At 39.1% G+C, this 126,864-nt stretch overlaps 16 protein-coding genes and 2 pseudogenes across 23 annotated transcripts; 2 read left to right on the forward strand and 16 right to left on the reverse strand.

The window, feature by feature from the left end:
• Positions 1-1,245: 1,245 nt before the first annotated feature.
• LOC116316446 (immunoglobulin kappa light chain-like) lies at positions 1,246-4,570 on the reverse strand. Its single transcript, XM_039609430.1, has 5 exons — positions 4,517-4,570; positions 3,697-4,398; positions 3,465-3,587; positions 1,720-1,754; positions 1,246-1,606 (listed from the first exon to the last, which is right to left on the reverse strand). The coding sequence occupies exons 1-5, from the start codon at positions 4,530-4,532 to the stop codon at positions 1,493-1,495; spliced, it is 990 nt and encodes a 329-aa protein (XP_039465364.1). The 5' UTR covers positions 4,533-4,570; the 3' UTR covers positions 1,246-1,492.
• A 3,212-nt stretch (positions 4,571-7,782) lies between these two features.
• On the reverse strand, positions 7,783-9,858 carry LOC116316462. The gene is made up of 5 exons (XM_031735015.2): positions 9,733-9,858; positions 8,931-9,635; positions 8,174-8,299; positions 8,040-8,083; positions 7,783-7,924 (listed from the first exon to the last, which is right to left on the reverse strand). Exons 1-5 carry the CDS (start codon positions 9,785-9,787, stop codon positions 7,805-7,807), a joined length of 1,050 nt encoding a protein of 349 aa, XP_031590875.2. The 5' UTR covers positions 9,788-9,858; the 3' UTR covers positions 7,783-7,804.
• A 4,524-nt stretch (positions 9,859-14,382) lies between these two features.
• Positions 14,383-16,212, reverse strand: LOC116316461 (immunoglobulin kappa light chain-like). Its single transcript, XM_031735014.2, has 5 exons — positions 16,085-16,212; positions 15,262-15,966; positions 15,037-15,153; positions 14,926-14,960; positions 14,383-14,844 (listed from the first exon to the last, which is right to left on the reverse strand). Exons 1-5 carry the CDS (start codon positions 16,137-16,139, stop codon positions 14,722-14,724), a joined length of 1,035 nt encoding a protein of 344 aa, XP_031590874.2. The 5' UTR covers positions 16,140-16,212; the 3' UTR covers positions 14,383-14,721.
• Positions 16,213-18,557: 2,345 nt separating this feature from the next.
• LOC116316447 lies at positions 18,558-20,185 on the reverse strand. The gene is made up of 5 exons (XM_031735003.2): positions 20,182-20,185; positions 19,381-20,079; positions 19,159-19,281; positions 19,044-19,078; positions 18,558-18,953 (listed from the first exon to the last, which is right to left on the reverse strand). Exons 1-5 carry the CDS (start codon positions 20,183-20,185, stop codon positions 18,816-18,818), a joined length of 999 nt encoding a protein of 332 aa, XP_031590863.2. The 3' UTR covers positions 18,558-18,815.
• A 4,740-nt stretch (positions 20,186-24,925) lies between these two features.
• LOC116316471 lies at positions 24,926-26,402 on the reverse strand. The gene is made up of 5 exons (XM_031735025.2): positions 26,321-26,402; positions 25,522-26,226; positions 25,315-25,440; positions 25,180-25,223; positions 24,926-25,053 (listed from the first exon to the last, which is right to left on the reverse strand). The coding sequence occupies exons 1-5, from the start codon at positions 26,373-26,375 to the stop codon at positions 24,934-24,936; spliced, it is 1,050 nt and encodes a 349-aa protein (XP_031590885.1). The 5' UTR covers positions 26,376-26,402; the 3' UTR covers positions 24,926-24,933.
• Positions 26,403-29,126: 2,724 nt separating this feature from the next.
• Positions 29,127-30,698, reverse strand: LOC116316463. Its single transcript, XM_039606479.1, has 6 exons — positions 30,635-30,698; positions 30,424-30,525; positions 29,812-30,153; positions 29,611-29,715; positions 29,496-29,530; positions 29,127-29,403 (listed from the first exon to the last, which is right to left on the reverse strand). Exons 1-6 carry the CDS (start codon positions 30,687-30,689, stop codon positions 29,284-29,286), a joined length of 759 nt encoding a protein of 252 aa, XP_039462413.1. The 5' UTR covers positions 30,690-30,698; the 3' UTR covers positions 29,127-29,283.
• Positions 30,699-33,366: 2,668 nt separating this feature from the next.
• On the reverse strand, positions 33,367-36,883 carry LOC116316466. Its single transcript, XM_031735021.2, has 5 exons — positions 36,782-36,883; positions 35,963-36,670; positions 35,736-35,861; positions 35,600-35,643; positions 33,367-35,508 (listed from the first exon to the last, which is right to left on the reverse strand). Exons 1-5 carry the CDS (start codon positions 36,834-36,836, stop codon positions 35,389-35,391), a joined length of 1,053 nt encoding a protein of 350 aa, XP_031590881.1. The 5' UTR covers positions 36,837-36,883; the 3' UTR covers positions 33,367-35,388.
• Positions 36,884-40,273: 3,390 nt separating this feature from the next.
• Positions 40,274-42,092, reverse strand: LOC116316469. 2 transcript variants are annotated; one of them, XM_039609466.1, is made up of 5 exons: positions 42,015-42,092; positions 41,205-41,912; positions 40,896-41,021; positions 40,759-40,802; positions 40,274-40,659 (listed from the first exon to the last, which is right to left on the reverse strand). In XM_039609466.1, the coding sequence occupies exons 1-5, from the start codon at positions 42,067-42,069 to the stop codon at positions 40,540-40,542; spliced, it is 1,053 nt and encodes a 350-aa protein (XP_039465400.1). In that variant the 5' UTR covers positions 42,070-42,092; the 3' UTR covers positions 40,274-40,539. The 2 variants fall into 2 exon arrangements, with proteins under 2 accessions (XP_039465400.1, XP_039465399.1); XM_039609465.1 differs by having other exon boundaries at positions 40,274-40,662.
• A 7,383-nt stretch (positions 42,093-49,475) lies between these two features.
• Positions 49,476-52,354, reverse strand: LOC116316449. 3 transcript variants are annotated; one of them, XM_039608061.1, is made up of 6 exons: positions 52,198-52,354; positions 51,178-51,350; positions 50,375-51,082; positions 50,066-50,191; positions 49,929-49,972; positions 49,476-49,829 (listed from the first exon to the last, which is right to left on the reverse strand). In XM_039608061.1, the coding sequence occupies exons 2-6, from the start codon at positions 51,230-51,232 to the stop codon at positions 49,710-49,712; spliced, it is 1,053 nt and encodes a 350-aa protein (XP_039463995.1). In that variant the 5' UTR covers positions 51,233-51,350; positions 52,198-52,354; the 3' UTR covers positions 49,476-49,709. The 3 variants fall into 3 exon arrangements, with proteins under 3 accessions (XP_039463995.1, XP_039463993.1, XP_039463994.1); XM_039608059.1 differs by having other exon boundaries at positions 49,476-49,832; XM_039608060.1 differs by having other exon boundaries at positions 49,476-49,832; positions 51,178-51,355.
• A 3,250-nt stretch (positions 52,355-55,604) lies between these two features.
• LOC116316450 lies at positions 55,605-58,328 on the reverse strand. Its single transcript, XM_031735005.2, has 5 exons — positions 58,230-58,328; positions 57,391-58,098; positions 57,190-57,297; positions 56,920-56,963; positions 55,605-56,798 (listed from the first exon to the last, which is right to left on the reverse strand). Exons 1-5 carry the CDS (start codon positions 58,315-58,317, stop codon positions 56,673-56,675), a joined length of 1,074 nt encoding a protein of 357 aa, XP_031590865.2. The 5' UTR covers positions 58,318-58,328; the 3' UTR covers positions 55,605-56,672.
• Positions 58,329-60,064: 1,736 nt separating this feature from the next.
• LOC116316481 lies at positions 60,065-62,936 on the reverse strand. The gene is made up of 5 exons (XM_031735035.2): positions 62,879-62,936; positions 62,077-62,787; positions 61,852-61,974; positions 61,713-61,756; positions 60,065-60,993 (listed from the first exon to the last, which is right to left on the reverse strand). The coding sequence occupies exons 1-5, from the start codon at positions 62,934-62,936 to the stop codon at positions 60,874-60,876; spliced, it is 1,056 nt and encodes a 351-aa protein (XP_031590895.1). The 3' UTR covers positions 60,065-60,873.
• Positions 62,937-64,515: 1,579 nt separating this feature from the next.
• LOC116316480 lies at positions 64,516-66,763 on the reverse strand. The gene is made up of 5 exons (XM_031735034.2): positions 66,704-66,763; positions 65,894-66,592; positions 65,673-65,798; positions 65,082-65,125; positions 64,516-64,793 (listed from the first exon to the last, which is right to left on the reverse strand). Exons 1-5 carry the CDS (start codon positions 66,756-66,758, stop codon positions 64,674-64,676), a joined length of 1,044 nt encoding a protein of 347 aa, XP_031590894.1. The 5' UTR covers positions 66,759-66,763; the 3' UTR covers positions 64,516-64,673.
• Positions 66,764-70,114: 3,351 nt separating this feature from the next.
• Positions 70,115-71,682, reverse strand: LOC116316477. The gene is made up of 5 exons (XM_031735030.2): positions 71,568-71,682; positions 70,756-71,454; positions 70,546-70,662; positions 70,425-70,465; positions 70,115-70,300 (listed from the first exon to the last, which is right to left on the reverse strand). The coding sequence occupies exons 1-5, from the start codon at positions 71,608-71,610 to the stop codon at positions 70,175-70,177; spliced, it is 1,026 nt and encodes a 341-aa protein (XP_031590890.1). The 5' UTR covers positions 71,611-71,682; the 3' UTR covers positions 70,115-70,174.
• Positions 71,683-83,193: 11,511 nt separating this feature from the next.
• LOC120438861 lies at positions 83,194-91,692 on the reverse strand. Its single transcript, XM_039609342.1, has 6 exons — positions 87,766-91,692; positions 87,300-87,623; positions 86,848-87,192; positions 86,616-86,747; positions 86,481-86,527; positions 83,194-83,857 (listed from the first exon to the last, which is right to left on the reverse strand). The coding sequence occupies exons 1-6, from the start codon at positions 87,806-87,808 to the stop codon at positions 83,726-83,728; spliced, it is 1,023 nt and encodes a 340-aa protein (XP_039465276.1). The 5' UTR covers positions 87,809-91,692; the 3' UTR covers positions 83,194-83,725.
• On the forward strand, positions 85,205-109,409 carry LOC116316470 (prostaglandin D2 receptor 2-like). Of its 5 annotated transcripts, none has more exons than XM_039609340.1 (4): positions 85,205-85,360; positions 91,907-92,009; positions 93,663-93,823; positions 98,389-101,130. In XM_039609340.1, the coding sequence occupies exon 4, from the start codon at positions 98,452-98,454 to the stop codon at positions 99,535-99,537; it is 1,086 nt and encodes a 361-aa protein (XP_039465274.1). In that variant the 5' UTR covers positions 85,205-85,360; positions 91,907-92,009; positions 93,663-93,823; positions 98,389-98,451; the 3' UTR covers positions 99,538-101,130. The 5 variants fall into 5 exon arrangements, 4 of the variants coding, with proteins under 4 accessions (XP_039465274.1, XP_039465275.1, XP_039465273.1 ...); XM_039609341.1 differs by having other exon boundaries at positions 93,663-93,754; XR_005612213.1 differs by lacking the exons at positions 91,907-92,009; positions 93,663-93,823 and adding an exon at positions 108,522-109,409 and having other exon boundaries at positions 98,389-99,709.
• On the forward strand, positions 106,195-107,846 carry LOC116316451 (annotated as a pseudogene).
• Positions 109,410-109,668: 259 nt separating the features above from the next.
• Positions 109,669-111,650, reverse strand: si:dkey-165a24.9 (probable G-protein coupled receptor 132). The gene is made up of 3 exons (XM_031735032.2): positions 111,533-111,650; positions 110,591-111,456; positions 109,669-110,442 (listed from the first exon to the last, which is right to left on the reverse strand). Exons 2-3 carry the CDS (start codon positions 111,169-111,171, stop codon positions 110,019-110,021), a joined length of 1,005 nt encoding a protein of 334 aa, XP_031590892.1. The 5' UTR covers positions 111,172-111,456; positions 111,533-111,650; the 3' UTR covers positions 109,669-110,018.
• A 3,675-nt stretch (positions 111,651-115,325) lies between these two features.
• LOC116316452 lies at positions 115,326-116,804 on the reverse strand (annotated as a pseudogene).
• Between the last annotated feature and the right edge of the window lie 10,060 nt (positions 116,805-126,864).

A 126,864-nucleotide genomic window follows, 5' to 3' on the forward strand; every position in this document is an offset into this window, starting at 1 on the left:
AATTCTACATCTATAACATAATAACTTATGGTGGATTTGCAACTCACAAAGCACATTCCATATACAAACATGGGCTTTTGGTATCTCCATAGTTCTAGTTGTGGCACTAAAGGAACCATAATTGATCTGCGACACCTCAGAAGCACTGCTTTAGGAAAGGAAATAATACCTCACTTTATAGTTGACACACATTAGACATCATAACTATTATTGCGCCTGTGGACTCAGCCTGACCACCTGTTGAAGCTAACGTGCTAACATGGCTAATGCTAGCATCACCACATGTAGCCCCACTCTATTAAGGGCCATTTTTCAATACTCACGTACGCAACTCTGTACTCATGTTCTCGCAAACTTCATAAGTTCACACGGGAGTCCGGACTTCCTGAGAACGTAGCACGATTTTTGTACAATTTGAACACGAGTGTACTTGATGATGTCACAGGTCAGCCTAACATGACCGGGCTGGCTCAGCCCACTCAAATATCAGATCAGAATTTTACAGTAAACATATATATAAAAGTTACTGTGTCAGTTTTCATTGAAAAATAATAAAGGAAAAATATTTTATAAATTACCTGTACTATAGCAAGACGTGCTATAGTACAGAATAGGATGGTGCACATATTTCAGAAATCCAACTATAATTTTACATGCAAGCTCACTTTTTCCACAGGTTAATTTCCAAGTGATATTTGTATCGATTTCATACAAATACCACCAAGTGAGGCCCAATATGTTTTGAACAGACAACAGCAAAGTAATGCCATAATGAGCAGTGCATTTCACACTCTAAGTTTTAGGATGTTGCAACAAAGAACAAAGGGAGAGTCAGACTAACTTGCACCACAAAAATGAGCTTTGATGGTGACTGTGCTCTGCACTAAAGCACACGAGCCACTCTACATCACAACTTTCTTTTGTTGAAAACTCTATTATCTTGAAATTAAAGGTTTTTAGTTGTAAGATTGAATAACTGTTATTCAGTCTTCTGTTAGTGTACTAACAGGATTATCTGTTATACACATCATCTAAAGTCATAATATAAACTGCCTACAATTTTAATACAGTGAAAACAAATATTGTTAAGTAATATATATATATATATATATATATATATATATATGTATGTATGTATTCTCCAGTGAACAGTGAACACACTCTGAAAAACGAAAAAACAAAAAGTCTGACAAACCTAAATTTTCAAAGCTGCAGAAGGGTTGTGTAAATCAAACAACAGGTGTTTCAATTTTTATTTTCTGACAAAATATAGACATGAAAATTCATTATATACACAGCAATGTTGAAATTCGTCCTATAATGCCACTTTCTGTCACTATCTATCTATCGATCTATCTTCAGACAGAGAAATTATGCACTGTTGTGGATAGAAAACAGTGTTATCACAAGGATAACATAATGTCCACTTGACACTCCACTTGAGATTCTATGTACTTTACATCTTATGGACCATGAAGATTTCGGACAAGTCCTACTGCTTCACACTGGAGTAAACACATTCGGTCTTGCTGTTCCTCTCTTTCTTTGATTTTCTGGAAATGTTAACATTTATAGAAGCATAGTGGAGGTTGTCTGTATGAGCATTCTGTCAAAAAAAGGAAATGTATATCAAAAAATGCCTTCTAATAAAAAGTGCTGTGAAAAATGTGTGTTTTATGTTATTTAAATTGCAAAATTGTTTTAACAGATGAAACATACCTCTACAGAGGGAGCTGAAAATCTTGCTTGAGCCTCTAAATGTGAAATATATACAATTGAAATCTGATTGAAAAGCCAAATAAATGAATACAAGCTGTTAGATGTACAGTTAAGCCCATAATTATTCATACCCCTGCCGAATTTTGACTTAAAGTTACTTTTGTTCAACAAGCAAGTTCTTTTTTGACCAGAAATGACACAGGTGTCTCCCCAAAGATAATAAGACGATGTACAAGAGGCATCATTGTGGAAAAAAATATTTCTCAGGTTTTATTTATATTTTAGCAAAAGTATCATGTCCAGAATTATTCATACCCTTCTCAATAATCAATAGAAAAAAAGCCTTTATTGGCTATTACAGCAATCAAACGCTTCCTATAATTGCAGACCAGCTTTTGTATGTCTCCACAGGCATTTTTGCCCATTCATCTTTAGCAATGAGCTCCAAATCTTTCAGGTTGGAGGGTCTTCTTGCCATCACCCTGATCTTTAGCTCCCTCCACAGATTCTCAATTGGATTCAAGTCAGGACTCTGGCTAGGCCACTGCAAAACGTTAATGTTGTTGTCTGCTAACCATTTCTTCACCACGTTTGCTGTATGTTTTGGGTCATTGTCGTGCTAAAATGTCCACTGGTTCCCAAGGCCAAGTTTTTCTGCAGACTGCCTGATGTTGTTGTTGAGAATCTTCATGTATTGCTCTTTTTCATGGTGCTGTTTACTGTGATTAGGTTCCCTGGTCCATTGGCTAAAAAAACACCCCAAAGCATTAGGTTCCCACCACCATGTTTGACAGTGGGGATGGTGTTCTTTGGGTTGAAGGCTTCTCCATTTTTTATGCCAAATGAAGGCAACATCATTGTGACCAAATAATTCAATTTTTGTTTCATCTGACCATAACACTGAAGACCAGAAACCTTCTTCTTTGTCCAGATGAGCATTTGCAAAGGCCAAATGAGCTTTGGCATGCCTTAGAAGTGCCTGGAGAAGTGGCGTTTTCCTTGGTCTGCATCCGTGGAACTCAACAGTGTCCGTTGGACTGTCTGCCTTGAGACATTGCCACCAGCAGAGCCCAGATTCACCAGAATGGCCTTGGTGGTGATCCTTGGATTCTTTTTCACCTCTCTCACTATTCTCCTGGCCAACACAGGTTTCACTTTTGGCTTCCGACAACGTCCTCTGAGATTTTCCACAGTGCGGAACATCTTGTATTTTTTAATAATACTTTACACTGTAGCCACTGGAACTTGAAAACATTTGGATATGGCCTTGTAGCCCATTCCTCACTTGTGAGCAGCCACAATGCACAGCTGCAGGTCCTCACTAAGTTCCTTTGTCTTAGCCATGAATGTCCAGAGACCACCTGCAGAGAGCTGCTGTTTTTCACCTGTTGAGTTGATCAAAACAGCTATTTCCAATTAATCAGGGTAATTAGGATGCTTTAGAACAGCTTTGACTATTTGGAATGGTATGATACTTTGGATTTTCCCAGAGACTGTGACAGTTTGTAAAGGGTATGAATAATTCTGGACATGATACTTTTTGCTCAAATGTAAATAAAAGCTGAGAAATATTTTTTTCCACAATGATGCGTCTTGTACATCATCTTATTATCTTTTGTGAGACGCCTGTGTCATTTCCAGTCAAAAAATAACTTGCTAGTTGAATAAAAGTAACTTTAAGTCAAAATTTGCCAGGGGTATGAATAATTATGGGCTTAACTGTAAGTAGTACCAATGGTCCATACCTGATTGGAAGCCTTTTCTTTTATTCATCTTGTAGAGTACGAAAGTCAGAGAAACCACCACGGTGAAGGTGAAAGCCAATGCTCCACTCAAGAAATACACCAAGAAGTGAGATTTATTCTTGTCTGTAAAGACCCAGAATTCCAGAAAAAGGATTTCAGAATGTTTTTTGAATTTTTTTTTTTTAGAGTTTTATTAGCGCAGTATTGTATTTGTTGTGACAATGTTCCTTACCCTTATATTTCAGAGTAGTTCCTTCTCCGAACAGTATGTGTCCACATGAGGCAACAGCACAGTAGTAGGTCCCACCATGAGACACATTTATGCTCTCCATTGGCAGGTTATAAGTGCAGTTGTATGTTTGTTCCTTCTTCTCACACTGATCATTCCTGCCTCCATGGGTGTAAAGGAGTCCTGGGTAAAAATCTCCAGAGTCTTTGAACCAGTAAACACTATGATCTTCATCACAGGTTCCAGTGTGTACTGTACAGTTCAGAGTCACAGAGCCTCCTGGCTGGATGGTCTCGGATGCTGACTGCTGCACTAAAGCTTTGATGGTTAAACCTGAACCTTTTACACTGACAGTAGTGCCTTCTGCAAATTCTAGGACTAAAGAAACCCGCCTTGCACAGTAGTAAGTACCTGAGTCTGACTTCTCCAAGTCTGTTATATACAAGTGGTTTTTCCCTATTTCTGTATCAAGGGTGAATCGTGGATTGTTCTCGAATTCATCATGAAAAGTCCCATTTGCTTTAAATACATACTGAGTAGAGATGAGCTTTGGTTTCTGTCCAAGACTCTGCTTGTACCAGTAGAACCTCGTTGCATCGTTGGTTTCATAGAAACATTGTAAAGTCAAGCGTTGACCAACAATAGCTGATATAAACCGTCTCTCTTGCTTATGAGTTATGGAGAAATTCTGTTGAGTCAGCCGAACTGATAGGGAATGAAACAACGCAGACACAGCATTAATTTTACAGGAAACATTTCATTAACATATGTGTATAGAGGAGCAGTCATAACCACTGATAGATTAAAAAAAATCATAACTCACCTAAATTTCCCAACATCAGACATGTCACATAGAAAACAAAGTTGGGAGGTGTCATCGTGTGCAAACCTCTGTGTTAAATGAAATGAACCTTGACTTTTTTCCACTCTTTAGAAACAAGACAGCTTTTGATTGGCCATTGCAAAGCCATGTGATCTGCCCCCAGGATGAAATGTGTCTTCTGTGCATTTAACACAGAGATTTGTTGCCTTTGGTAGAATGATATAGCGACAGGTCCATAATGGTTGTGTCATGGTTTTTTTGTTTTTTTAAAAATATATTTTTAGTCTAAAACTGATCATTACATAGAGTGTAAACACAAGTGACGACATACAGTGGAACTTATTCCTGTTCATCATTTACAGACTCAGTACGTGTACAAAAGAGACACAGTAAGGCATCAGGCACTTGCTAGATGTTCGCATGATATCGATCTCTTTGTGACAGTATGATTGACACACTTCTCATGCTGTCCAGAGGAGGCAGACTGTATTGAGGTCTGTATGCATTTTTTTGATGCTGTGAAAACTAAAAACAAATTTCCACACACTTTCATCACAGAAGTGAGAATAAAAGCAAATGTAACATGGTAACTCTTTATGTTAAAAGCCACTTTAATGTTAACATGTAGCTTGTGTTTTGTGTTCTTATTATTTTGGAAGGTCTGTTGCCATTACTGTTATTTGAAATGGACTGTAGGTAATATGTCTGTGTTACCTAAAGGGTACTGACAGTGCCATTCAGGTAACACTATTGAAATTGACTTTGCTGCTGTTTCTCTCAGGTAGCATCTATTTTTGGTCAGAGTAACACCCTAACATCCTCCCAAAAACCACAACCTGACACAGAGAGGAAAGAGTAAATCATTGCACTTTGAATGTCTGAGTCAGGACTAAGACTGACAGGGAGTAACAGGAGAGCTAGTAGTACTTCATGCATTGCAAATGAGCTAAGAAAAAAAAAACATTTATATATATCCCAACGTATGGTATGGAAGACAATTTTTTTTTATTCTTTAACATTTTTAGGTTACAATTCATTCTTTATAGACTGCCAAATGAATCTCTTTGCAGCTGAAAACCAAATACTTTGCAATCAGAATACATTTAAGAAAAGACATTGTGGTGGGCATGGTTTGTGGCGCAGCTGCAGGGGAGTGGAACTCCATCAGCAATCATGGCTCACCTACATAAAAGGAATGAACTGGGTCCTGAGTTCATTTTTGTTTGTGTGTAAGTGCAGCTGCAGCCGAGTGCTGTAAGTAATAGCAACACAATAAAGGTGTACGAACTTTGTGGTGGGGTCCGTCATGCTTGCTACAGACATGTCAAGCATGCAAAGGAAAAATTAAATGTTATTTAATTTAGCTAACATCCCCTTTAAGTTTAGTCCCTTAGACATCTCTATATACAGTCTAATTTATGTTAATAACCGCAGATGCGTTTAACAAAGATTATAAAAAAATAAAATTAAATAAGTGCCAGTGTTTGTATGATTATCTTTTGGTAAATGCATTCCCGAGTTTTCTATGATCAGATAATTGAGGTCAGCTGTGTGAGTCAGCCTCCCCTGACACTACACCCTGAACCCGCTGCTCCACCTCTCTGGACACAAAGCCAGGCACAAACCAACTCCAAAAACTACCTCGCCTCATTTTTGCTCTTGGGATGCTTCTTCAGGTTGGCTGTGAGCCCCGACTGCCTCAAGGAATCCAGGACTGCAGTCACCCACCGCACATGCTTTGCCCAGGTTTTACTGTGAATGATGACATCATCCAAATAGGGGGCAGCATATGCAGCATGTGGACAAAGCACCTGGTCCATGAGGCACTGAAGGTGGCTTGGGCTCCGATCAAGTTGAATGGAAGTGTGACAAATTGTGTGGAGAAGAGTGGAGAAAGCAGTTTTTTCCTCGGACTCTTAATACTATGTTGTGAAAAAGTGAGCAGTGCCTAACCAGTCCAGGAGTTTGTCGACTTGAGGCACTGGGTAGACGTCAAACTCCTTGTGGTAGTCGATGCAAAACCTATGGGACTACACCACACATTGTGTGACTCTTCTATTGCTACCATTTTTAGCATTTCGGCCAATTTTTGCTCAATGATTTGTCTCTTATGCTGGGATAACCTATAGGGCTGTGAATGCAACCTCACACAAAGGCATGTTACAAAACGGTGCTCTATGACACTGTTATGACAGGTCAGGGGGGATACACAGCTGCAAAAGGCTGTCGCAATGCAGCAACAGCTGCTCTCTGGGCCTGTGTGAGATGGTCATCATAATGGAGGGAGTTGGGAATGGTGGAATTAGGCAACTCCAACTTATTTCTCACCAGGCTTACTAGAAAAGCTGTTTTAACCTCTCTCCATGCTTTTAGGAGGTTGAGGTGATATGTTTGTGTGGCTCCTCCCCTGTTTGAAGGCACCACATCATAGTCAACGTCATCCACTCACAGTGGGACCACAAATGGTCCTTACTACTTGGTGAGTGACTTGGAGCTGGAAGAAGGGAGTAATACAAACACTTAGGCAATTTTCACCGGGAGACCGAAGCTGTGTCCAAATTCAGCGGCCGCATCCTTCAGAACTTTCTAGACCGATTACGTCACAGCCTGTCTCAATTCGGAGACTCCTCCAAATGCAGCAAACAAATGCGTCCTTCATTTCCCCTGATTTGAAGGATGGGTCGGGTGTATCCTTTGTTGCCCAACCTATCCCAGAATTCATAGCACCGCCCAGCCAATTCCCATTTCCAAACAAAGGCAGCAGCTACTTAGTTCTAATATTACTGTTTCTGAATCTCAAAATAAACTTTTAAGATATTTTCAGGTGAGAATGTAGCTGTGTAAACTTCAAATATACGCTCAATTTATAAAGACTTCGCATATTTGCAAAAGTGCTCTGATGTTTTTGGAGATGTCTGTTACCCACCAACTCGAAAGCTGACTGGGGGTTGAAGACTCAATAAAGCAAACGCCACAGTCAAACCTCCCGCAGTCTTTTGCTTCCCAGGTTAAACATGATGATATATAAGTCACTTAGATAACTTATCTCCTCTTAAATATCTCCTTCAAATGTATTGGTACATAGAAAAAAACAATGAAAGAACAAGAAAGAAAGGGGGAATTCTTTACATCACAAAAACAACAAACACAGGGCAGAAGTTCCTAAATTTATATCATTACAATTTTAACACAGTGAAAGTACAAAAATGTCTATGCTAAGAGACACCAATACAGCATTTCTCTAATAGATAAAGAAAACTGGCCACCTCATTTGCAAATATCCATCTTTTATTTGTTTATAGCCGAGTAAACACATTCATTGTCGGTGTTGTTTCTCTGTGTTCTTGATCTCTTGGGGATTTTAATGCTTAAAGCAGCATAATGAAGGCTGTCAGCATGCTGGTGACCCTGTTGAAAATGTGCAAAAGTAGATGAGAACATGATTTCAGATTTAAATAATGGCCATAAGACAGAAGACTGTATAAAGTTTGTTGAAGAGTGCTTTAACAAAAAAACTATTCACCTCTGCACTTGTTATTGCGGGGCCTGAAAATCTTGCTTGAGATTCTGTTTGTGAAACACAAAGTAATTGATTTAATTGAAAATCCAACTTTAGCTAAAACCGGTCTATGCTGTTACCTAAAAGACTCCACTTACCTGTCAATTGGTGTCTGTTTCTTTTGTTTATTTTGTACAGCGAGTATCCCAGTAAAACACTGAGGATGGAGCTGAACGTCAAAGCTCCGCTCAAGAAATACACCAAGCCCTGAGAATTACCCACACCTGCAACACACCAGAAATACAGTGGCTTGCAAAAGTATTCGGCCCCCTTGAACTTTTCCACATTTTGTCACATTACAGCCACAAACATGAATCAATTTTATGGGAATTCCACGTGAAAGACCAACACAAAGTGGTGTACACGTGACAAGTGGAACGAAAATCATCCATGATTCCAAACATTTTTTACAAATAAATAACTGAAAAGTGGGGTGTGTGTATTATTCAGCCCCCTGAGTCAATACTTTGTAGAACCACCTTTTGCTGCAATTACAGCTGCCAGTCTTTTAGGGTATGTCTCTACCAGCTTTGCACATCTAGAGACTGAAATCCTTGCCCATTCTTCTTTGCAAAACAGCTCCAGCTCAGTCAGATTAGATGGACAGCGTTTGTGAACAGCAGTTTTCAGATCTTGCCATCTTGATTTTCGTTCCACTTGTCACGTGTACACCACTTTGTGTTGGTCTTTCACGTGGAATTCCAGTAAAATTGATTCATGTTTGTGGCTGTAATGTGACAAAATGTGGAAAAGTTCAAGGGGGCTGAATACTTTTGCAAGCCACTGTAGAGCTGTTTTTTTATCTATATTTTTAAGTACTGATAAAGTGAGCAACAGGTAGAAAAGGTTACTCACCTTTAGGCTCCAGCTTGGTCCCATTTCCAAATAGGATGCGTCCACATGAGGTAACAGCACAGTAGTAGGTCCCAGCATGAGAAACACTCAGGTTACTCATTGGCAAGCTGTAGACACAGGTGTGTGTTTGTGTGCTGGGTTTGTTCTCACACTGATCGTTTCTGCCCAAATGTGTGTAAATGAGTCCAGGATGGGATTCGTCTGAGTCTTTGAACCAGTAAACACTGTGCTCTCCATCACAGGTTCCAGTGTGTACTGTACAGTTCAGAGTCACGGAGCCTCCTGGCTGGATGGTCTCAGATGCTGACTGCTGGACCACAGCTTTGATGTTCACACCTGAACCTTTTACACTGATGATGATGTTCTCTAAAAAGGTTAAAGTGTATAAATAGTAAACACAGTAGTAAGAAGCTGAGTCTGAAATTTGCAAATCTTTGATTGTCAAGTGATATTTGCCGTCTTGTGTATCCAGTGTGAAGCGTGGGTTGTTCTTGAGCTCTTCATTAGAAGAGTTGTTCACATTATATTTGAAAAAGTGAGAGATGATCTTTGGTTTTTGTCCCAGATTGTGCTTTAACCAGTAAAGTCTTGCAGACCCGTCACCATCATGGAAACATTTTAATGTCAGGTTTCCACCAACTTGAGCTGATATGAAACGAGACTCTGGATGAACAGATGAGAACATTTGTGACTCTGTCATCTGAACTGTAGTGGAATTGAAAAAAAAACAAACAAATGTACATTCAGTTCAACGTAATAACTTCACAATACAAAAATCTGAATTCATGATAATGGAACTTACCCATTTTTCCCAAGAACAGGCACAGAAGACCGAAGGCAAACACTGAAGACACCATTGTGGTGAGATTCTCGTGTCAAATGAAGGTTACTGTGCTGCTTTTGAGAGGCAAGAATGTGTTTGATTGGCCAGCCAGAGTTGACATAGTATCTATTGTATGGAAGTCACGATCACGTGTTTACTGCAGCCTGTAGTGGAAAATACAGTATGATATCTAAGAAGAATTACACGGTTAGACATAGCCTATATTTAAAAATTTTGAATCGTAATCAGATCTAAAACATTTGAAAATGCAGCTTGGCCTGCATTAAATATGTTATATAAACTTCATCAAATTTTTTTATTGGACCAGTTTACCTGCATTTCCAGTATACCCCATGCTGTAATGAAAACACATTTAATTAAAAACAAGTGTTGAGTAATAACTTGAGTATACAGAGTATTGATTCTGGCAGTGAGCTCATTGTAGATAATAAAAGGTTAAACAAGAAAATGGCAACTTCTGGGTCCAGAAATAGATAATCAGGAATATTTGTATTAATGCATTCACACAGGATTTTGATGTTTAACATTCAGGATTAGGAAATCGTTGCTCTTAAGTTGCATAAATGCAATGTTACATTTTTAATTTATATCACTTTTACTGAGTTTCAGCATCTGTGTCAGATTGTTTTACTCTATACTCTACTGCTGTTTGAATAATCACTGTTATACAATAATGGTTTTGCATTCCTGATAAAAGAAGTATTCTGAGCTTATATGAGTTGCAGCATGAAATAAACAAGACCTGTTGAAAACTACAGTTTTGTTGGGTGTTTACAGCAAGTGGTCCTTGGGTCATGAGGTATGTGTGAGCGTAAGAGCACATCCTGGTGAAAACCACAGAGCTCGTTGCACTGACACATCTAAATAGAAAGATGATAAAAGGCACTGTGTTTGACAGGATGCAACCACTGTTACCTTTCTGTGCCTGTTTGTCCTTGTAACACAAGTGTAGGACTACTTCAGCGTTTAGACTTTTCATTGTGATATATGTAATTGTTTACAGTTGTAAACTCACAACGTATGAACCCTGCTTCTGGGTCCATTAAGGCTGTTGTGTTTTTAACATGTTTTAATGCTTTGTATCTTGTTCTATTTAATCTGAACAATCCCCTAACAAAGAGCAGTGATCACTGTCAGTCCTCCTGTTTTTTATTACCACTAATTATTTTAAAGCTCAGTATTTAAAACCTTACGATGTAGCTACAGCCCAGCCCATGCAGCAGAATATTAATGACTAACTTCATATTGTGGATGGATTATCTCAGTTGTTCTCCTGACTAAAGTTTTGTCCATTTACACCATCCTGCCATGTGATTGCATTTGTCCCTGACCATTGGGAACACTCATGTTAACGTTTACTGAGTGGAAAAAAGTTACAGAGTTCATCCTCCAGCTTAACTGTGTTTATATTATGCTAACCGTAGCTGTGTAGCTAGCCAACAAGTAGCACATCGTTATATACCAGCTAACCCAACTTCAGTAATCTTACAAACGTCACTGCTGTTTAGGTTGCTGTCTTCATTTATGTCGGAGGTGATAGTGAGCTGTACGTTTTAATTTCTCAAAAATCCCTCAGTCACAAGATGGTATACCATCTTTAGATGGAAACTAGTGAGCTAACTCAATGCTAACTTCATAAATTTTGTTTTGGTAGATAATTGGATGTTAAAATTAATTGTTACACCTGGTAGAGCAGCCACACTGTTCATTCAGACTTAAAGACCGTATTTCTTTGACTCAGTTTTCTTCCACCTCTTTGCTCTCTGACTACCTACCTGAACTTGGTCAGGACTGAAGTCCATTTGTTGCATTCGTTTGTTCAGGATTGAGGTTGACCTGTCAGAAATTTTAGCTGACATTAGGTCAACATTTGAGACCTACCGAAGGGATCATTGTAGATGATATCTGACTGGTTCATCTTCTACGATCAGACATAACATTGACACCAACTGCCTAATATTGTGTTAGTTCATCTTTTTCTGCCAACGCGTGAAATGGACGCGCATGCAGAAGTCGCAGTAACCTACAGTACCAGTAGGAGTTATTTTATTTCAACCACACAAGAAAAATAATCACGAGAAAGCAACATTGTTACAGCGGGAAATGTCGGTGTGTTTTATGGAAAGGACTCAAAATGCAGACACGGGAGAAATGAACTGGTGTCTAAACAAAAAACATTATTGCAGCTGATACAAAAAACTGAAAAACAAGGCGAGGCAAAACAAGGGTGAAACTAAACTGAAACCTAAACCGGGATAATGACGATGGGCAAGAACATGAAACTGGACAGGAACATGTGAGAACGTAACTATGAAACAAACCAAACATGAAACAGAACATTAGGAAAAAACTCTCAGACTTGAAATAACTTGACATGAAAACAAACAGATGACCCAACAAAGAACAGAAGGAGACAGACGACTTAAATACACAGAAGGGTAATGAGGGAAGTGGAAACACCTGGAGAGACACAGCTGACACAAATGAACATGACGCCACAGGGGGAAGTAAAACAAAACACACTGAACATGGAAACACTGGTCTCTTCAAAATAAAACAGGAAACATGGAGAGACGTAGACATGACACTCAAGCTTGACAACATGGACACAACACACACATGAAACTCATGATAGACTGGAAAGGAAACATGATACATAAACCAAGGAGACATAGATGATAATATTGGCTAAACTAAAACTCAACTAGACCCTAAGTAAGAATAACACAAGAACTTATAATCACATACTAAACATAAGAAAATCAAAAATACAAAACAAACTCAAAATGCTGGGTCACAGACACATCCCCTGACAACAACCCGTTCTCACTCCCGACGCGTAAAATACTGACGATTTGTCACGTCCCTTAACTTCTCATGCTGACACTGAAGGTACCCTTCCATGTTTTTATGTGACGCTGTGGTTGCTGACAAACACATTTACACGTAAATACATATTAGCCATCTAGCTTAAACATTTCTGGAAAAGAAGGACCCTGGAATGTACTTTATACTTTTGCTGCTCATTAGCAACTTCTTGGCTATAAATATATCATCCCCCCCTGCTGGTACTGCTACTTCTGCATGCACATATGGGGGACTGGTGTTTCTATCACACATTTTTCTGTGACCAAAAACTTAGCAAGAGGTCCTTTAAGCTCTGTGAGTTATGAAGTGGAGCCTCAATTAATCAGATTTATTTATCCAGCACATCCTACACATGCTTGATCGGTTTGAGATCTGGGGATTTTAAAGGTCAACTCAACACCTCAAACTGGTTATTGTGCTACTCAAACTTTTTCTGAACTATTTTGGCAGGGTACATATCCTGCTGAAATAGGCCACAGCCATCAGAGAATACAGTTTCCATTAAAAAAGGATGTGTATGGTCTGCAACAATGCTTAGGTAGGTGGTACCTAAGCATTGTTGCAACATCCACATTAATGACAGGACACAAGATTTCCCAGCAGAACATTGCCAAAGCATCACACTGCCTTCATTTGCTTGCCTCCTTCCCATAGTTCACCTGGTGACAGGTGTTCTCCAGGTAAGCAAGGCGCACACACCTGACTGTCCATGTGATGTAAAAGAAAATGTGATTCATCAGACCAGACTGTGATTGTTTGCTTTGCCAAGGAGACTCAACATGCAAGTTTTCTTCAGGGTTTAAAGTCAAAATACACAAAGGATGTTTTACATTTAAGACACAAGCCCTTCTTCCATTGCTTCGTGGTCCAGTTCTGATAACCATTGTTGGCACTTTGGCAGTGGACAGGATCAACATGGGCACCCTGACTTATCTGCAGCTATGCAGCCCCTTGCTCAAATAAATGTGATGTACTGTGAAATCAGACACATTTCTATCAGAACCAGGATTAGCAGTTTGAGGTACAGTAGGACATCTGTTGGATGGGACCAAAAGGACCAGCCTACACGCCCCACATATATCAGTGAGCTTTGACCACCTGCGAATCGTGACAAGAGCTACAGTTTTGCAGATGCTCTGACCCAGTTGTCTTGCCATCACAATCTGGCCCACAACTCAGACTCACTCAAATACTCACACTTGCCTATTTTTCCTGCTTCTAACACATCAACTTTGAGAACAAAGTGTTTACTTGCTCCCAAATATCGTGACACTCACACGTATCACTTCACCTGTTAATACTTATAATATTATGCATGATCAGATTATATTATTCATACAAATAGCAGACACTTCCATTTTCAATATGATGAATAATAAACAAATAATTATGTATGTTTTTTTAGATGCAGATGTTTTATGCAGTCTCAAAGTTGATTTGAACCAGAACTTTAAGTGAAAAATTTCATTTGAAAAGTGATGTTTTTATATTATACTGGGACAATCAGTGTGGAGCTTGAATGTTCTTCTTGTATTCATGTACTGTGTAGGGTAATAGATTAACTCTAGTTTATTTCTTTAATTTGGTACCAGAACAACTACATTTCTTTATTATCTAGAGTTAAGCTGAATTCTCTGACACACACAATACTAACTGTCACTAACAGTCACTCGGGTCTGTGTTATCACTGGATTGAACATGCACACACATATAAAGTCAAGCTTTGAAGGTCTTCCAGTTTTTATTGTGGTTTATCTTCAGTAACATATGATTTACAAAAAAATCTTATAGAACATTTTGTTGAGAGAAGAATTTAGAATACAGTAACATTACAAAAATCATTTACCAGCAGGAAAATCAAAACAATGATATTGTGATTATGACCCCCCCCCCCGCCAACAAATAAAACAGAAACCACAAATGCATGTATTATATTTTATCTGCACACCACAAACAGCACAAATAATCTATGAAAGAAAGAAATGTTCAAATCTGAATTTTATTCTACAGTTAACCTCAAAAGAAGAACATTGTGTCTTAATAACAAATGAAACACATCCAGTTTTACTGTTGTTTGTACTACTGTAGCTTCACACTGTAGTACGCACATTCACTCCAGGTCTGATCTCTCTGACTTTTTGATCGGTTGCACAGGTTGACAGTTGAAGCAGCAAAAATGAGCTTTTCTGATGTTTGGAAACCCTGAAAACAAGAAACGTATTAACAAAAATGTGTCTGCAGATGGATTTTTCTGTAAATGTTAACTGAACAGTATTAACTCACCTTTGCATCTGCTCTGGGGGGACTTGCTTGAGACTCTGCAGCATAGAAAAAAATATATTACTATTCACAAATTTGAAAGAAGGTGTGAGCTAAAAATAAAACAGTTGTTACCTGAAGATTCACAGCCACAGTTATCGCTCATACACAGTAAGAAAGCCAGCAGTACACTCAGGATTGAGGTAAATGCAAAGGCGCCACTCCAGAAAGTCCAGAAAGAAGCACGATTATCTGCATAAAGTGGCACATCAGAAACAGATTTGCATCCATTTGATTTTTTTGGGTTTCTAAGTTTGAATTGGGACGACTTTCACGAAGCTTAGTCATAATGTTATTTACCTTCAGAGTCCAGTTTTGTCCCGCTTCCAAACAGTATGTGTCCACATGAGGCAACAGCACAGGAATGGGTTCCAGCATGAGACACATTTATACTATTCGCTGGCAGGTTATAAGTGCAGCTGTATGTTTGTTCGTTCTTCTCACACTGATCATTCCTGCCTCCATGGGTGTAAAGGAGTCCTGGGTAAAAATCTCCAGAGTCTTTGAACCAGTAAACACTATGATCTTCATCACAGGTCCCAGTGTGTACTGTACAGTTCAGAGTCACGGCGCCTCCTGGCTGGATGGTCTCAGATGCTGACTGCTGCACTAAAGCTTTGATGGTTAAACCTGAACCTTTTACACTGACAGTAGTGCCTTCTGCAAATTCTAGGATAAACATATACTGAATTGCACAGTAGTAAGTACCTGAGTCTGACTTCTGCAAGTTTGTTATATACAAGTGGTTTTTCCCTATTTCTGTATCCAGGGTGAATCGTGGATTGTTCTCGAATTCATCATGAAAAGTCCCATTTTCTTTAAATACATACTGAGTAGAGACGAGCTTTGGTTTCTGTCCAAGACTCTGCTTGTACCAGTAGAACCTCGTTGCTTGCAGGTTGGGTTCATAGAAACATTGTAAAGTCAAGCGTTGACCAACAATAGCTGATACAAACCGTCTCTCTTGCTTATGAGTTACGGAGAAATTCTGGTGAGTCAAACGAACTGTTAGGGAATGAGACAACGCAGACACAGCATTAATTTTACAGGAAACATTTCATTAACATATGTGTATAGAGGAGCAGTCATAACCAATGGAAGAGTGAAGAAAATCATAACTCACCTAAATTTCCCAACATCAGACATGTCACATAGAAAACAAAGTTAGCAGGTGTCATCGTGTGCAAACCTCAGTGTTAAATGAAATGAACCTTGACTTTTTTCCACTCTTTAGAAACAAGACAGCTTTTGATTGGCCATTGCAAAGTCATGTGATCTGCCCCCAGGATGAAATGTGTCTTCTGTGCAGTTTACGCAGAGGTTTGTTTCCTTTAATAGAATCATATAGCGACAGGTCCATAATGGTTGTGTCATGTTTTTTTTTTTCAATATATTTTCAGTCTAAAACCGATCATTATAAAGAGTTATATAGAGATAAACACAAGTGATGACATACAGTGGAACTTATTCCTGTTCATCATTTACAGACTCAGTACGTGTACAAAAGAGACACAGTAAGGCATCAGGCACTTGCTAGATGTTCGCATGATATCGATCTCTTTGTGACAGTATGACTGACACACTTCTCATGCTGTCCAGAGGAGGCAGCCTGTAATGAGGTCTGTATACACTTTTTTGATGTTGTGAAAACTAAAAACAAATTTCCACTCACTTTCATGCTAGAAGTGAAAATAAAAGCAAATGTAACATGGTAGGTTTGGACCGGCATTTGACCTTGCAATGCCCTCACTCTTTATGTTAACATGTAGCTTCTGGAATATGTTTTAGCTAATTATTTAGCTACCTGAAATGGACTGTTAGTTACCTGAATGGTACAGCGCATATTCAGGTAACACTATTGAAAATGACTGTGCTGATATTTCTTTCAGGTAGCATCTATTTTTGGTCAAACACCCAAACATTATCCTAAAAACAACAACTGGCTACTTAAAGAGGCAGAAAATAAATAGCAAAGGTGTTGAGATGTTGTGCTGTTTCAGTAATGACTGAAAGGCTGACAGGCAGTAACAGCAGAGCTAGAGTTATGCATCAAAATTGAGTGAACACAGATTCAAAAGCAAGTTCTTTCTGGAAGCTTATGTCATGTTGCCACAACTCCTTCAGCCCTCAGCCTGTTCTTGTATTAATGTTTTGTGAGCTGAAAACCAGGGTGCCATTGCCTTTTAGGAGACGGAGAGATTATAGGAGTGAACACGGAAAATCAGGATCCCTGTAACTTGTAACTGGCTTACTGTCAGCAGTACTTGCAGTGAAGCTAATGCCCAACATATTGCTTTGCTTTCCTTTGAAACACATCAGTGGATGACTGAGACCCTTATATTTAAAAGCCAGTCTGGGAAAGTCACTCCAGAATGCTGTAGAATAGCATCAGACAGAATGGTCCATTGTATTAGTAGTAGTGACAAAGACACCCCCAAAATAAAGAAAAAGAAAAAAAACATGCAGCAGGCCAGTCCTCAGTGCCTTAGTTTCATTGCAGCAATTCAATGAATGCTCAGCAGTTTGTATGGCCCCCACGTGCTTGTATGCATGCCTGACAATTCTGGGCCATACTCTTGATGAGATGATGGATGATGTCCTCCTTCGAGATCTGGACCAGGATATCAGTGGGCTACCGGACAGTCTGTGGTGCAACCTGGTGGTGTCAAAAGGACTGAAACATAATGTCCAAGAGGGTTGAGGTCAGGCAAGTGTTGGGGCCAGTCAGTGGTATCAATTCCTTCATTCTCCAGGAAGTACCTGCATACTCTTGCATTGTTGTGCACCAGGAGGAACCCAGGATCCATTGCACCAGTGTAAGGTCTAATAATGAGTCAGAGCATTTCATCCCAATACCTAATGACAGTCAGGTATCCTCGAGTAACTGCCTGTCTCCTCTAATCTCTTCCTTGCTCTTGAAACTGTGCTGGGAGTTAGCAAATGTTCTGGCAATGGCATGTACTGATGTGCCATCCTGGAGGAATTGAACTACTTGTGCAACCTTTACGTTCCAGGTATCACCTCACACTACCATTAGTATAGCATATAACATTATGTATTACTGCTGACCCTGGCCAAATGTAAAACTAGTGAAAAAACAATCAGGAAAGATGAGGACATTGTGTTAACTCGCTTGTGTGCGCATTGCAGAATAATTCCACCATGTGAATAGAAGCCGTCGGTTCAGCATACGGATGACAAATGGTGAGTAAATGATGTTTATTTTAGGGCAAGCAAATTGTGTTTATATTGACAATTGCAGGGCTGCACAGTTTGCAGTGGATTTACATGTTTTGCAGTTTTTAATGTATTCTTTGAAAAGAGAAATGCAGTTTTGCATGTATCGTCTAACATACATAGCTGTCAGTTTGTGCCATGCGTATGCCGATCTGACAATCGTATGTTGGCTGGACAGAACACCACCTTGCCTACTTCTCACAGTGCATGTGTCAGTTGTTCCCCAAGTAAGCGATGCATACACAATCTGCGTTATCACTGGACTGAACTTGCACACACATATAGAGTCAAGGTTTGAAGGTTTTTAAATATTTTATTGTGGTTGAGCTTCAGCAACATAAGATTTACAAAAAAAAATTGTCAAAAGACAAATTCAAAATACAGTGAAGTTACAAAAAACATTAAAGGCAAAATTAAAAATTACACTGTGAAGATGACCCCACAGAAAACAACGAAACCCAAAAAGTGAAAGTATTATGCTTTATAAAGAAAGCGTGTTATTCAAGCATGTTTTAGCTGCACACCACAAATAAACAATGAAAGAAAAAAACTGCATTTAATTCTCCAGTTAACGTCAAGAACATTGTGTCTAATTAGTAAATGAAACACGTCCAGTTTTACTGCTCTGTGTATCGCTGTAGCTTCACACTGTAGTACACACATTCAGTCCAGGTCTGATCCCTCTGACTTCTTGACCTGTTATCCAGCTTGACACTTGAAGGAGCAAACAAGAACTTTTTTGCCTCTTGGAAATCCTGACAACAAAAGATTTATTATCTTATTATATTATTAATATCTCCAGAAGTTGATTTTACTTAAATGGCAACTAAATGGTATTAACTTACTTTTCCATCTTCATTGGAGGCTCTTGTGTGAGACTCTGCAACATAAAAAAAATTTATATAAATAACATTCAAAATTCTGGATTAAGTTTTGAGGTAAAAAGAAAACATTAGTTACCTGAAGATTTACATCCACAGCTTTTGCTCATCATACACTGTAAGAAAGCCACCAGTACACTCAGGATGGAGGTGAACGCAAAGGCGCCAGTCCAGAAAAGCGAGAGAGAAACACCAACATTATCTGCATAAATTCCACATCAGAAACAGATTTTCATTACATTACATTTCAGAGGTTAGAATTAGAACTACTTTCAATAAACTCACTCATGATGTTACTCACGTCCAAAGTCCAGCTTGGTCCCATTGCCAAATAGGATGCGTCCACAAGAGGTAACAGCACAGTAGTAGGTCCCAGCATGAGAAACACTCAGGTTGCTCATTGGCAAGCTGTAGACACAGGTGTGTGTTTGTGTGCTGGGTTTGTTATCACACTGATCGTTTCTGCCCAAATGTGTGTAAATGAGTCCAGGATGGGATTCGTCTGAGTCTTTGAACCAGTAAACACTGTGCTCTCCATCACAGGTCCCAGTGTGTACTGTACAGTTCAGAGTCACGGAGCCTCCTGGCTGGATGGTCTCAGATGCTGACTGCTGCACCACAGCTTTGATGTTCACACCTGAACCTTTTACACTGATGATGATGTTCTCTAAAAAGGTTAACGTGTATAAATAGTAAACACAGTAGTAAGAAGCTGAGTCTGAAATTTGCAAATCTGTGATTGTCAAGTGATATTTGCCGTCTTGTGTATCCAGTGTGAAGCGTGGGTTGTTCTTGAGCTCTTCATTAGAAGAGTTGTTCACATTATATTTGAAAAAGTGAGAGATGATCTTTGGTTTTTGTCCCAGATTTTGCTTTAACCAGTAAAGTCTTGCAGACCCGTCACCATCATGGAAACATTTTAATGTCAGGTTTCCACCAACTTGAGCTGATATGAAGCGAGACTCTGGATGAACAGATGAGAACATTTGCGCCTCTGTCACTGTAGTGGAATCGAAGAAAAAGCAAATGTAGAATCAATTCAATATAATGATCTCACAACACCTTAAAAGAAAGACATAATGAGAGTGATAATGGAACTTACCCATTCTGCCAAAGAACAGGCACAGAAGACAAAAGGCAAACACACAAGACACCATTGTGGTGAGATTCTCATGTAAAATGAAGGTTACTGATAGCTGCTCCACTTTTGAGAGGCAAGAATGTGTTTGATTGGCCAGCCAGAGGTGACACAGTATCTACTGTATGGAACTCACGATCACGTGTTCACTGCAGCCTGTAGTATGATATAAGAAGAATTACATGGTCAGATAAAGCCTGTGTGTGAAGATTATAAATCGTAATCATTTGGTCTACATTAAATATGTTATATTAACCAGATCAAGCAGAAGCTGAGGTCCTCTTGTCTTCTTTTTATTGTAATAGTTCACCCTCTTTTTTCAGCATATCCCATGCTGTGATTAAAGCACATTCAATTCAAAATGTGTATTTAGTATGTAGGATACTGACTATGGCAGTGAGCCCAGCGTAGGTAAGAAAAACAGCATCATCTGGGTTCAGAAACAGTGAGTATTAGGAATATTGGCATAAATCCTTGCACCCCGGATTTTGGTGTTTAGCATTCAGGTTCTATATAATAATATGGTAGCTCTGAAGTTGCATAAATGCAATTTAAAAGGTCATTTTTACTCAGTTTACCTGCATCTGTGTGAAATTATTTTACTCTGCACTGTACTGCTTGTTAAATAATAACTGATATATATAATAATGGCTTTGCATTCCAGGTGAAAGCAGTATTCTGACCTCATATAAGCCGTAGCATCGAGTACATATGACTTGTTGAAAACTACAGTTTTTTGCTCTTTACATTAGGTGGTCCTTTGGTCGTGAGATATTTGTGAGGGTAAGAGCACATCCTGCTAAAAACCACAGAGGCCGTTGCATTGATGCATCTAAACAGAAAAATGGTGGCACTGTGTTGTCAGCATCTGAGCCCTGCCGAAAGGATCATTGTACAGTCCCAATCAAAAGTTTAAGACCACTTGAAAAATGGAAAAAAAATCATATTTTGCATGGTTGGATCTTAACAAGGTTCCAAGTAGAGTTTCAACATGAAACAAGAAAATATGGGAGTGAGACAAAACATTTTTTGAACATGCAGTTTACTGAAAACAATGCATAAACTGCAACAGTTTAAGACCACATCCCCCAAAACGCAGTAAAACCCCTGAACCATAAGTGGTCTTCAGTCATGTGATCATATGATGAAAAGATGAGAAGGATAAAAAATGTTGGTGGCCTCCACCTTTACAACCATTCCTGTTTTGGAGGTTGTCTTATCATTGCCTCTCCAGGGCACCTGTTGTTAATTTCATTAATACCAAAGTGCCCAACAACACGCTCTGCTACCTCACTGTGTGGATAAGTATCCCAAAAGTTAACCTGATCCTATACTCTGATTAAAAAGTCTTTGTACCACCTTGTCTCAAATTTTATGTTCCAGCTGATTCATACGACTGGCTATTGTGTTTTAGATTCTACTATACTGTGTTGTAAATCACCACGGCAGACCCAATGGCATGAACATGCTTTGCAGCATACTTTATTAGCACACACACGGTTGCTGTAACAGTACTCTCAATGGCTGCAGCTCTCCCGCTGCCAGCCGTACATATCACCAACAACAACAACAAACACGGGACCCAGTACAATATTTAAGTCAGCGGGGCATGATTGCGGATGCAGTGCAGGTGCATCCGCCTTCCCTGCACGGCACCGCATGGAACGTCCCGCCACATATGTGTTTAAAAGACTATCTGGAGATAGTGTTACTAGTTGGATCATGGTCTTTGAGTCTCTGTGGTTATGGATGTGACTGGGTGTACTGTATCTTTAATTATTATTTTTTGACCAATAAGTGCTCAGTACAGTACATTTCAATGCAGTAACCTTAGTAAGTGGCTTCAGCCACAATCACAATGACACTTCTGACAAAGAAAATTGTAGCTATTCACTGTCTACAGGCCTCACTTCCACTAATTAGAGTTGCTGAATTAAACTTCTCCAAACTGTGGTGCTGGGGGATTTTGGTGACTGTTTAATTTTTTTTCTGTTCTCCCTTTCTATTTTTTAATTATCTGATAAAAAAAAAAAGTGATCTGCTGTGTGGGCATTCTATTTTAATTTCCCTGTTATTTGGCTATCTGTGCATTTTACCCCTACAGTTTTGTGAAGGATCTGGACCCCACACAGCATTCAGGTGACTGTTTTGGTGTCTTTTATTTAGTGCACAGAAATGTTTCTTTGTGGTTTGGCACCAATATCTTTTCCTGGCAGTAAACACTCGACATACCTTCATCTCAGGTCGCCGGCTTCACTAAAAGGAAGGAGACCTTGCTAACACAATCATCTCCACCTGCCCCATCAGCGTTCCTGGCACAGCCCCCTGAGCCCACTGCAACAGCTCTGCACTGCAGCAGAGCCAGAGACCACACCTCTGCCACAAGTTTATAGATTACTAACCAAGCTTGTAACATAGCACCACTCTCTTTTGCAAATATGGTCACTGGCTTACAAAAACATCTCAACCCCCGCCCGGCACTTCTAGAACTGCTATATGTTTGAGTGTCTGTGAAGGTTCTCAATGATCCAGGTCGTTGTAGTCTATGGAGCTTCAAAAGAAAAGCGTCTGGACTTGGTTTGAAAGAGGAGTGAAAGAAGCCATCTATGTCCACTGTGAACGACTATCTTTGAACAGAGGTAGTGGTTTACGACACCAACCATCTGCCATCTATGAACCAGTTTTGAGATCCTTTCCCAGACTCCCTAACACCCACTCACATCCTGGGCCTTTTGACCTCAGGAAATCACATGATAGGGTGGGGCTAGGCTTCACAGTGGGTTCACCGGAAACCTTGGCTGATTGTGACCTATATCCGTTCTCACACCTTGGCTCATGTGATTAGGTAGAGAATCAAGAGGGGGGTCCATGTCCCTCTTGGGGGACACTCTCATAGGGCTTTAATCTGGGACTCTCCACCATTTGACCCTAGAACTGAAGAAGCTTCTCGGATGAGAGGTGAAACACCTTCAAGCAACTTAAAGAAGTCCAGACGCTTTTCTTTCTAAGCTCCTTAGACTAAATGTTTGAGTGTTTCTCTGCATTACTATTCAATACATGAATAAACACTTTTCACTCTTCAATTAGCACACCTGTAATATGATCAGTATGACAGAACTGACCTGGGTAAGTACTTGGATCTCTTGTAGCAAATATGATTTAGTCATAATTGAATTAAATTGAAATAATTGAAAGACTGTATTTCATCCTAGTTATAATAAAAGTGAATATTCTGTTTCCCCTGTAGGCTGTACACCAATGGTTAAAAGGCCTGATTTCTTTGTCAATTTATTTTACTGTTATTTGTGGATAGAGTAGGTGAATGGCATTTGTCCTCCAGTACGTATGTGTGACAAAGCCAGATAAACCAGTAGTGTGAACTGAAGACTAAAATGACTACTGCTGCATAAGGTGAAGCCTTTCACTGGTTCACACACTAACAGGGCACATTCCTCACACACATCCTCTCAAACTGGCAGTCAGTGCTGCTGCTGCCCTGCATCGCTATCTATTGTTTGAATCTCTATATCAAACATTTTAGTAAGGAGTAGTTAGTTTGGGGCATCTGCTGCTGTAATAAATCAATAATTTAAACCTGAGTTGTCTGACTGAAATAGATTTATGTGATTATCAATGGATGTGCAGGGTAATTACCTGAAAATCACAAAGGAAAAACAATTACCACTTATTTCTCTTGTGAAACTTGTGGAATATTATCAATGAATCCACCCCACTAAAAAGTAGATGGGCTGGTAATTTCCACTCAAAGTGCATCTTTCTAGAAGTGTCACAGCTGGGTGGGCTGGTGTGTTTGTGGAGTGGACCCAAAAGCAGACACCAGAGAAATAATCTGATGTTTCAACAAAAAGCGAGCCTTTACTACAGCTAATACAAAAAAAGAGAACTACAAGACGAGGCGAAATGAGGGCGAAACTAAACCTAAACTGGGACTGAACACTGGCACAAATGATCGTGACGCCACAGGGGAAGCAAAACTAAACACACTGAACATGGAAACAAGATTTTCAAAATAAAACAGGAAACAAGGAGAGACATGAACTAGGACACGCAAGATTGACACAAGAGACACAGAGAGGGAGAGGGACACAAGGGAAACCTACATAGACAAGGAGATAACACATGACAAACGGAAAAAGACTCAAAAACAAGGAGACGTTGACGATAACCCAAACTTGGCTAAACTTAAACTAAGATGAACTAATAACAACCCCAGAACTTTATCTCGTAAGTAATCAATAAATACAAAATAACTCAAAAATAGTGGGTCAGAGATCCAGCCCCCTGACAAGAAGTCTTATACATTTAATGAAGCATATTCAGAGAAAACTCTTATCTTCACTAAGCATTCTTCTGGTATTCACACTCTGTAACTCTGTCACACTCTGATGGATACATTGGAGGCAACTCATGGTCCAGTGTCATGGAGAAGGATGCTTCAGCATGTGGACAGGAATACCTGGGCAACTAATCTTCCAATTGGCAGATTCTACCACCTGAGCCACAGCAGCAGAAAGAAAGAAAGAGCATACATTTACAGTATGCCATACAGGTAAAATCACAAATACAGTTCCTAAGTGGCAATCATTCCTATTTAACCAGTATAAAACTACAAAAACATCTATGTAACAAGATAAGACTGCAGCCATTTCAAGGAGATTCAAAGAAATAACTACATGATTTACAAATATCCATCTTTTATTTGTTTATAGCCGAGTAAACACATTCATTCTCGGTGTTGTTTCTCTGTGTTCTTGATCTCTTGGGGATTTTAATGCTTAAAGCAGCATAATGAAGGCTGTCAGCATGCTGGTAACCCTGTTGAAAATGTGTACAAAGTAGATAAGAACATGATTTCAGATGTAAACAATGGTCATAACACAGAAGACTGTAAAAAGTTTGTTGAAGAGCACTTTAACAAGTCATTAAAAAAAATATATTCACCTCCGAACTTGTTGTTGCGGGGCCTGAAAATCTTGCTTGAGATTCTGTTTGTGAAACATTGATTTAATTGATTTAATTGAAAATCCAACTTTAGCTAAAACCAGTCTACGCTGTTACCTAAAAGACTCCACTTACCTGTTGATTGCTGTCTGTTTCTTTTGTTTGTCTTGTACAGCAAGTATCCCAGTAAAACACTGAGGATGGAGCTGAATGTCAAAGCTCCGCTCAAGAAATACACCAAGCCATGAGAATTAAACGTGCCTGCAAGACACCAGAAACAGAGCTTTTTCTTGTACTGAAAAATACTGATAAAGTGAGCAACAGGTAGAAAAGGTTACTCACCTTTAGGCTCCAGCTTGGTCCCATTTCCAAATAGGATGCGTCCACATGAGGTAACAGCACAGTAGTAGGTTCCAGCATGAGAAACACTCAAGTTGCTCATTGGCAAGCTGTAGACACAGGTGTGCGTTTGTGTGCTGGGTTTGTTATCACACTGATCGTTTCTGCCCAAATGTGTGTAAATGAGTCCAGGATGGGATTCGTCTGAGTCTTTGAACCAGTAAACACTGTGCTCTCCATCACAGGTCCCAGTGTGTACTGTACAGTTCAGAGTCACGGAGCCTCCTGGCTGGATGGTCTCAGATGCTGACTGCTGCACCACAGCTTTGATGTTCACACCTGAACCTTTTACACTGATGATGATGTTTTCTAAAAAGGTTAAAGTGTATGAATACTGAACACAGTAGTAAGAAGCTGAGTCTGAAATTTGCAAATCTTTGATTGTCAAGTGATATTTGCCGTCTTGTGTTTCCAGTGTGAAGCGTGGGTTGTTCCTGAGCTCTTCATTAAAAGAGTTGTTCACATTATATTTGAAAAAGTGAGAGATGATCTTTGGTTTTTGTCCCAGATTTTGCTTAAACCAGAACACTCTTGCAGAAACGTGAGCATCATATAAACATTTTAGTGTCACTTTTCCACCAACTTGAGCTGATATGAAACGAGACTCTTGATGTTCAGATGAGAACATTTGCGCCTCTGTCATCTGAACTGTAGTGGAATTAAAGAAAAAAACAAATGCTTTTTCAGTTAAACGTAAAAACCTAACAACACAAAAATCTGAATCCATAGTAATGGAACTTACCCATTTTTCCGAATAACAGGCACAAAAGACAGAAGAAAAACACTGAAGACACCATTGTGGTGAGATTCTTGTGTAAAATGAAGGTTACTGATAGCTGCTCCACTTTTGAGAGGCAAGAATGTGTTTGATTGGCCAGCCAGAGGTGACACAGTATCTACTGTATGGAACTCACGATCACATGTTTACTGCTGCCTGTAGTGGAAAATACAGTATGATATCTAAGAAGAATTATACAGTCACATAAAGCCTGTTTTTTGGAATTACAACCAGATCTAAAAGTATTGAAAGTGGAGTTTGGTCTACATTAGGTTTGTTATACTGTATAAACTGAATCAACGCAGAAGCTGCTCTGATCCAGTTTCATTTGATTTTCCAGTTTAATAATGATGTGTTTTTCATTGTAATAATTGATTCTCATTTCTAGCATATCCCATGCTGTAAAACACATTTAATTTAAAAGATGTGATGAGTAATAATTTGAGTATACAGAACTACGATTCCAGCAGTGAGCTCATTGTGGATAACAATAGAGTAAACCAGAAACCAGCAACACACGGCCCAGAAAGAGATCATTAGGAATATCAACATGAATACATTCACACAGGATTTTGGTATTTTACGTTCAGGATTATAATATCTTTGCTCTTAAGTTGCATGAATGAAATGTAACATTTGTAATTTATATTATTTACTCTGTACTCTACTGTTGTTTGAATAATGATTATCATACATCATTTTCAATAATGGTTTTGCATTCCAGATAAAAGAAGTATTCTGAGCTCATGAGTTGCAGCATGAAATAAACAAGACCTGTGGAAAACTACAGTTTTTGGGTGTTTACAGCAAGTGGACCTTAGGGCGTGATGTATGTGTGAGCGTAACAACACATCCTGCTGAAAACCACAGAGGCCGTTGCACTGACACATCTAAACAGAAAAATGGTAAAAGTCACTGTGTTTGACAGGATGCACCCACTTTTAGCTTTCTGTGCCTGTTTGTCATAGACTAAAATGTTTACAGTAAAGACATTTTGAATTTGTGTCAAAGCTGTCTGTCAACGATGTTTTGCTAAAACAACATGACCAATGGGATGGGATTTACTTGTTGTCATCCTTCAATTGACAATAATTTGTCAGCTCTCCTTGTCCTATTTTAACTGACTCTGCTGTCAGACCACGTGCCTGAACTTGGGTCACCTTTTAAGGCCACAGGTTTGTTGCTTTTCTTCACACATCAGTATCCAGGATTTCCCCATCCTCTAACTATTAGCCATAAACAGTTTAATCTTTTTTAACAGTCAAAACACTTTAGACTATAAGTTACATTATTGGAAGTGCTTCACTCTTTCTTATGCAATTCCACCTCAACATGGACTTTTTTTCCCCAAATCCATGCTAATGGTCCTCACTCTCAACTAGCCCTACTTGAAAAATTTTGTCCCCTAATGCATCTTCCTATTCCCTGGAGGCGGCTGGATCAAGACTCCAGCCGCCTCCAGGGAATAGGAAGTAATCAAATCCTTCTCTGCCCAAACAAAGCAGTCATACCACTTAATAAGAACCTGGCTTTGTACCTGCCAATAATAATAAGCATGTCGTTTCCTTAATGTAAAATTCCAATTTGATATCTGCAAAAACTTGCAATCGACATAACTGGTAAATAGTTCATATTATTTGACTGGGCATATTCTTTTGCTGAAACAACCTCTCCTCATTTCAGCATATTACCCCTGATCATTTGTTCTGCAAGAGATTCAGTAGTGACCTCTCACATGGCATACCTTCCTAAATCTTGATGAGGTTATCCTTGCCATGTGCAAGCAAAAAGTAGTCGTATTGACAACAAATATTTACCATAATCCTCCTTTACACACCTAACCCAGTACAGGCTTAACCACGATTAAAATCCGTGAAGTTGAGAACAAGAGACTTGGTGTTAGTGAGAGTATTCACCATGAGATCTAGAGTAAAGGTTAGGTGCTATCTATCTATTAAATTATTTTTGCAAGCTACGTTGCAATCTAAAGCAAAATGGAGGAAAAACTGAAAATACAATGTAGTCGTACTTTAGGACTTATTAATATTAAACATAGCTCAGAGCTTGTTATTATTTTATGAAGGGCATTTAAATTAACGATCCTGTATGAAACATGTGCAGTGATAGGTATTGGCTGCATTTTGGGGGCAATAGTTGTAAATAACTTTGCTGTTTGCAACATTTGAGCATAAGTTTATAAAATTGTAGATTTATATCAATTGCGCTAATACAGTATGTCAAAATGAAAAAAATAACAGCGGATTCAGACATGTGAGTTTGTGCTGAAAAGAATGATACCAAACAAGGGAATATAAATAGTTTTTAATGGTGAAAAATGAAGGTAAAATTAAAAGTAGTCAAAAATGGCCAATTATACTCTGGAACCCAATAAATCATGAAAACTTACCCTCGGTCAAAAATTTCTTCATGACAGTGCAGATTTGTGCCATTTTTTGTAAATTATTTCTAAATTAAAAAAAAAAATTACACATCCGTATGTGGAAAGAAATGATTTGGATTTTGCCATCCCATTTGATTTCCCTGCCACTCTAAGAAAATTTCTCTAGATCCACTCCTGCTTGGGACCTTATGTATTCAGGATAACAGATTAACTCTAGTTTATATATTTAACTTGGCATCAGAATTACTGCATTTCATGATCCATTCTCTTGAAGAGACAAGCTTGGCTTAATTCTCTCGTACACAATAATCACAGTCACTCAGACATGGTATCACTGAATTGAAATGGCACACAGACATTGTCTCAAGCTTGAAGGTCTTTTAGTCTTTATTGTGTTTATTGAGCTTCAAAAACATTAAATTTACAAAAGACTGTTGGCAGAGACTAGCAAAAAAATGTATATTGTGAACATGATGCAACAGAAAAAAGAAATAATACATTTCAAACACCGTGTCTTCTCTGCGTACTACTGCTTTACACTATAGTACACACATTCACTCCAGGTGTGATCCTTCTGACTTCTTGATCTGTGGCGCAGGTTGACAGTTGAAGATGGAAAATAGAGTCTTTCTGCCTCTTGGAAACCCTGGCAACAAAATACTTATTAATAAAAATATGTCCACAGATTGACTTTTGCGTAGAAAAATGGTAACTGAATAGTTACTGGTAATACGTCACCATTACATCTGCTTTGGGGAGACTTGCTTGAGATTCTACAAGAAAAACAAAAGTTTCTTATGTTTAAACTTCTGGAATAATTTGCAGGTTAAAAAAAACCCTAAACATTAGTTACCAGGAGATTTGCAGATGCATTTCTTGCTGATCACACACACTGAGAAAGCCAGCAATACACTCAGGATGGAGGTGACTGCAAAGGTGCCGCTCCAGAAAACATTATCTGCATGAAGTCAGACATCGAGAGTCCTCGTTTACAGTTTTGTTATTTGGTTTTAGACAACTGGGTGGGATCTACTGTGGTCTTAATGTTACTCACGTTCAAAGTCCAGTTTTGTCCCATTTCCAAATAGTATATGTCCACATGAGGCAACAGCACAGTAGTAGGTCCCAGCATGAGACAGATTCAGGTTATTCATTGGCAAGTTGTAGACACAGGTGTGTGTCTGTGTCTTAGCTTCTTTCTCACACTGATCATTCCCACCCCAATGTGTGTAAATGACTCCAGGATGGGATTGAGAATTTTCTGAGTTTTTGAACCAGTACACACTGGTTTCTTCATCACAGGTCCCAGTGTGTACTGTACAGTTCAGAGTCACAGAGTCTCCTGGCTGGATGATCTCAGATGCTGACTGTTGGACCACAGCTTTGATGTTTGACTCTGCATCGTTAACAATAACAGTAATGCTTTCTGAAAATGTTAATCTGTATAAATAAGAGGTCATACAGTAGTAAGTTGCTGAGTCTGAAATTTGTAAATCTCTAATCATCAAGTGGTTTTTGCCATTTTCAGTATCCAGTGAAAAGCGGAGATTGTTCTTGAATTCGCCAAAAAATGTGTTATTTTTTTCATATATGTAGGAGTAAGAGATGAGCTTTGGTTTCTGTCCAAGAGGTTGTTTATACCAGTAAAGCCTTGCAGCAACCTCACCTTCGTAGAAACATTTCAAAATCAAGTTGTCACTCGTTTTACGTGACACAAAAGCGCTCTTCTGATGACCAGATGAGGACAGCTCTAGATCAGTCAAATGAGCTGAATTGAAATATGAAATAAAGCAAATGTAAGGCAAAAGTGAAAGAATTCAATATTCTTAGAGAGGAGAAATGAACCTACAAGAGTTAGGAACAAACACACAACTCACCCACAGTCCCAGATAACAGTATTGCAAAATAAAAAGCCAGCAGTGAAAAAGCCATTGTGCAGAAAATTGCTGTGTGAAAAAAAGAAAGGAAAAAACCCTCTTTTCTACTCTTTATAGGCAGGACTGTGTTTGATTGGCCAACTAAATGTGACGCTGCGCTGTATGTCCTACTTAGGAAATGCAACGTGCTCACTGGAAACCATAGTATCACGTTTTGTTTTTATAATAATAAATGCTAACATTGTGAGATGCCTATTAAGCACAAAATTTTTAAAAAGGGTGAAAGAGCATAGTAACTCTCATTTACGTTCTACAGCCTAGAATAGAATAATAAAAAAGTAAAGTGAAGGTGGTGGATTTTGCAAAAGTTGCCAAATTGAATTTAATGATAATTGGTTGATTTTTTTGGACAATATCTGTATCACTATTAAACAGACCATTGGCCTTGGGGAAGCATATCCTTAGGAAATTTATATACAAAAACAAATTACTTATATAGTGTAGTTTGCAGCATAAAACAAGTAGTTTGTTTTAAAACTGCAGAATTTGATGTTATACTGCTGACATAATAATCTAAATATGAACTTATATTCACTTTATACACTGATGTTTATATTGGCATTTTTGAGTGTTTCCTTGGTCTTGATCTAAAACATTTTTGTGTCTGCATAATATTAACATCCTGTCAAAAACAGTAAATGGCTGTGCACTGACAGAGGAAAGAACGTATGATTTCAGTCAGTTTCTAAGAATTTTTTTTTTAAAAGTCAGAATCAGGTCATATCCTGCTTGTAACCACAAAGATCACAGAATAGATAATACGGCCAAGTAGTTACACATTACTAAAGCCTGTCTAAGCTTAAAGAGATCTTATCTTTAGACCGAAAACCACGATTTAAAGACCAATATCAAAAGAATATTTCCAACTTCACAATGCATCTTCAATGAGATTCTTAAAAACAACAAAAAAAACACAAAGTTTGAATCTTTACGCTAGAGTAAAATTCCTCCTCCTCTGATCTCGATGATCTCGATTAGCAAAGCTACATTACAGAGGTTGTTTGAACTTTGACAAAAAGTAACAGCTATGTCTGAAAAAGAAGAGCATATGTGCAATTTGTCTTGTTATTGGGGAAAACCTGGGGTATCCACACAACTCTTTTTAATCCCTTTTGAGTATCTCAAATCCTCAATCCTCCTCTTCACAGTACTCCTCACAGCAGCTGAGCAAAAGACACTGAGGTGAGTTTAACCATGAATCACAAATGGAACAGCTTTGAAACCACATGTAGTGCACTGATTTGGCGCTTTGTGAAAACTCCAGTTTAAGTAGCCAGGGTGAAGTTGGCTGCAAGAAAGCAAAACTAAGAGGGAATTCATAAGGAACTTCTCTTGCGGCTGGTTCAGTAAATTTAGTTCAGAAAGTGATGGAACCGGCAGTTTATGAATCTGTGAGGTTTCTGCTCTCAGCGCCCTATGGCATGATCGTGTACGTGGTGATGATCGTCGCACTTTGTGTTTACTTCTTTTTACGGAATCTATTTACCTGCTCTTTAACCATTTCCTGTGTTACAGTAGCTTTGTTTTGTGGTTTTGTGAGCTTTTAGTTGAGATTCTGACATTTCTGTGGATATCACCTATATTTAAATAACAGATCTGGCGGTACATTCCAGATGTTCTCCCTCTCTCCCCCAGTAATGGTGGCATTGAGTTTCAATGGATTGAATGCAGAACTAAAGATGGAGTGAAATATGAAATAAGCTTTTATCGCTGTCTGTTCAGGATAAACGTTCAAAATAATCCAAGGGAAAACAGAAAAAATACAAGGAAAAAACAATAAACGCAAAGTAATGAGGTTAGGGGAAATAGGATGGAAACACAGCAGTAGCAAATCAGGGATAATGAGACATGGGAAGTTATTTAGTACAAGGTACGTAGGACTATCAAAATAAAACAGGAAGTACCCAACAAGGGAATCTCTAACACAGAGGCTGAGATTTAATGGGAGACGCAGGGAATCCGATAAACAAAAACTCCAGGAATTATTACAATCACTTAAACCCCATAATATTAAGTTAAAAGAACTAAAGTAGCCACCCTTTGCTTTGTTGACAGCACTGAAAACCCTTGGCCTTCTCTCAAGGAGCTTTATGATGTAGTCACCTGAAATGGTTTCACTTCACATTTGTGCCTTGTCAGGGTTCATTTGTGGAATTTGTTGCCTTTTTTGAGGCCAGGAAACACAAGGAATGGACATTAGACCAGTGGAAATCTGTGCTTTGGTCTGATGAGTCCAGATCTGAGAGCTTTGGTTCCACCCGCCGTGTCTTTTGTGCGATGCAGAAAAAATGAACAGACTGTCTCTACATGCATGGTTCCCAATGTGAAGTATGGTGGTGGAGGTGTGATGGTGTGAGGGTGCTTTGCTAGTGACACTGTTGGAGATTTTTTTTTTTTTTTTAATTAAAGGCACACTAAACCAGCATGGCTACCACAGCATCCCATAGCAACATGCCATCCCATCCGGTTTGCGTTTAGCTGGACCAGAGTGAGGGCAAAAGGGCCAACAAGTACTCAGCATCTCTGTGAACTCCTTCTAGACTGCTGAAAACCATTTCAGGCGACTCATGAAGCTCATTGAGATGTACATATCGGTATATATACATATACACACACGTACATACATGGATGTCAATATATATAGAGAGAGATATAGACACGCATACCAGGACCCAAGCCATTGGAGAGGTTTAAAAACAACTAATAGACCCTTGAAATCAACTCTGTATTTAACTGTCAGCCAGTGTAAAAATGCAAATATCAGAGTAATACTCTCTCTCTTTTTGGTAACTGTCAGTAGCTGCAAGTACTTCTCTTTCAGCTGCATTTTCGACGAGTTGCAGGTGGGACAGGCTATTCAGAATCAGAATACTTTATTAATCCCTATGGAAAGTTGCTTTATATTGGACGGGAAAAAGAGTTAGTGTATTACTAAAAGGGAAACAACTGTTAGTGCAATATCACGACAGTCAGGGCATATGCAATACTGGGGTTTGTGCAATATAATTGATGTGTTTCCGTTATTGTTATCTATGCTGTCCTCTGTGTCCACTCTTCTTGTCATTTGTTTGTTCTAGTATAATGTGATGACTGTTTTTGTCTCTGTTACATGACCTGTAAATAGTGTCTCTGTATGTTTTTACTAACTTGTGTTTAACACCAACCTGCCAGAGGGTCTGCAGACGGAAATTAGCCCAAGGCTATAATCTGGCATATTTACATTTATTAAAATGTTCATTAATATGTATTGCCCCTCTTTCTAAAAAAAAAAAAAAAAATAAAAATAAAAAAAATAAAAGTATGTATTTACAGTTGCTCCAAGACAGTAAGAACAGTAACATGCTGAACATGTGAACATGCTGAATTAAATAATACAGTATATTACAAAGTTTACAAAATATAAGAACTAGCTATAATATATACAAATAGCTAAATTATAAATATCCAGAACATTACAGAGAGGGAAACTACATGTATATGATTGACATTTTACTTTAAAATGAGAACTTTGTTATTTTCACTGTAGAGAATGTGCAACAGACAAAATCCTGACCATTGTTCAACAGATGTTTAAAAGATCTCAGCCGCCTTAAAAAATAGAGACGACTCTGGAATCCTGGCGAGCTTGATCAAGATCAGAGGTCAGATTTACTGAAAATCTTGTGAACACAATAACTCATATCTACTAAAATTCTTGGATGAATTTGAATATTTGTGAGGTCAGGGGGAATGTGACCCTATGTCATTTTTCCCAATGACATAGGGAAAAAAAAACCCCGGATACAACAGGTCTATAGAGACATATGGTCGTTTTTGGATAGTACAAATCATCACTTTTTTTTGCTTCAAAGTGATAGCATACATTTATATTTTAGAATTCAGTGAGCTTGACCTACAGGTCAAGGTCAAAGATCAGATTTTTCTAAGTGTTGGGAATGTCACTCAAGAAGAATGTCACTTGGTATTTTCAAATTTATACAATACATCTAGTAGGAGGCTGAGGGATTGCACTGGTAGCCACCAGTATATTTTTTTAGAAAAAGGTGTATATAATAATTTTACTGGTTCATCTTCTATTTGCTGTGACCTATCTCTTGACGACGCTCTGCTATAGCTTCAAATTAATTGCAGCAAATTCCTAGATTGGCTCTGGTACTAATCTGTATAGTACCTGAAGTAGTAATACTGGCAATCTGGAATGGCTCAAAACACAAGATCATTGATGTTGCACTGACAGAGATAACATGAAAAGTGAGTCTACAGCCATAGCCTAGCAGCTTTATTTAGTCACAGTACTGGTTTTTTAGTAAATGTGAATGCCTAAAATCCAACAAAACAGTTCAAAAAAGGAGGAAAAAACTGAAACCTTGGAATTTGTTTGTAGTCTGGCACGAAAACTTCATTTATACAGAGAGTATCTCTTAAATAACAGTTTTTTTACAACCTTGAGATCAAATATTTATTAAAATGAATACATACTGATCAGAAATGTATATGTATTTAAAAATAATAATTCCTCAAGTAACAGCGAATGAATCCTGTTGGAATATGGATGGGAGACAAGCTACAGACATGCATTCCCCCGATTTTCCAGTTGCAGTTGGGCTAGAATGTTAGTACTGGTCATAAATTGTATTGAACAGAATGTAGAATTGTTTTGTCTGATCAACATTTAAACATTGAAATGTCCATATTTACTGCTTTATGCTGGAGTACACACATTCACTCTTGGTGTTGTCTTTCTGTCTTCTTGATCTGTTAAGTTGCTTAGCACTTAAAGCTGCATAATGGAGGCTGTCTGCATCTTGACAAGCCTGTCAAGAGAATATGCAAAATTAATTTGAGATATTTCCTTTACAGAAATTTAGCATTGTTTTATTAGTAAGTAACTGTGATTTGATTTACCTCGGAATTTGCTGTTGAAGGAGTTGGTAATTGTGCATGAGACTCTAATAGTCAAAGACAAAAAAACACTCAGATTGAAAGGCTAAAAGACAAACGTAAGAAATTCAGGCTATCAGGCACAAGCAGTACCACATACCTGGGCAAAGGCAGTTGTTTCTCTTGATTGTCTTGCATACTGAGAAAACCAGTAGGAGAACCAGGATGGTACTGAATGCCAAAGCTCCACTCAAGTAGTACACCAAGACAAGAAAATCTGCCTCACCTGCAGTTAGCCAGTCATCGGAAAGAGATTTTTAGCTTTTATGTCTTATGTTCTTATAAGAAGTGGTCAGAATTGACCGTAAATGACTCTTCAGTACTCACGGCTAAGATCCAATCTGGTCCCGTTTCCAAACACTATGTGTCCACATGAATCAACAGCACAGTAGTAGGTCCCAGCATGAGACAGATTCAAATCCTTCATTGGCAGGTTGTAGACACAGGCGTCTGCTTGTGGGTTAGTTTTCGTCCTACAATAATCATTTTTGCCTCCATAAGTATAAATCAGTCCTGGATGAGATGCTTCTGTTTCTTTGAACCAGTAAACACTGTGTTCTTCATCACAGGTCCCAGTGTGTACTGTGCAGTTTAGAGTCACAGAGCCTCCTGGCTGGACGGTCTCAGATGGTGACTGCTGGACTAAAGCTGGGTTTTTCAAACCTGCCTCCCTTACTTTGACAATGGTACCCTCTGCAAAAGTTAACACAAATCTATAGCTGCATGCACAGTAGTAAGTAGCTGAGTCATTGATTTTCAAATCTGAAATGTTCAAGTTATTTCTTCTGTTTCCTGTATCCAGTGTAAACCGTGGATTGTTCTGGAATTCATCATGAAAAGTGATTTTTGTATCGTACACGTAGAAGGTAGAGATTAGCCTCGGTTTCTGTCCCAGAGTTTGCTTATACCACAAGATCCACGCTGAATCGTCACCTTCATAGAAACAATGCAAACTCACATTTTTTCCAACATCAGCTAAGATAAAATCTTTTTCTTGATTAACAGATGCCTGTGGTTGCAGATGGGTCTTCTGGACTACAATAAAAATCAAAATAAAAGCAAATGAAGAGTCAGTTCAACATATTCATTAACTTAAAATGGAAAAACTTGAAGAGATGTTAAAAAGAAAACAGAAACACAACTTACCCAATTTCCCCAGGAACAAACATGTCAGATAAAAGACAAACTTTGCAGGTGTCATCGTGTTCAAATCGTTTTGTCAAATGAAAAGAATCTTGATGCTTTCTCCACTCTGAAGACCCAAGACTGATCTTGATTGGCCAGTCTACAGTGACACTGTACGTCCTACTATGGAAACATAATCACATGTTCACAACCACCTATGGTGTTAAGTTTGGTTCGTAATATCATGAGCATATATGAAGAGCATTGAGGCTCTTTACTAGTGCAGTATATGTTCATAAAGGAAAATTACATTAATGTCATTAGTTTACAGCTTAGAGACTGGTGACACCTTAGAGTGGATTCTGCTCAGTATTTGGCACTGAAACATGATTATTTAGAGTTTGTTTCTGAGTGTCCAAATGACTTTTTATTAAAGCAGAAAGGCCAGTGCATTTGCATAATTAAATCACAATTTGAATTCATTGTTTGGATATGCATCCCAAATACTCCAAAGAACTTTTCAAATTAATCTCTTATTTCACTTTTAAATTTTATGTGAAATTTACTTATTTTTATAGAAATGCTTGTTTTGAAATGTGTTGTTGTTTCTTTGCTTTGAGCACTAGGGAAAAAAAGCTGTGTTAGGGTAGTAAGATGGTGGTACAAACACAACCCACACACAAAACCTCCAAATGTGCATAGGTATAATGGGAGTAGTCGTAATGGTAGTGCAATTCAAGTGATGTGATTTCTTCCGCTGAATAGTTTTAAATGATCTGCTAAGGAACTTGAATGTTATGTTAAATTTGTTTTTGTTTGTTTTGTTTTTTATTTCTGCTTATTGGAACACAAATACCCCAGTTCAACTAGTCTATTCTATTCATTGATGTAAACAGTACTCTAAATATTTCACCCAAGTAGTATTACGATACCTAAAAATCCACCACTTTTGGTGGTATGTTTAAAGGTGCTAATGGTGCATTTATGTGGGTGTGGAACTACCTTTACATCCTGCTCAAAAACCACATGAGCTGCTGCACAAACAGAGACTGACAGAGTTTGAAAACAAACATATGAGGGGAAAGATGTCGGTGTGGTGACCACTTCTTCTTTTCTGCATTCACACTGATGCAAGTCAAAGCATGTAGCTATATAGGTACTTGACTATTATGGTTCATCTTCAAAGCTATCCAAATATAATGAGTATTTTACTTTTGTATTTCCTCAGCACAGTAGCCAGAGCTGTGTGCTTTTGTTTGTCAGATTCTAGAGACTTAGTTATGGAAACTTTGTTCTACTTCTTAACCACAGAGGATCTGTCTCTCATGAAACCCTTCTGCAGCCAACTAACATCGTTCTGGGCTTCCCTGATTTTGGCTTCCAACCTTCTTCTAAATGGAAGGTTCTCTTTACATGCATTTTTGATCTTATACCCAAGTGTTAATAGTATTACAGTGAGAAAGTAGCACGCTCAATGGTTTCTGTCATACTGGTACTGGGGATGGTGAGTACAGTAGAGCTGTGTTAACGTCTGCAAGATTGTCTTCTGGTAAAAGTTTGTCAGTGAGCCAGGTAAGGCATGGTCTTGGACATTTCTGTAGAAGGAGGAGGTGGTTGGGTATTGTCTAGATCAACAATGCTCTCTTTTACCAGGTTCAGTTCATTATGTCCATACATTTCATATTGGATCTGTGGTTATAGTAGCACAGCATTACTTCCATGCTCCCAGTCCTTGTCCATATATGTCTGTTTTCCATTAATCTAATGCTCACCATTATGTCCTGGTTCATTAACATGTGGTGCGAATCTTTTTAAGCTTGGCAATGTCTGAGCTATATGTCTCTTGGATGTTCTTAGGCCTTGATAACACTTGGAGTGTAGTACAGTGTATCCTCACCGGAGGACTGGGCTTCCAACTTCCAATCTATCATTCCAAAGACAGTAATGTTCAAATAACCCAGCAAATCTAGACTTTGGAATATTTCCAAACTTCACAGTCTGCTGTCTAATTCCAGGGCTTGCAACCATGGCACTGGCATGGTGGTTAGCGTTGTTGCTTCACAGCTGAAAGGTTCAGAGTTCAATTCCACCATCAGACCAGGGTCTTTCTGTGTGGAGTTTACATGTTTTCCCTGTGTTTGGGTGGGTTCTCTCTGGGTACTCCAGCTTCTCCCCACAGTCCAAAGCCATGCCTGGGGTTAGGTTAACTGGTAACTCTAATAATATTTAACAACAACTTAAGTAAACTCCAAGATTCACTAAGAGCAATAACTTAAAGCAAATGCTTTCTGCATCAGTCTCTCACACTGTTGTGGAGAAATTTTGGCCCACTCTTCCTTACAATGTTGCTTTAGTTCATCATGGTTTGGGGTATTTGGGCATGCACTGCTCTCTTGCAAAACCTTGATTCTTTTGTTATTCAGCTGTTCCTTTGTACATTTGCTAGATTCGGATCACTGTCCTGTTGCATATTACAATTAAGGCCAAACTTTAGCTGTTGGACAGAGTGCCTCACATTTGACTCTGCCCAGGTGTTATGGATGCAAAAAAAGCCAAAATCATCACCACCGCATTCAACTTAACAACTAGTACAAGGTGTTTTGTGCTGATGCTGTGTTTGGTTTTCAGCGACTGTGGTGTTGTGCACTATAGCCAAACATCCAATTTTATCGACTCTGTCCAACAGACATTATTGTACAAGACTTGTTGTTTGTTCTAATGCAACTTCCAAAAAATATCCCACGCTGTGTTCTTTTTAAAATAGACTATCTCCTGACAACCCTTCGAAACAACTTACACTTATTCTGTTTTTTTCTAATCATGCTCTAATGAACATTTAAGTTGGTAACTGAGCATGTCTGAGATGAATCTGAGACATACTTTTTTTTGCAGTTTCTCTGAGCCTTGTACAGTATGACAATGGGTTGAATTTGACAACCACTGTGGGCTAATTTTAATAGTTTCCACTTGTGAATAATATTTCTCACTGTTGAATGATGGACATCAGTTTGTTTGGAAATGGTCAGATTGATGGGCAGCATCTCTACAACAATCATTGGTGATGTCTTTCCTTCTTGGCATTGTAGTAGCACATACCTGAATGCTCTAGACCAATGCTCACGATCAAACATCATTAGGTGATCAGTCAGTGTGACCACCTCTATAAAAGCCCAAAATTTGACAGTGTATTTCATTGTCAGCACATTGGCAACTACTTACCCTTAGTTCCTATGAGGGCAAAATCCGAGACTAGTGATAATAACCTATAGAGAAACTAAATCTCAACAACAAACTTTTGATGTTTAAAACTACATGCACAGTATTTTGAATTGTCAAATTTCAAAATCATCCAATAATTAATGGCAGCTTTTCTAGCCACAGTCATCTCCTAATTCCACTGCTGGTCTGGGATAAGTGAGGACTGTCACATGTACTATACAATACATAGGGAGCTACCAGACAGCCAAAAGGAGTAAACACGCATGCACTCAAGTTCTTCATAATGACATTTACTTTATTTTGTCCTTAAACACATGGCAAGAATTCCAGAGCATTATATGAAATGCATCAAAATCAAGAAATATGTGATATATTTCATCTGTCAAGTCTATAAATGACTGTAAAGGAATCATATTAGGATCCATCTTGAAATTACCAACAAAAACAAACAAAAACAGACAGAGAGAGCAAAGAAATACACGTATTACTCAGAAAATGTTTTTAAAATCAAAAATGTACAACTACTTCTCTGTCACAACTCTAAAGAAAGAAAGAGACAGTCATTGCTTTACACTGGAGTACACACATTCACTCATGGCGTCATCCTTAAGTCTTCTTGATTGTTTTGTCTGGTTTACACGTAAAGCAGCATAATGCAGGCTGTCTGCATCTCGGTAACCCTGCTAACAAAAAAATATATTAATACATTGTAACTGCTTCATATGTGCATTGTACTGGAAGATTTGTGCTTGTGTAAGTTAAACTCCAGTCATATTTACCTCTGCATTGGTTGTGTGGGGAGATGACTCTCCTACATGAGACTCTGAAGGTAAAAGTTGAAGAAAAAGTAATTTTACTAAAAATAATTTTTTTTTAAATTACAGATTAAGCTTCTAGCAATGAAAATACACTGTACCTGAATATTGGCTGCAGTTTCTCCCATTCATCTTGCATATCAGGAAAGCCAGAAAGCCAGAAAGAATCATGATGACTATCAAAGCACCACCCAAAAAATACACTAAACGCCATGACTCCACCTCCCCTGTAAAACCCAAAAGCAAGATCACAACTTAAACCTTTTTTCCAAAGTTAACATAAATACTATTGAGTAGAATCAGACCATTCCCGTAGAAAATCTGCTCACTTTGAAAGTCCAACTTTGTCCCATTCCCTGTTGGGTGGGATCTACAGTATTTTTACTAAGCTTAGTCTTGACGTTACTCACGTTCAAAGTCCAGTTTTGTCCCCTTTCCAAACAGTATGTGTCCACATGAGGCAACAGCACAGTAGTAGGTCCCAGCATGAGACAGATTTAGACCATTCATTGGCAGGGTGTAAACGCAGGTGTTAGTTTGTGTTTGAGTTTTTCTCTCGCACTGATCATTCCCGCCTCCATGGGTGTAAATGAGTCCTGGATGTTGAGATTCTTCTGTTTTTTTGAACCAGTAAATGCTGCGTTCTCCATCACAGGTCCCAGTGTGTACTGTACAGTTTAGAGTCACAGAGCCTCCAGGCTGGATGGTTTCAGAAGCTGACTGCTGGACTAAAGCTTTGATGCTCAAACCTTGACTCTTTACAATGACTTTGGTACCCTCTCCAAATTCAAACATATATGAAAGACCACTTGCACAGAAGTAAGTTGCTGTATCTGTGATTTGTACATTGGAAATCTGTAAGTAGTTTATACCAACTTTAGTTTCCAGTGTAAAGCGTGGATTGTCCTTGAACTCATCATAAAAAGTTCCATTTTTGTCAAATTTATAGGTATTAGCGATAAGCTGTAGCTTCTGTCCCAGTAGTTGCTTGTACCAGTAATACGTTGTAGCATCACTGTCATGAAAACATCGCAAAATCAACGTGTCTCCAACTTTAGCAGCTATAAATCCTTTCTCTTGATGCAAATTCCTGGGTTGTTTTAGATGATTCATCTGAGCTAAATGGGGTATAGAGCAGAATTTTTTTTTAACCAGAATGATACATTTAAAATACATTACATAAATAGTTGTTTTTGTCTTTTAAATAAAATGCAACTTACCAAATTCCACCAAGAAGAGGCATGTCAGATAGAAGACAAGCTTCGGAGGTGTCATCTTGCTGAAATTGCCGTGTTGAGTGAAAAGAACTGCTCTACATCCTCACTCTCTTCAGAGACAAGACTGTTTTGATTGGCCGGGAGGGTAGATGATCACATCCACCTACAGACGCAATCTTAGCTCCATAAGAAGAAGCAGTTGGGTGAAACTATATGACGTACTTTACAGCTTCTGACACTTTTTCAAATCACTGATAAATAATTGACCTTTATACAACATATTAGAATTTAAAGCAGAGTTCAGTTATACTTAAGTTTTCGGACTGGCATTAACTTCATATTGTTCTACATAATAACTGCAGTCAGTAATTATATATATGACTTATCATTGCAAGGTATCAAACAACTCGTCTGTAAAAATGAACTCAAAAACAACCAGTTTCCAGGTTTTTATCCCATAGATTTTATATAAAAGATTGATTTAGCAAGCGTGACATTATCTATTAGATATCAAAGTCCCACTGTAAAGTCTCAAGTTAAGTATTTTGACTGTCAACATCTTGATTTTTTTTAAACTGGATTTGATAATTCACTGGTGGCTTTGACTGACTGAGATAAGCTAACCTCTTAAGCCCCAACAAACCCGGTACCAGGGTCAGTGGAGCTCAAATGGTATGTAACCCTCCATGACGTCAAGCCTTTTATGGAAACATCAACACGTGTTATTCACAGAAACCTTAGAATCTCAGCTAAATGCTAGCATAAACCATTTCTACAAGAAAGAGCAGTTAAGCAAATGAGCAAAAGTCCGCTAAACACACACAACTGAGCCAAGATTTCTCCAGACTTCATGTAACAATGTAAACAATGGCAAGTTAGTTATCTTAGCTCTCACCAATTCCAAAACAGCAAGTTTCAAAATTCACTGAACCAGCCGGAAAAGGATACCACAAAAATGCATAGCGGTGCAAATGTGCTAATACAGAAATTTGCTTACCAGACCGGTTTCCTCCGCTGTTTTCACCGGTAGCCAATAGCCGCTGTAGTTCCAGATAATGGCTGCAGTAACACAATGCATCAGAGCCACTTCCATCAACAATCGCCATTTTAGGCCCAGTTACAGACACATGACGTGACATACATGTCATACATTTGGGGTCATGTTGGGTCTGGTCTTACAACTTCTGATTGGTTGAAGTGAAGGGAATGTGGCCGTGATTCTTTTGGTTCAAATGATTAAAAAAAAGTGTCAATCAAGCAAATCATCCAATAGATGCTGAAGCTACAGCCCCTCAGAGTTTAATGCGCCAGAGGCCATTTAACCTCTCCATGCACATGGCAGAAAGGGCCCGTTGCCTGTGAATGTGTGGTTAATTCTTCCAAAATATTTTTTAAAAAGCATTTTTAGGCATGTTAATGAAATTAATAATAAATAAATAATAATAAATAATCATTTCTGCTGTTCAATACTTAAAAGAATTCAACTCTTATATGGTGTCGAAGGTGTACCAAAATTAGACAAACCTGTACAACAGTTAGACATTTACTTATTGAAAGTGGTGTAATTTTAATAATAATAATAACAACAACAACAATAATAATGTATACTTTATTGATCCCTGTGGGGAATTTCCTCTCTGCATTTAACCCAGTGAAGCAGTGGGCAGCCATTGGGCGTCCAGGGAGCAGTGTGTAGGCACGGTACCTTGCTCAGGGGTACCTCAGGGTAGCCGTTCAGTGGATTCGAACCCCCGACCTTCCGATCATGGGGGCCGCCACTCTACCCTACCGAAGCAGTTTTACTTCAGAAGCATAAATTGTTGCAAGGATGATGTTTATATGTTGATTGAAAAGCAGGGAGCTTTTCCTTGACTTTTGTTTGCAAATCTACTCAAAGGCAATACAGCATTGTCTATACATGAGACATAACACAAACAGAGTAATTCTACTGTTAATATGTCACTTGACTTGTTCTGGAATCTGGTCCTTTGATAACAGGAGCGTTTTGGAGAATACCCAAAGACAGTACTGCAGTGGTTTCAGCTCATGGCAAGAAAAGATATATTAATCATCCATGGGATCAGTATGCTGCGCTAAAGAAATTACACACACATAATTATACAAAAAACATTAAAAAGTAAGTTTTTTTTTCCCAAAAACTAACCGTTATAGAACATCCTTTGTTAGGGAAATGCCATCAATTTCCAGCACTTTCTGGCAAATGTGTCTTCAAAAGTAGTCGATTTCTGTAAACTCCCTGTTAAAATACCCAATTTAACTGATGCACAACATTTTGAAAAACTGTTTCATGGTACAAAACACACGGTTTTGTTCTCCTTAGGTAATTTGCTGCTTGATAATAACTATATGGGGAAGACATTCTCTTAGTTTTTCTCTTAACACAAATAAGATGAAAAAATAAATAAACAAATTAAGAAATAATAAGATGTGGTTTCTTCTGTCTTTTATATATGCTGTATTCAGATTCAGATGTCTGTATTAACAGTTCTTCAACCTTTAACCTTCTTCTGAACATGAATGGAACAGTGAACAGTGAAGAAGCACATGAACTGTTCTTCTGAACATGGCTTCTCTTGCCTACTCCTTGCTGCTAGAGACCTGGCAGCACTTCCTTTCGCATAGCCGAGTCACATTTGGCCTGAGGGAGGAAGCAGTTGAGACCCTCAGTATGTCTTGAAGATAATCATCAGTAAGTCTGGACCTCTACTTGGACTTATTGAAGCTCAAGGAGGAGAAGGGCTTTTCGCACAAGTATGTGCTCCCAAAAAGGCACATGGGCCCTTTAACATTCGGGAAAGCCGAGGGAAGCTATAGGGGTCAATTCTCTCAAAAATTACCCAAGCTAGTCGGCTTTTCCACTCACCTCCCTGAATTTAGCTTTGAGTTCAGAGTTGCACTGCAGCTTAATGAGCTCAATTTGAAGCAAAGAAGGGGCATCTTGCACATCAAAGGAGAAGGGGTTAGAAAAAATTTGAAATGTGGCTCTGTGTCTTGAAGTCTGCAAATCTGTGATCAAATTGCTCCTGTTTCCTCAAAATGATATTGTGGTGTGAATGAGACACAGCGGGACCAAAGATCATCGTGTAGAGCCATTTTAATGATTTCACATCACACCACAACAACACACAACCCCCAAGTCCCCGTGTTTTTAACTAGGCGGGCGTGATTAAGGATGCCGTGCAGGTGCGTCCGCCCTCCCTGCACGGCACCGCAGACCACGCCCCACCACAGATATCAACATACTTCTCACCACTGAATGGTGTGCCTGCATCTACAAGTGCCTTGCATGATGGGAAAAAGCAAAGGTTTGTCTGAGAGAGCTGGGCTTTCCACAACACAAGTTTTGTGGTGAACAGAGATGGGCAGTAATGCGTTACTGTAATCTGATTACTTTTTTCAAGTAACGAGTAATGTAAGGGATTACTGTTGCAAAAACAGTAATTAGATTACCGTTACTTTCAAGTAGGAACGCTGCGTTACTGCGTTACAAAAACCGTGATTTTGTGCGAGAATGTCTCATGACAGTGACGTAAGCGAGTGCGACGTTCGTGACAACAGCTGTGTGCAGATCAACAATGGATAATATATCGAGTACGGGAGAGAGTATGAGCGTGCAGCGTTTAAAGCGTGGAAGTACTGACCTTATTTTGAGTTTGATTCCATAAAAAGTGACAAAAACATTAGTGTCCGTTGTGCGTGGGAAGAAAACTTCTTTTTACAGCGAAAAAAACCCCTAAACTGCCAAGCAAGCAGCGAGTGCGCTACGACTGTAATGTGAAATTCACAGAGAAACTCGCGGATTCTTCCACTGACCGCTGCGGCACGCCTGCACCAGGGTAAACCTCCGCCTACCCCAGTCCTGCTTTATAGGTGAAAATAGAGCAACAGGACCGCTGAGTCTTTGATTTTATTTATTTTCTGCTGTGTTTTACTTGCATCTATTTGCAAGAGTGAGTGTAAACACAAAAACATATTTTATTTTATGTGCTGGAATGTGCAGAAAATAGGTTTAAATGTTAAACAAATTTCTTCCAGTCAGAGAATGTTGCATATAATTTAATTTTTGCTTGATGCATAAAGTTAAAAGATTAAAATTAATAAAACCAAGTTATAAAAGGAGACTTTTCCATTTGATTACATTTTGTATGATGGATTATGCAGAAAAAGTAGAATTGGGCTGAAAGATCTATCGCTTTATCACCTATTCAGGTTGTAAATCGTGTTTTTAAAAAGTAACTAAGTAACTAAGTAATTAATTACTTTTGAAAATAAGTAATCAGTAAAGTAATGGGATTACTTTTGGGGGGAAGTAATCAGAGTACTTTTTTCAAGTAACTTGACCAACACTGGTGGTGAATGCTCTCACATTGTCATAGGCAGCACTGACAAGTTGCCCCTGGCCTTGTAACTTCTTGTTCTTGTTCAGCTCATATGTGATATCAGCAACAAAAGCTAAGTTCACAAGCCATTTGGGATCACTTAGCACAGGAACAGCCACTCCATCCTTCTCCAAGAAGGCTTTCACTTCTGCCCTCAACTCAAAAAATCTCTTAAATATGTTTCCCCTGCTCAGCCAATGTGTCTCGGTGAAGTAGAACACATCCCATATTGTGACTCCATTTCCTCTAAAAAAAGCACAGAACCTTCAGTGCTTTAAGGCCCTGGATCTAATTTAGTTGATACATTTCACAACGACAGACATCACATTGTCAGACTTAAGGCATTTGCTGCAAAGGACCTGATGATGGATAATGCAGTGCAGAGCAATGGCCTCCTCCACACCCTTCTCACCAGTCCATTTTTCCTCCCTGTCATTGATGGCGTTCCATCAGTTGTTATTCCAACAAACCTCTTCCATGGTAAACGGAAATTCTCAATGGCATCACACACCTTGTGAAATATCTCCTGAGCGGTGGTCTGGCCATGCATTGGAATTACTGTAAGCAAGTCCTCCATCACTTCAAAACAGTCATCAACACCACGGACATACATTGCGAGCTGAGCAGTATCGGTGATATCTCTGGTTTCATTAAGAGCGACTGAGTATACACTGAAACATTTGGCTTTCTCACACAATTGGTCATAAATGTCACTTGACAGGTCAGAAATGCGATCTTATACGGTGTTGGCAGAAAGGCTGATGTTGCTAAACTGACATTTCTTTTCTGGACAGACTATATTTGCAGCCTACAATATGCACTTTTTAACAAATTCACCTTCTCTGAATGGCTTTCCTGCTTTAGCAATCATCTCACTAACCACGTAGCTAGCTTCGACTGCTGTATTATCCCACATAGCAAAATTGGTATAGCCCGGATCTGGCCCACACAATGTGCTTACACATGGCCCACATACCCCAAAGAATGACGGCCCTTTGGTGGCCCAGATCTGGTTTGCCAGAGGTGGCCCACACATGGGCCAGCACAAGGCCAGTTGCAGACACACTGGTGGTCCTGTGCTGGCCCATGTTTGGATTACCTCTGGCAAACCTGATCTGGGCCACCAAAGGGCCGTCATTCTTTGCGGTATGTGGGCCATGTGTAAGTTGTGTGCAGCCACGGGCCAGGTGCAGACACACTGCTGACCCTGTGCTGGCGCAGAACAGTTTTAGCTCTTGCCCCAGATGTAAGCCCAATATGTACCTCAATCAAGCCGTGTAATAACAACATGTGCCGGAACATGCAAAAGTAACATGATGAAACTCTGTTCAGACAGTGAATAGACTAATTCTTATATAGCGATTTCTACTCTCCAAAATTACTCAAAGTGCACTGTACAACATGCCACATTCACCAATCACATGATTTCTCTAAACTGAGTGCTTCTAACTACATTCATACACATTCACACTCTTGACATGCAGACTGGAGGAGCCAGGGATTGAATCACTAACCTTCTGATCAGTAGGTGACCTGCTCTACCTCCTGAGCTACAGACACCCGTTGACAAACATGAGTAAACCCTCACTAGGTTTTGGATAAAGTGATAAAGTGCATGTTGGTTAGCAATGTTGGTTAGCACTGCTAGAATGTCCAGAGTTCAATTCCACCATTAGACCAGGGTCTTTCCATGTGGGGTTTGCATGTTCTCCTTGTGTTTGTGAGGGTTCTCTCTGGGTACTCCAGCTTTCTCCCACAGTCCCACAACTTAAAGCTCCAAGACTCACAAAGAGCAATAACTTGAAGCAAATGCTTTCTGTGTCAGTCTCTCACACTGTTGTGGAGAAATTTTGGCCCACTCTTCCTTACAATGTTGCTTTAGTTCATCATAGTTTGGGGTATTTGGGCATGCACTGCTCTCTTGCAAAACCTTGATTCTTTTGTCATTTAGCTGTTCCTTTGTAGATTTGCTATGTTTGGATCACTGTCCTGTTTCATAATACAGTTAAAGCCAAGCTTTAGCTGTTGGACAGGCCTCACATTTGACTCTGCCCAGGTGTTATGTATGCAAGAAAACCAAAACCAAATTATCACCACCCCATCAACTTAACAATTATTCCAAGGTGTTTTGTGCTGATGTTGTGTTTGGTTTTCAACGACTGTGGTGTTGTGCCAAACACATCCATTTTGATTTACTCTGTCTAACAGATATTATTGTACAAGGCATGTTGTTTGTTCTAATGCAACTTCCCAAAAATATCCCACGCTGATGGGTTCTTTTTAAAAGAGACTTTTTTCTTGGCAACCCTTCAAAAAAAAATTTACACTTGTTCTGTTTTTTCTGATCATGCTCTCATGAACATTTCATATGCTAACTGAGCATGTCTGAGATGAGTCTGAGATGTACTTCTCAGGTTTTTTGCAATTTCTCTGAGCATTGTACAGTATGACAATGGGTTGAATCCACTGTGGGCTAACTTGAATGGTTTCCACTTGAATAACATTTTTCACTGTGGAATGATGGACATCAATTTGTTTGGAAATGGTCATATAACACTTCCCAGATTGATCGGCATCTCTACAACAATCACTGGTGATGCCTTTCCTTCTTGGCATTGTAGTAGCACATACCTGAATGCTCCAGACCAATGCTCAAGATCAAACTGCCAAATTTTTGGCAAATTTTTTTATAGAGGTGGTCACACTTACTGATCACATAATGAAGTGTGTTTCATTGTCAGCACCTGGCAGCTACTTACCCTTAATTCCTATGAAGGCAAAATCCGAGACTAGTGATAATAACCTATAGAGAAACTAAATCTATAGAGAAACAAAATCTCAACAACAAACCACTGATGTTTAAAACTACATGCACAGTATTTAGAGTTGTCAAATTTCACAATCCTCCAATAATTATTGCCAGCTTTAGTAGCCACAGGCACTGCTGGTCTGGGATAAGTGAGGACAGTCACATGTACTGTACGATACACGGGGAGCTACCAGATACCCAAAAGAAGTAAACACGCATGCACTCAAGTTCTTCATAATGACATTTACTTTATTTTGTGATTAAACACATGGCAAGAATTCCAGAGCATTATATGAAATGCACTAAAATCAAAAAATATGTGATATATTTCATCTGTCAAGTCTATAAATCACTATAAAGGAATAATATGAGGATACCCATCATGAAATTACCAACAAAAACAAACAAAAACAAGACCCAGAAACCATTTTTAAAATCAAAATTGTACAAGTACTTCTCTATAACAACTCTAAAGAAAGAAAGAGACAGTCATTGCTTTACACTGGAGTACACACATTCACTCATGGTGTCATCCTTAAGTCTTCTTGATTGTTTTGTCTGGTTTACACGTAAAGCAGCATAATGCAGGCTGTCTGCATCTCGGTAACCCTGCTAACAAAATAATATATTAATACATTGTAACTGCTTCACATGTGCATTGTACTGGAAGATTTGTGCTTGTGAAAGTTAAACTCAAATGATATTTACCTCTGCATTGGTTGTGTGGGGAGATGACTGTCCTACATGAGACTCTGAAGGTAAAAGTTGAAGAAAAAGTAATTTTACTAAAAATAATTTTTTTTTAAATTACAGATTAAGCTTCTAGCAATAATAATACACTGTACCTGAATATTGGCAGCAGTTTCTCCCATTCATCTTGCATATCAGGAAAGCCAGAAACCCAGAAAGAATCATGACGAATATCAAAGCACCACCCAAAAAATACACTAAACCCAGTGAGTCCACGTTCCCTGTAAAATGTGAAAGCAAGATCACAACTTAAACCTTTTTTCCAAATTTTAAATAAATACTATTGAGTAAAATCAGACCATTCCCGTAGAAAATCTGCTCACTTTGAAAGTCCAACTTTGTCCCATTCCCTGTTGGGTGGGATCTACAGTATTTTTACTAAGCTTAGTCTTGACGTTACTCACGTTCAAAGTCCAGTTTTGTCCCCTTTCCAAACAGTATGTGTCCACATGAGGCAACAGCACAGTAGTAGGTCCCAGCATGAGACAGATTTAGACCATTCATCGGCAGGGTGTAAACGCAGGTGTTAGTTTGTGTTTGAGTTTTTCTCTCGCACTGATCATTCCCGCCTCCATGGGTGTAAATGAGTCCTGGATGTTGAGATTCTTCTGTTTTTTTGAACCAGTAAATGCTGCGTTCTCCATCACAGGTCCCAGTGTGTACTGTACAGTTTAGAGTCACAGAGCCTCCAGGCTGGATGGTTTCAGAAGCTGACTGCTGGACTAAAGCTTTGATGCTCAAACCTTGACTCTTTACAATGACTTTGGTACCCTCTCCAAATTCAAACACAAATGAAAGACCGCTTGCACAGAAGTAAGTTGCTGTATCTGTGATTTGTACCTTGGAAATCTGTAAGTGATTTATACCCACATCAGTTTCCAATGTAAAGCGTGGATTGTCCTTGAACTCATCATAAAAAGTTCCATTTTTGTCAAATTTATAGGTATTAGAGATCAGCTGTAGCTTCTGTCCCAGTAGTTGCTTGTACCAGTAATACTTTGCAGCATCACTGTCATGAAAACATCGCAAAATCAACGTGTCTCCAACTTTAGCAGATATAAATCCTTTCTCTTGATGCAAATTTCTGGGTTGTTTTAAATGATTCATCTGAGCTAAATGGGGTAAAGAGCAGAATTTTTTTTAACCAGAATGATACATTTAAAATATATTACATAAATAGTTGTTTTTTAAATAAAATGCAACTTACTAAATTCCACCAAGAAGAGGCATGTCAGATAGAAGACAAGCTTCGGAGGTGTCATCTTGTTGAAATTGCCGTGTTGAGTGAAAAGCACTGCTCTACATCCTCACTCTCTTCAGAGACAAGACTGTTTTGATTGGCCAGGAGGGTAGATGATCACATCCACCTACAGAAGCAATCTTAGCTCCATAAGAAGAAGCAGTTGGGTGAAACTATATGACGTACTTTAAGACTTCTGACACTTTTTCAAATCACTGATAAATAATTGACCTTTATACAACATATTAGAATAGAAAGCAGAGTTCTTTGGCACTAGAATTAACATCATATTGTTCTACAGAATAACTGCAGTCAGTAATTATATACATGGCTTATCCTGTGAAAGTATATTTCTAGACATCAGCAACACGTTGCAAGGCATTAAACAACCCGTCTGTAAAAGTGAACTAAAAAAAAACAGTTTCCAGTTTTTTATCCCATAGATTTTATATAAAAGATTGATTTAGCAAGCGTGACATTATCCATTAGATAGCAAAGTCCCATTGTAAATTCTCAAGTTAAGTATTTTGACTGTCAACATCTTGATTTTTTTTAACTGGATTTGATAATTCACTGGTGGCTTTGACTGACTGAGATAAGCCAGCCTCTTAAGCCCCAACAACCCCGGTACCAGGGTCAGTGGAGCTCAAGAGGTATGTAACCCTCCATGACGTCAAGCCTTTTATGGAAACATCAACACGTGTGTTAATCACGGAAACCTTAGAATCTCAGCTAAATGCTAATATAAACCATTTCTACCAAGCACAGTGAAAACAAGCGATGATTAAAAGAGCAGTTAAGTAAATGAGCAAAAGTCTGCTAAACACACACAACTGAGCCAGGAATTCTCCAGACTTCATGTAACACTGTAAACAATGGCTAGTTAGCTATCTTAATTCTCACCGATTCCAAAACAGCGAGTTTCAAAATTCACTGAACCAGCCGGAAAAGAAGACCACAAATGTGCTAAGACAGAAATTCGCTTACTGAACTGGTTTCCTCCGGTGTAGCCAATAGCCGCTGTAGTTCCTGATAATGGCTGCGGTAACACAATGCATCAGAGCAACTTCCATCAATAATCGACATTTTAGACCCAGTTACAGACACATGACTGGTCAGATGCCGCGTGTCATAAATTTGGGGTTATGTGGGGTCTGGTCTTGCAACTTCTGTTGGTTGAGGTGAGGTGAACGTGGCATCTACTGTGATTCTATTGGCTCAAATGATTAAAAAGAGGTGTCAATCACACAAATCGTCCACTAGAAGCCGAAGCTACAGCCCCTCAGAGTTTAAAGCGCCAGAGGCTGTTTAACCTTTCCATGCGCATGGCAGAAAAGGGCCTGTTGCCTGTGAATGTGTGGTTAATTCTTCAAAAATATTTTCAAAAAACAAGCATTTTTAGGCATGTTAATGAAATTAAATAATTTCTGCTGTTCCATACTTAAAAAAAACTCTACACGGTGTCCAAGGTGTGCCAAAATTGGTCAAACCAGGATGATGTTAATATGTTGACTGAGATCTTCTGGAATCTGGTCCTTCGAAAACAGCAAACAATCTTTGTGTATTCATAAGTTTGAAATAATAATAATGCTGAGCATGAATGCTGCTTTTGGAGAAAACCCTTAGGAACTTTTCAAAAACTCTAACCAAATACATTATGACAATATCCTTTGTTAGGGAAATGCCATAAAATTCCAGCACTTTCTGGCAAATTTGAGTGATGTCTCAAACAGTCAGGTGACTTTTAAATCTCATGCAAACAATAAAAAGCAATGAGGAAATGGCAAAAACTTGAGGGTGTCTCCAAAAGTAGTTGATTTCTGTAGACTCCCTGTTAAAATGCCCAATTTAACTGATGTACAACATTTTAAAAAACATTTTCTGGGTACAAAACACACCGTTTTGTTCTCCTTAGATAATTTGCTGCTTTATAATAATTATATGGGGAAGACATTTGCTTACTTTTTAGGCCTAAAGTTTGGACAGATGCCCTAAGATGGGCCAACAGGCCTCTGTAGTCTATACAAGGTCTCATCTCCACATTTGTCACAGAACTGCAAAGAATTCTATTAGCTGACATTTGACATAATGCCGTCTCTCTTTGGATTGTTTTATGGTCTATAAAGGTTTATTGGTTATTTGCATGTGGTCTTTACGGCTTGCATTTTAGTACCTCAGAGGTATATTATATAATATAACCACAACTTCCATCTACTTTGTGGTTTAATGCAGTTTTCTTTAAGACTGACTCCCCACTAAAGTACTTACACCTCTTCATTCTTCTGAAACCCACAAAGACCACTACAGTTTAACTTGGCTAACATAGGTCTCACTGAAATGACTGCTTGAGTTTGACCTTGTGTTTACAGAAGAAACTATGACAGGGTGGAATTTTTTTGTGAACACATTTTCTTAAGCATAATAAATCTATGCACATGTGTATGCATCAAAAGAGGTGTGGCTATATTGAGTGACATGTGCTTTTAGTTTTCTCTTGTTTAATGTTTACTTCAAGGTTTTGGGTATTCAGTTTGTTCAACCCCTTAGACCAGGGGTCGGCAACCCGCGGCTCTGGAGCCGCATGCGGCTCTTTAGTCCTTATTTTGCGGCTCCGGGTGGTTTGGGAAAATAAATTAGAAGTATTTAGCTGAAGTGTATTTTATTTGTGTTTAGTTCTTTTTTTAACTTGTAGTTCTAAATTGGAAGATTATTGTGATTTTGAAATATAAAAATAAAATTATATTCTATTATTTTTTTTCATCGCTCAAAATAAGCGTCACACTCGCTTAAGCCGGTGCACCCGCCAAAACGCGGTGCATTTATCGAGACTTTCAACCCCAGATAGGCCAATTATGGATCTGGATCCACATTATGTCGGCAGCTGTTCTCCACCATGAACTATGTTAAAAAACAAACACCGCTCCCGCCTCACAGATGACAGCTTACAGTTCTGCGTAAAGATGAAAGCCCCGATTTGCAGACGCTGTGAGCAGAGGTTTGGGACCAGAAGTCTCATTGTAAACATATCACTGCAGACCCGACGATGTTTGCATGAACATGCTTTTCAGCATCTCTTTATTGACCACTTTTCACACACGGTTGCTGTACGCATACAGCCGGCTGTAGCTTTTCAGCTCACAGCCCGACAACACAACAGCAGAGAGAGCACAGGCTTTAAGGCGGCGAGGCGCGATTGCGGGTGCCGCTCAGGTGCGTCCGCCTCCCCTGCAGCGGCACTGCAGACCACGCCCCGCCACACACATTAACAAGGTAAAATACATATTTAGGCAGAATTTTGCAAATATCTATTTTTCATTTTTCAGCAGCATAGTGCTTTTTTCCAATTACTTTTTAAAAGTCAGGTCAAGGCTCCAACAGCCCAAAGGCGATATAAGGGTGGCGGCTCACAACAGTTTTTGTTTGCTACATGGATCATTTTAGTTCAGCTGGGTGTCTTTCCTTTTGTTATATTTCTTTAAGAGTTCAAAATGTGTTAATTACATAAATAAAATGTAATTTTCTCTGTAGCACTTCATGGATTTCATAAGCAACACACCTTAGTTGCTCTGTGGATTCTTTTAAAAAGCAGTTAAAAACCTTTCTGTTCAAACAAGCCTTTTGTTGATCTACGTATTTTATATTCTTTACATTATTTACATTTGATCTTTTACATTGTGTATAAAGTCTATTGATTGTATTGTTTATTTTAATATTTGTGTACAGCGCTTTGTGACTGCCTGTCTGTGAAAAGCGCTTAATAAATAAACTTTACTTACTTACTTTAGTTGTTCACAAAAAGCACAAAGGTTAAAAACAATATATACAGTGTTATCTTCATTTTAGATTTCAAAAAGTATTTGCGGCTCCCAGTGTTTTCTTTTGCGTGGAAACCGGGTCCAAGTGGCTCTTTGGGTGTAAAAGGTTGCAGACCCCTGCCTTAGACTCACTAAGCTGATAACTCAGAAGCTCAACTCTCCGGTCCAAATATGGTGTTTTGATGTTCTGAAAAACAGGGCAACATCCAAAATACCAAAGTAATCCACACAAGTGGGTGACATCACTTTAACACACAATCACTGCTTCTTAAACCAAGAAGTCTTGAGTTCTATGTCTTAGTTGTGCAAGATAAGATGTGTAAGTTGTGTAGAATTTAAAAAAGACCATTTTGGTGTGTTTATGAGGACAGGCAGCTAATGGGGAAAAACAAAGATTCAAGACTTACCAAGTCTTATATATCAGTTATTTTAGTCATATCAGGGTGGAGTGCTAAATTGCCAGCTAATGTTAGCAAGCTGTATTCATAAATTGTACAGGTGCAACACAAAGACACAGATATCAAACAGTCAGCAGGAAAGAAAATAACCCAATTAAACATCTTGAATGGTGTGTAATATATTTTATTTGTCAGAAAATTCCATTAAAACCGTGCAAAATACACCAGCACAGCAAGAAAGCCCTTCATAGAGATCATGCTACTTTAGTAGGTAGCTCCATTTTAATTGTTTTTACTTTTCCTGACCTTTGCAATTGCAGAGAAATACTCCATTCATCTCTCCTCCTGGAATTGAACCAGAAATCTTTTACCTGTTGAACACGTAAACCACTACACTATGAAAAAATAGCCTTGCTGCAAACTTTCAGCAGAGTCTATGGAAATTGACCCACTTTTGCTGCCAGCCTCAAATAGCCTTTGGAGAAACTGCAGTTGGTGGCCCTTTTGTGCTGGATTTATTTTTTATCCATGTATGTTACTGCTTGCATAGGAAAGATGCTAATCATTTACACATTTTCTCATTCTCAAGAGTAATTGTATACTATATACTGATGCGAATACACAGAACTGCTTTTTATTAAACACAATAGGTGCCTAAACAATAAATCCAAATTACTTCAAAATTGCTAATTGCATTAACCTTGTTGTTTTAGCCAGTATACGGCTGCAATGGTGGAAAATTAGTGGAGGCTTCCTGTTTGCAACTACACAGACGCAAAAACAAAAGAGCAGATGGTTTGTTTTTGTTGTTTGTTTTTTCTTTGAATATGCTCACCCAGACATATAGAGATTTAACTTTATGACTTTTTTAAACTCCAGACCTTAATGTAAGCTATAAAAAAAGATTCTTAAATATGTAACCACAATATGAACAAATAAACAGATATTCCCCAGTAGAGAGCACTCATTACTGTGTACATTGTATTTCTTGTGACATAAACTGGTTTATATTTGTGCTGATGTGGCACAGTGAGTTATGCACATGTTCAGAAATGTCAAAGGTTGGCTTGATAAAGTAACATGTTTTCTTACTGTTTTTCTTAACCCTGAGAATCAACAAGTGTACTGATAATGGAAATGTAGCACCTTTGTAACCAAGGCTTTGTACTGATTATCTTCACAACAGATCTCAAAACACACGCTAACAAAACCACATCTTACGCTGAAACAAAGTATAGATGAAACAGGTTCAAATCTGCTGCCTTACACTAGAGTACACACATTGACTCATGGTGTCATTCATCTCCCTTCTTTGTCGGTTGAACTTTTGTGTCTGTACGGCAGCATAGTGAAGGTTGTCTGCATCTCGGTATCCCTGGTACAAAAATTCTTGAGTCAATAAAAGTTATAGAAAAAAAAATCAAGTGGTACAGTATAATATATGTATAGATAGCAGTTCAAAAGATAATTTGATATTTATCAAAAATTATAGTCACCTCTGCATTAGCTGTGGAGGCATCTGAACATCTTGCTTGTGACTCTATTGTTAAACACAAAAAAGATAAAAGCCTTTGTCTGTAAAGCTGTTCAAGAAAACAATATTATAGTTTAACACTTATATAGTGTTTTTCCAGTCATACTGACAAATCAAAGCACTTTACATTGTAGGCCACATGTGCCCTTTCATACACTCATGTAACAGCTTTTTGTGCACTATAACTAACCACGTTTGGAATAACTGCAAGTAGATACTAGTGACTGGTTACCTTTATTCATCTTGAATAGTAGAAAACCCATTAAAAGACTCAAAGTGATGGTGAATGCCAAAGCTCCACTTAAAACATGGACAAGAAAGTCAGGAAAGGTCACCTCATCTGTAGAGAACCAAACATCCATATATGTTTCCATTAAAAGCTGAATGAGAGAGTATTAAAGACTGTTTAGCAAATGTGAGACAGGTCACTTACCCTCCAAGCCCAACTTGGTCCCATTTCCAAACAGTATGTGTCCACAAGAGGCAACAGCACAGTAGTACATCCCCTTATCAGATAAATTCAGGCTCTTTATTGGCAAATTGTAGACACACATGTTTGTTTGTGTGTTAGTTTTCCTCTCACAGCGATTGTTCCTGCCCCCATCAGTGTAAATGAGTCCTGGATGAGATTTTTCTGAGCTTTTGAACCAGTAAACACTGTGTTCTTCATCACAAGTCCCAGTGTGGACTGTACAGTTCAGAGTCAAAGAGGCTCCTGGCTCGACGGTCGCAGAAGACAGCTGATGGACTGAAGTTTGAAGGTTCAAACCTGAACCCTTTACATGGATACTGGTACCCTCTGCAAATTCAAACTTGTACGCATAGCAGCTTATGCAGTAATAAGTTGCTGAGTCAGACATTTGTAAATTCGAGATTGTCAAGTGGTTCTTTCCATTTTTACTGTCCAAAGAGAATCTTGAATTGTTCTTGAATTCCCCGTTAAAAGTGCCCTCTTTGTCATGTTTGTAGAAGCTAGAGATGAGCTTTGGCTTTTGTCCCAGGGTTTGTTTGTACCAGTAAAACATAGCTGCTACATCACCTTCATAGAAACATCGCAAAGTTACATTGTCCCCAACATTAGCTGATATAAAGCCACTCTCTTGACGAACATTTGAGGAGAGCTGTAAACTATTTACCCGGTCTGTAAAGAAAAGAGCATGAAAGTTTGCACTTAAAATCACAGTAAAAGCCTAATCACTCTATAAGAATCATTAAAATAAAATCGTGAGATTTAATTTATATTTTTAAGAATTTAAGATATTCCCAACTTACCAATTTTCCAGAAGAAGAGGCAAATCAAAGCAAAATTCAGAGATGTCATTGTGATCAAAAGGTCTTGACCAATGTAGAAAACCTCCATACGTCCTCTAGTCTTAGAGACAAGGCTCTGTTTGATTGGCTAACCAAAAGTGACACTGAACTACTTTTGGAACAGTGAACAAAAGTTTAACGCCCCCTTCATTATGAATTTTGGTTCTCGCGGCAAGAGATGTGGAAAACAATACCAGAGCTGTAATATCATATTATTTCAACCATTAAAACCCAAAATCAATAACGTGAGTGAGAGCAAACTTGGCCAAGGTTAGGATGTTTCCGGTTAGTGTGAAAAGTAATTTAGCGCTACTTATTGTCTAAAGAACAGTGAAATGAACCAAGATCTGATTGAAAGATGTCACAGACATTAGTTATTGTAGTGACTTGTATGTATGCCATATCTGGTGATGCAAATTTTCTTACTTCAGTGGGCCATATCCTTTTTAAATGCTCTATGAAAAGATCACATTCCTTATTATTAACTTCCCATCATTCATACATTTGGATATGTTTCAGTGTTTCTCTTGTTGGTCCCACCTTCACATTTCTAATTGTCTAGCATGCTTACAGAGAAATGCTGCACAATCAAAAATCGATTTTCTAGGCTTCTGTTCTGTCAGTAGTTTATATAAATCATTTCATTATCTTTTCGGTTGCAATAATATGAGTGGCCATTGGGGAAAATTAGGGCAATAATCGTGAAGGTATCATGTGACTTACTCACAATACAACCATCAATGTCCACCCAATGGGGGCCATAAATGGACTGCAATCGTTGAGATATATGAATTTGAATCAAAGTGGTGCGTTTGGTGATAAAAACATAAAATAACATGGAAAATCCGGAAAATTAATGGAAAATCAGTGAAAATCCAATTGCCCAGTCCTGAAACTTGCTGTTTAAACATTAACAACAATGTCATGAAAGCGATGCTATCCCACACTGAGAACCATGAGTTGACGCTTTTATGTCGACTCGATGTAAATTAAATAAAATAAAGGAAACATGCCTTGAAAAGACTCAAGAACTGAACATTGCGTGATAAAAAATTTAATTTTGAGTATAGGAGAGAAGAAAGTACTGCAGCTGCAAACAGATCAGCTTTCGTCCCCGTCACTGACTTTTCCACCCTGGTGACACGTGCAACGACCTGCATCTTCATAGCTGTCATCTACCAGAGTCTAGCAATGGAGGTACAACTAAAAAGGTGATGTTACAAAATTTTACAAAGATGAACGACGATTTAATTGAGGCGTCATCACATTGGTAGGTGTAGTGGTTGGTGGTTCACTCTTGTTGTCTCTGACACAGCTGCCTCCTACAGCTACTGTCACTTTTATTGAACTCTCACTCACGAAGTCTCAGTCATTTATGTTAATTGGGACCATACTGGATCTCAATACAGTTCTCCTGGTCAAGGAGGTCAACAACTTCCTGCATCTGTATTCACTGTCCTCTAGTAAAGGCTAAAAGCCAAAAAAAAATGGATCTTAAAAAACCAGTAGAGCCATAGAACAAAGTTTTTGACATTTGGTTCATGTTTTAGCCATAATGAAATGTTTACATTGCACCAAATTACATTTATTTTTATTTACATTTTATTTACATTTATTTTATTTTTCATGTCTGTCATAGACTTGCATTTGTTAAAATGAACCTTATAGACTGAAGGCCACAGGAGCTTGGGCTTCACTGGTTCTGTGTGGGTAAGAAGCAATATAGTTATAGAGTGCATCCTATATGAATAAAATGAATAAAACAAAGACAATGTGATTGATTGCATTTTGATTTATTTTAGTTTATTTAAAGAAACTCGAGCATCATTAATACTGCATGGCTGCAGTGCATAAACACACTGCAGACACTTCCTGTCTGAAACCAGAAAGACAAAGTGAGCTAGGTGTTCTTCAAAGCACTTTGAAAGTCAGTCATCTGACTGTTGACCACACAGGAGCTACATACAGAGTCTCACTTCTCTGGTTTCAGGTGTGTAAACAACACAAAATGGAACAACATTCTGCAAATGCAGTTGTGAAAGATATATCAGATGACTTAAATTATCAGAAGATGATCATGGATAAATTGTTTCCTCTCATGTTCAGTGTAACTGCGTATTTAGAAGTTAAGTGCCTCCATACCACAACACCACTATGAGAAGGCACAGGGCCGCTGTTTCTGTGCGTACAGGCTCAACTGGAAGAAGTCTCATCTCTGAAGGCCACACTTTGAGTTTGCAGAGACGTTTTGTTTATGACCCTTTTGCATTACAGAGTCTGTAATATTTGTAATATGAGCTTGCTAGCTTATGTTCCTCACAGTTCTACCGGCTTTTATGTAGCAATCTTTCTCTTTTACCGTCTCTACCTCTGGCTTCTTATTTCACTGAGACAGAAGACACACCTAAAACCAAGTGTGCTCTTGAGTTACATCAACAGTTTGCCCTTGCTATAAGTTTTCTTCTTTTAAGGCCTACCATGTGCAATATATGACAACAATGCTTCAACAAACAACAAAGCTAAAAAACAAACAAACAAAAAACAAATGCTTTAAAGAAACAGTTCTTCTTACAGGACAACATGGCTACAAATGACATGTCCAGGTTTACTGTTTGACACTGGAGTACAAACATTCGGTGTTTGTGTTGTCTCTTTGTCTCTTGGATCGGTTGACCTTGTGGTCCCTCAAAGCAGCATAATGAAGGTTGTCCGAATCTTGGTAACCCTGATAATATTATAACATTTTCATATTAGTACTTTATTCATCTTTATTGCCACTACAACATAATGACACATTGCTAAGGATGTATATTATCATGTCATACCCATGTCATCTATTTATCAACATACCCTCCCCCCCAGTTGCATCATCATATGTGCTGCTTTGCATTCAGTAGCAGGCAGGTTCAGTCAATGGTGGGAAGACAAAGCTCACAGTTCATACCAGACTTCATTCAGACTTCAATATGTATACATTTATATTGTGTCTCACGTCTCCTTGTACCAGAGAAATGTGTAAAAGTTGCCAACTCTCTGCTGACTTAGTAGCTGCAGAGTTCCAAACCTCCTCTGGTATTTAAATCAGCACAAAAACTGCACCGGGAGCTTCGCGGCATGTTTTGTTATGGCCGAGCAGCTCTTCTGGTAATGTTTAGATGGCCCAGTACTTTTGTCCATATAGAGTATTACTGATATCTTCCACTTTGTCATAACTTCTAATGATTGGTCATTATGTTGATGGAAGCCTGTATTTGGCAATTTTTCCTCTTATTTGTTTTTAGAGATTGTTTTTAGTAAACATAGGTCAAAACATAGGAAAGGTCCATCATTTTCTGTTTTTTTCAGATAGCAGAAATGCAAAGATTGCAACATCACAAACTAGAAAACTGGTGTAACCTACTTCTGTCTATCTACATAGAGTTAGACTGGCAGATTAGTACTCACTTCTGTATTTGGAGTTGAGGCATCTGCAGATCTCGCTTGAGAGCCTGGTTATGAAATAAGGTTGGAGACAAAGATGCTTTTTAAGTCTTTATGACTGTATGTGCTACCTAAACATTAGTGAAAAATAACCACAGCCTACCTGAACTTTGGCGTTTCATTTTGATATTAATCGTCAGTGCTGCATATGACAGTATAAGCAGCAGGATAATGGTAAATATCAACGCTCCACTCAGGAAATACACCAAGACAACAGAGTGCTCATCTGCAAGTTCAGATGAGTAAAGCAAACATTTTTGAACAATGCTTTGTGTGTAAAACAGTCACAGTCATGCAAATTTGAAACTTATTTTGTATTGCTACTTACGCTCTAAGTGGAGCTCTTTCCTGTCTCCAAACAATATGCGTCCACATGAGGCAACAGCACAGTAGCTTGAAGCATCAGACAGATTATGACTTTTCATGGGTAAGTTGTAGAAGCAGGCGTGTGTTTGTGTCATAGGCCTCTTCTCATACTCATCACTCCTGACTCCATTGGCATAAATGAGTCCAGGATGAGATTCGGCAGAATCCTGGAACCAGTAAACTCTGTGGCCTCCATCATAGGTATGTTTGTGTATAATACAGTTCAGAGCAGAGCCTCCAGGCTGAATACTTTCAGATGGAACCATCGGCTCAGACTGATGGAGCAAAGTTCGGATGTTCATCCCTGAACCTTCTACACTGACAGTAACACCTTCAGCAAATTCAAAATCGTATACATAGATACCAATGCAGTAATAAGTAGCTGAGTCCGAAATCTGTATATCTGAAATGATCAAGTGATTGTTACCATTTCCAGTGTCTAGTGAGAAACGAGAATTGTTTTCAAACTCACTGTAAAACGTGCCATTTTTTTCATGTTTATAAAATTTAGACACAAGGTCTGGTTTCCGTCCCAGAGATTGTTTATACCAGTAAAATATTACTGCATCGTCTTCGTAGAAACATTGCAAAGTCACTTTGTCACCAACGTTAGCCGACACAAAACCACTTTCTTGACGCACATAAACTGAGGACTTCAGGTTAGTCTTCTGAGCTGAAGAGGAGAAAAACATTGATTTTAAAAGATTATGTATATCAGTATATATATCTGTTCTATACAGCTGTATTTAGAATAGACAACTTACCTACACTACCCAGTGCCAGGCATGTCAGACACAAAGCAAACTTTAGAGGCATCATCATGTCCACATCGTATCCTGTTGAATGAACTGACTCTCACCAAGCTCTTTATTCCTCTGAGTGGACTGCATTTGATTGGCTAACGAGAAGTAACGCCTAGGAGCATTAAGACTTGTGATGTTCCACACCGATTTCTGCTCTTTTATTTCAACTTAAATCCAATCAGGTACACTATGACACTGCTTTAACTGTTGTTACTTTCATTACTTGCTGTTCTGTAAATTGATGTTTTTTATCACAATATATCAGAAAATGACAAACTGTAACATTAAATGGTACGTTAACTATTTTCATGTGTTGCACCTCTGCATAATTATACCCCTGCATTATGTTCTTCAGTAACAAAAAAAGTCTTGGGCCATAAAGAAAAATCTGATTTTATATTAAATGTATTAGTAACAGCTGGGTGTGTCTATGTTAGCTAATTGTGGGTAACACTTTCTCTTGCTACTCTGCACAAGTGCCAGTGCTATCAGAGACAGAAAACCTAAGAGATAACCAATGAGTCCTGGAAGAATATGGTAATGTTAAAACCATTATGTCAAGATAACATTAGTAAAGATATTTTTTTTTACATTATTCACATTATTCGCCTGCAAATTTTACAGGGGTATTCACTGCTTCATATATGAAGGACTCATATTTAAGAGCTGATATATGGGGGGGAGCACAAATAGATTTGCTGGGAGTCATTAAAAGAAGCTCAGGCTAATCTCTAAATAGCTGTTGGTGGTAATGTTTACTTATATTATACATGCACAGAGTGTGCAGTATGCACAAATGTTAGCTATTAAAATTACTATTAATAATATTAGCTATTGTATTAGTACAGGACACCTGCACATCAGGGAAATTGCAAACAAACTATTGTAATTACCAGGTTCCTTTCTTTTTTTAACTACCTAAAAGAGTAATTGGTAATCCGAGTTACCAAGTAAAACTATGTGGCTGCAATGTACAAAAACAATGCAGAGACTTCCTGTTTGAGACCACAAAGAGTGCGAAGGGTCCTACAGGAGTGCATGGCTGAAGTATACTGAGAGCTATGCCTATCAACCACACATATGCTAAAAAAAGACTCCCTCAGCTCTGCTGTGCAGACGACACATTTATAGTAAACAACCTGCAAAGGCTTTCAGATGTCATCGATACATTTAGGGCAGATAATCTGGAAGATTTGTCTATGTCACATAATCATTTTAGACTAGGCGGGATTTGTTGTTGTGAAATGGTTGCCGCTTTGTGTGAGCAACCTACCACACCTGGAAGAAGACTGTTTTGTATGAGTCACATTTGCAGTGCCATGCCGGTTGTTTCCTCCTGACTCAGATTGTGTTCATGAGCGTGTTTGATTCAAAAATCAATCTAGAATCAAATAATGTGTGTTGAATTAGAGGGTGAAGTGTTAATCATGCACAGGCTTTGTTAAGTAAAGAGGGCTGTTCACATCTTAAGCTCTGCAACACAAATGGGCATTGTGAAACCACACAGCTGTTGTACAGTTGTATGTGGCTCGCTGTACATCATAAATGACAATGTAAGTACAGTGACAATGGAAAGATCACACCTCTGACAAAAGAACCTGGCTCAGCTGCAGTTAAGCAAACATGTCTGTTTATTTTTGTAGGGCACAGATTTACATTTAGTTTACGGAGGAGAAAACCAAAACACCCACAGAAACAAAAAAGCAAAAAATGTGTAATTTTTCTCACAGAAACTACAAAGAAAACATGTCCAGCTTTATTGCTTTACACTGGAATAAACACATTGGCTAAGGGTGTCCTCTTGCTGCCTTCTTGATCTGGTGGCCTTGTTTACCTTCAAAGCAGCATAATGGAGATGGTCTGCATTTTGGGATGTCTGTTTAAAAAAAAGAAAGAAAAATGTTACCCTTAAACCAGCAAACATAACCACTGGATGGCACATTAAAAGAAAACCTCACTTATAATAAAATTAATTTCAAAATAACAGAACCACTACAAGTGAAAACTGGACATTGTAACCTTCACAAGAATATGTAATACTGCAATGCATTGAATTGTTAAGGTACTCTTCATTGTGTATGTTTTTTCCTTCCATTGTAAGGTCTCGAAAAACAGTTAATTTATTCACTGATAATTAAAATTAGAACATTACGGAAAAACTTACGTCTCCATTTGGAACCGAGGTCCCTGAAGACTCCGCGTGAGGATCTGTTCATAAAAAATAAGGAAACAAAAGATGACTCTTTTAACTCAGTTGGAGCAGTCAAGAAAAAAGGAATGAATTACTCTACAAATGTAGTCAACACAGAACTGCAGAGGACACTTTAATATATTGAACAGCTGAAGTACTAAGATTGTTTCAGTAAACCAGCTATGACTTAATAATAAATTAGGTATTATTAGGTCCTGAGCTAATTCATTTCATTCCAGTAAACAAAATAAATAAATACATTTAAAAAAATTTTTACATCTTTGCAATTGACAGTAAGAAAAAGTACAAATTGCATTTATGTAGTATACATATTTATGAAATGAGTTTGTTAAAAAGAAAAAAGAAAGAAAGAAATGTACTTATTGGACACATTATCTGGACTTTAAGCGAGTCGACCAAAAATTTCAACCAAGTGTGCTGAAGAAACACCAGTTGATGTCTTCAGTTAACGTAACAATGAGCATTGTGACTAACAACAACTTATTTATGTCTTTCTGCCTTGTTATCGCATTCAGTAAAATGTAAAGAAGTCAGTTAACCTACCTGTGCATTTGCAGTTTTTTCTCTTGTACATTGTATAGGCTGCATAAGCCAGGAAAACCAACAGAACTGAGTTGAACGCCAAAGCTCCGCTCAAGGCGTACACATACATAAAAGATTCCCCCTCTCCTGTAGAGAACCAGACATTAAAAGACATCACATACATCATGTTTGATTAGAAACTATTGTTACTGTTTAACAAAAGAGGCAGGAGCGGTAGCTACCCTCAATGTTCAGCTCGGCCCCATTTCCAAACAGTATGTGTCCACATGAAGCCACTGCACAGTAGTAGGTCCCAGCATGAGACCGATTGAGGCTCTCCATTTGCAGGTTGTACACACAGGTTTGGGTCTGTGAGCTGCGATTCCTCTCACATTGATCATTTCTGCCTCCGTGGGTGTAAATGAGTCCAGGGTGAGACTCTTCAGAGTTTTTGAACCAGTAAACACTGTGTTTTTCATCACAGGTTCCAGTGTGCACTGTGCAGTTCAGCATCACAGAGCCTCCAGGCTGGATGGTCTCAGTTGTTGATTGATGAACTGAAGCTTGGAAAACCAAATCTGAATCCTTTACTTGGATGATAATCCCCTCCAAAATGTCATACACATATGAGTAGCCACTTATGCAGTAATAAGTAGCAGAGTCTGACATTTGTGCTTTTGAGATCTTCAAGTTGTTTTTATAGTTCATAGTGTCCAGTTCAAAGCGAGACTCATTCTTAAATTCATCAGTGAAAGTGCCATCTTTATCATGCTTATAGAATTTCGACACCAGCTGTGGTTTCTGTCCCAGAGGTTGCTTATACCAGTAAAACATCACTGCAACAGTAGTTTGATTGAATGAACAATTTAAAGTTAAATCCTGACCAGCTTTAACAAATGTGATATTTAAGGATGGTGATAGCTTCAGAGCTGCCAAATGAACTGAAAGTAAAAGAAAATACACAGTGAACTTAGTATAATAACTGGATGCGTATTGGAATTTATGAGATACATTGTATAGCTGTCAACAATATTATGTAAGATGCAACTTACCCATTGTTCCTGAGAGTAGATATGTCACATAGAAAGATAACAGTGGGGGTGTCATTTTGTTCAAATTGCTGTGGATCATTGAGAGAAGGTCTTTGCGTTCTCTACTTATCAGAGAGAAGACTGTTTTTGATTGGTCACTCAGGATGACTGAAAGATCACATGCTCAGTGCCCCCTGTAGGGTTCATTTAGGTCTATGAGAAGCTCTACAAAGGAGGTAATCAAAGCAGATTTGAAAAACTTCACTTCAAAGAGCAAGTTATGCAGATTTACTGAAGAAAATGCACATCCAGTTTACACTATGGCAGGCTCTGCCTGTACATGTGACCAATCACTTGAGTACTACTGAATAATTTACTCATCACTCAATTAATGTTATTCTACGAAGAAAGGTGCTTTGCAACCTGCAGCATAATTAAATGTTCACCATTAGCACTGGCACTGAATGTTTTATGCACTGTTGGTTTTGAATGTGATGTGTCATTACGAGGTAGCCAGGTCACACCTCTTGATTTTGTCACCGTAATGTTTATGAACAAGAATGAACCTGCTGACTGAGCTGACTGAGCCTACACCGACTTTACAATAAACGTATCTTTGGTCGTATTGTATAATGTTTAGTTTGGTCTTTTTTGTGACTTTTTCAGTGTTAGTGTGGATAAAAAGAGATGTAGTGCCTTATTTTGTACAGCTTGTGTGGTTATGCAATGTCATACAAACAAAATGGGATAAGGAGATATATTTAATCATGGTAGAGCTGTTTCTTTTTTTATTAACACCATATGGTTCAACATGTAGAAAAGGAAGAGAAAGCATAACAGATATGTTTCATATGGTATTTTTAACATAGACTATATATGAATGTAACCACTGTGATGTCACCTACTATACTACCAGAAATACACTGTCACGTAGTTGACTGACACAAATCTCTGTCCTACTAAGCAGATGCGTATGTCCAGTCTTTTAAAATACAAACAACAACACAAAGATACCTCATAGCACCTGCGTCTGTGATTACACTGCAAGAACATGTAGAAATAGAAGCTACAGTGAGACAAGTCTGTTGATGATTGCACTGATTTTTTACTCTTTGAAGGCTCTGGCTCCTGGGCTGCCGTTGACATACACTCACTCTGGGTTCTTTGTTAGCTTTGTGTTAGCACGCTGTATGTGCGGATACTTGCAAAGAGCCAGTGTAATGCTGGTGGCTGTTTCTGTTCTAGATGCAATATGCACTTTACGTAGAAACTCTTGTCCTTTTGTGCAATAAAGATAAAAATAAAGTCAATATCACCACTCCTCAAACATCAGACTGGACTACCTTTTTCTGTCTCCCTGCACACAAACGCAGGAGGAAAAAGACATGTTTGATGTTTTTTGAGTAATATATGTGCATTATAATATATCACATTCTATTACTGTGTTAACAAAAAGTGTCATTTTTGACATAGTAACATATTATGTCATGGCACATTGCCTCCAAGTCTGTATATTTTCAGTGTTAGCAGTTTGAAAATATGGATGTTTTTTAAGTGATCACAACTGACTGTATATGGGTAAACTATATTACCATGCTTGGTTCATAAATTAGCATAAACCAGTAGAACAAAGAAATGTAGTAATTAGTAACATAAATAAGACAAAATAGCATCACTCTGCTCACAAAACTGAGGCCTAGCAGACAGCTATTAGCAGTTATTGGCTAGCACACCTATCAACCTATCGCGTGAGTGAGCCTAAATGAAATTCAAACATCTTACTCATTTAAAAACAAATCATTTGTAATGATGGTAACAATTACCTATAATATCTCTGACAGAAGTTAGGTATTTCAAATTAGGAGACTATGGGAATTACCTCACTTTTGAAGCCAACCTCAAGTGGCCATTATTTTGTTCTTTTTCTAAACTATTGAAAGCTGCTCCTTTATTTGGAAATACTATTTGTGAGGAATCTTGTCACAGTAACAACAGTCGACTCAAGGCACTCTACACTGCAAGGTAAAGACCGGACAGTAATAAAGAGAAACCCTAATAACCAATCAACAGTTGCAAGGAAAAACTCCCTTTTAACAGGAAGAAGCCTGTTCTGCAGCAGAACCAGGCTCAGAGGCCATCTGCAAAAGTCGTGTATAAATGCACAGAGTGAAAAGGGGGGAGGCTGCTCAGTGCATGAATGGAAGCCCCCAGTAGACTAGGCCTACTTTAGAGTAACTAAAGGAGAGTTCAGGGTTACATGTTCCAGCTATATACTTTATCAAAAAGGAAAATTTTAAGCCTACTCTAAAAAGTAGAGAGGTTGTCACTCTCCTGAATCCAAAGTGGGAGCTGGTTCCACAGATGAGAGGCCTGTCCCATCAGCCCCAAGTGGTCACGGCGGATCACTAGCTGTCCCTGAGCCTGGTTCTATTGCGGGTTTCTTCTCATTAAAAGGAAGTTTGAGCAAGCATTTAGCAACAGCTAAGTGCTTGCTCAAAGGTGGTTGTCGCTGGGGTTTTGTCTGTATTATTGTAGAGGCTTTACCTTACAAAATAAAGGGCCTTGATGTGGCTGTTGTTGTGATTTGGCACTATATAAATAAAACTGAACTGATGTGAAAAAGTAAGCCTGCAGTCTGAGAGCAAACTGTTGTACTGGGTCGAGATGCTACTATTACCCACCATTTAGTTTGAAATGTCAGAAACATAAAACATGTTATTGATTTGTTTTGTTTTAATGAATGGATGCTCAGTTCATTGCAAATAATGCAGGACCACAATCCTGGCCCTGGGTTTTATTTTTTAATAATCTATGTATTTTACAAAAACAACTAAGCAGCAGATAACTTTAAACTATAATGACTATCCTAAAATGTGAAGCTTTGGGTCAAGCTTCTGTACTGTTAGGGAACTGAAACTGTTCAGCGGTTATGGATGACTGCCTGTTTTTATAAAGAAGCAGCTTCCTGTGGAGTAAGAAATGCATTCACACAGTTGAAGCTGAAGGTATGTAAAAGAAATCTTTGTCCTTCAATCTGTTTTTAATAATCGTAATTTATTGCCGATTGCTTTTAGTTTTTCACGTTGTGTACACAGCAGGTCTTGTGAGAGTGGGCTTGCAAACATGAGAGGTTATGTGGCCAGGGGGCAACAGCCTGGTCTTCCTGTGTTTAAGCTCTCGTAGGACTTATGTTTCCACCAGTGGAAACTTATACTCTGTCGCTCACATCACCTTGACCACAGAAGTGTAAGGTAAACAGTGAGAACTTACTGTAGCTGTGACCTGTGTTTACGAAGGTATTAATAGATCGTGGGGGATTTTTATGCTTATCTACACTACATTTGGGTGCAGTTTTATTGTCTATGTATAACAATGCTGAGCTATGTGATTTTGCTGAGCTCACAATAGTTATTAGTCATACAGCTGGTACATACAAAATATATTTTATTTCCACATTATTTTACATTTGGCAGTGTGTATCCTTGCATCCATTCACACTTTTCTGCTCTTTACTCTAGAATACACACAAATATTATCCACATTTTCTTCTTGAAGATGTTGTTTACTACTCCTCTTCAGACTCAGAGCTGCATAGTGGAGGCTGTGCGCATCTTGGCTCTGTTAGTGATGGACAAGAGGAGTTGTGTTAAAATATAACTGGAAACATATCATATCTAATATAAATATAGCTTCTGCTTCTAGTAAAAACATGTGAGCAGATTCTATAGGCTTTTTCACCTACCACTGCATCTGAGACTGTACAGGTTTGATGAGGAACAGTTCCTGCAAATCAAAGAAAGTAAATAAGCACGCTAGTCAGATTGTTAGAGGATTATTAACATTAGAGATGGCAGCGACCTCACCTTTGCAGACAGAGCACAGGCTTTTCCTAAGCTTGTACATGATGAAAGCCAAGACAAAGAGCACAATAAAGGAACCTCCTAATGCCGCGCTCAGGAAATACACCAAGACAGGGGAACCTAACACACACACAAAACAGATGTTACACAGTCAATGTTTCACAGATTGCTTGAAACAGTAGTATGAAGTCACCCTCCTGCAGTATCACCTACCTGCAATCTCAACCCTTGTTCCATTTCCAAAAATAATCTCCCCACAGGAGGCCAAAGCACAGTAGTAGATCCCAGCATCAGCGGAGCTCACTGACTTTATTGCAAGATTTAAAGTGCAATTTTTCCTGTGAGGTGTTTCCTGTGAGATGTCTGCACACACGTGTCCCTCGCTGGGATACATGACAGTAGACTGAGACACTCCATGCCTGAACCAGTAAAGGTTCAGCTCCCCTGCACATGGTTCAGCTTCCACTGTACAGGTCAAGTTCAAAGAGTCCCCCAAGCGAAGCGGCTTCAACGTTGGCTGGTCAATTGCAGATCCAATGCTGGTCGCTGGCGATTTGACATGAAGGAAAACTCCTTGTCCAAATTCAATAGCGTTAAAAACTAAAACCCCACAGTAATATGTCCCTGAGTCTGACAGGCTGAGGTTTGTGATTTTGAGATATTCTTTTTTATCTTCTACAAGGACTTTAAACCTGTCTTTGTACTTGGTGTAGATATCAGCGTCTGGGTTGTGCTTCATCCGAGTTGATATGATGTCAGGTTTGCCACCCAGGCTTTGCTGGTACCAAGAAAGGAAAGTTACAGCATCATCTTGACAAATGCATGTTATTGTTACATTCTCCCCGACTTTAGCTATCTTGATTCCACTCTCCTGAATTACACTTGAGGTCTTGTGAACAGCTAGCACCTGACCTGGACAGAAATGCATACAATTATTTTAATTATATCTGTAACATCTTATCAGTCTCTTTTTAGAATTTACATCCTTGAAAAAAGAAACTGTGAAAAAAGTGCAAAATACTCACAGATTTTATAGAGAATTGCAAGAAAAACACAAAGGCGCATCATCTCTGAAGCTCTGCAGTATGTATCGTGTGCCTTTACGGACGCACCCAACTCTTATAGGAGACGAAGACTGATCGTGATTGGCTAAGCTCAATGGTTGGTTTTAAATTCAGAACTACAGTTTGTTTCTTTCCAAAAGATCAGACTGATCAGGTGACTGGAGGTGTGATTGGGGTCAAGTCTTTTTTGGTGACATCATTGTTGCTGTACTAAGGGCAGAAGGTGTGGTAATGTGTATTTTACTTAAAGGAAAGTTTCTTGGGTCAATTTTTGTTAGTTATAGTTATTATTTGTTCTGCAACACTTCTTTGTGTTTTTTGATATCTGATTTATATTTATTTATTTTGAAGTCACAACTTAAGTTTTCAATGTTGCATGAATTTGTATGGGGAGGTGTGTTTAAACAGTTACGTGGGTTAGGAGGGAGTGTTAGTGGGGGGGAACACAGAAAGTAAAGCAGAAATCAGGTCAAGAAGTCTAAACCATAAAGGGAATACTGACATGTTATGGTTAATGGCACAATTGTCAATGCCGTGATCCCATTAATGAGCATAAGGGCAGAATTCACATTTGTTCCTGTACTTAGAATAGAATAGAATAATCCTTTAATTGTCCCACAAGGGGAAATTTGGTTGTAACAGCAGCCAGAAAGACACATATACAACAAGCAGTACACAGGACACAGAACAGAAACATACACAATTTTTCTTACATATTTACATTAAGGACAATGGTTACTATAAACAGAGAATACTGTACAGTTATTAAATTAAAAAAATTAACTACAGATAAGAGGCAAACCAGGTTGTAGTGTGAATCGGTTGATTAACTTATTGCAGTTACAGCGCAGATGTAAACATCTGTGTTTGTTGGGAGCAGTTCTGATTGTACAGTCTGACAGCTGCAGGGAGGAAGGACCTGTGGAAACGCTCCTTCATGCATCTAGGATGCAGCAGTCTGTCAGTGAAGCAGCTCTGCAGTTCAGCAACATTTACATGCATGGGGTGGGAGACTCTGTCCATCAGAGATGTTATTTTGGCCAGAGTCCTTCTGTCTCCCACCACCTGCACTGGGTCCAGGGTGCATCCCAGAACAGAGCTGGCCTTCCTGATGAGTTTATCCAACCTCTTCCTCTCAGCTGCCGATAAACTGCTGCTCCAACATACAACACTGTAAAAAATGACGGATTCCACCACAGAGTCATAGAAGGTCTTGTACACATCATCATGTGTGTACACTTGTACACATCATCAAAATCTCAGATGTATATGGTCATATATGCATAAATTGATGTACAGAGTTTGTTTAGAATGATGACAATTTTCAGGATCGACAATGGTTGGAGTGTTTAGAGATAATCTGCGGGAGGGACAACCTCTAGATTTGAAAAATGAAGAGAATTTGGCAGTAGCAAAAACTGCAGTTCCTCTGGGAACCATCTGAGGCTGTCTCAAATTATTTCAAATGAAAAGTGATAAAAATTACCTTTATAATGGTCCTGCGTCTCCAACCCAGTATTTTTGAGTTTGTTCTGGACTTTTCATCTGCAGGGTGGGCCATTTATATGGATACTCCGTAATAACATGGGAATGGTTGTTTGTGGCACATTAGTATATGTGAGGGGGCAAACTCCTCAAGATGGGTGGTGACCATGGTGGTCATTTAGAAGTCGGTCATCTTGGATACAACTTTTGTTTTTTCAATAGGAAGAGGGCCATGTGACACATCAAACTTATTGGTAATGTCACAAAAAAAACAATGGTGTGCTTGGTTTTCTTATTTATAGTTCTTGGTTTCTTGTCTGATTATCTTAGTTCCCTTTTGTGTGCAGTTTGTGCTAGTTTCATCTCTGTGTCTTGTAATCAGCGTCTCCTGTGTGAGTCAGTGTTGTCTCCATGTTTGTTTCTGTTTTTAGCTCACCAGTTGTGACCCCGTGTCTGTCTGGCCTCTCTGTGCCCTGTCTATGTGGTTGTCTGGTTTCCCTGTTCTTTCTGTCAAGTTCATATATATTTAGTCCTGGTTCCTGTGTTAATCTCTTCCTGTTCCTGTAGCCATCTCTTTGTGTTTCATCCTTTTGTGTCCCCTTGAAGTTTGTCATGTCTACATGTTTGTTTACATCTTGTCAGTTAGTACCTACTCTGCTCTATCAGTTTTTCTTTTCCTGTTTGTTTTCTGCAGTTGCCAGCTAATAAAGCTAAATTTTGATTTTAATTCTGCCTGCTGAAACCTACATCTGGGTCTGATCTTAGTCAGCCACATGCCTGGTTCGTGACACTTGACTTGGACCTGTCTGCACACACAAAGAAAGGTATTCCTACACTATATTGATGAAAGTATTCCCGCACCCATCCAGATCATTGAATTCAGGTGTTCCAACCACTTCCAAGGTCACAGGTGTATAAAATCAAGAACCTAGACATTCCGAATGCTTCTACAAACATTGGTGAAAGAATGGGTTGTTCTCAGAAGCTCAATGATTTCTAGCATGGTATAGTGATACAACGTCACCTGTGCAACAAGACCAGTCATGAAATGTCTTTGCTACAGCCAACTGCTAATGTTTTAGCAAAGCAGATTGATTGGGAATGACAGCAATTCACAAATGAAGTGGTAGGCCACATAGAACCATAGAGTTGAGTAGATGCATAGTGAACAAATGTCACCAACTCTCTGTAGAGTCAATCACTACAGACCTCCAAGCTTCATGTGGCCATCAGATTAGCTCAATAACTGTGCATAGAGAACTACAAGAAATGGGTTTATTCAAGCAGCTCCATTCAAGACTTACATTACAAAGCACAGCGCAAAGTGTCCGATGCAGCACTGGACTCTAGAGCAGTGAAGGTGTGTTCTCATGCTCGTCTGTCTGGCAATCCAATGGGCGAGTTTGGGTTTGGTGGTTTCTAGGAGAACAGTGCTTGTCTGACTGCACTGTGCTAAGTGTAAAGCTTGGTGGAAGGGGGATTATGGTGTGGGTTGTTTTTCAGGAGTTAGGCTTGGCCCCTTAGTTCCAGTGAAAGAAACTCATAGTGCTTCAGCATACCAAGACGTTTTGAACAATTTCATGCTCCCCAACTTTGTGGGAGGTGTGGTGTGGAAGAACTTAAGTGGGCTGAGTCCTGACCTCACCCGGACAGAAAACGTTTTGACTGTGAGCCAGGCCTTCTTGCCCAACATAATTGTTTGACTTTACAAATGTACTTCTGGAAGAATGGCCAAAGAGTCAGATAAACACTCTCCTAAACCTTGTGGAAAGCCTTCCCAGAAGAGTTAAAGCTCTTGTAACTTCTTTAACTCTTGCAATTTGTTAAGAATAGGATGTTAGACAAGTTCATATGCGTGTGAAAGGAGAGGAGCGAATACTTGTGTAATATTGTGTATATGTTGGTTTGATTACACAGCAAGGTTTAACATAACATTGCATTTGCAATGCTTGTTTATTTCCTGTAGTTTCACAGGTTCTGTGCACATATGTTTGGTCAAAGATCGCACTCTGTGTGTGGGCAGGGCAGTGACAACTGGAGGAGAGGCAGATGCTGTTGTGTTTTTCGTTTTGGTTTTTTTTTTGCTGACAGATGTTGATCTTACTTCATGCCACTGCAGTAAAATAAACTAGAAATTCATAGAAAATTGCAGGAAATGTGCATTATTCAACCCCCACCCACCCACCCACACAGACACACACACACACACACACACACACACACACACACACACACACACACACTCTATTGTTCTCTTCTTTTTTCCGGGTTGTTTCAGTTTTGTAATGAGTGGTGATGTATTTTCAAAAGGTGACAAAGTATTCTGGTCCATTCCCACAAATGTTTTGGATGGCAGTGTAAATGCACATGACTGTGAAGTACTGACATTTCACCAGTAACTGGCAAGAGTACATTGAAGGTTCACTCTGACAAAAATGACTCCTGGTGCCAGATTAGAGTCCCTGGTAAAAGATTACAATGCACACTTGCATGCATTTATGTGTTTTTGGTGGTGAGAAGGGAAAAATCTTGACTGTTGTCAGGTATTTTTATCCATTTTCATACTTTTAGCTAACATAGCATTTTCATTGGCTCCTTTCAGCTTCACACTTGCCACATTTAGTTGCATTAGAACTTCACCAGGCACAAGTAGACTACTGCATGTGACTCATATAAGTCTTTTTGATCTTTGTGGTCAGGTACTGTTTTAAGAAAGCTGCGGTGAAACTTCTACGACTGTTGACTCAGAACAGATGCTGCTTTACTGACCAACAGTCTTCTCACTTTAACCCACACTTCCTGAGTAGTGCAAAGTGACAGCAAGCTGTGCAATGCTCATGGCTTCTTAGACACGTCAGAGCTACAATGGAAACATTTTGTTGTCGTTCTTTTACGAACAGTTGAGAGGAAGTCGTGTTGCAGGTTAAAAGCGTCAACTGGTAATGAAGAGGAAAGCAGGTGTTTAGTGTGATTTTGGCATGTTGGACAAGACTTTCTCTTTCTCTCGGTTGTCATTTTATTGTCTTGTGTTCTCATGTTGAACTTCTCCAAAAAGCATGGCCAGATGACATTTTTCCGCTTGGGTCATCTGCTTGTAAAGTCTTTATTTTTCCAGTCAGTTCACAAAAAATCCAGAGCAGCATGCTTTATTTAAATAAACTGCAAACATGTTATTATGTATTTTCCAATTCCTTTCACTTAGAGTGAGCAGGGTTAAAACAGAGATATTAAAAAGTTGCTCTTTGAAGCTATAAGAATGTAGGTTTAGATGGCCAATGCAGTAAGAAGAAATAAATGAGCAAATGTTTTGTGTATTTGGCTCTTCCGTGTTCAAATCATAAAAACCAAAGCGTAGCTGATGTAATTATGCTTATTGTTTGCCTTCAGTTTTAAAGGGTGCATGTAAATAGATGAATATGTGCACTTTAACACAGTCCCAATAAAAAATTGGAGCTTTTAAAGTAGCTTTGTGTGAATATAATTTATAATTATTGAATACTGGGCCTTGGTGAGACCACCCTCAGTTCATCCTCTGGTGGAAACAAGCTGTTTTAGCTCCTCCCGCTTTAAGGGCACCCGCCCTTTAAACAAACACTTCTGATTGGCAGCCTGTTGAGCAGCATGTAGGTGGTGCTTCTGCATGGCTGAGATGACCATATAAAGAATAATCTCTCACAGTCACTCTCACTTACTGTACACAGATACAAGAGTAGAAAAACACGACAGTAATGGATTGTTTCGTGAGTTGAAACTTTGGCCGTGTTGAAATCCTCGTAAAAGCATGTCTTGCCACTTGGCAGTCACTGTGAAACAATTCGGTGCATTTGGGTAATTTTTTTAAAGCCTTGAATTCTGATGGTCATTTGAATATAAAAATCATATAGCATCATCAGTCAAATCGGATTTTAAAAAGTATTAATGACACAACAGAAAATAAGGAAAAGCACAGTAGGTACATGAAGCTAGGTCAGCAAACTTATTTTGTAGTTTTCTGTTAACATTTTAGACTCATACAGTTGCAGTATTTGCCGAGTTTCAGTAGACCCAGAGAAAGCTAGAAGCTATTGTGGTTTCCTAAAACAATATTAACTCATCATTTGCTAAAACGTTTTAAAACCATCAAAAACTATGAATGTAGACTGAATCATTATTCCAAATAGGTCAAAAACACTGTGAGCACCACAATGGGGAGGAGTATGTATGTTTTTCCACTGTGCTTCAAGAAGTAAATTCAGGTCACTCGGGGGCATTTCCATTATCACAGTACATATGCGTGCCTGCACTGCTGAGCAAATATCTCATTTAGTGGCGCACACTTAAAGCACTTTGCTTAAATTAGTTTATGAAAATGGATCAAAAACAGGAATATGGCAGCAACTTAAAACCAAATGAAATGTTTTTTGCAAAATAAATTAAAATAATTATAAAAAACATGGTAACAGAGACCAGAAAGTAAAGCCAGGCCCCTACAAACCTTATCATATTGCTCCTCCTCCTTCCTTTATATATATTTAAACAGGTTCAGCTCTGCATCACTTCACTACTTTTTTTTCTTTGTGACTTGACTGTGGAGAGGTTTTGAACTTATTAATAGACATAAGTGTCAAAGCATACGTGAGAATGAGAAGTGACAGGTCACAACTGTTACTGTGAAGCAACTGGAACAAACAAACAGCTTAAAAAACAACCACATAGACATCCTGTCAGGACGGAGGAGCGGTGGGTTGTTTGTGTGGGGGGACTGGTGAAAAAACCACTGAGCTTCAGCTCGCTGTCAGATAGGTTGACCACAGTGGGAACGTGTTTTTGCATTTCTTATTACTCAGCCGGCTGAAAAACACGTCCGTCTCAATAGGAAACAAGACCAAAGTTGAACAAACATCCACTCCTCATGACTCTCTGTTTGTCTGTTTGTCTGTTTGTTTGTTTGTTCTTTCTGGATAAATAACATGATGTCAAATGATGTCATGATAGTCACATTTCATCATGGCATCAGGTTAAAAGCATAACTTCCTGACTTACTCACGTATGAAATTCCATAATTTCAGGAAAAAAGTAGCACTGTGCTCCAGCAGATCGCTCCACTGGTTCTTTGCTACCTTTTCTTACACAATAAAGAAGAAAAGTGTTTGTTTTAAGACATCAAACGTTGTCATGATAGTGGGGTTTCGGGGGGTTGAACAAAGGGGGCAGCGAGAAGCTTTTTATGTCAGTCAACCACAACAACACATCTAAACACTTCACTGTGTGGGTGGATTGCTTCGTGTTTTGAACAAGACACGTCTCACAAACATCAGTCTTTGATATGTGGAGATAAGCATCTTGCCTTTGTGGTGAGCTTACCTGAAATAACATATATCTCACCACTTAGCTATCTAGTGGTCACGGCCACATCTAAGCGTTGTGTGATCGCTTGAGCAAAATGTTGATCTTTTCACAAGTTTACCAAAGCACAATAATGGTGGGCTACTGCCCTCTGCTGGTCCAAAGCGTAACTGATTATAAATTGTAGGGTTCCTCCACCCAGTTTACATATTAGGTTCAATCTGATATGTAAACTGTAAACTGATCTATACATCCATCCATTGTTTTAACCATTTTGTGCAAAAAATAGTTTATATAGTTTTAATAGTTTAACAATTTTAGTCTTTTATTATGTATTGTTGTGCTTTGATCTTAGCATATGTGGATTAGATTCAAATTATTTATTGTCATATGTACAGAATAAATAGCATTCTCTGTGTAGTGAAATTCATCCTTTGCTGTCCATTCACAAATGCCAAGTTAGGTAAGGGTTAAAAGAACAAGATAAAATAAATAAAAAAGATAAAATAAGGATGAAAAAATAAAAATAATAATAAAAGATAAATAAGTAGGTGAAGACAAGTGTGGTATCCAGATGTCGATGTAGATGGATGTACAAAGGAGCTTAATGTGCAAAATTGCAGTTGAGGTAGGTCAGCCGTTCAGGAGTCTGATAGCAGTGGGGAAGAAGGAGTTGTTGAGTCGGGATGTTCTAGATTTCACAGTTCTGAACCTTCGTCTCGAGGCCAGAAGTGTGAACAGTCTATGTTGGGGGTGTGTGGGGTCTTTGAGGATGGAGGCAGCTCTCCTCTGCTCTGCAGAGAGGGCAGCGGAGTCCTGATGATCTTCTCCACAGTTGTTTTCACTCTCTGCAGACGTTTGCGGTCCATAGCAGCAGTGCTGCTGTACCATGCAGTGATGCAGCTGGTCAATGTGCTCTCCACAGTGCAGCTGTAGAAGCTGGTGAGGATCTTGGCCAACATACCAAATTTCCTCAGCCTTCTCAGGAAATACAGCTAATGTTGTGCCTTCTTCACCAGCTGCGTGGTGTTCAGTGTCCAGGTGGGGTCCTCACTGATGTGGACGCCCAGGTACCTAAAGCTGCTAGCCATCTCCACTTCACGCTCCCGGATAAACAGCAGCTGGTGAGGCCTCCTCTTCTTCCTCGTGTCCACTATCATCTCCTTTGTCTTATCAGTTTTGAGGGTAAGGTTGTTGTCCTCACACAATGACACCAGACCGGCCACCTCTCTCCTGTAGCCCACCTCATCCACTCCAGTGATGCGACCAATCACTGCAGTGTCATCCGCGAACTTCAGTGTGATGTTATCTTTGTATGAGGAGACACAGTTGTGGGTGAGGACGCAACCCTGTGGGACACCAGTGTTTGTGGTAATGCTGGCTGAAGTCTTTTTGCCAGCCAAGAAAGTCTAAAAATTCTGTCCACACTATGCAGGAACTGAGTCCTTATTGTCATGAGAAGAAGGGTTGGGGCCTAAACGCAAATCTCTCAGACAGACTAGCTGAAAAACTCCTCCAAAGTTCAAAGAAAACAAACCCAAGAAAGGATTTAAAATCAAGTCTTAAGGCTTCAGCGATGGTTGGCAGAGGTTTTATGCAAGACACCAACACCTCTGAAAGAACTCACTAGCTTACCACCAAGCTGAAACCAGACAAGTAGAATGTTCGCCTTCAAAGTGAAAGTTTCACCCTATGAACCATGTTGGTTTCAGTAGAAAGGCAAACCTTTTGATTTGAAGGTGAACATTCTCAGTTTTCAGTCTGTGGCACACTTTTCACTGTTTCTCTACTGATTAAGAAACTAGCTGGCAAGTGTTTGCAACCAAGTCAGCGTCTACTGTGCACACTACGAGCAACTATTTCTGCTTGTGATCATAGGTAGGTTAAAGTGCAGCACCATGTACCTCTTGGCAATCATGAGGTCACTGACAGTCTGTAAATTTGGGTCTCTGTGCTTTAGAAAATGAGGTCCCAGTGACTGCCAGCAACTACATACAGGGTTCCAAAACACTGGAACTTGTCTTTAGGGCTTTGTAACTGGGGCCAAAGAATCAACAGGGAGCACATGAGGGTAAACAGGACACTCCAACATACCGAGTGCCAATCACAGGAGGTAACGGCAGGGAAATGTGGAACATAATCAGGGTAATTACAAAAAATCAGACAAAAAAAACCCAGATAAAACAAGACATGAGTGACAATTACTAACAAAATAACCACACAAATATGCTTATAAAGTGATAAAAAGTCATAGTGAGAAGAAATGTGATCCCCTGAAAAAATATAATTACCTACTGCTGCTGTTTTTTTGTCATTCTTTTTCTAATCCTTTAAGTGTAGAGTGTTACTTAAAAAAAAGTAAAAGTAGTAGAGGAAGTCCCAAAAAAGTTTAACTTAAAAAAAACCCTAATTTAATCACTCAGATGGTCTAAAATTGAAAGTGATTCACACAAAAATAGCTGGACATGGTTTTGTTGAATGTATTTTTTGACTTTCCTGTTTCCTGTGGCACATGACGGAAACCCACATCCGTACATGATTCACGCACACAGATCATATTCAGCGAGTGTGTATTTTTTCTGTTTTTGTAGCAGTCACTTTATAAAGGCCTGCATGTGTTGCGTTTAGGCAGGGGTGTCAAACATAAGGCCCGGGGGCAGGAATCAGCCTAGTAAAAATTCCAATCTGTGCCACTGGATAGCTTCAGAAAATGTGAAGGCGTACACAGATTTAAAATGTCAAAACATTTTTACTAATTTAACAGCTTTATCCATATCAATAACATTACATTCATGCAAATTAATTACATGCTGAGTGGTCAAATGTTTGTGGATGCTGGAGGCATTTCCGCTCTTTGTTTTGATCATTGCTGGGGTCATTACTCAAAACTTAAAAAGTAATGCATTACATTACTTAATTACAGGCAGGAGAAAGATGTTCTTTATGCTACTCGATAAGTTGCTTTCATGTTACTGTGTAAAATTATCTGAGAGTGTAAGAACCAATAAGCAGGATCGATACGCAGGCAGACTAAGGATTCTGGGGAATTGGACTACTGGGAACCAGAGATGGGTTCTCGATTCCCATCTCTTTTCATACTGCATATTAAGTAATTAACTAAAACAGAAGCAATTAAAAGACAGATTTATTTTTTTTTAATAACAAACAAACACATAGAAAGCACACATTTAACATGTAGTTTTACTGTTTGGGTTGCTTAAGGTCAAAAATGGGCTGTATGTGGCCCACGATGTAAAATGAGTTTGACATCCCTGCATTTAGAGGACATTTGTCACATTCTTCTTATAAGGGCACTACACAAGTACAATAAATACAGGGATTCAACCAGTAGATAACTGACTTACCAAGTTTTGCTTAGCTATTATTAATCTCTGGTTCTCTTCCACACTATGAATATCTCCTGTCTTCCTCTCCACACCCCAACGTGACAGATGTCTGCCACTCTTTTAGCCTGGTTCTGCTGGAGGTTTCTTCCTGTTTAAAGGGCGTTTTTCCTTCTTACTGCTGCCAAAGCGCTTGTTCATAGGGAGTTGTCTGATTGTTGGGGTTGTCTCTGTATTAATTTAGGGTCTTTACCTTCCAATATAAAGCACTTTTTCTCTTTTTGCTTACTCATTAACTCTGTTCCCTTAGCTGAACAATAACAGAAAGTTAAAACATAACTTAATATTTCCCTGACACACATATGTAATGTGGAGCAAAGCCTCACAAAGTAAAGGAACAGATAAGTTTAGAATAAAAACAAAGACACAGGACAAGCACCACAAAACCCTCCAACAAAACCTCTACACCCTGGAATCTAGTTAGTTTTTATTTTTTCAACATCAAGACTGTTTCTCTTAGTTTAGAAAAATAAAGTTCATATATACACTACAAGTCAAAAGTTTGGACACACCTTCTCATTTAATGGTTTTTCTTTTTTTTCTTTTTTTTTTTACTACTTTCTAAATTTTCGATACATACTGAAGACATGAATTCTTAATGGGGTTGGGACCATCAGTTGTGTTGTGCACAAGTCAGGTTGGTACACAGTCCTATCTGACAACTGTTAGAATTCATATTATGGCAAGAACCAATCAGATAAGTAAAGAGAAACAACAGTCCATCATTACTTTAAGAACTGAAGGTCAGTCAATCCGGAAAATTGAAAACTTTGAATGTGTCCCCAAGTGCTTTGCTGGTGACACTGTTGGGTATTTATTCAATATTGAAGGCACACTGAAGCAGCATGGCTACCACAGCATCCTGCAGCGACATGACATTCCATCTAGTTTGTGTTTAGTTGGACCATCATTTATTTTTCAACATGACAGTGATCCCAAACACACCTCCAGGCTGTGTGAGGCCTATTTGATCAAGAAGGAGAGTCAGTGCTGCGCCAAATGACTGCCTCCACAGTCACCTGACATAAACCCAGTTGAGATGGTTTGGGATGACATTAACTGCAGAATGAAGGCAAAATAGCCAACAAGTGCTCAGCAACTCTGGGAACTCCTTCAAGACTGTTGGAAAAACATTTCAGGTGACGACCTGATGAACCTCATCAAGAGAATGCCAAGAGTGTGCAAAGCAGTAATCAAACCAAGGGGTGCCTATTTTAAAGAATCTAAAATATAAAACATGTTTTGAGTTATTTCAAACTTTTTTTTTTACTTGTCCTACCTCTGGTAAAAATTGAATGCACAGCTTAAATGTTCACAAACAACTCAAACCCACAGGAAAAGTTTAAGAAGTGAAATTTAGTTGGGTCAGCAAATGTAGGCTCATAAATTTTAATGTATATGCTGAGTTTTGTTTGAAAGTAGTTTTGTTTCAAAGACATGAAAGAATGTACATCAAAATGTGTTTCCTGTAATAACTTTTTTCCACTTTAAAATAGGCCAGGGACACTGTGAGTCGGCTGCCCGTTCACCACTTTGGGCAGCAGATGCATTGTGTGGTAATACTGGGCGGTTTTGTTTTGGAGTTTTCTTTTTCCACTTTGTTATGAAAAAGTGAATTTAGGTCACTCAGCCACAAACAGTCCTGCCCCTAATGTCTGCACTGTTGCACTGTTGATCAAATAACTCATTCAGGTGCATTACAATGGAAACATTTTTGCAATCCACCCACCCAACCCTCCATCCATCAGTACATCCTGAAATTTATTCCACTTGGAGCCTAATCCTCTTTTTGTTTTAATAAACATCCAAAACTAATCGCACAACCTTCTTTGAGAAGTTAATATTAACCAACATCACAGATGTAGGAGAGACAGTGGCCATAATTTTGACTTCGACTGAACAAAATCACTCCACGTAAGACGTTCTAACTGCAGAGTAGATTGGGTCGTTGACTGTGTCCTTTCTTTGTCTCCTACTTGTCTCATTCTTTTTCTTGAAATTCACAGTTGCATACTGCACAACAGCACAGTCTTCATTCTGTGGGAAATACAAAAGCCATATGATAGAATCTGTCCATATACAGTGCAATGCAAAAGTCTTCATCCACCCCTCATTTTTTATATTTTACTAGGAAAATGTGAAATACGTGGAAATACAGTTTAAAAGAAAACAGCAGGCTTTGTACAGTTCCAACAAGTTTGAACATTTTTGTATGAACACTCTAACCCTCTTCAACACAGCCTTAACTCTAAATCTTTTTTTGTAATTTATTTAGTAGTCTTCAGGAATAGTTCTCCAGAACTGAACAACACAAAGCTCTTCTTTGAAAGTTGGCTGGTTTTTGTTCTGTTCTCTGTCAGAATGATTCCAAACTGTGTCAGAATGTTGAAGTCCAGGCTCTGGGGAGGCCAGTTCATGACTGATGGTGTTCTACTGTTTCTTTTTCTATACATATAGGCTTTTACTGGACTGGCAGCATGTTTGGGATCATTATTATTAAATATTAAATGGATTAAAAACTCAATCTACTTTTTTTCCCTTTATTCAATCAATTTTGACAAAATGCGCAACACCATTGGCTAAATGCAGCCCCAAACTCTATCCTGACCTCCTCCATACTAGAGTTGATTTGAACTGACATTTTCTAATTTAGATTTTTCACTCCATAAAACCTGCTGCCGGTGGTATACTTCAGGTTTTTCTCACCTGATGGATCAACTGAAAGACTGGATGCATCTCTCAGGAGCTGTGTCAGGTCTCTGCTGCTGTTTTTCTTATTTCTTAAGAACACGATTCTCAGATCCTACTCATGCCTGCAAATATTTATAGACACACTATGTTGAGATATACCAAGTTTTTGGCCAACAGATCATTGGGAATTGTCTTGTTGGTGCAAAGTTGCTATTTTATTTCTGTCACACTGTGCTATCTTTGGCATTTTTGGAAGCTTCAGCTAAAGAAATAGGAACAAATTATGTGCTGTGCCTAAAGATACAATTTAATATTAGTTCATTGTCAGTGTTGGGGAGTAACGGAATACATGTACCGCCGTTACGTATTTAAAATACAAAATATGAGTAACTGTATTCCGTTACAGTTACCGTTTAAAAAGGTGGTATTCAGAATGCAGTTACTTTGTTGAAATAAATGGATTACACGGCGGTCTTTTCCTGTTTCATATGTTAGGCGGTGGAAACCCAAACGAAACACGCATTAAGAGGCTGTAATGCCCGTGTCACCTCTACTTGCGGCCCGCATAATGACGTGAAGAAATATTTTTAAAAAATATTATTCAAAAAATATTTTTAATATGAAGGCAATAGGTATAGTGTTACAGGCACAGCCCTAAAGAATGTGGCCTTGTGGGCAGTGTAGTCCGTGCTGCAGGGAGAATGGACTGCTATACCCCTTATGTGTCTGTGAGCGAGCGAGGGAGAAAAGAGAAAAGTACAAGTTGTCACCAACCAGAAAAGTGAGATGGAAGCCTGTAAACATAATAATAACCACTGCAGCCAAAAAGAGTGCCTGACGAGCCCACTTGTAAGTAAGCTATAAAGACTCGACTGTACACTGTGTTCGTGTTTTCCTCCGAAACAACAAGTTCAGTTGGAGCAGCCTTTCAACGCCTCTCTCTGTCTCTCGGTAACAAAGTTGACACAGACAACAAAGTAAAGCTAGTTTTCGGTTACGAGCCCGACACAGAACCCGACGTATTAGCCAGAGGTCCCTTTACTACGGTTCGGAGCCGCGGACCCGTTTTATATACGCGCGGAATAGTTTTCTATACGAGATCGCTGCAAAAAGTTCAGCCTTATCTAATGTCCACCCTACTGTTACTCATTTTATATTAACCTCCTAAGACCCGAACTCTTCCACGACATGCATTTTTAATTTCTCTTTGATATTTGGGCATATTGGGGCCCGATGAATGTAAAAACAAAGAATTTCCAGATTTTTTTTTTTTTTACCTTTTTTTTGTTTTTAAGGAAAATGAGAGCCACAAATGAGGATATTCATTTAAAATTTTGATAGAACAGTAGCAGTATAATGTCCTCGTAAGTGGATATCAGGCCCATGTAGATCAAAATTGAGTATTTTGGTCTAAATAACCCAAAATGTGATGTCCACATATGTGGACGGCAGGTCCTAGGAGGTTAAGATTTAAATATCTAGTTGTTATTGGTATGGCGAGTAACTTTCATTAATAGTAATAAATCGTACAGCAATAGTACATTCATGTAGTTGTAAAAAGCATGATAATATATTAAGTAATCCAAAGTATTTAGAATACGTTACTGTCATTGAGTAGCGTAACGGAATACGTTACAAAATACATTTGGGGGCATGCATTCTGTAATCTGTAGTGGAATACATTTTAAAAGGGACCTTCCCAACACTGTTTATTGTTAAGTTGCATGTTATGTGTCGATACATCACTGGTTCATCCCTTGATAATTATTCCCCACAGTGGTCAGGCACTGGACTGAAAATGACTGAAAAAGCCGTTCATGTCCAAAGAAAAACTCTTGAGAAAGCCTGAAGAACTATTGCTCAAGACCATTTAACAAATGACCACAAAGTCTAGCTGCTTTGAAGCTAAATATAAGAAATCAGAGGTGTTTCAAGACTTACTGTACTGTGCTTTTTCTCATTTACTAACCTCACAGTTCGCAGTGTATTCTGGAGTATTAGGCTGTTGAAGTGACCCTTATGAAAGAAATAGAAAGGAAAGAGAAATTTAACTGCTGACATGTTTTATAGTCATCAGAATGCTTTTATGATAGGCAATAGTTACCTTTAGAGGGACACTTTTTTCTCTGGACAATTTTGCAGAGGGTACCACAGAAGATTACATTGAAAATAACTGAGACAACCAGAGCTGCAACCACAGTCTTAACCAAGACAGGGACAGCTTCGTCCTGTTTCACTGCAAAGACATACAAAGCAACGTAGAGTAAGCAAAAGAGGAAAATAAGAGGATGAAAGAAACCATAATAGGTTTCAGTTTTAACACATATGTTCCTCACCTACGACATCCAGTCTCGTGCCTTTCCCAACAAGCACCTCTCCGCATGAAGCCACAGCACAGTAGTACGTCCCGACATCAGACTGGCTCACGTTCTTCTTTGTGAAGCTGTAAACACATCTCTGTGCAGAGCACCTGGACTCAGACCTTTTTGCACACTGGCTGCTGCTATTTGTGTGGATGTACATGATTCCCAAGTGAGAGTCTACTGTATCCTTTTTGAACCAGTAAACGTTGACTTCTTCGGCACTGGATCCTTTGAGCAGCGTGCAGTTCAGTGTCACCGAGTCTCCTTGCTGCACAGAGTTTGATTCTGGCTGCTTTAGGAAAGTCCTGTGACTGCGCTCTGAAAAAGTATTAAAAACAGATGTTAAAATAGGAAGTGCAAGAAAAAAAAGCAGATTTCTTTTTATATTGTTAATATTCCCAAATCTTAAAAACTTTCCACATTACCTCTCAGGACCAAAAACGTTCCGTTGTCAAAATTAGTGACTGAGATGCTGGTCTGTCCACAGTAGTACATGGCCGAGTCAGAATCCTGAACATTAAAAATGTTCAGACGATAGAAATCTTCTCCACTATCAACTGAAATTCGTTGATTGTTTTTAAACCCGGGGTGGAACCTGTTGGAGTCGAGTAAATGTTTGTAGAAAGAGGATATGACTCGAGGTGGCTCTCCTATGACTTGCTTGTACCAGGAGAGATATTTGGCCCTGGAGGCAAAGGAGCAATGCAAAGTCACATTATCTCCAAGGTTAGCGTAGAGGAGCGTACCATCTGGAACACAAATCAAGATAAGTTAGAGACTGCTGAAATATCGTAGGCGTTCACAGTTCCACAAACACAAGATAGTGAGATTTAAGGCAATAACAACTCATTTACAGCATAAATGAATAAAAAGTTAGTGTGAAGGACTTACAGGCTCTATAGAGAGGAACCAGGAGCATGTAAAACCTGAACATCCTTCACTCTCACTTCACTGTTCAATCTCTTCCAGCACGAGTGCAGTTTGAACAAAGGAGCCACAGACAGAAGTTACAGCCTCAGCAGAAAAGGTCTAGACGTAACAGAAGTGTGGGTGTCAGTGCTCATCCACAGAAGGAAGTGAAAAACTCTGAATTGACCTTTTTCTTAATGATAAATACAAATACATGCATATATACATGCGCGTTGTGTACATAATTAATTCACACATATTTTAACATCCTGAATCCAAACTGCACTTTTAGCAGCTTCTCCATCGAATACCTGCTTCTGCTTGAACTGCGTTGCTCTTTTTATGGTGTAGATGGATTTTCACATCTATAGAAGTAAAGTCAAAGCACACAAAGCCCACTGCAGTGACCTTTGTGTGCTTTGACTTTGCATCCCTGTGTGCATGCATTTGATGCTTCTTCCTTTGATGACTGCTCTGCATTTGACCTGAAGAGGGCAGCAAAGAACTGTATTATCCTCACCGCTGATGTTTTTCCCCACACACGATCTAAGATTTCTGGATGAGTCACTTTGTTTGTATTCTGGTTCTCAAACTTTTAAGTGGTTCACAAAGTGAAACAGTGATTCAAAGTAAAACATATCTAACTCTCAAGATTAGTTGGAGGTTGAGAGAAAGTGCACAATGTTTCAAACATTCCTAAATAAATTGTATTTCCATTTTACAGATGTGGAATATCAGCATTATATTTGTTTTCATTTCTAAGTCCCCCTGAGATGTAAGTCATCTAATTTTTAGTGTTTTAAAGCAACCCAACCCCCAAGGCCACGGACCGGTGCCCTTTAAAAAAGGTTGGGGGCCGCTGTTTTAAAGAACAAAATAGGATTATTTATTATTATTGCATATTTTATGTATGTTGATGACTGACTCAGATAACCTATTTTAAAGAAAACTGTATTTATTCTAGTGAGTGACAATAAGGGAGCAATGTAACAGACTGATATTACACCCACACGCTGCAGTAGTAAAATTCTTGCTGTCAGTGTGAGCACAGATCCTGAACAGAAAGAGGTCAGAGCAGGTCTGGAGCTTTGGGGGGATTCCACTGGTCTTTTTCCTTGGTTGCGCAGATCAGACAAGAGGAAGCAGTATGCTTTCAAAAAAGGGAAGGTGAGCATGCATTCTGTTGGTGCATTTGCATTAGGGCATTAGATATGTAAATGTATATGGAGATAAGCGCAGATGTGCTATTTTGGGTAAATGTCAGGCCATCAAGTGTGTTATAATGACAGATAATGCAAACATAGCAAACATAGCAGTTTTGTCTGATCAGAGATCTTTCTCAGGTGTTTTATGATTTGACAGATGAATCTTGGTTGATGTCATATTCTAGTATTTCATATTTTAAGATTTAGCGCTGTTCAGAACTACTTCAGTAAATGTGTTGTTCAGTCGGGTGTGCTCAGGGTGGTTTGGCTATAAGCTAGGCTTACAGCACCTGTTTCCCCCAGCTGGTCTAAGTACTAACCAGACCCGACTTCTTAGCTGGAAAGATCAGATGAAATCAGGCGAGTCAGACTGTTGATCAGTCCATGTAAGTGGGTTGAAGAACTCCTTTTATCCATCTGTCTGTCTGATCAGTTGTAAACTCTTATCTGATTCAGATTTGGTGTATTGCAGCAGACCCAAATAAGTGCAGGTTATTTGGATGAGCAGCTCTTGTATTTTGTCTAAAGTCATGTCTGTGGGTGACTGCTGCCCGGTCCACTCCCTGGGTGGGGAGGATTGCACAAACACACACATACATTAGTTTGGCTATCTTTGTGAGGACATTGATGTATTTAAAAGTCTCTTTCTAATTTTTAATTCTTAACTCAACCTGATCATCACAGAAGGCTTCAATCATTCACTCTTTTGGATAAGTGGTTCTGGAGAAGACTGCAACCCACACCCTGTTACTGTTTAAAATGCAGTGAGTGTGTGCTTGTAGCTGTCATCATTTCCCGCAGTAACCTAATAACTGCTATGTTTCCTCAACACCTCTAAATCACAAACAGGAAGCATATCAATCATTTGAATACAGAGATGGAGCTGTAAACTTTCAAATGAATTCAAATCTATTTATTTTGTCTTTTGAAAAAGCTCCAGAAAAAATTGTGTGACAAACGACTAACCTCAGAAAAGGTTTGCCAAGATGTTATTTGTTGAAGCAACCATGCAGAGTAAAGTACAACAACAGCTCTAGACATTCACACTTCACTGCAGAGTGGGGGAAACAATCGTAGTTGTAAATGACTTGTCAGCGACGTGCAGTCAACTTATTTTTTTTCTGTCTTGTCACTGCATAGTTTTCATGTCAAGAAATGTACACCATGCTGTGTGCTCTCTCCTTATCACCCACCAAATATAGAAAGACAAAAAGCAGAAGTTATAACTCAGCACTTCATTCTTCGCCATATTAAAAACATGTTTGCTTTGTAATTGAGAAAACTCCCTAGGATAAAATCTGTATTTAGGAAATTTGTATTATGTTCCCGATCAGTTATCATGCATAGGTTTGATAAAACTGAGCAACTTTGAGGGGCTTTCTTGAAGGGGCGACACTATCATTGGCCAGCAGGTGTCAGTGTAGACCCAGTGCACTTATAGAGGAGTGCTGGATTCACAGAAAAAGAAACACTTTCTTGGTACAATGTATTCCAAGTAAAACCTTGGCTATAGTGATATTAACATTATTCGATTAGGACTTTCCAGTGTTATAAAGAGAAATCCAGCAAGGTACTTTGAGGTACTTAGTACTTGGTGACAGTGGGGAAAAAGAACTCCCTTCTGTCAAAGGCCTCGTCTGGTTAAGGAGAGAGCAGAAGGCGAGCAGAAAAAAAAACAGCACACAGTAATAAGGAGAGGTTGGTTGTGCAAGTGAGATGTTCAAGTCCAGAGCTAGAGAGAGAGAGAGAGAAGACACTGAGGACAAAACACAACATATGTGTCAGAGAAACGATACAAATTTAACAGCATGCATGAGACTCAGTGTTAACCAAACAGGATGTTTACCAGAATATGAGGACTGGCTGAAATTCTCTCATTTTCTCCAATGTTTTGATCCCCAAGATCTGAGGCTACGATTAACACGGGCTCATCAAAATTGGACAAAAAATGTCACTCGGTCTGATGAGTCTCAAGTTCTGCTGCAACATTTGGTTGGTAGGGTGAGAATTTGTGATAAATGACATGAAAGCATGGATCCATCCTGCCTTGTGGTGAAACTCAAGCTGCTGGTGGTGTAACGGCATGGGGGATATTTGCTTGGTGCGTTCTGTGTCCCTTAGTACCAACTCAGCACAGTTTAAACACCACAGTCTACCTGAGTACTGTTGTTGATCATGTCCGTTCCTTCATGACTACAATGTACTATCTTCTGATGGCTACTTCCAAACAGCGTAATGCACCAGGCCAAAACGCTTGAATCGTCTCAAACTGGTTTCTTGAACATGACAGTGACTGTACTCAAATTGAGTCACCAGATTTCAGTCTAATAGAGCACCTTTGAGATGTGGTGGAACGCGAGATTTGAATCACAGATAGGCAGCCGACGATTCTGCAGCAAATGTGTGATGTTGTCTTCTCAACTCTGTGCTAACAAAATGTACTTGATATAGTGGCCAGTTGGTATTTATATATTTTAAAACAGTGACCAGTGACTTTTTGAACATTTTAGCAGATAAAAATACGTGAGATTACAGGATGAACAGGATATATATCACACAGGATATGCATTAAAAGCAGATTCTGTGTAATATCATGTCAGTTATTTGAGTCTTCAACAGCTGTAATGTCTGCAAAAATGAAAGCACTGCTGTGTGAATGCTGGTAGATGTCAGTGATAGCGTCTGGCCTTTTTCCTGTAACTCAAATGATACTGTGGTAGTCTATACTGACTTTATATACTGGCAGTATATCAATCTAAAAATGACTATCTTCATTTAGTTACAGACTGGTGACTTTATTTGTCTGAACAGCTTGGGCCTTTTTATAAAAGTGTCTGGTTTGACACTTGGCTATAGTCTTTTTCAATCTTGTGAAAACTTTAGGTTGATTCTGAGGTTTGTGACTTCCTACTTCACAGTACTTATCCATGAGGCTAGTGCTGTCAAAGTGTCATCTAGTAACACAGCATGACAGAGACCACGTCAGACCTGCTGCAGATAAAACGGAAACAAAACGAACCGGTAAGAATTTTGTTTTTGCATTTTGTGAATCCATTGTCCAGTTTCACTTTCAGAGAGCAGGTTTTGATGACTCAGATCCATATTCACTGGAATCATGAAATGTACTGGAAATGGGTAATATCTTGCCAGTTTAATATGAGCATGAATGATGTGGCTTGTAATATATCTTATCTATCAGATAAAGACTTACTTTAATAAAAGCTTTAAAACTACTTTTGATAGAATTTTTACAAGATTTTGGCGCAGTTTCCATCAGCAGCAGCGCAGTAACCAAATAAATCAATGAATGACAAAATATATATAATCCAAATTGTTCATGTCAGTCCTCCTTCTTCCTAATTTAGTGTTTTTAGGTGTTATAGCTGTCTTGATTGTGTTTTATTGTAATGTAATAATGTTAGCCGTTGAGTTAAATACTGTCGTATTTAATTCATTGTATATGCATGTGTTACATTATTAGGTCACGTTATACATCTGCAGTTGAAGTTGTGTATAGAGGATGTGGGGAACAACAACAATATGTGTGAAAGACAAACAGATGCAGAGATATCAAAGATGCAGAGATGCTGCCAACAAAATTATTCAACTTTCAGCTATCAAGCTGCTTTCAAAAAATGCTGTTTTGATCTGCGATGTCACTCTAAACATGCATGCTGGAGTTTCAGAATAAAAGCGTTGTCCTTCTTCTTCTTCTTCTTTTTTTTTTTGGGGTGCAGTAGTGTTGATGACCACTAACTGTGAAAACTCACACAGACGGGGTGACCAGAATGACAAACAAAAAAAAGAATAGAAAAGGCAGCAATAAGAGCAGCCAGTTTGGCAAGGAAAAACAGAAAAGCTGTAGACAGAACCATAATTAACATGACTGTTTACATGACTGTTTACTATTTTATACCAACGTGGCTTCTTAAAACAGGACTTTATGGCAAGCCCGGAAGTGTAGTGTATGTGTATCTGTATGTAACTGCTGACATTTCCTCTTTTCTTGTTTTTATGACATTATTGTAGAGTATCTACCTTAAAATATAAAGTGCTTTGAGGTGACTGGTGTTGAATTAAATTCACTTGAATTGAATTATATTTTATATCACCAGATGCCCTGGTTACAAGTGTTTGGCCTAATTCATACTTTAAATCCAGAGTTTTTGTACAGACATTTTCCTGCCCTCATAAGTTGAGCCCTTTTTTTCTGCACGTTGACATATGCACTGTTGTGTCTTGTGAGTTTACATAAATGTATCAAGACTGCCGCAGTGTGTAAAAGTCTTCTGTATGAGTGAGAGTAGCTGTGCCCTGTAAACTCTAATGATGTGGATTCTGCTTTTTTAGCCTGTAATTTCACTCTTTTGCGACTGAGTCTGTTTCTCTTTTTCCCTCCTTACATCACTGTGTTCTCCAGTCAGACAGGCTTTATCGCAGGTGGGTATCAAATGTAATAGTGCATTATAGACCAAATATGGTGCGTGTGAACTGTTGTCTGTTTTATCTTCTGGACTCTGATAGGGACTAAATGCCTTCATTGTTTTTGTTTGTGCCTGTTGTTGTACCTCGTTCCCCACTAGTCTCCACTCGCCCATTAGCCCCCTCTATGCCTAGAAACTCCTCTTGGTCCTTTGTCATAGCATCTGTGATTCTCCCCTAATGTACTCTCAGTTTTCCCCGGATCTGGTTCCTGATGCCTGGATTACGAAGCAGAATTATCCAGCTAACTTCAGGATAAACACTGGGTTTGCTGAACTACAGAGGTGATTCACTTCTTAAAGGAACATATCACCATGGTAACTTATGCCGTGAAGCAGATTAGATATCAACAGGTATGAAATCAATACTTCAGAAAATAGCGTCGCCATTCCTGGTTCTTTAATCTTTTTTTGTTTGTTTGCTTTCTGTGGTCAGTGAAAGAACTTTACAGCAGTGTTATTATTCTAAACATTATTCTATACAGACACTGCAGTTTAATGTTTACTCTCAAACCCTTAAACTGCACCGAGTCTGCAGCTCAGAGAAGAGCATTGAGCAGCTGATGAAATTGAAATTGAATGTTCCAAAGTTTAGTTTAAAAACGCCACTTTTTTTTTCAGCATTATTAAAGTGCATTACCGATTCTCTGCTGGGTCAACGTGTTTTATAGGTGCAAGGAGTTAAGGTGAACGTGCTAAAACCACTGACCGAAGTGCAAACTATGCATCACATTCTTACTGGAATTATACACATTCAGTTGGTGATGCAGAAAGTGTGCAAATATTGCATGCTTGATTCTAATCTGCTGATAGGTCTCTTTTACACTACCGGAACTGCAAAGACTAGAACATAGAGCACACTGTTAGACTACCTGTTCAGTCAGGGGAATAACTTCACTTGCAGACAGACTGCAGCAGCTCCTTGACCATGCTGCATGGGAGTAAGCTTTAATGCATAAGTTTAAAGTTTCTAGGTTTTATATACAGTTTTTTTCCTTAGAAATGAAAAGCAGTGAAAAAATAATTAACTGAAATTTCAATGTTTATTCTTTCGTTATGCGTGCTAAATCACCAGATTAACAATTGTGCCCCATTTTCCAAAAGCTCCATTATTTGTGTTCTTCTTTTATGTTGATGATCATTTTATCAGCATCTGATAGAGTCTGTGGAGTAGGTGCCGCTCATAGAGAGTCATGTGACCAGTGAACCTGTCAGATGATACCCAAACCATGCCTACTTTCTGTCAAAGCGCAGGGGAAAACCCTGGTTTAATTTGGCAAGTTTGTAACCAGCTTTGTGTGACTGCTAATGCAGTATGCTGAACTTACCCTGTGAGTTCAGCATACTGTGGCCCTGCAGTTCGAGCTTACTGGCTTTCAGCTTAGGGTGAAGGCACAGTTACACACCCTTAGACTGCAGTCTTGTGTACACTTTATTTTTTTAATTTCTGTTAAAAAACACTGCCTGTGATTGACACAGGAAACTGACTTAAGGGTGTAACAGCTGTTGAAAAAACAAAATGAGGAATGAGGCACTTTAGAAAGTTTAACTTGTTTGGTGTCATACTATCAGAAACTAATATTCTGAGACACAACAGCCTGTAGTCCTTAATTAGCCACTGTGGTGAAGCTGACAGCAATCTATGTTGACATATATTCCACTTTTTTCTTGGGGGGGGCGGGGGGAATTGTGAAATTATTTTAATTGCCTTGCATTCTGTCTATTGAACCACTTACTAACTATTAGGCCAAACCTAAGCCAAATCATACTGCTAAGCCTAGATCAGGGATGTCAAACATAAGGCCCAGGGGCCAGAATCGGCACAGCAGAGAGACCCAATCTAGCCTGCTAGACAGCTTTGGAAAATATGATGGAAGGCATACATTTTTGGCTTTTTAACTGTATTTTTTCAACAAATTTATTATATATTTACAGCTTTTCTGCTTATTTAACTCCCCACAGCCAGTTATACTACACTAAAGTAGTTAAGTATGTCACGGCTGCGGCAGCAGTCGTGTGATGTCTGGGAAAGTGGCACTTACTAAGATGCGAGTGAGGTTTATTGTAAATAACAGAACACAAGGCAGGGATGGCAAAAACAAAACTAAAGAAAACCTGAACTGGGAAAAACTAAACTAAACAGCAAACCTGAAAAAGAAGGGGTGGAGAGCGAAGGTAACATGAAGGAGGTGATCAGCAGGGAGAACATATGGCAGTTACGCAGACAGTTTCACAGACGGACTAGTAACAAGCGCACAAGTTCACATAACATAAATACACACAGAGGGACACTGGGAAATCACACACAGGTGGGAGACACAGCTGGACCTGATTAATCTGAGGAGACAGGGGAAACACTAACACCAGGAACCAACAGAGGGAGCACCACCCCAGAATCCCAGAACCAGAAAATCTCAAAATACAAATCATCCCAAAGCTAGAACATGAGTTCACAAATAATAATAATAATAATAATAATAATGATAATGATAATAATACACGGACTCAGGACAATGACAAAGTAACTGATAAACATTAAATCTACAGAAATGTTCCCATTTTTCACTGTTTACTACAAAACATTTTGGTTACAAAAAAAAAAAAAATCAATCAACAAAAACATTATGTTTTATAAATATGGGGCAGTATGGGCTCTGAACAAAATATTTTCTGTAGTTTTACACATTTATCATGTAAAAAAACAACATAAGCTGTTGAATTGCATTTTTTAAATCTTATATTAACATATGCCAGGGATTAAATGTGTAGTTAAATGTCCTTGCACTGACATTATTGCAAAGGTTCTTCAATTGTCTGCATGCTGGGCGGAGACAAACAAACAAACAAAAAATGCAACTCAGTCTTACAGCAAAGTGTGAAATACGCACTCCAGTCCACTGTGTTCATCATGCTTTTCTCCTTCCTAGTGTAAAATGGGCACACATGTAGAAGCTGCATTACCAGCAGGAGGAGATTTTTAAAGCCACGAAGTTGCTAGATAGAGGCAAACGTGAAATGGACACAGTGGACCGGCGTGTCTATTACATGATACTGGGTTGAAAAACGTCTTTTTCTTTCGGCGCATTTGTGCTACAATCAACTGATTGTAGTTCATATGCATGGAGAGGGATAATGGTGGAGGTGTATACAACTTCTGAGAAGTGGAGATAGGAATACTCCAATGGCCCAAAACAACAAGGTAAATTGGTCAAGTGCAAAGTGCGTTTAGGACAGAAGTAACTACAAATGATTAACATGACATCAACTCTTTGCAAGCATCTCCACAAATAGCGCGCTAACACAATGTGAAGAACCCAGACTGATGTTAAAGCTGAGTGTGCAGTCAGTCTCGCAGCCAACGTTTCTTCCTGTGTGGTTCTACAGTATAATCTCTGTTGCGATCACTTTGAAGTCTCTTTGAACCGGTTTTCAACTACTTTTGTGTTGTCGGCTTCGTGTTAATAATTAAACACTAAAAGAATGATCACTTCTACTCACATGTGGCAAAAGATTTATACTGTTAACTGGTAATTGGCAGCAGAGTTGAAGTAATAATTTTGTTTCTCTGTGGGGGTAATCAAGAAATGTCCAGCATTACAGCATTAAGAAATGTAGCAAGTAATATGTGATAACTATTTTTTATTAACAAACCCAATATTGACCAGTTTCTGGGCAATGTCTTGTATTGGTTTGTTCAGTAAGCCACTTAAAATGTACCTATGGAATCATCCCTAACTCCCTAACTGTGTGCACATAACAGAAAACGTATTAAAGATCTCATTTTCTTTCACAAAAGTGTAGAATTTGTTCCCATTTCTTTTGACAAACTCCAACAACTATCAAATATAACACAGTTTGAGAGGCATAAAATGGTATTTTTGCACCAACAATGTGATTCCTAATGAGTCATTAGTCAAAAAATGGCATCTCAGGATGGTGTGCAGTGTGTCCTTAAAGAAAACTGGGGCAAATCGATAAGTGGACGACAAAAGCAGTGGCAGACCAAGATAAAAAATGATCTGCAACAGATGAAAAGTATCTCCAAGTTATGATCAGAAAATGGTCTCAGCGGTTGTGTATTTTGACATATATCAGCTCCATCCTGCAGAATGCTTTTTGTTCACAAGTACTGGACTGAAAAGAAGTGACAACATGTCCTATAAAGTGATAAATCCAAATTTGAAATCATCATCAGCACACAGCAGCTTGCCCAACCTCAACATTACCGAAGCAGTTTGAGATTATCTTAACAGACAAGGGAATAAAAACCAATCAACATCCAAAGAAAAGCTTTAACTATCCCCCAGGAAGCCTGGAGAACTTGAAGACTACTCAAAGAAATTACAAGAAAGCTTACCTAAGAGAGTTCAGACTGTGAAAAATAAAGATACCAAATAAAATAAGATCTGTATTTCCAATTTTACTAGAAAACAAGAAAGAAATAAGGGGTGGTTCAACACTTTCATACAGTGGCTGTAGCTCAGGAGGTAGAGCAGGTCATCTACTGATGGGAAGGCTGGTGGTTGGTGGCTCACCCTACTTTGCATGCAAAATATCCTTGTGGCAGGATATCTCTGATGCATCCATCGGAGTGTGAATGGTAGTTAGAAAGCACTTCAAAGCATAGAAACCGTGTTTGTGTGAATGTGGCATGTTGAATATAGCGTAGAAATATACGAATCACTCCATTTACTGTAGCTATACTAAATAGACCAGTAGCTATATACTATTACTGAACAAGAACAGACAAATCAGATTTGTGCTGAGTCATTCCTCGTAAAGTAACCACGTTTAAACAATAATAACAAAAATTTTTCTTAAAAAAAAAAAGTAATTTCAGAAATGACTTTGCTCTTTCATAACAGATTCCACTAACTGAACTGTTTGATTTTACATGTTATCATCTCTTTCTCTTTCAGCTGTGAAGCACGTCATCTGAACTGCAACCACCCGACACAACGACAAGAAATTTTTCATCCAAGATGACTGAAAATAGCAACCATAATGTATCCAGCCACCCTGTAGGGTCCCATTCTTTGAATGTTTTTACCATTACCCTCCATGGCATTTTCGCTACCATTGGCATCGTGGAAAACCTCCTCATCGTTGCAGTGGTGGGCTTCCATGTCCGTCGCTCCATCATTAGCATCTGGATCCTGAACCTCGCAGTCTCTGACCTGCTAGCCACTTCTTGCCTGCCCTTCTTCACCCTGTACCTGGCCCGGGGCAAAACCTGGACACTGGGGACAACTTTCTGCCGCATCCATTCCTCCATCTTTTTTCTCAACATGTTCGTCAGTGGCTTCCTACTGGCGGCCATTTCTCTGGACCGCTGCTTGGTGGTGCTAAAACCTGTCTGGGCCCAAAACCACAGAAACATCCGACTAGTTAAGAAGATATGTGGGGTGATTTGGGCCATGGCTCTGATCTTCACTATCCCCTTCTTCCTGTTCCGTGATGTCATCCCTTTAAAAGATGGACGGAAACTCTGTTACTATGATTATGCACGATTCCTGCCTGAACCAAAGAATCAGACAAATAATATACCTATAATTAAACAACGGAAAGAAGGACTGGCAATAATGAAGCTGTTTTTTGCCTTCTTAATCCCTTTGGTCATCATCATAGTGAGCTATGCTGTTGTACACTCCATAATAGCAAACAGATGTAACCGTCGCCCTTTCCGTTTTGTTCGGCTTGTAGTGTCTGTGGTGGTGAGCTTTGTACTCTGCTGGGCACCCTACCACATATTCATTGTCATAGAAGTGATGGCTCCAAACTCTCACTCTGTTCAGGCTTTTATAATACAGGCCCTCCCAGTTGCAGCGACGATCGGCTTCCTCAACAGCGTCCTCAATCCTGTTCTGTATGTGTTCAGCTGTCCTGACCTGTGCAATAAGATCCGACATTCTCTCGGTGCAGTGATGGAGTCTGTTCTGGCTGAGGATCTTGCAGAGTTTGCCCGGCGCCGCAGCACAGCTCGGTGCTCTATCAGCAACTCTGAGATGATGATGAGAAAGAAGTATTCCCTTGCAACTCAGGAAGAAACTATGAGTACTTCAGTTTAGAAGTAAAACATACCATGTCTTCTTTAGTAAGTGCAAAGGAGGTTTTATTTACCTCAACTGCACACACACATTACTCAGACAATACTTTTTCACAAGAAGCTTACCTGTTTTACTATAGCATTGTATTCTCCATCCATCAATCAAGTTATTGGTGCCCAATGTAGGATTAAGAGTTTTAAAAACTGTAAACCAAAGAGTATATCTATGAGACTTAATGTCATATCTTATATCCTCTTTAACATTCTCGACTTTATGAAGATTTGTCTATTTAACATGTGGATAAACTAAAATCCAACCTTAATCCTGACACTGGATGGAGCACTTGTGACCTGATGGATATTATGAGGTTTCTGTTGTTTTCATATGCGTCTTCATGTATTTAGACAATGACAGCAGACATTTGTCTTTAAAATAATTAAATTTTAGAAATGGCCTTTTTTCATAACAGAAAGAGCAAAGAAGAGCAAAGTTCACTCCATGTCCTTTTACAAACTTTCTTTCTTTCTCAGTCAACACTCAATACAAAATATCCATCAGTCCCTGTTTCAGTAAAAATATCTAGCAGTGCTTCTTTGTGCTTGACATAGAGATACATTGCATAAAAATAGAGAAAGATAGCTTTATCATTTAATTTTAGCTTTTCAGTACAAAGTCCTAGACTCATTTGTATTAGTGAATTATATGTAATGTCTGTGCTCTAGCAAGAAAAACCAGTTTAGTTAGCATTACTATACAGTCATGTGCAGTATGTCGCTAAATTTGCAAACCTCTCTTGTTTTGAGGGTGTTTGGGTGTTTGATGAAAATGTAAATTTAGTTTAAAGTAGTAACGTTTTTTTGCTTTGTAAATAACCGAAACTTAGACTGCTTAAGAAATGTGTAATGTGTTTCTCACTAGATGTTATCAGCAGCTGTAAGCGCCTACAGCAGCATTTATTTTTCAGATGCAAAACATTCTGTTTCCTTTTATGATGAAATTGCTCACGCTGTTTATGAGAAAGAGTGTGTTGCACCTTTACTTTAGTGCTCATTTATATGCTGTCAATACCTTTTAGCAGTAAAGTGACATTTTAGAAAATGAATAAAAGAAAAGAAAAGTATCCTGGCACCTTAGTATGACTCGTTGCTTACCATTATATAACCACAATCTTGTGTTTCCATAGTGATTCACACCTTTTCTATTTTTAAAATTACTGACAGCACACGTGTGATTAAATGCAGTTTTTAATGATCGTAAACCGAGCAGTAGAAAACAATCGCTTCATGAACTCACAGGCGATAGATGAGGAAAAGTGAATGCTCCAGTTCACATGGCTCATCAGTCAGCAGCAAGGATACTGTCACGGCTGGGGCAGCAGTCGTGTTGTGGAATGAAAGGAGGACCCAAAATGCAGGCAGCCGACTGATGATATGAGTGAGTTTATTTACACAGTGGCAGGGTGACAAAAACGGGCAATAAAGTATGAGCAGCTACTGAAGCAGACCTAAACTGGGATAAACTAAAGAGCAAACCTGAAGTAATACGAAACGGAGAATGCAGAGAGACGCAGACGAACGCAAAGATACACAGACGAGCCGACGACAGGCACAGACTGACACCCACTATATATATATATACACACGCACACAAACAAGGAGACCAGGTAATGACATACAGGTGGGAGCACAGCTGATTCTAATACACAAGACGACCTGAGGATACAAGCTGAACACGATAACAGACACAGACCTTCAGAACAGAACAGGAAATCCAGAACACGAGCCTTCAAAGTAAAACAGGAAACCTACAGACTGTTTTACAATACGAGGACATGACAGAGCACCGAGGACAGACACAGGTAGGGCTGATAAAACACTGAGCTCCAGATTCAACCCTAAACTACTACAAAATCAGAATAAACACAAGGCACAAAGTGAACTCCAAGGAACACAAAACGCTGGGTCAAAATGACCCAGGATCATGACAGATACAAACCTGTATCCGCCTACCAGATGGTAGGGTCCAAAGACAACAATGAAGTTGACAGTAATCACGACAAGAATTCCTACGATTTTGTGCCGTTCATGGGCGGAGAGGGATGGAGATTGCCTGAGTGTCACCCCAATGTGGGCTGAGGTGTAGCTGTGGGAGGAAACAGATTTGGAGATCAGAAACCAGCCTGTTTATCTAATATACAAAATGTTCTAAAAGAACAGGGAAATATCCGATTTTTCTAGAAGCAGGAGAACGCCTTTCTGTCCCAGAACAAAAACAAGCCTCTCTTTTTCTGAGCCTCTGTCTTTCTTGCTTCTACAGCAGCCACAATGATTAGGCATGGACTGGCACCGTGAGTGCAGGGATCGCTGATGTGAATTCTCAAAGAATTCTTTAGATTGTAGCTGGTCTCCAGTTACAATCCGTCAATCATGTTAACCCATATGCTGTGATATCTCTAAACATGCTGTTAAACAACACTGAACGAACTATTAGGTATGTCATGTGGAATTGTTTTCATTAGCTACAGTTCTTCTTCATGCCTTAAAAGAGTTAAACTCTTCTCTTATCAAAGCACCACGTGCTGTGGTTTTAGATTAGTTTAGGGGGATTTTAGATAATTGATAACTGATCAGTTAAGGGAGTTCTGGTTGAGGTCAGTGTTTATCTAAGTCTTCAGGAAATGAATGAAAGCCAACATAATGTCCTCTAAAGACATGAAAATATAGCTGTGTGTGTGTGTGCTTACTTCTGCTATTGTTGTGAGGGCCAGAACATTTTAAACTAGAGACGATATCTAAGCTCTCATTTTTGGACTCCCTTTTAAAGGGTTAATTAAGTGTCAAGACTTGATGTGATGTCTAATACTGGAATTACTATAGGGCTGGAATAGAAATAGGAAGAGAAAGTTAGAGTGAAGAGAAATGTTATCACAAATATAGCCAAAACAGTTAGTGTGCATAGATTTGTGCATTCTGTGTAGATTAGAGAGAGAAGGTTGAAACCACAGCAAAAATCTTCATTTAGTTACAGACTGGTGACTTTATTTGTCTGAACAGCTTGGGCCTCTTCAGACACTGGTGTCTGGTTTGGCACTTGGCTATAGTTTTCTTCAATCTTCTGAAAACTTCAGGTTGATTCTGAGGTTTGTGACTTCCTACTTCACAGTACTTATACATCCATGAGGCTAGTGCTGTCAAAGTGTCGTCTAGTAACACAGTATGACAGAGACCACGTCAGACCTGCTGCAGATAAAACAGAAACAAAACGAACCGGTAAGAATTTTGTTTTTGCATTTTGTGAATCCAGAGCATATTTTGATGACTCAGATCCATATTATCATGAAATGTACTGCTAGTTTAAATATGAGCATTAATGATGTGGCTTGTAATATATCTGTTAGATAAAGACTCAGAGAAAGACTGACTTTAATAAAAGCTTGATAGAAATTTTACAAGATTTTGGCGCAGTTTCCATCAGCAGCAGCGCAGTAACCAAATAAATCAATGAATGACAAAATATATATAATCCAAATTGTTCATGTCAGTCCTTCTTCTTCCTAATTTAGTGCTTTTAGCTGTGTCTTTATTGCGTTTTATTGTGATGTAATAATGTTAGCCGTTGCGCTAATTACTGTCATATTTAATTCATTGTATATGCGTGTGTTAGAGCAATAAGTGTGAAAGACAAAGAGATGCAGAGATACAGAGATGCAGAGATAGCGCAAAACTGCCAACAAAATTGCAAATTCATCTTTCAGTCATCAAGCTGCTTTCAAATAATGCTTTTTTGTTCTGCAGTTTCACTCTAAACATGTATGCTGGAGTTTCAGAATAAAAGCGTTGTTCTTCTTTTGTTTTGGGGGGGGGTGCGATGTTGATGACCACTAACTGTGAAGACTCACACAGACAGTACTTACTGAGGGGTGACCAGAACGACAAACAAAAGAAAGAAAAGGACAGGAAAGAGCAGCCAGTTTGGCAAGGAAAAACAGAAAAGCTGTTGACAGAACCATGATTAACATGACTGTTTACACCAGTGTTTACAATTTTATAGCAATGTGGCTTCTTAAAATAGGTCTTTACTGCAAGCCCAGAAGTTCCCCACACAAATGTATATGTGCATGTAGTGTATGTGTATGTGACTGATGACATTTCCTCTTTTCTTATTTTTATGATATTATTGTAGGGTCTCGACCTTAAAATATAAAATGCTTTGAGGTGACTGGTGTTGAATTAAACTGACTTGAATTGAAATGAATTGAATTATCGTTTTTATCATTACAACTGTTACAAGTGTTTGGCCTAATTCATACTTTAAATCCAGAGTTTTTGTACAGACATTTTCCTGCCCTCATAAAGTGAGGCCTTTTTTTCTGCACCTTGACATATGCACTGTTGTGTCTTGTGAGTTTACATAAATGTATCAAGACTGCTGCAGTGTGTAAAAGTCTTCTGTATGAGTGAGAGTAGCTGTGCCCTGTAAACTCTAATAATGTGGATTCTGCTTTTTTAGCCTGTAATTTCACTCTTTTGCGACTGAGTCTGTTTCTCTTTTTCCCTCCTTACATCACTGTGTTCTCCAGTCAGACAGGCTTTATCGCAGGTGGGTATCAAATGTAATAGTGCATTATAGACCAAATATGGTGCGTGTGAAATTCAGTTGGTGATGCAGAAAGTGTGCAAATATTGCATGCTTGATTCTAATCTGCTGATAGGTCTCTTTTACACTACTGGAACTGCAAAGACTAGAACATAGAGCACACTGTTAGACTACCTGTTCAGTCAGGGGAATAACTTCACTTGCAGACAGACTGCAGCAGCTCCTTGACCATGCTGCATGGGAGTAAGCTTGAATGCTTCAAGTTTAAAGTTTCTAGGTTTTATATACAGTTTTTTTCCTTAGAAATGAAAAGCAGTGAAAAAATAATTAACTGAAATTTAAATGTTTATTCTTTCGCTATGTGTGCTAAATCACCAGATTAACAATTTTGTCCCGTTTTCCAAAAGTTCAATTTTTTGTGTTCTCCTTTTATGTTGATAACCATTTTATCAGCATAAAAAGGATATCTGCTTGAGTCTGTGGAGTAGGTGCCGCTCATAGAGAGTCATGTGACCAGTGAACCGGTCAGATGATACCCAAACCATGCCTACTTCCTGTGAACACGCAGGGGAAAACCCTGGTTTAATTTAGCAAGTTTGTAACCAGCTTCGTGTGACTGCTAATCCTGACTGTCGGCGGCCTGATGGACAGTTGGCCTGAGTATGCTGAACTCGCCTCGTAGTGCAGGGCCCTGCAGTTCAGCCTTACTCTTTTCACCTTCACCCTAAGCTGAAAGTGCCCATGTAAACACAGTCACAGTTACACACCCTTAGATTGCAGTCTTGCGTAGACTATTTTTTTTTTAACATTGCCTGTGATTGACACAGGAAACTGACTTAAGAGTGTAACAGCTGTTGAAAAAACTAAATGAGGAACAAGGCACTTTAGAAAGTTTAACTTCTTTGGTGTCATACTATCAGAAACTAATATTCTGAGACACAACAGCCTGTAGTCCTTACTTACCCACTGTGGTGAAGCTGACAGCAATCTATGTTGACATATATTCCACTTTTTGGGGGGGGGGGTTATTGAAATGTCAGGGAAAAGTGGAGAGAATGAATCAAAACCTCAAAAATAGATTGGCTAAAATCTGTGCACAGACAAACATGAATTAGGTTGACGCGCTGCCTATAGCCCTGATGAGTGTGAGGTGCTCAGTTAATCAGAGGACCGGATTCACACCATATGAACTGCTGAGGGAGACAATTTCCAGGACCTGCAGCAGGAGTAAGAGAGTTGAGAGAGAAAATAAATGTGTCAGAACATGTTAAACAGTTTAAAGCACTAAAAGCTCTTGTCTCAAATTTCACTGCGCAGGTGGGAGACCCGACCGGAAAGGAGGTGACCACGCCAGAGGTGAAGTGGGTGTGGCTGAAGGTGTATAAGCGGAAGTGTGACGAGCTGAGGTGGACGGGACCCTCTGAAGTGATTGTTCGAACCTCTCATGCGGTCCAATTGAGAGGCAAAGGTGACACCTGGTATCACTGGGCCCAGTGTGCAGCGGCAGAAGAGCCTAGGCGGTCCGAGAGGCAAAAACAGACAATCACCCAACTGAAAGACACTGGTAGCTGCAGCAATGAAATAAAGGTTAAAAGCTCCTTAGACAGAGGATCTAGTCTGAGTACATTTGAAAGGTATAAGGTGGCACCAAAATGGGGGTGGGAAACTACAATGTAAAAATGAAGCTGTGGGAAAACTGGAGGATGATGGGAGTGTTAGCTGTAATCACTGTTGTCGTGGCAACCGTTATTTTTCTTGTATATGAGTTGCCCAGCTTCAGAACTCATCCAAACCCCCTTCCTTTAGCGGACCCTGAGGTGTCCAGACCTAAGCGCGACGTGGGTAAAAGATCTGATCCCTGTTTGTTACATTATGGGGGCATAGAGGTGGATTACATTAGAGGATCCAGAACAGCCTTCACCTTTGACCTCTGTTCTGTGATAAATTGTGGGGGTGATAATGCTAGTTGGCGTGAGTATGAGGTTTGGACGTGTCATGACCTGTCAGTAGCTGCCTCCTGTCTTTCAGGCCATCCCCCCACATTGAGGCGTTCCCCGTGCCCCGCGTGGTACATGGTGACAGCCTACACAGGCCGAGGTTGGAAGCCCATGGGAAGGTGGAAGGGGTTTGCTATTCAGCGTGATTTCAGTAACAGTCAAAATCCAATTACAATGTCCATTGGTGGGCGGTGGGTTACTTAGCGGTATAATAAAGCAGATAAAGTATTTTATCTACTGCTGGGGGTAGATGTTTCAGGTAAAGACCATGTAGGTGTGATAAAAATCAATTTTAATGATCCACCAGGTAATCTATCCAGGACATGTATCCACCGCAACCGTGGGAGACGGTCTCTAAGGTAATGCAGGTAGATTATACAAAATTTTTTCTTAAAAAAAAAAAGCAATTTCAGAAATGACTTTGCTCTTTCATAACAGATTCCACTAACCATTTACATGTTATCATCTCATTCTCTTTCAGCTGTGAAGCCCATCATCTGAAATGCAACCACCCGACACGACAACAAGAAATTTTTCATCCAAGATGACTGAAAATAGCAGCCATAATGTATCCAGCCACCCTGTAGGGTCCCATTCTTTGAATGTTTTTACCATTACCCTCCATGGCATTTTCGCTACCATTGGCATCGTCGAAAACCTCCTCATCGTTGCAGTGGTGGGCTTCCATGTCCGTCGCTCCATCATTAGCATCTGGATCCTGAACCTCGCAGTCTCTGACCTGCTAGCCACTTCTTGCCTGCAACTTCTTCACCCTGTACCTGGCCCGGGGCAAAACCTGGACACTGGGGACAACTTTCTGCCGCATCCATTCCTCCATCTTTTTTCTCAACATGTTTGTCAGTGGCTTCCTGCTGGCGGCCATTTCTCTGGACCGCTGCTTGGTGGTGCTAAAACCTGTCTGGGCCCAAAACCACAGAAACATCCGACTAGTTAAGAAGATATGTGGGGTGATTTGGGTCATGGCTCTGATCTTCACTATCCCCTTCTTCCTGTTCCGTGATGTCATCCCTTTAAAAGATGGCCGGAATCTCTGTTACTATGATTATGCACGATTCCTGCCTGAACCAAAGAATCAGACAAATAATAAACCTATAATTAAACAGCGGAAAGAAGGACTGGCAATAATGAAGCTGTTTTTTGCCTTCTTAATCCCTTTGGTCATCATCATAGTGAGCTATGCTGTTGTACACTCCATAATAGCAAACAGATGTAACCGTCGCCCTTTTCGTTTTGTTCGGCTTGTAGTGTCTGTGGTGGTGAGCTTTGTACTCTGCTGGGCACCCTACCACATATTCATCGTCATGGAAGTGATGGCTCCAAACTCTCGCTCTGTTCAGGATTTTATAATACAGGCCCTCCCAGTTGCAGCGACGATCGGCTTCCTCAACAGCGTCCTCAATCCTGTCCTGTATGTGTTCAGCTGCCCTGACCTGTGCAATAAGATCCGACATTCTCGCGGTGCAGTGATGGAGTCTGTTCTGGCTGAGGATCTTGTAGAGTTTGCCCGGCGCCGCAGCACAGCTCGGACCTCTATCGGCAACTCTGAGATGAGAAAGAAGCATTCCCTTGCAACTCAGGAAGAAAGTATGAGTACTTGAGTTTAGAAGTAAAACATACAGTGGCTTGCAAAAGTATTCGGCCCCCTTGAGCTTTTCCACATTTTGTCACATTACAGCCACAAACATGAATCAATTTTATTGGAATTCCACGTGAAAGACCAACACAAAGTGGTGTACACGTGAGAAGTGGAACGAAAATCATACATGATTCCAAACATTTTTTATAAATAAATAACTGCAAAGTGGGGTGTGCGTAATTATTCAGCCCCCTGAGTCAATACTTTGTAGAACCACCTTTTGCTGCAATTACAGCTGCCAGTCTTTTAGGGTATGTCTCTACCAGCTTTGCACATCTAGCGACTGAAATCCTTGCCCATTCTTCTTTGCCAAACAGCTCCAGCTCAGTCAGATCAGATGGACAGCGTTTGTGAACAGCAGTTTTCAGATCTTGCTACAGATTCTCGATTGGATTTAGACACCAGACAGGTCAGGGATAAAGTTATTGAGAAATTTAAAGCAGGCTTAGGCTACAAAAAGATTTCCCAAGCCTTGAATATCCCATGGAGCACTGTTCAAGCGATCATTCAGAAATGGAAGGAGTATGGCACAACTGTAAACCTACCAAGACAAGGCCGTCCACCTAAACTCACAGGCCGAACAAGGAGAGTGCTGATCAGAAATGCAGCCAAGAGGCCCATGGCTTTATTTACCTCAACTGCACATAAAAAAGTTCCTTGTTGTGTAACACATATTACTCAGACAATACTTTTTCACAAGAAGCTTACCAATAACTTGATTGATGGATGGAGAATGCAATGCTATAGTAAAACAGGTTTTAAAAACTGTAAACCAAAGAGTATATCTATGAGACTTAATGTCATATCTTATATCCTCTTTAACATTCTCGACTTTATGAAGATTTGTCTATTTAACATGTGGATAAACTAAAATCCAACCTTAATCCTGACACTGGATGGAGCACTTGTGACCTGATGGATATTATGAGGTTTCTGTTGTTTTCATATGCGTCTTCATGTATTTAGACAATGACAGCAGACATTTGTCTTTAAAATAATTAAATTTTAGAAATGGCCTTTTTTCATAACAGAAAGAGCAAAGAAGAGCAAAGTTCACTCCATGTCCTTTTACAAACTTTCTTTGCTTCTTAATTCTATCTTTTCAGATTAAAGGCATCCAGTAATTGGTGTAATCTGCTGGAGACTTTTAATCTAAAACTTTTGCATATTCTTAGTAAAATTATGTGTGGGGATGGGTGTGAAATAAGTATTGCAATGTCAATACAACACTTGTTACAAAATATCCATCAGTCCCTGTTTCAGTAAAAATATCTAGCAGTGCTTCTTTGTACTGAAAAGCTAAAATTAAATGATAAAGCTATCTTTCTCTATTTTTATGCAATGCATCTCTATGTCAAGCACAAAGTCCTAGACTCATTTGTATTAGTGAATTATATGTAATGTCTGTGCTCTAGCAAGAAAAGACAGTTTAGTTAGCATTACTATACAGTCATGTGCAGTATGTCGCTAAATTTGCAAACGTCTCTTGTTTTGAGGGTGTTTGGGTGTTTGATGAAAATGTAAATTTAGTTTAAAGTAGTAACGTTTTTGTGCTTTGTAACCAAGCTTTAGACTGCTTAAGAAATGTGTAATGTGTTTCTCACTAGATGTTATCAGCAGCTGTAACCGCCTACACCAGCATTTTGCAAAACATTCTGTTTCCTTTTATGATGAAATTGCTCACGCTGTTTATGAGAAAGAGTGTGTTGCACCTTTACTTTAGTGCTCATTTATATGCTGTCAATACCTTTTAGCAGTAAAGTGACATTTTAGAAAATGAATAAAAGAAAAAAGCATCCTGGCACCTTAGTATGACTCGTTGCTTACCATTATATAACCACAATCTTGTGTTTCCATAGTGATTCACACCTTTTCTATTTTTAAAATTACTGACAGCACACGTGTGATTAAATGCAGTTTTTAATGATCGTAAACCGAGCAGTAGAAAACAATCGCTTCATGAACTCACAGTAGTTATGGATGTGCAGTTTTGACAAATATGAAACTGTGAATTTCCATATTTCAGCTGAGTTACATGTAAGCAGAAGTCACTGTTTGCACAAAAGTATATTTTTTTCCTCTCCTACCTTTAAGCAGTATCTAGATGAGGAACTGTGAATGCCCAAATAATTCTTTAGATGAAAAGGTAGAAACACTGTGAGGCATAAACATGCATTCACTGAGAGGACATAAACTCAACATATGTCTTCCCACTGGGTGGTGCAATTGCTTTGATTGTGGTCAAGTCCAAACTATATTGCTAGAAGGTTACTCTGTCTATTTTCACTCACCCTCTTGGTGTCTGGGTGAGCTCTGGTACTAAGAGTCATGCTTTTGCTTGGGTTTTGCCCTCTTCCCAAACAGGGCAGGGACCTTTGCAGCTCTAGCCGAGCATCAGGGCAGAGGAAGATGTAGAAGAGGGGATCCAGCAAAGTGTTGAGACTGGTCAAACCATAGCACAGGCGATAGATGAGGAAAAGTGAATGCTCCAGTTCACATGGCTCATCAGTCAGCAGCAAGGATACAAACCTGTATCCGCCTACCAGATGGTAGGGTCCAAAGACAACAATGAAGTTGACAGTAATCACGACAAGAATTCCTACGATTTTGTGCCGTTCATGGGCGGAGAGGGATGGAGATTGCCTGAGTGTCACCCCAATGTGGGCCGAGGTGTAGCTGAGGGAGGAAACAGATTTGGAGATCAGAAACCAGCCTGTTTATCTAATATACAAAATGTTCTAAAAGAACAGGGAAATATCCGATTTTTCTAGAAAACACTGAGTCAGAAACATATGTGCGTATGTAGATTTTGGCATTAACTCACCCTAGGATGGTACATGGCAACAGGAAGCCTAGAACCACAGTGGCGATCTTAAATTGAGCATATCGGGGGCTGACGGGGTACTGCTCCAAGCACAGCAGTCTGTCAGAGTTGAACACAGATGGCAGCAGCCCACTCAGACAGAACAGGAAGGTTAGGATCCACACCGCTACACCTGACACTGCTGCTACTCTGACTGTTCGCACCCTGCGGCTGCTGAATGGGTACACAATAGCCAGGCAGCGGTCTGTAGCTATCAGACACAGGAACATGACACTTGCATAGACGTTCACATAAAACACGTAGCCAACTAGCTCACAGGTTAGCTGGCCATAGGGCCATTGGTGTGGACCCTGGAGGTAAAGAATCCATAAGGGCAGTGTGAGCAGTTGGAGGAGGTCTGACAGCAGCAGGTTGAGGATGTAGACCAGCTGACATCCTCCACCACCTGAGCGCCCCAGGTGGTACAATCCCCAAAGAGACAGCAGGTTGCTGGGGAGACCCAGAGTGAAGATGAGGCCATAAATAAAGGTCAGGCCAAATATGTCCGTGTCCAAGGGGAGGTTGCAGGTATCGTTGGACATGTCTCTGTGGGTAAAACACGTCACATGGGCAACTTGAGGTGATCTCAATCAGACGCTGGTTCACACTCACAGAATGGTGAGTTAATGTAGGAAAGCCCATTCATTCACTCAAGGCAGAGAGGAAGAAAAGAAGACTCTGTTCTCAGGTGCATTCTTCCTAATCACACGTGTCCACTCTGCAAGATTCATAAAGCCACTCTGCTCTGGAAAAATTCACCCTCATTTTTCATGCTGTCACTCAACAAGGCTTCAGAGCATCCCAGATCCATTGGTGGAAATGAAAACCTGCAAAACAGATGCCATGAGTTTTTAAGTGCATGAGGAATGAAACCATAAAAAAGCTTAAATCCTTCTTACTCACCCCTCAGAGCTTTGAGACTGACTTTATTCCACAAATAGTGTGCAGCCCAGTCTGCAGCCGGGTGACCTGTGCTCAAGCAATGTTGGGAACACGTTGCCTCGACCAAGCCTTGTCTATTCTGTGATCGTTTCCTCCACAGGAAACCCACTTCTTCAGCTTTAAAGGCAACATCCTGAGGCAGGAGAACGCCTTTCTGTCCCAGAACAAAAACAAGCCTCTCTTTTTCTGAGCCTCTGTCTTTCTTGCTTCTACAGCAGCCACAATGATTAGGCATGGACAGGCACCGTGAGTGCAGGGATCGCTGATGTGAATTCTCAAAGAATTCTTTAGATTGTAGCTGGTCTCCAGTTACAATCCGTCAATCATGTTAACCCATATGCTGTGATATCTCTAAACATGCTGTTAAACAACACTGAACGAACTATTAGGTATGTCATGTGGAATTGTTTTCATTAGCTACAGTTCTTCTTCATGCCTTAAAAGAGTTAAACTCTTCCCTTATCAAAGCACCACGTGTTGTGGTTTTAGATTAGTTTAGGGGGATTTTAGATAATTGATCAGTTAAGGGAGTTCTGGTTGAGGTCAGTGTTTATCTAAGTCTTCAGGAAATGAATGAAAGCCAACATAATGTCCTCTAAAGACATGAAAATATAGCTGTGTGTGTGTGTGCTTACTTCTGCTATTGTTGTGAGGGCCAGAACATTTTAAACTAGAGACGATATCTAAGCTCTCATTTTTGGACTCCCTTTTAAAGGGTAAATTAAGTGTCAAGACTTGATGTGATGTCTAATATTGGAATTACTATAGGGCTGGAATAGAAATAGGAAGAGAAAGTTAGAGTGAAGAGAAATGTTATCACAAATATAGCCAAAACAGTTAGTGTGCGTAGGTTTGTGCATTCTGTGTAGATTAGAGAGAGAAGGTTGAAACCACAGCAAAAAAGGTGCAGATAGACAAACCTACCAAACTAAGCACAATACTGTGGTAAAATTTACTGCAAGGTAAAAGAAGGAAAAGCTTCTTCCCCAACTTATATAATTAATCATTTGTAGTCAGTAAATGTTTTACACTTTAGCTCCGGGGAACTTTTTTCATACAGTGCAGACTGAAAAAAAAAAAAGTACACAATTGAAATTGTTTGACTGAAGAATGGGCGTATTGAAACAATAGGTATTACTTGGTATTTTTACCACATGGGTTCAGAGGGAGGGGAGCCTAATCACTCACTTTTGTTTCTTTTAAATGTCACAAAACTTTGATTTATTAGATAACACAAGGTTGTTATTAATAAATTAGAAAGTACCCTGAGACCTTACTGCCATCATAGGTTCTCCAGAGCTCCATATAAAGATCTTTATATTTCTTTGTACATGTGACTGGCCATGAAGACAGATGGGAGCTGTGTACAGTACAGATTGTAAGTCAGAAGAAGTCACTCTAAATAGTCCTCTATAAGCCCTGGTAGGCTGTGTATTTCTGCCAATCAGAGCACTCAGAGCGCTTTTTGATACAACTTCACATTCACCTATTCACACACACATATGCACACACACAGTCTGGTGTTGCTATCCTCGTGGGGACATCTCATTGACATAATGCTTTCCCTAGCTGCTTACCCTAACCATCAAAAATGAATGCTTAACCCTAACTCTTATCCTAAACCTAACCATAACCCAATTGTAACCCTGACACTAAAACCACATTTTGAGTGTGAGAAAAGCCTTCAACCCCGTGGGGACCTGGATTTTGGTCCCCACAGGGTTGAAGAACACACACACACACACACACACACACACACACACACACACACACACACACACCCATTAATATTGTGTTTTAATCTTTGGTTTTCAGGTATTTTTATCACGTATACACTTACACTCCACTGCATGCATTAGGGGAGATTGTTTGCTCAGTAGCTTGCCTGAGAATACTTGGACATTAGGGCTGGAAAAGACAAGCCACTGATCTTCCGACTAATAGAGTATCTCTGGGCAAGATACTTATACCAGGTTGCTCTTGATGTGGTGATCAGCATGTGAATGTCAGATAGATCACTTAGTCACTGTATGAATGTGTATGAATGGGTGAATGTTGTGAATGTTGTATAAATTGGTTTGAGTGGTGAAGTAGAGTAGAACATAACTATATAAGAACCAGTTTGTTTACAACTGCCACATAACTTTGCTACATTAATCACTGACAGTCTGAATCACTGGGTTATTAGGACCCCAATACAAAGTTAAAAAAAACACACTTCTTTTTAGTCTAAGGGACAGATTGTATTTGCATAAATTTCATAAAGTTTATCCACGATTGTAAGCAGGACTAGCTAGTTGTAAGAGAATACCTTGGCCTGGGTATCTCTTTTACGGGAAAAATAGGTTGTTTTATAATGTAACATTTGAAGTGAGGCTGATTAACACGACAGAACAACACAAAATTATAAATGAAGCTAGTTACACATGCTAAAGGACAAATATGTGTAAAGACAAAATGACTCCAGTCTTAATTTTACAGGGAAAAAAATCATTTTATTGAAATAGACTTTATTTCTATTTCAGGGAGCATAAAGAAATGCCACTTTAAACAATTTAGCTTTTTATTTCTCCCTTGATTGGTATAAGTACAGTAGAGGCCCACAGTGTTGCAGAACAGTTTAACAGCATATGTTGGAACATGTTCTCCTCTATCGAGCGGTGTCTCTTCCTGACTTGGTCTGAGGGTATTTCCAAATTTAGCATCTCAAAGAAACAACTAAACAGACATTGATACATTGGTCTCACTGAAGAAAAACAATGCTACAAGTACTATACTACAGTCTGTTTACATATAAAATAAGTGTAGCATTTTGACTGTTAATATAAGTTGCTTGCGTTTGTCAACATAATGATAGCGTTATGATAGCGTAACTCATACTGAATCCAAAACCCTGCCTGTGTGTCTGCATTTGTCTGAGATGTGACTCAAAGAGAGAGTATGAATTTCACACCAACTGCTGCCACATGTAAAACTCTCACACACACATAGTTTGCAGTCCTCTAAACTTCAGCCTAAAACTATGCAAAAAGCACAACTATGTCAAAAAGCTCTTTTTCAAAAAAGCTTAAAGCTTGAAAGGAGTTCATCTCGTTTGCTTTCATTGTACTCAGTGACTCTCAGGCTGGTCATATTAAACACGGCTAACCGTTAAAAGAATCAGGTCAGTGTGTGCATGTAATGCCAACAAGCCAAAAGATCCCTTCCTCCCATTTATTGTTCAAACCCTCTGTTTATGAGGGTCAGCCAATCAGAATGAATTTGGCATAAAGGGAGTGAAAGAGACCAGAGTCAAGTTGGTGAGTGGCACCCTTGAAAAACTTCCCAAATTTTCTCTGCTAGTCAACCAAGATTTATTGACAAGTTTAGGATTAGGGAGGTTTAGGTCCCCTTTAAGTTTTGAGGATATCTTTTGATATAAAAAACAAATATGTTGAACTATATGATGAGTATGTGAAGTAAAAGTATTCACCCTAAATGACAGATCTCGTGGGGGTAATTCAAATCTTCGCTGTTCTGAACTTCTTATGAATCTCTAGCAAATGCAGTTCTAGTCATGAAAATTTACATCCTGTTTAGAGCAAAAAATTTAAGGGAGAAGTTATTGTAAAGACTAATCATGTGACATTGACTCTGTTAAGCTAAACTTTGCAAAGACTGCATCATGTTTGGGTCATTTACTCTGGTTTCATTTTTCTCTTTGACTTCTGGCAGCAGAGGAGCCTACAGACAAAGACCAAAGCCCTGTGGCTAAAGCAGCCACATCCAGGCAGAAATAGGAATACCAAGGCAGATGAAAACCTGCTGACTGTAGGTGAGGTGCTCCTTTGTTCCCGATGACATATTCAATCCAAAAGATGGCAGTGTCCATTGGAGTCACTGGCTTGTCACGGTGTAGCTGGGACAGATGCTGCATGTTAGTGTGGAAAGAGGGATTCTCAAGAACATCCTTGAGCGCGCCCAGGAAGTCTTCTTTGGTCAGTGAGTAAGTCTCTACAACCTGAGCTGCACCACGCACCTTCAGCCGGAGTAAGTTGTCAAACTGGTCAAAGAGGAGTGGGAGGCCCACAACAGGAACACTGTGGTAGATGGCTTCATACATGCCATTGGTGCCTCCATGGGTCACAAAGGCACGGGTCTTGGGGTGTCCCAGGAGGTCATTCTGAGGTAGCCACTCCAACAGCAGGGTGTTGTTTCCAAGAGATGAAGGTTTTTCACCCACAAAACGCCAAATCACCTTCTGAGGGAGCTCAGCAAAAGCAGCAGCAATGGCCTCTGTGACCTTCCGAGGTAAGACTGATATCAACGTCCCCAGAGACATGACAACCACTCCGTGTTCTCCGGAGCTCTGTACGAATGCTTCCAGCTCAGCGGGGAGGGGTTGGGCCTTTTTGCAGTGGAAGCCCCCTACATATACTACATTAGGCATTGTGGGCCGAGGGAACTCAAAGACAAAATCTGCCCTGAACAGCCAGATATCAGCTCTACGCTGTAAAGACAGCAAATAAGTACCAGGAGGGAAGTGTCGTTGGAGCAGGTCTGAGTAGGCAGGATTTATGATCAAGTGCTGTTCAATGGCACTATAAAGATAATGCAGCATATTTTTGATTCTTTCCAGAAAGTCCATCTGATCATGGAGCTCACTTCCTGGCACAGGGACATATGACATAGGAGATGGAGCTATGGTGAAATGACCTTCTCCAGTATAAATAAAAACCATAGGCAGCTTGAGGTAAGTTCAAAGAAGTACCCCTATTGTCAGACCAGGGTCAGTTAACATCAAGTCAAACTTGGTATCCTGTAGCTTCTGAATAAATACTGTGTCTTCTATTATTGTAGCAACTGATCTGGCCAAGATCTTGTGACCCTGATCTAACATGGACGTGATCAAGTACTGTTGGCAGAACGTGCGTATAAATGTAGGATAAGTGCGACATTCCATAACATCTTGTATCATTTTGTTGTAGTAGTTAATGTCTGACTCATCCTCCAGCATGGTTATATTAATAGAAGTATAAATGGAAGAGTTATTAAGGATGTACCAGCTCTTTGCGGAGCGCAGAACTGTGATGTTGTGGCCCCTGGAGTGTAACTGTTCAAGGATAATTTTCATGTTTATCCAGTGGCTACCATCGACAGGGACTACCAGAATGTTGCTGCTGCTACATGGAGGGGGCCTGAGAAGCAGGAACCAGAGCACTGTCAGAAACAGAGGGATGGAAAGACCGGACATTTCCTGGAAGAAATAATAGAAACAAAGAATCAGACTTGTAACCTCAGTAACTTATAACCTGTTAGCTTTCACTGAGTCAGTGGTGAAGTGCCTAAGATTCAGACTGGTTTTTGTTTGAACCCCACATTCAAATGTATAAGCAAATGTTCAGAAACTAACTAGGGCGAATACTTGAAACTTTGACATGTCCTTAAATAGGCTGTTCATGCTCAAAAGGCCTCCAGTGTGGCTGAATTAAAACAATTTGGTAGAAATGAGTTTGCTACTTTAGCAATTTACCAGTATTATGCCATTTTTGGTGCATCCAGGTTCGTCAGTACAAAAAGAACTCTGCAGGAGACCGTGGTGGAAGCTTTAGAGTCCTTTACTTTGGCAGAGTCATCATAAGCCAGTAGAGGTCATATTATTATACTAATTGTATGTATGTATAATTGTATGTAAACAAAAAAAATAGATCAATGCAATTTCCTACTCAGAAGTTCTTCCATTTTCTAACTTCATCAGAAACAAGTAACACATTATTAGGTACCTGTGATTAGTTCAGTAATGCATTAGATTACAGCGGTACAGAAAAAGTTCCTGCAAGTAGTTTGAGATGTGTTACATCAAGGGATGGGAATCAAGACCAGGTTTGCAGTAGTCCAGTTCCTTGGAACTGTAAGCCTGCATGTCTGCTGATCCGACATATTGTATCCCCTTTTATTTGTGCTACAATCAGATTTCAGTTTGTGTACTTAGGAGGAAAGTAGTGACAGTCTGCAGCGTGGATATATACATTACTTTTGTTTTTATTGCAAAAAAGGATGAAAGTGTGATGGTAAAGTGGAAACTGCATGCAGGAGAGAAACAGCTGCGTTATGCTGCTAACACAAGTTCAGCTAACATGCACAGACAGTATGCTAATGCTAGGCTAGCCAAGAACCCAGAGTAAATGCAGATCCCAGCCCAGAAGCCACAGCTTGAATTTTGCTGCCGCCTCTGTTTCTACTCGTTCATGTTTCTAGAGTAGAATCACTGTGGTGATCGTTGCGTCTTTATGCTGTGTTTTATCGTTGCTTTGTGTTTTGAGCTTTGTATTCATATCTAAATACTAAAAGAAAGATCATATTTGTGTCCTAATTAGGGCAGTCATTTGTGTTGATGTATAGGGCTGTAGCCTACAGATTTATATTGTTAAATGGTCATTATGAGTGTGTTTCAGGTCCAGTGGCGTGTCTAGAAAATTTTTGTTGGGGGGGCCAGGTAGGGGCACAGATTTGGAGAAGGGTGGCAGATGTAATTGGCAGATAATGTTAAAAAAAATTCTACCAACCTTAACCATAATTCAATAACCCTATAAACCTAATAACCGAAAACGCTTTTAACTCCTATTAGAATGAGATTTTAACCACTACGGTGCAAAGTTTTTAGACACTGCGTTGATAAAGTACAAGAGATACAATCAGTGCTTTGTCAGTGTTTACTCAGCATTCAAGGACAACAATATTTGCATAGTATTTTTTACTGACATATAGTGCACATATGTTTTCGGCAAAAACATTTTTGAATATTAAAATACGAACATTTTTAACATACAATTGGCAGATTAGCCAATGCAAAACTTTATCTGCCTATTAAAAAAAGAAGATAATCTTCTCACAAACTGGTGTTTGATTTTGAAACAGGAAAAAAGTGGGGAAACAAATGAAAAGACTAACATCTGAATGAAACCTGAAAGCAAGTAAATACTTTATATGCTGCCTTATGGTAAACTTTGGTAATACTGATGTATAAAGAACAACACTGGCTGATGATGACATACAGTCAGCTGGCATGGTGACACTGCCAGTATTAACCTGCAGGGCTGGACTGGGACAAAAAAATGGGCATTTTGACTAAAGACCAGCCCACCAGGTGTTAAAGCCATAAAGCCTTTGAATGAAAACAAACGCTGTTGTGACAGTGATGTACACTGTCTTGTTGGTATATGTATGATTTCTATGCATTTTACGTCAGATAAAAACTTTGTTCGCAAGATTCAGATAATTATTTAATAAAAGCGAGATATTTTAAATGAGAATAAGAAAGAAAAGTATTTCTTTGTGCCCCTGGTGTTATTTGTCTCTCAAAAACAGTTCATAACTTCAACTCATTCATGTCACCTAAAAGGTAAACCTGTTTCTACATCACCTGTTCAGCTCTGATGATTCAGTAAGGACATCTCCTGGTTTCATCTTCATGTTTCCCTCTCACCAGATAAACAAACCGATATTATGACCAGCAGCTTTACAGCTGTGGCTCCAGCAAACATCAGCTGATACTAGAAATTAATATTAAATAAATTCTAACAACAGCTGATCAAGCTTAAATGTGCTGCTGTTGTTTAGCGCGCCCTCTGCTGGTTTCCTCTTTCTGGCGCAAAGTGGGCATAAATAAACAAGAGAGAAAAGCCGATCAGCTGATCATTGATCAGTTTCATGATTGAAGTAGCAACAGGAGAGGGAGGGGAGAGAATGAGAGAAGAAGAGGCAGCTGTGCAGCAAAGACAGAATAACTCCAGCTTTGTGTCTTTTTTTCATTATAGCTAAAGTCCGGGACAAACTGCGTCTCTTCTCAGCTCAATACGAAATGTGTAATATTTTCTCTGAATGAGGGACCATTCCATTTTTTAAGGAGCCGTTGGCAACTCTACTAACTAACCTTATGAATAAAATAAAGTTCACTATCAGTAACATCATAGCACCCGCCCAGCTGTATATAAACTCCGTCATGCTAGCTAGCACGCAGTACGAGTTATTGTAACTGACTGTAAAAAGTCAGCACAAGGAAAATAAACTCCACCTAAACTTGGTTTATAGCTGACCCAGATAGACTGCAGGTCATAACTTCTTACCTGAAGTTCAGTTCACCTGACACTCGGACTGGCTTGGGTCTCTCCTTCTGCCTCCCCTTTCCCTCATCCACCTGCTGGCCTCTGTGGAAGCTCCGCCATAGCCACCACCAAACAACTGACTTATTTTTACACATCAGCCAGCATCTGGCGAATCCACCACTTCTCATTGTTCATGCCGTTACAAAAAAAATAAATAAATAAGTCATCAGCACACCGGGCATTTGCCCGGTATGCTCGATGGCCAGTCCAGCTATCTTAACCTGTTAATCTTTCTCCGAAAAATTGTTTTCTGCGGTGCCTCTTTCGTGCTTGGCTCTCCTACTTTTGCTAACGTGATGCTCATAGTGCAGAAGCCGATGCTGCATTCACTTGCACTCAGATATCTGAGTTTCACTGTGAAAACATAATCGTACATTTGACATTTCATTGAATTTTATTGTTTTAGCTTCGGGGTGGCACCTGGGGTGGCCAGTCTGGTTGGGGGGGTGGCCTGTGCCCCCCCAGGCCACCCCGCTGGACACGCCACTGTTCAGGTCATTTTACGGAGTAACATGAACGCAATCTAACAAGGGTGGGGAGGGGTGGGAGGGTGGTAACTACCAACATTCACAAACATTTGACCACACAGCATGCAATGAATTTGTATGAAGGAAATGTCATCTTAGCGATGGTGGTGACTCTCAAAGCAGAGCCAATGAGAACCCAGTGAAAATTGTGATAAGAGAATCGACAATGGATTTAGAATCGCTAAATTCTTATGTCATGGTCTTGGATATTTGACTCACTGTTTGGAGGGGCAAATTCTTATTCGGAGTTAGGAGTATCTTTAGTTTTGTACTCTTGTTTATCTTTGGTTTTTGTAACAATTTATGTTTGAAGTCTTACAATTTTCTGATAGTGATTTTAATCGTTTGTTCTCAGTGTCATCCGGGGCAGTTTCCCAGTCGTATCTCTGTGTCTGTCTGGTCCCGCTGTGCCCAGTTTCTGTAGCTGGTCATGTTTCTGTTGATTCTTCGCTTGTCTTTGCCAAGTTTATATGTCTGAGTGTTAGTTTTCTGTTGACAGTCGTTCGTCTCATGTGCGTTCACTTTTGCTTCCTGTGTCTTGTCAGTTAGATTCTTTTCTGTTGTGCCTTGTTTTCTCCAGCTGTCTTTCACCTCCCTAATTACCTCGTGTGTGTATTTAAGTCCTCTGTTTCCCTCTGTTCTTTGTCACATCGTCGTCATTCTTTCCCTCATCGCTGTGTGCTCTCTTGGCCTTGTGTTCCGTCTTCCTTTGTAATCTGAGTCATAGTTTAGTTTAGCATTTTGTACAACTCAGACTTGTTAGAGTACAGCAATAAAGCTGCCTTCCTGAGTTACGCCTCGCCTCCGGAGCTCTACATTTTGGGTCCATTGCCTACCACACAGCAGCATCATGAAAACTTATCAAATCCCATTCCTAGTTATTCCTGACACTAATGTCCATATAGCAAAATGAGTATTCAATCATATAAGACATTAAGACATTAATATTAAACAGTTTATTAAAGGCGCTATCAGGGGGCTATACAAATATATAGTACCTCAGACTTCAATTTTCCAACAGTCTATAATCTGTGGCTTTTTTTCCCGTTGGTGTACCTTTTAAACAAGCACGCAGGTGAAGTCAGTATGTAGACGAGAGGTAACTCGGAGTTCTGTGGTTGTGCTTTAAATATGTCACATATTATCGTTTTTCTTGTCCTTCATCCAGGTGTCTGCTGGTTATCAGATGGAATTTTGTTTGGTTTAGTACAAAATTACCCCTCACCTTCTCTCCTGATTTGCTCAACACTATTAATCATTTTCTAGAGGAAAGTTTAGTGACAGTCCATGTGAGAGCCCAATTCAACAGGCTTCTATTCTGATTCTCAAAGTCCACTGAGCAAAATTTACTTTTTGTAAAAAAAATCTAGTCACTTAGGAGACACTTAGGAGTTAAGTCAGTAGTAAGACATTTTTTTAATTGTCCTAATGGAATTGGGTTGCCATTTAATTAGTGCATTCTGAACTTACTGACCAATCAAAACACTGACAAAAAGCTTTGCTCTTCCAATCACACAGATTGTTGGGGAAACCTGGAACAAACCTTATAAACAGTACATTTGCACAATCACTGAATGAACAATGGGCTTTGAGGTCAGTTTCTTGATAAATAATATGCAACATGTCCAGTGGCCGTGAGTACCATTCACAGAGAGTTGAGGAATGGCTGCAATAACACCGCTGTAAAATGATAAAAGATGTACAATTACGCTCCCTTAATTTAGAGATGGTCTTTCCCTTTACACATATTTCTTTAGAAGTCACTTGGATGAGTGATGAAATGTTTCTCCCGATGAAAACGTCACATCCAGATAAACAGAATCAACCTTTCGGGATTTACTTTCCTGGATGATTGAGCATGGATCAGGACACCTTAATGTTGGTTTAAATGCAACAGATCTAAAGATTATTGCATAATTTTATTGTTAAATTGTTTTTTGTTTAATATTGGTACTTGAAATGGATTACACTTTTCTGTTCAGCAGATGATTTATTTGGCATATGAATAATTGATCAGTAGTTACAAGACAAAAATCTGTATCGTTAATTAACTGTTATATAAAAATGAATGAAAATATTTTTGTTTGTTCATTTGAAATGTTCAGATCCCAGATTGATTGGATGATGGAGGTAGTGGACCTCCTGCTATTTTAGTTGGGGACCCCACTGTAAATTTTTTATACAACTTATTTAAACAATTTCTATTGGCAACGCATGATTTAATTACTTTTTAAAAAAAAGTTCAGTTGCCAAGTCAGATCAGCAAATCAGATTTAACTTAGATACACTTAAATCATTTAAATGTGTTCAAATTACAAGTTTGGATTGTTTTAACTTAAATTCCACGCGAGTCAACTTATTTTTTTTTTTTTTTCGAAATTTCTCTTAATTGTTAGCTTTACTCTGAAGTGTCACTTCCATTATAAAAGTTTTCTTTCAGGAAAATTAAGTTTTACAGTTACCTTGATGTCTAATTTTAGTTATTAGATCATTAAAACTGTAAGTTGATTGAATAAAGGTCATACTGAAGTTAATTCACATTAAGTTGACTTTATTATAGAAATTTGTGTTGTGAACAACTGCAAGAACCACACGGACCAACAAACTGCAAGGTCTCAGAAAATATCAAAAAGCCTTGTTTTTCTGTTTGCTAGCAGCTTGGTTTCAGTTCAGTTCACATCATAGAGCCTTGCAGGGTCATATTATCCAATTGACACTAGATCAATGTGGCACAGAGTTTTACATTCTTACAGATTAGGTTGCAAAAGTGTTTATTTTATTAACCTAATAAACAATTTATTACCATATCATATGCATGTCATCATTATATCTGCTGAAATTCAATCTTTGACACTTCAATGAGTTTGTGTCCAAGGCTTAAGTATTCAACATGAAAAGAAGAAGCAAAATAATGTTAGAGGGAAATAAATAGTGACAATTTCTACTCAGCACGCTCTGGTTTGTTGCAATCACAACACAATCTCAGTGTTGCTTTCGTAATATAAAGTTCGCTCACTAGAGCGAAGTTACGTTGCACTTTCAGTGTTTCACAGGTTTTGCATGATAGTTCGTTGATGTTTGCTTCAAAAGAACAGCAAAGTTATTTTCACTGCGAGCAAACTGTCTGATTATGTTCACAATTTAAGTCTGCAAAAAACTAAAGGGACTTTAAGCTTTAATTGTAGAAGGTTAAACAGCACTGCCAACAAATGCACACAACAGTTTATAACCGATTATCAAGACAGATAATGCTTAGCATGCTTACCATTTCTAGCCACATGCATAAAATTTGGTCAACACCAAATACCACTGGCGCAATGAGCTGATACCAGGGCATTTCCACATAATGTCCATTGCCACACTTAATGACAGCAGAATGAATTCTCTCCATAGTGCCTGCTACTCCGTATTGTAATTGAATTAAAAACACCTACGCACCCTCAGTACCATCGTAGCAGGAACGTTTTGGGTTTAAGTTATGGATGCAGAGGCCATTCCTGCCAACAAACACATGCAAACACCACCATCCCACAAACACCCGCAGAGATATGACTGAAGTGACGTGTGATTCTTTTGGTGCTAAGCTAACAGTATGCTGCTGAATACACTATTGCAGAAGTACGATATTAAATACCAACATGTACAATACAAATCTAAAACTTTTATTTGTGACCCACGTGTAGAAAAACATTACAATAACACCTGACTGCTGTCTACAATGGGAAATCTCAAAACTAGCTAGCTTGACCTTGATGTTAGCATGACCTGGCGATAGCTGGGCTGACTCAGTTTACTACTTCAACAATGAAATGCAACTTATTTAGGAAGGCCACTTCATATCTAGCTCCCTACAGTACTTTCCTGTTGAATTATGGTTAGTTCTGATGCTAAGAAAATAGCACAGTTCAAAATGCTAAAGTTGTGGCTTTAAACTTTGCAGTACAAAAACCAGTGGGTGATGCCTCAGTGTTTAAATCCACGTTTCATTTAAATTATATTATTAGGATCCTGGAAATATGGTCTGTTTGTCATGTTCCTTTCCTGAGAGGTTCTGCCCTATCGAAGGAGCATTGTCCTGCTGGGAGAGGCCACTTCCATTAGGGAATATACTATGAAGGGTGCTTGGAGCTCGAAACAATGTTTAGGTCGATGATATGTGTTTCTAAATGCATGCCAGTGCAATGACCCAAGGCTTCAGAAACAGAACCATTACATGGTAAAAACTCAGTGAAGTTTACACACAGAGACGCACTCACACACGCATGCTGTTTATCTTTGAGGCACAATTACTTTCATTCACGTTAATCCATGTATTCCGTGTGCTCGCTTGTCTTCTCACAAATGACCTCCTAACATGTTAGTGCAGCACTACATATCTCATATCATGGAAAAGATAGGATGATATTCCTGGATTAGGAAAGCTGATAAAAGTAGAACCAAATATGCATCAGCTTGAGAATGCTGAGCAAGCCAGAACTGATTTTTGAGATGAGCTATCCAGACAAAGACATCCAGTAATGTGTTTTAGATATTTCAATATGATAAAAAAAACCCAGAGGCCTAAAATACTGGAAGGATTCAGCAGGATTAAGAGCAGGATGTGGCCTCCTGCCTGTATTGTTGATCTCTGCCCACCTGGCACAGTGAGCAGATGCTGTAGATAGCAGATTGGATATAGTCAGCTGTCATGTGTCCCTAAGTAGAGACACAAAATGTCTCAAGGGAGAAAAGGTACAAGGCATCTGTCTGAATATACGTAGAATCATGCAGAGTGCGATGGGACGAACAACATCTGGTATCCGCAGCACGCTGCAGCACATCCAGCAGATGGAGACAGAAATGCTTTCATGGGTGGTTTTACAGAAAGAGAAGCAGCTGGAGGCAAAGCAACCTGCAGAAGGTCACATGGCTGTGCTGTGAAAACAGGCCTTATCTGAGAAGCTGTATCACATTCTTTATCTTTGTTTGTTCATTGTAAGATGTTAGATTTATCACTGGAATGTTCTAAATACAGACTTTCATCTATATAAGGACAGGTAGAGAAAAATGCTCTGGATATTCAACATGTTTAATTCAGTAGTATACTTACCATCTTTTTAGCTCATGGTTTCTATTAAGCCGGCGAAGTTTTTTGTGTGTTTCCATAAACACACTATATACTGTATATACAGATGTGGATAAACTTATTATCTCCGCTATGGCATTTAAAGTTTTTGTCAAAGATTTATTAACAGAGCAACAACATCATATTTCAACAGGGTCAGCAGTATTAGCCCTAATGAAAAACTGAACTTTTTACTGAGCCACAGCACAAACCACTGCTGTGCAATGATGTGTTTTAACTTTGTAATTCCCAAAGCTTGTAAAATCAAGTTGAAAGTAACTTTAGTACAAGCTTCAAATTTACATGCAATATAAAAAGTTCAGGGAGGGTTTAAGCTCTCACTTTATAAAGCATCATGCCAAAAGGAAAATATGTCAGTTTAGACTACAGCAGGAGTTGGATATACAAAGTTATCACAAGTGTTCCCAAGAGTAGTGTACTAAAAAATATCTTCAAGAAAGTAAGAGAATCACAGAATACGGAACATGCCTGACAGAGGCAGGAAGAGAAATATTTCAAAGACTCTGGAAAGAGCTGGTGAGAGATGTGTTTAAAGACAGAACAACTAACAATGTATGAGTGATTGACTCAGCCAAGTTGGGAAGTGTAGTCTCAAAGAAGACAATCACTAGAAATGTGCACCAGATTTGACTTCAAGGCTGAAGAAAACTTGAAACACCTGACCGCAACACCTTCAAACCAGACTGAACTATACTAAGAACAGCCCGAAGGAAGTGTAAGCATAGTGGAAGTGTGTCTTTTGTACGACAAAAGACACACAGATGAGACAAAACTAGAGGTATTGTCCATCTGGTCTTTAAGTCTGACGTCATTAGCCGTGCCTGGGCCCAAACAGAGTTAGAAGTTAGCAGGAAGTTAGCTCACTAGTTTCCATCTAAATATAATATACCATGTTCTCACTGAGGGATTTCCGAAACAAATTAAGACGTACAGCTCTGCTATCATTTCCGACATAAATGAAGACAGGAAAGCAAACAGCAGTGACATTTGTAGGATTACTGAAGTTGGACTAGCTGGTATATAATAATGTGCTATGTGATCACTAGCGACACAGCTATGTTAGCATAATAAACAGTGAAGCTGGAGGATGAACACTAACTTTTTTCCAAATGCAATAGCATGGCAGGATGCTGTAAATTGACCGAACTTCAGTCGGGAGAACAACTGAGATAATCCATCCATAATACGAGATTAGTTATTAATATACTGCTGCATGGGCTGGACTGTAGTTACATCGTAAGGTTTTAAAAACTGAGCTTTAAAATGATTAGTTGTAATAAAGTCCGAGAGAGGCCAACAGTGATCACTGACTGTTTTTAGGGGCTTGTTGAGATTAAATAGAAGAAGATACAAAGCATTAAAACATGTAAAAAACACAAAAGCCTTATTAAACATGGAGTAGTTTGGGCCCGGAAGCAGGATTCATCACGTCATCACTTATAGACCGGATAGAGACACTGTTATGTTTGGAGAAAGAAGGGAGAGGCATACAATCCA

This window comes from Oreochromis aureus, linkage group 3 (assembly GCF_013358895.1).
Source record: "Oreochromis aureus strain Israel breed Guangdong linkage group 3, ZZ_aureus, whole genome shotgun sequence".
NCBI lineage: Eukaryota > Metazoa > Chordata > Actinopteri > Cichliformes > Cichlidae > Oreochromis > Oreochromis aureus.

Coding starts and splice junctions, on each gene's coding strand:
- LOC116316461 (XM_031735014.2), bottom strand. CDS start 16,139: ATGACACCTGCTAACTTTGTTTTCTATGTGACATGTCTGATGTTGGGA. Junction 15,967..16,084: donor TCTGATGTTGGGAAATTTAG/GTGAGTTATGAT, acceptor ATTCCCTAACAG/TTCGTTTGACTCACCAGAAT. Junction 15,154..15,261: donor GACAAAACTGGACTCTGAAG/GTAAATAACATT, acceptor CACTTTATGCAG/ATAATCGTGCTTCTTTCTGG.
- si:dkey-165a24.9 (XM_031735032.2), bottom strand. CDS start 111,171: ATGTCCAACGATACCTGCAACCTCCCCTTGGACACGGACATATTTGGC. Junction 110,443..110,590: donor TTGCCATGTACCATCCTAGG/GTGAGTTAATGC, acceptor TTCCTCCCTCAG/CTACACCTCGGCCCACATTG.
- LOC116316462 (XM_031735015.2), bottom strand. CDS start 9,787: ATGGTGTCTTCAGTGTTTGCCTTCGGTCTTCTGTGCCTGTTCTTGGGA. Junction 8,300..8,930: donor GACCAAGCTGGAGCCTAAAG/GTGAGTAACCTT, acceptor GGTGTGTTGCAG/GTGTGGGTAATTCTCAGGGC. Junction 7,925..8,039: donor CCGCAATAACAAGTGCAGAG/GTGAATAGTTTT, acceptor CATTTTCAACAG/GGTCACCAGCATGCTGACAG.
- LOC116316471 (XM_031735025.2), bottom strand. CDS start 26,375: ATGGTGTCTTCAGTGTTTTTCTTCTGTCTTTTGTGCCTGTTATTCGGA. Junction 25,224..25,314: donor AAACAGACAGCAATCAACAG/GTAAGTGGAGTC, acceptor TTTCACAAACAG/AATCTCAAGCAAGATTTTCA. Junction 25,054..25,179: donor CCGCAACAACAAGTTCGGAG/GTGAATATATTT, acceptor CATTTTCAACAG/GGTTACCAGCATGCTGACAG.
- LOC116316466 (XM_031735021.2), bottom strand. CDS start 36,836: ATGACACCTGCAAAGTTTGTCTTTTATCTGACATGTTTGTTCCTGGGG. Junction 35,862..35,962: donor GACCAGATTGGATCTTAGCC/GTGAGTACTGAA, acceptor GGCTAACTGCAG/GTGAGGCAGATTTTCTTGTC. Junction 35,509..35,599: donor CTTCAACAGCAAATTCCGAG/GTAAATCAAATC, acceptor TTCTCTTGACAG/GCTTGTCAAGATGCAGACAG.
- LOC116316469 (XM_039609465.1), bottom strand. CDS start 42,069: ATGACACCTCCGAAGCTTGTCTTCTATCTGACATGCCTCTTCTTGGTG. Junction 41,913..42,014: donor CCTCTTCTTGGTGGAATTTG/GTAAGTTGCATT, acceptor TACCCCATTTAG/CTCAGATGAATCATCTAAAA. Junction 40,663..40,758: donor CCCACACAACCAATGCAGAG/GTAAATATGACT, acceptor TTTTTTTGTTAG/CAGGGTTACCGAGATGCAGA.
- LOC116316446 (XM_039609430.1), bottom strand. Junction 1,755..3,464: donor AAGAAAAGGCTTCCAATCAG/GTATGGACCATT, acceptor TTTCACATTTAG/AGGCTCAAGCAAGATTTTCA. Junction 1,607..1,719: donor TTTCAGCTCCCTCTGTAGAG/GTATGTTTCATC, acceptor TTTTTTTGACAG/AATGCTCATACAGACAACCT.
- LOC116316470 (XM_039609340.1), top strand. CDS start 98,452: ATGACTGAAAATAGCAACCATAATGTATCCAGCCACCCTGTAGGGTCC.
- LOC116316447 (XM_031735003.2), bottom strand. Junction 19,282..19,380: donor GACCAAGCTGGACTTTGGAC/GTGAGTAACATC, acceptor GAATTTATGCAG/ATAATGTTGGTGTTTCTCTC. Junction 18,954..19,043: donor CCTCCAATGAAGATGGAAAA/GTAAGTTAATAC, acceptor TTTTGTTGTCAG/GATTTCCAAGAGGCAAAAAA.
- LOC116316480 (XM_031735034.2), bottom strand. CDS start 66,758: ATGACACCCCCACTGTTATCTTTCTATGTGACATATCTACTCTCAGGA. Junction 66,593..66,703: donor TCTACTCTCAGGAACAATGG/GTAAGTTGCATC, acceptor TTTTACTTTCAG/TTCATTTGGCAGCTCTGAAG. Junction 65,126..65,672: donor AAAAAACTGCAAATGCACAG/GTAGGTTAACTG, acceptor TTTTATGAACAG/ATCCTCACGCGGAGTCTTCA.
- LOC116316481 (XM_031735035.2), bottom strand. CDS start 62,936: ATGATGATGCCTCTAAAGTTTGCTTTGTGTCTGACATGCCTGGCACTG. Junction 61,975..62,076: donor GAAAGAGCTCCACTTAGAGC/GTAAGTAGCAAT, acceptor CTGAACTTGCAG/ATGAGCACTCTGTTGTCTTG. Junction 60,994..61,712: donor CCTCAACTCCAAATACAGAA/GTGAGTACTAAT, acceptor TAATATTATCAG/GGTTACCAAGATTCGGACAA.
- LOC116316463 (XM_039606479.1), bottom strand. CDS start 30,689: ATGGCTTTTTCACTGCTGGCTTTTTATTTTGCAATACTGTTATCTGGG. Junction 29,716..29,811: donor GACAAAACTGGACTTTGAAC/GTGAGTAACATT, acceptor GACTTCATGCAG/ATAATGTTTTCTGGAGCGGC. Junction 29,531..29,610: donor ATGCATCTGCAAATCTCCTG/GTAACTAATGTT, acceptor TTTTTCTTGTAG/AATCTCAAGCAAGTCTCCCC.
- LOC116316449 (XM_039608059.1), bottom strand. CDS start 51,232: ATGACACCTCCGAAGCTTGTCTTCTATCTGACATGCCTCTTCTTGGTG. Junction 49,973..50,065: donor AAACTGCTGCCAATATTCAG/GTACAGTGTATT, acceptor TTTTACCTTCAG/AGTCTCATGTAGGACAGTCA. Junction 49,833..49,928: donor CCCACACAACCAATGCAGAG/GTAAATATCATT, acceptor TTATTTTGTTAG/CAGGGTTACCGAGATGCAGA.
- LOC120438861 (XM_039609342.1), bottom strand. CDS start 87,808: ATGTTCAGGTTTTACATGCTCCTGGTTCCTCTCTATAGAGCCT. Junction 87,193..87,299: donor AACGTTTTTGGTCCTGAGAG/GTAATGTGGAAA, acceptor ATACTTTTTCAG/AGCGCAGTCACAGGACTTTC. Junction 86,748..86,847: donor CACGAGACTGGATGTCGTAG/GTGAGGAACATA, acceptor ATGTCTTTGCAG/TGAAACAGGACGAAGCTGTC.
- LOC116316477 (XM_031735030.2), bottom strand. CDS start 71,610: ATGATGCGCCTTTGTGTTTTTCTTGCAATTCTCTATAAAATCT. Junction 70,663..70,755: donor AACAAGGGTTGAGATTGCAG/GTAGGTGATACT, acceptor TGTGTGTGTTAG/GTTCCCCTGTCTTGGTGTAT. Junction 70,301..70,424: donor GTACAGTCTCAGATGCAGTG/GTAGGTGAAAAA, acceptor CATCACTAACAG/AGCCAAGATGCGCACAGCCT.
- LOC116316450 (XM_031735005.2), bottom strand. CDS start 58,317: ATGGAGGTTTTCTACATTGGTCAAGACCTTTTGATCACAATGACATCT. Junction 56,964..57,189: donor ACTATTCAAGATGAATAAAG/GTAACCAGTCAC, acceptor GTTTAACAATAG/AGTCACAAGCAAGATGTTCA. Junction 56,799..56,919: donor CCTCCACAGCTAATGCAGAG/GTGACTATAATT, acceptor TTTTTGTACCAG/GGATACCGAGATGCAGACAA.